Raw genomic sequence first — 144,179 nt, forward strand, 5'->3', positions numbered from 1 at the left:
TTCCAATCTTACAAGTTGTCAATGATCCAAATGCAAAATACCCGATGACTTGTTAGAAAAACTGCATTTCTATATGGTATTTTCCATAGCACAAATCAATTTTCAGAGACAGCTTTTTCTCCAAACTATCTCATGCGCAACTTCTCCATCCATACGTCATCCAGGTCAAAGGTCGAGGAAGGATTCCAATGCCGGTAAAAGGAATCACGAACTGTGATGTATATCCAAATGATTAATCCGACTTAAGTACTTGGAAAATGATCGTAGATTTTAGGCCCCTGTGAGAGACGAAGGTCGTGAGCCGTTTAAACGACTGGACGCTCAAGCCTACCACGGATCACCTGTAGCCTACGGGAGAGAAAGAAGGGGGGGGGGGCAGAACAAAAAAAGAAAGAGCTCAATTAATATTGCATTGTCTCTAGAAAGCATTTAAAATGATTAGCTGATCAGCATGTTCACATAAACATGGCAATACACTTTTATAACATTTAATACAATTATTATACTAAAGCATTTCATACCGTAGCAGTAAGTATGAAGTGTATATCCAAATGTTTAGGCTTGCGGTTCAATGACCGAAAAGTCTTCAGCATAGTCGAACCATGGTCGAATCCTACGGATGTCTGAAGAAAAAAAATATGGGCGCAGCTCTGATTCATTATTCGAATCTAGAAGTAGAACACATACCGCGTCGAAACAAAAAAAGAAATTCAATATCGTATCATGAATATACAGTGGTATGCTATTGACAGAATGTGCTGTAAACATTTGTTGAAATCAACTTGCATTCTAACCACTCAGTAATGTGTAATTTGATGTATAGATCTACAAGGCGGACCAGGCTGCAGCACCTCTAATGATTTCGAAATAGCCATATTTGGTCACCCGTCATCATCTCATATTGGGGCAGTGAGATGCTCTATTTGAAATTTTACATCTTATCTAGTGTAAAATTTTGATGACACAATTACAATGTCAATACAGTATACTGTTAATTGCTGAGTATTTGCTCTCTCGCTTTGCTCACTTGCAAAATATGGAAACTGTTAAGTTGATATTCTGGAAAACGACGTCAGTGTCTCCTGGAAAAACTGTTCAAGAAAGCTCATACATGTAACTTCGTCGGTGTAAGATCGAAGAGCCATGCTTCTTTTCTTTTCTTGTTTTAAGTACATGTACGTGACGTGACAGGCAGTTTGTGAGTTGATCTGAAGGGGTTTCCCCCCATCTAACATTATAGACATTAATGTGTGGGCAATCTTCACAGATGTTTTTTTTTTTTTTGTCTTTTCTTCTTCTTCTATATGTGCGGTTAACCGTCTCTGGGGCAATAAGTGTGTCATTACCCTCGTAAGACACAACGATCTAGGAGAATAAGTTCGGGGTATAGGTGTTTTGTTTTGTTTTTTGTTTTTTGTGGAGGGGGGGGGGAGGCCTTTGGTGCTTGGGGTTCTTACATTCATTTTAATATACGTGTGCGTCTCTTAAATTCATTTATAATCGAGGAACTTTCGTGGGTTTGGGCCCCCCAACCTCCCACCACCCCTCCCACCACCCTCCCCCCCCCCCGCCCACCTCTTCTGGAACCGCTACTTTACGACACCGACATATCCAGGTAACTTCGGATACCTGTATATACTCGGCTCCGACTTCGTTATAGACTCCTATATATCTAGACCAAGGAATGCTTTATCCAATGACACAGCTGGCCAGGGGTATATGTTATTCCCATCCAGACAGGCCATGGCTAATAATAATTATGATTGTAGTGACTGGGCCCGTAATCTTAAGTTAAAACAGTGTCGCGCTATGAAAGTGGTGATGCTAATTGGAAAAGAAAACTGCGACCGGGTAAAGAGTTTTCCAGATGCAAGCAACCTTCAGCGTGCATAGAGGGGACCTTCTAGTGCCGTTGATCGCTATACGGTCAGTCAGCATACTGCATGTCGAAAAGGATTGTAGCACATCCCGGCCTATAAATGCCACCTGAAAAGTGTGTCATCTTGGCAAAATATTGATTCAAACGTCTTGGATTAAAGTCAACCAATCACACTTAGGATAATCGTATACATGCTTGTGTCATCCTGTCCCCAATATTCATTTCGGTTTTAGTTTATACAAATTATAGGCCTATTTACTATGGCCATAAATATTATTATTATTATATTACACATAATTATATAATTCAAATAAACATTTTAAAAAATATATCAGTCACTGACTTTTGTTACATCGTACCACTAAAACAAGTCCGGAATATTTGAAAAGGGTGGGGGAAAGGAATATCCATCAAACATGCTCAATATGTCATTGTAGGCATATTTGCATGCATGTCTAAGATTTGAATATGGTATATACCGGATGTTATTTAAAAATATTTCCATGAATTATCATGTCACTCTCTATTATCAATACATAATTATCAAATTATTGTTCCCAATAGAATAACCAGAAACGTTGGAATTATATAAATCAGGGGTAAAGGTATTTAGACTCCAATTCATTAAAAAAAACACTATTATGTTGTTGTTGCTGCTGCTGTTGTTGCTGCTGTTGCTGTTGCTGTTATGTTGATAAATAATTACAGAATGACAGATATAGAAGAGAGGGATTAACCATTGCCTTTAAGATATGTTTTCAACGTAATGGGGAAATAGTAGACAAAAATCTGACGTGATACAATTTACTTTTAATATCTCCCTTCCCCTTCTGTGCCTATTATCCTATATCCTCCAATACCCTCCCCACCCCCTCCCCCCAATTCTCCCATATATTGTTTCTCTCTCTCTCTCTCTCACTCTCTCTCTCACTCTCTCTCTCACTCTCTCTCTCTCCCTCTCTCTCGCCTCTCTCCTTATACATACGAATTGGTTGTAGGCCTCTGCAAAAAATACACACACACACACTTCCTCTCCCTCTACCAACATTCAATTTTGTTTTGAATGCTCGTCGACGTCCCCTACATCTAAGGAAAAAAAAAACACAGTTCATGCCACTTTCAGAGAGTTCTTGAATTTAATTTCCATCTTAATAGCAGCACGAGCGTGCCCCCAGCCCCTGGGCAATGTGTCACATCGAACTGCCGTCGATGTTCTCCCCCAAACGACGTAATTCACCAATAATTCATGAATTTTCGATTTAAAACGATGGAAGAATTCACATGTCGAAGTTTATCCGATACAAATCCGCCGCGATACGTGCGGTTAAGGAAAAAGAACACTGACTAGGATAACTGTTCATCCTTATTTCTTCTCGAGAAATGTCTCTTCTTTCTTCTCTCTTCTTTTCAGTATGAAATCCCTCATGCATACTTAAGTCGAAAGACACTGCATACTAAATAAAGATTTGGGCTTGTTGTGAACTTGTGATACATTATCATTCCGATAATAGATGTAGTGGGTGAATGTTTCCGTAAGCTAAGTACATTTTTTCTGTAATTTCAGTATCATGTATATAAATCTTTTTAAGAAGAAAAAAATAAGGAAATTACATGTAATTCGTCGATGAGATATTTGTAAATTTAGGTAGAGTATGCAAATCAATTGTGTGTGTTTATTTCTATCGGGTATATTCATCGCCTACAGGAGCTAAAACTTACAAATCTCGTCAATATATACGGCCCCTAAATAATGGCACCCCCAGTCAGACCGGTTTTTTTAGAGGGACGGGGGCACCATGACCACCACATAATATAATTTTGTTTAGCTGACGTTTTCCCCTCTCTTTCGCCGTTAATCTTCTTAGACCATTTTATATAGTCGTATGCTTCTCTTTTTTCTTTCTTTCTTTTTTGGGGACTCTCGGTCTGTGCCTGATTTAGTTAATGTGCAGCTCGAGAGTCCTCTATTGATGTAATTGTATTGATGTATACTTATTGTTGTTATTGTTTATATGTACGTTTTTGCAATATTTAGTGATGAAAGTTATTTGATATTTTGACTTGTGTAATTTATTCATGTATTTGTTACTGTATTTATGTATTATGTATACTTGATTTTAATTGTATATTGTCCCCAGGACAGGTGTCAGCCTCCGGACTGTTTGTTCTTGGTTTTGTGATGTGATTTGATTTTAATAAATCATATAATTTGCTTTATGTTCGAAATAATTCCTCCTACATAATCGTAGAAGAATGACTTACTATATGGTGCTTTCAAATTTGCAAATGAAAGAAAATGGGGGGGGGGGGGGGGTTCTCGAAACAGTCATAGGTCTAAGTTCCTGCACATCTATAATAATTATAAACAAGAATTGTTACGCGTTCAATGGGTTTTCCACAACCTTATAGACTGATGACAGTTTCGAGAAAATGGCCCGAGATCACAAACATAAAACAGAATAGAGCTGCAATAATTTAAACGATTATTCTGGACCCCACTTCACAGTTCACCCAGCATCAGAGACGTTGATTTTTTTTTCTTGAGACAACGTAGCCCATCACCCGTCACGATTATTTCAGAAATGCATAATTATGTGTAAACCTAGAAGAAGAAAAAAGGTGACTTACCAAAAGCAGATCCAACAGAAACCATCCGAAATACTCACGATTCACAACAACATACCCAATCATAACACATCAGATACATTTACTTCGATCACCATGGGTGTCGATCCCGGGGGGGATGGGGGGGATATATCCCCCCCCCCCCCAATATTTCAGGTGGGGGGGGGGGGGATGGCCTGTACAATCATCCCCCCCCCCCAATAATTCACCATCAAAAACAAACAAAAAATGAAGAGAAAAATTAATGATGAGAGCCCGATGAGAGTAGTTAATGGCTATTACTCGCAAGATGACCATCAATATACACATTTTGCTATCTCATTTTCATAATACATACATATATACGAAGTAAATAAGACAACCGTATATGAGACAAGAATAAATTGAATTCTCGCTCGTACGGCTTCATCAGGAATTGATGAATTTATTCAATTTGTTCAATCAACAGCATCATAGAAATGCAGTGCGCCAAATGCAAAGACGCAGCGTCAAAAAGCAACGAGCTAAATGTTAAGCGCGAAGCGCAAAAGTAGCAATCTGCAATGCACATCAGACAATCCTGGACAGTGTAAACATAGATGAACTCTGTGACGATTTCGTGATGAGATCGGAGACAAGGAGAAAGATTTTCAGACATTAGTATGACTTATAAAATAGTTCACTAGTTGTTATGTTGTTTCCGTTCACCCTTTTTAAAATTCACGTCATTGTATCTTTTTTTTTCTTTTTTTTTCACTCATTTTATTTCCTGATATTTCCTAAAACATTTTTCATTTGTGGAGAAAGATTATTATGTCACAACTTATTTGTGACACAACTAATTTTCAGTGGGGAAACTGAATTCAGACAAGGATTAATATAGAGAACAGTACAACGAATCGTCTTCTTTCTCTAATAATTTAGTAAAAAGGGCAAAGCTCTCAGGGGGACAACTAAATTCAGACGTGGATTAACAGTAATAATCAAATGAAACGTCAAAGTACACGATACAACGAATCGTCTTCTTTTACTAATAATTTAATGAAACGTGAAAGCTTCCGCGCTACGCGCGGAATGGGCAAAAATGAATACAGACAAGGATTAAGAGTAATAATTTATTAAAACGTTAAAGCGTTAAAGGGGGGAACTGAATTCATGAAGGACACGATACAACAAATGGTCTTCTTTCTCTAGTAATGTAATAAAATGTGAAAGCTTCCGCGCTTCGCGCAGGAATGGGCGAGGATGAATTCAGACAAGGATTAAGAGTCGAGAATGGTACATAGAATCGTCTTCTTTCTTTAATAATCTAATGAAACGTCAGAGCTTCCGCGCTACGCGCGGGGGAAGGGGAACTTGATTCTAACAATAAAAATTAAGAGTGGAGAATGGTACATCGAATCGTCTTCTTTCTTTAATAATCTAATGGAATGTTAGAGCTTCCGCGCTACGCGCGGAGGAAGGGGAACTTGATTCAAACAAGGGTTCAGAGTCAAGAACGGTCCAACGAATCGTCTTCTTTCTCTAATAATTTAGTGAAACGTCAAAGCTTCCGCGCTTCGCGGGGGAACTCCCCCTCCCTGCACCCAATCCCCTAGGGACCGCGCTTTGAACGCTTCGCGTGCTCACTACCGCCCCACTAAAATGAAATCCTGGCTACGCGCTTGGGAGGGGTGCAACTTGCCACACGCTTCTACCTCTTGGTTGCTTTGATCCATTGCCGAAAATATTTTGGCACCTATCACCCCCCCCCCCCCCCCCCAACCACGGATACAAATCGACACCCTTGTCGATCACATAGGCACTGCTTCCATGCAGAATTACACGGTTCATTAATCTGTTATCAAAGAGACCGTTTCTATTCCTATTACATCATATCAGGGAGATCCATTAACGAGATCCAATCTCCCTGATCATTTCAAGACTGTCGTCTATCTTTTCACTACCTTTCTCTATAGAGTCGCTCAAGTGTAATTATCCTCGAATTCTTTACGGACCGCTTTTTCGCCAACTAGCAAGTCGGAACAATCGGGACAATGCAGAAGCATACTCTTTTCACACTTGTTTTGCTTAACCCCGTACTTTCCTTAGCCCCGTACTATCCTTAACTCCGGACGCATTATTTTCTTCTGCGGCACAGATTGGGGCTTTTTTTTTTTAAGAGGTCTTGATTTAACCCTAACCCTAACCCTAACCCTAACCCTAACGCTAACTCTAACCCTAAACTTTCACATAGGCTCAACACGCACCTAATCCCAATCTGTGCCGGCGAAAAAAAATAACGCACCACGGACTAACATCTTTGGCTGTTCTCACTGCAATTCGTTAGCCCCGTACTAGCTGTATAGCTCATTGCGTAGTACCGGACTATTTTTCGTTTCTGTTCTCATTCATTTGCTTGGCACCGCAATTGCGGGGTTAGCCCTGCTATTTTGGAGGGCCAGCTAACCCCGTACTATAGGGCTAGCCCACTTTGGTAAATACGTGTCTGAACAGAAAGTGGAATAAGCTTAACCCCGGGCTATAGGTGGGGCTAAGACCCCCTTAACCCCATCTAGTCCGGGGTTAAGCGAAATTTTGCCAGTGTGAAAACAAAGTGGAGTAAGCTTAACCCCGGGCTATAGGTGGGGCTAAGACCCCCCTTTAACCCCACCTATAGTTCGGGGTTAAGCAAAAATTTGCCAGTGTGAAAACCTTAACTAAACATTTTCCTGAGCAAGAGGTTTTGAGAAGAAAGCAAGAAATCTTAATTTTGTTAGTTATGGTGTATAGAACCTGTACATTTAAGATCTTAGCCAAACATTTTCCTTAGCACGATATTTTGAGAAGAAAGCGACAAATATTAATTTTCTGTTACGTAAACAGTTAGCCTATTGTTATGGTATATAGAACTTGCAAGTAACAGAAACATAACTTAATATGCCTCTGGTATGTCTGTGACGTATACGAGATCACTGGGTTTTGTGTAGAGAAAGTGGACAATGCATGACCGTTCCATGTAATTTTGCAGAAAAGAAGAATATATTTACGCAATTTAGAATCCTAACTAACACGAAATGTGTCAAGGAAAGCGATGACTGTAAAACACACCAACTTAAACTTTCCAAAAGAGGCTCAAAATGATTTCAGAACTCGAAAATAGGCCAATGCACCCTTATTTTCCAAATCGTGATTAAAAACAAAACCTGAAGAATAAAAAAACGCACATACACCAAAATGTCACCCCTTATTTTCTTTCTTTTTTTCACATTTCTCGGTGTTTTAGCCATTTATATGCAAGCCCACTTCAGATTATACGCTATATTCTCTGGCGGGAAAAGCTCTATGGTCGATATTACACACTATTGCCTTATCAAATTATCAACCTCAACTCTGGACCAAATTAATAATACCTAACCCTAATTCTAACCTTAACCCACAGGTGTATAAAGCCTGACTGGAACCATAATAGCCCTAATTCTACTGTACCTTCTTGACGATATAAAGCCCGGAGCAATTGTCACCAGAGCATTAATATTATGTCGGAAGATCCCCTTTGAAATAATTACGGACAAAACACAGAGTATAAAAAAGAAGAAGAATGAAACGCCGATAACACCCCAAAAACGACAACAACTACCTCGCCAGAATTCGGAACAGTCGTGTGTATACACATTTTGGACGATGGTGAGTGAACTCCTCGGGACTCGATCGTAATCTAGGGGCCTTTAGTGCAATCAGTCTTGACTGTCCTGGTCAACCCATTACAGCATTATGCTATCAGTGGCGGATCCAGATCTTGTTTTGTTTTTTTAAAGGGGGAGGGCATAATTCCGAGATTCATAGGTGAAATGTTTGAAAGACAATTTGGAGTATCATACACTCTTGACTGTCCGCGTCAACCGATTACAGCATTATGCTTATAAGGGGCGGATCCAGAAGTTTGTTAACAAAAAAGGAAAAACAAATGATTGAGCCGTTGAAATAAATTCACGTTCACTTTTTTTGTTGTTGGGGGGGGGGGGGGGGGGAGGGGGAGGGGGGAGGGGGGAGGGGGGTAAACATTTTGTTAATTGCAACAGATGAGGATCTGTTCTCCTGCGTTTGCCAGTGTAGAAATCTATTTAAAGCAGATGTTCTCGGTGAACCCATCTTTGATGAAAGTGAATTATTTAAAAAAAAAAAGAATTCTTGTTCTGAATCCGGAAAACGAAATTTTAAGGAGAAGGAAGGGTTCATTAATGATGAGATCTACATGTAACTTGCGAGCTTTCTCACTCTTAGTTGTGTGTCAATTTGGAACAACATCATCGAGGAAATGTCATTTGAAAGGAGTGCTCTTAGAATACCCTCGTAATCGAAATATGATGAGAAACTAGCGAGAGTCGGTTCATACGTCTTTGTAAGGAGCCAATCGCATAATTATACCGCCTCGATAAACAAGCTTAAGTGATAAAGTTATGTCTTAAGGCTCGTTCAGATGTGATTGTTTTATGTAAGATCATGTTAAGTGTAAAACATTTCACACTTCTGTATCTTATACTCAACGCTTAGTGATTACGCGCAACTCCATTCAATTACATTTTGTTATATAAAGAAGAACCGCGACGGCTTTTTTTTTGCAAATGGGGGGGGGGGGCAAGGGTTGCCTGTCCCTCCCCCTCCCCTTCTTGTATCCGCCATTAGGCACACCTCGATAATTATGTGGATGAGGGCCTAAATCGGTGTCGGGGGTCTTCAGCTGATAGAGCGCAAATTACATGGGTCACTTTCTCGAACGTGCTCGCTGAGCTTCCTTCATTACCTGTGCCTTCTGAAAACGGTCATGCGTTTGATATGGTTAGAGTGATGCCGATGGCAAATTTTTGTGAGGACGATTTGTAGTAAGTGGGGCGGAATGTCACAGGTGTATTATGTGTAGCGTACACCTGCCTTCATTTTTTTAATCGCTGTAAATAACTTAAGATAAGATATTAACTGTTATTTTGTCACTCAGCTTAAGTCAGCATTAAAAAGAAAATCATCATCAAAGATATGATTTCACTTTAAATACTTTATGAATTGTGTTACAAAATGATTAAAAAAATTATTGATAGGCATATTTATATATTAAGTGGTAAAAATGTAATGGAAGTTATTTGTCGAGAAAAATAATTATGTTTATTTGTCTGTAATTTTTCGAACACAACTTTCATTAAATTAAGTAAGCATTGAATGAATCATTTTAGTATTGCTTAATGCTGACAATTTTCCTCAACTTTTCAGAAATATTTTTGCATACATTCAGCAAAGATTTAACGATGAAACTATGCTCATGATTGTAACGTTTTTTCCCCCCTCAAAATATAGTTAAATAACTGGTTCTTGAAGCTCAACATAATATAAAATATATACATAAGTTTCATTCGTCAGCTTTATGCTTCATTTCTGCGATTTAATAGATTAAAAAACTATGAAAATATTCACACATTTATATGTTTGTTTGTTTCAATATTGGAATTTATCTTTGCCACTCAGAAACATATTTTTACTGCATTTTCAACGACATGACTTGACTTCTGCATATACTTTAAATTGTATCTTATCGGTCTTTTGTATCCTTACGCAGAGGTGGGAATGACTGAGACGCTAGAGAGTTCAACGCCTTCAGGCTCCCTCCCACATCTCGTTTCGGAGTGCATGTGCTTTTACATCGGCATAGTGGCGAAGACACAGGGGGCACGGGGGCGCATCCCCCAATCGAGTGATGGAAAATGAATAAAAAGGAAAGACAGAGCGACTAAAGAGAGAAAAGGGAAGAAAGAAGGGGAAGAGGATGAGAAGAGAAGACACTTGGTCTACCTCTCGCACCTTCTTAGTCAGTAGCCTGGTAAATTCGCATTTAATTTTCCAAGGCCTCCCCCCCCCCCTTCTATCGTTCCAACGCCCCCTTGATTGGTGGACTCGTGCTGCGCCTCTATATCGGGGATCGGAGTAAGATGGATAAGGGTAGAACGCATTATTTCCAGGTCAGTAACGACGTGCCGGAACTTAGGATAGAGATGCATCAACTAGTCATCTTCAGTATAGGGTGGAGAGGGATAAGGGGATGAGTGGATAAGAGGAGGTGGGGATCAAAAAAGGCTCGAAGATGAGGGAATGAGAGGGTAAGAAATGGAGAAATAAGAGCCAGAATTTAGTTTCAATAGAGATACATCAACTGGTCATTTTCAGTGGGAGGAGGTGGAGGAGAGGGATGAAGGAATGAAGATAAGAGGCGATATAAAAAGAATAGGACTCTGCATAGACCTTATACTTCCAATACTTTGCGAAGGGAAAGGAGAAAGAAGGGGGAGGAGAAAAAAGAGGGAAAAAAAAAAAGAAGAAGTGGAGATGGATAAAAGAGGGGCTGCAACATCTTTAGTAAGAGAAGATGGAGAAAATGTTCGAACAGAATATGGAGATTCGTCAAACGATTGTTTTTACTTGCGGAGGGAAGGGATAGAGAAATGAGGGGGATAAGAGCTGAAACTTATTTTCATCGGGGATGAATGCTGATCGCTTAAAGTGAATGAGGGTGGAGGAGACGAAAAGGAATTGACTGAGAATTAGAGGAGATGGAGAGGAAGGAGAAGATCAGAGGCAAACGGAGGACAGCGTGTGTTCATTAGCATTCGTATACTTAGGATAGGGAAGACGATAGAAATGACAGTCAGCGTGCAATAAACGGACAAAAATGTAATGAAAATCAATGAAGTGCAAGGTGAGAAAATAAACGAATTCACAATAATTATGGAAAGTTTTTTTTTTTGAAAGACGAAATCGCAGTATTGGTGATGGTGGTAATGAAAACGATGGCGAGGATGATGATGATGACGACGATACGATTGAAAGATGAATACTGCTGTCAGGACAACCGTGTTGCCAATTACATAGTAAACGACGACCTCAAAGGTGAAAATTGTGATTGTAATGATAAATGTAACGCCAAGGATAACGTTCTTAATTGTAATAATAATGACAGAAATGTTTGATAGGAGAAAAAATGAACGGTTATAATTATGAGAAAGGGAGATAGATGATGAAGAAATGTAATGAATACAAGCAAAGTAAGTTTTAAATATAAAGGAAAAATTAGGTAAAAGATAATTATAGAGCAACTAATAGAAAACGTCAGAAAGATACGACGTTCATATCTTAAGTAGATAAGTTCGGTTTGAAGCCAAATTTTGTATAAAAAGACAAAGACAAAAAAACCAACAAACAATCGAAATGCAATTGAAAGGATATCACATGAACTATCTGTCAACATATACCTTCCAAATTTAACGTAACCTATTTGCACAACGAATTTAATCACTACTCCCAGCGCTAATCATCCTGGCACCGCCATGAACGTGTCCAGTTTCAAGATAAGCGCCAGCCGATATCCCGCAAACTGTGAAGCGAGCACATGGCATAAAATATGACAGGTGTTATGGCCTAGCAGTCGAGGGACGAAGGTAGATGTGATATAGAAGTCGATATCAGCTGACTGTTATGGTTTGCCCTTCCCTCTCTATATTCCAGCTCCATTGTTTGGGAAATATTATTATGGGTAGTCCTAGCTGCCCTATATACCCTCAATCCCTTTTCCAGCTTGAAGATAATGTTCGGGAGATGTCATTGTTTTGTCGTCCTATAGCTGCCCTCCCACTCTCCCAACACCATTGCTAGGGGAGATGCCATTATGCGTAATGGTCTTAAAGATGCCATACCCCGTAAACTCCATGCATCATGAAGATGATCATGTTGGTGAAATATCACCATGACTGTGTAATCATAAATGCCCAGGAAGCACAAAACGTTCTAGGGACGTCAATGAACTTTCCGTAAAACATGGTGGCGCGAAATCAGTCCAAAGACACATTCTAAAGCTACAGAGAGCAAGCGCCTGTGTCACGTGATCATGCAGACCATGCCCACGCAGTCATAACAATGCACCATGTGTATCAAAATAATTACATTAGCGGCATGACACATGGTTACATAATGTTTGGGCGTAAGACGGGCATGAGCAATCATCAACATAATAAATGTAAAATGTAATACACAGTAAAGTCGTTCCGTTACTTCACGTTACTATTTTTTTCATGATCCACCAATGCATTTTTTGTTAGTATATCGACATATCGTTTATCTTACAATATAAAGCGCTCTGAATGCCAATCTGAATCAAGAAAAGACGACGTGGAAATATGTTTGGTATTATCGTCATCACAAAATATTCAATGAAATAGATACATCAATAAAATGTTGTAACTATCATCATAATAAGTTATATAATTTTATTTATATATTGTATTTAATTAATAGTTTACTTATCCATTGAAATGTACAGCAATCGTCATGTCTTCTCCATCAAAGCAATGGCCAACATCTTTTTTGTTCCTTGTTCTTTCCAATTGCATGCAATGTAGTAGTAGTTGTAGAAGTAGAAGAAGTAGTAGTAGTATAGAAGTCAGGCGCGTACGCAGGGGGGGGGGGTTGCTGCCAATTGCTGACCTAAAAAGGTGACCTTACCCCCCCCCCAACGGAACAAAATTTTTCAAATTTCGAGACCCCCCTCCCCCCCCAAAAAAAGTGTCCTCTTACCCCCCCCCCCCCCCTTTTTTTTTCCAGCGGCTGGCTGAGTCGTTGCGATTTTTTTCAACGGCTGGCTGAGTCGTTGCCAAATTTTTGGCCCGATTTTAACCCCCCCCCCCCTCTTGGAAAAATCCTGCGTACGCCGCTGGTAGTAGTAGTAGTAGTAGTAGTAGTAGTGGTGGTGGTGGTAGTAGTAGTAGTAGTAGTAGTAGTAGTAGTAGTAGTAGTAGTAGTAGTAGTATAGTAGTAGTAGTAGTAGGAGTAGTAGGAGTAGTAGTAGTAGTAGTAGTAGTAGTAGTAGTAGTACCAACAGTAGTAGTAGTAGTAGTAGTAGTACCAACAGTAGTAGTAGTAGAAGTGGTGGTGGTAGTAGTAGTAATAGTAGTAGCAGTAGTAGTATTAGTAGTCGTAGTAGTTTTAGTAGTAGTAGTAGTACGTAAGGGGTGGTGGTGTATTGTAATTGTAGTATTATAGTAGTAATGTAAATGTGGTAGGCCTATAGTGTAATAGTAAAAGCATAGGAATATAAACAGAAGCAGTAGGCCTATATTACTATATTGACACGGTCAGCTGTTGAGGTGTGAATTACAATACTGGTATTTTCAAAAGTGGGAAAATTATATTATAATCAATATAAGTAGTATATTAAGGGCCTTCACCAATATCCTACAATCAGCGTTTTATTCTATTGATTATGTTAAAAATATAAATAATTAGAATCGAGAAACTAGTAATGTTGTTATCTATGGTAGATGTGTGTCGAAAAGAAAGAAATAAAAATTACACAAATTTAGCAAAGGTAATATCACCCTTTAAGGTTAAGAATACAAAAGTGATTACATAATTAACACAATTTGGGCACGAGCCAAGTTGAATCAAGCTTACGCTAAACAATTTATTTTGATATCGAATAGCAATGTGGAATATATCAGCAATACGTACCTTTTTATGAGTATCCGAATTATAATCCAGAGGATAATTCACAGCGTATAAGTTATCACAACACAATTGTTTACATGATTCCTTTTTAATAATTCCTCGGTAATTTTGAGTATGTACCGTCAGATTTGAGCGTATATTGATTATAATTCCTCCCTATGAATGACTCAGGGCTGACTTCACCTCGGAAATGCTCAAAAATCCAGTTTATGAAGCTTTCAGGCGACAAAAACAATGCGTTTGTGGTATTCTATATAGCCGAAGATCTCCACACAAAAAAGCGGTCGAGCGACGCTCGTAGAGAGGGAACCCAACACGCTCCGATTGCTAAATGCATTTAACAAGCACCCCACTCGAGCGAGCCTGGCTCAGTCAGTCATACGGAATCTCCCATTCCAATCTGCCCGACTCTCTGCGCTAGCGTTTGTAATTCCCCGCCGAGAAGTTGCTACCCTCGGTTAAATGCGTTTACAGACTGGTGGCCATTTCTCTGGACCGCGACGGAGGCGCCAATTTAACACGCCCCGATGGCAGAATGCAGTTTGTGATACGGGTTAAGAGGAGAGTTGGGTAATGAAGAGATATGATCACAGCCTGTGCAGCTGTTGAATTTCTGTTAAACCGTGTTGGGTCACAGACAAGGTAATAGTGGGAGCGGTTCATGATTAAAGGGATAAGTCATTAGCAATTATGACCAACTACACAGGCCAGTTTGCACAACGTAACATAATGCAATCAAATACCTCACAACTTGACTTATTTCATCAATAAGTCTTCCATTTGTTTCAATCTATATAATTATTTTGACATATTATTATAGGAGAATGTGGGCCACTTCAAATGTTAGGTTATTTGATTTAAAGCGGTCGGATAGAGGCTATATCAATTTACATAATAAGGCAAATAACATCTACTTTTCCGACAATTTATACTACCAGCATCTATTCAGAATAATTAAAATCTGCAAAATGCCCCAATAGAATATTATAATCCGCCTATAATCATAATAGTATCATATTCATTGTAATATAATAGCCTTGAGAGCAAGGCATAAATCCAAACATAAAATTGACTTGTAATTAAAAGGGAGGGAGGGAAGAAGGGGATAATTTGTGGTGTGAGTTTGGAATGTGTGTACAGTGAGTATATGGGCGTGTGGGTTGGGATGTACATGTGTGTGTGTGGAGAGATATAGAGAGAGAGAGAGAAAGAGAGAAAGAAAGAAAGAGACAGAGACGGGTTGAGAGAGAACGATGCGAGAGCGGTAATAGATTATGACTATAAAAGGAGCACAATCATATCCAAGAAAATGTTAGTACAAGATGATTTAAACAAACCGGAAGAATTATGAACTCTAGAAAAAGGAAAGTCAGTACTGTTCTTTAAAAGGATGTACAACAGATTTAAAAAATAATCATGCAGAATCAGACGAATATCATGATGAGGTTTAAAATATAGGCCTATTGACAAAATAATAAACACTATCCAGCATATTTAGCTCGAATACAATCACACGCTGCTCACCGATGAGGCCTTTAAAAAAAAGGTGTTTAATTGCCCTTTAGGTGCCAGCATTTTATTTTATTTTTTTATTTTTATTTTGTCTTTTTTCCCTCTTTGGGCTGACAATTTACAGTTTTGAATGCTTTGATACATATTTATTGATTCATTAAACATTTTATTTTAAAAAAAAACGGTTAAAAAAATGATAAAACGCCGACTGTAGATTTTAAGAGTTTGGGGTCGGTCGCAAAAGGCAATACAACCACTTTTTTTTGTTAAAAGCCTATTTAATTGTAATATTAATTTTCTAACAAGACGGATGCGTCACGAGATGGCAGCATACAAGAAATTCGATCACACCCTTTGAGTCAATATTTTGTATACATTGTGCAAATGAGAACAATAGCCAATTCAGGGATCAGCGGATAAAGCCTTTAACAACAGGGTGTCGTATTGCCTTTTAGGTGCCAAAACATTGGTCGGTCGATCGGTCGGTGTTTGTTGTTGTTGTTTTTATAACTTTTTTTTTCTTCTCCCTCTTGAGGCTGATATTTCTCAGTTTTAATGCATTAAACATTTTTTTCTTCTTCAACGTTTAAAAAAAAACTTATTAAAAAAGCCGACCGTAGATTTCAAGATTTTTGGGTCGGTCGCGAAAAAAGGGCAATACAACATCTTTTTATGTTAGGCCTAATTGTTGACCGCTGGTCAGGCGCGTACGCAGGGGGGTGTTTGGGGGTTAAACCCCCCCCCCCCCTCCTCCCCCCCCCCCCTTTGTTTTTTGTTATGTGTACGTTTTATGTGTTTTTTTCGAAAAAAAAACCCTTTTGATTTAAAAAAAAAAAAAAAAAAAAAAAAAAAATTGCCAATAGCTGACCTAAAAAAGGTGACCTTACCCCCCCCCCCCAAACGGGACAAAATGTCAAATTTCCAAATTTCTAGACCCGAAAAAAAAAGTGTCATTGCCCTCTTCCAATTGGTGAAGCGTGCGTCTAGCCATGTCGGTGGTATGTGCATCGCCCATACAATGTGGATAAACATTATGTTAATTTAAAATGCCCCAAATAAGGGGGCGGGTGTGCTACTCACATTCTTTTTACTTCCGTTTCCCCTCTCCCTTGGTTTCTATCATTTCTATTTCGTTTTTGTTTTTCCCCTCTGCTCAATTTGGCGGAATACCCTCATGCCCCTGTGCCCCCTGAATCTACGCCACTGTCACTACTCATACACCACTGTTAAAGCGTATCAGCCATAGTTTACAGGAGGGATTAGACTGCCCTGCAAGGTCACTGGACAGGTGGTTATCTCATCAACTGAGCTCTCAGTTAACATAAGAAAAAGAGGATCATGGGGGACCAATGGTCACCGATTAGGCATGGTTTGTTATATAGAGGGCGCAAGTAGCTACAAGTAGTGCAGTGGGCCTTTAAAATACTTCCACCTGTATTTGGAGCTTGAGCCATGTTTTTACCTAGTACTTGGCTAGTCCTTAACGATAGAGGGCGACAATTCTATAAAGGTTTTTCATCGATCTCATGAAGATGTCGACATCATCAAACAAGGTCTTTATAGTTTTAGGTCAAAATAAAACATTTTATGAAGGAGACCAGCATTTTTTGTTTGTTTAACCCAGTGCCCTTTACAGGAATTTGGTGAGTTCACTATAAAGCAAAATGTTGTTTAAATGTGAATATCAATAGGTCTTGGAGTTGAGTCTTGAACTCGACAGACTGGATACGTGCGCTTGTTCCTGAAGTGGAGAGATTATACAGTTCAGCTAGTACCGTAGTAGGCCTACCCTAAATCAACGGCGCTCTATCGGGTGAGCGCGGGCGACACTCCGTACGGGTTTATGCGCTGGCCATAAGAATATTATTAACGTGGCAAGACCACAAACAAATTTTCTATTCTGATTGATTACTTCACTGGTTCTTCTGATAAAGTGCTGCTTTACTTCTTCATGTTCTAAAGATAACATACATAGACTCTAGATCTAGAATCTAGAACTAACAGTTAGACTAGGTAGGTCTAGATCTAGACCTATGTCTGGATAGAATTAGTACATTAGATCTAGAGTCTAGACTGTAGTCTAGAGTATAGTACAGTGAAGATGATAATAAAATTGATAGATCCAGAGTAGACCATGGCTTGAACCATTAAGCCTAGTCTAGATCTAGTCTAGTTGAAGTTGAAAAAGCTGAAGGCTTAACACTTAACACTAACAGTCATGTCATTATTTCTAGTAACACTGAATAGATCTAGAAACATAACATTTATACTCAGAGTGGGCTAGACGTTGTGTGGCCGGACAGTTGATTAATAAAACTGCAAGTTGAAGAAGTTTACAAGCAATATGGTACTTCATAAATCTTCTCAGACTTATGACTGTTGAACAAACCTACAAAGGACAAACTTACGAAGAATAAATATTCATGATGGTTGGTGCTTTTTGATGTCTATTTTTCGTTCAGTCCAAAGACAAAAGAGAAGGCTTTAATTTTTGTTGAGTCTTTTTAATTTGATGCTTAAATACTCACTGTGTTTTTGAAAAACACAGTCACGAGTAGATCTACACAGGTTTACAAAGGCTTATCCAAACACTGACTGTTGAAGTTTAGTCTACTGTAGGCCTAGTCAGTTTAAATGATACCTCTATCATAGATCTCTTTACTTTAGATGGGTCTTTCTTTTAATCAAAATCTGTTTTATCATGTTATGATATGTTTTATCTTTCCCATTTTTAATTTTTAGAGTACAACCTTTAAGTTCTCTTGCATGATGAGTAGGCGTAGCCGTAGAATGATGGATCAATCCAGGATATTTGGAACCCCTCCAGAACCTGTGTTCAACATGAAAGGGTGCTGTTTATCACCCAACCTTCTAGAGGAGCTGCTTTTCACTCAAGCTGCATCCAACGAAAGACAGACGCAGAAAGCTACAGCAGAGCAGGGTATCTTCAAATGTGGCTCTTTAGTTGGTGAGAGTTATAAATATTCATTCATATTTAGACTAGGCCCTATAATGTAATTGACCTTCTTTCATAAAGTGATTTTTTTTTCCTACTTTGTTCTCCATTCAAACCACATTTTCACATCAGGAACAGTAGCATAAGCAAAGGGAAACAAGTGTAAGAATTTTTTTTTACAAAGTTTGCAAAGTGGAAGCAAAATATTAAAACTAGAATAATAATTTAGTTATTGTTGTGTATAAAGATAACTCAAAAAAAATCTACCCAACAAAAAAGATATGGATTTTTTTTAGAGACGTCTTACTTGATAATGAAAAATTCCTTGTAGAAATTTTGTCACGGTGCGTTTTGCCTGAGATGGTAAATGCAAAGGAAAACTATATTTACTTGTTCCATCAATTGTATGGACTTTAGCAATCTCTTTCATTTTGTTTTTATTTGGGTTTTTTATTTACAGAATGTGTATTCATTATCTGCGAGAAGACGAAACAACCACCGGAAACCAGATATATTGCTGCAGAATTGTTTGACAGGTAGGCAAATGTTATTTCAGTGTTAACTTGTACACCAAACAATATGAATTGCTGCCCCCACTTATGTATTAGTTTAACCAAGTCTGATTCAAGTATATTATGCATTCTCAATATTCGCCTCTTTTAGGCAGTTGGCATTGAGAGAAGATTTTGAATTTGAAGTTTCATTATTTCTTCACAATCAGATGAACCTGTGCAGTGATTGAAGGAAGGACTTTGTGTCTTCTCCATTTCCAAACACGTTTCAATTCACTTTCAGTGAATTAAAGTTGGTTGTGGATGACTATATATAACATATTAATGTAGCATGTACTTTCTTACATTTCACCTCATTATACAGTCAAACCTGTCTTAGCAGCCACATGTTTATAGTGGCCATATATTTTGGATCCCTTAAAAAATAAATGTGTGTTGTATAAACTGGCTAGAAAGGCCACTTGTCTACAATGGCCACTTTTTCTGTTCCCCTTGGGTGACCTTATTAGACAGGTTTGACTGTACATGATAGTTATCTCAGTAGTCCAACCTGACTAGGGCCATGCACAGGAAACTGAAAAAGTGGCTACTCCAGAAAGGTGGCCTTCTCCAGATGGGATTTACAACACCCATTTTTCTTCCTCTGTTGAGGGAAACAATATTTTGGCCACTATATACAGGTGTCCTTTAGAGAGAGGTGGCTACTAAGACAGGATCTATTGTATAATATATAGAACCCCCCCAAAAAAAAAAAAAAAAATAAAAAAATCACAACAATGAAATTCAATGAATGAGACTTAATACAGCTGCACATAAACTGATCCTGCTTTATTATACAATTACAATTTTATTTGCCTTGGCAATGTAAAAATTCATAGAGTATCGTAAATCATACATGTCGAAAGTTGAGAAACTTCATTTTTTGTTACTATTACTTTTGTAGTGGGATAAAGTATTGACCATAGAACAGGACATCTGAAGAAGTTTGTCCATAATAATGGTCATAGATTTGTAAATATAATAATTCATGACAAATAGTCTTGTTTTATAAATATTTTGTGATGTATTTTTTGTTAATTCCAGATTTATGAGAGCCCATATACCCAACCTCAAAGAGAAAGTGAGGGAGAGCCATATGGCACCCAAACAGCGCAACATATCATTACAGAATGAGTGGAAACACACCCTACGTAAACTATGTAAACATTTGCTACCCTTCATGGTCTCCTGTGTTCAGATTGCTTCCAAGTTGTGTTCACACTACAATGTAAGTTTGCTACTTTCAAGTTCTTTTGATATGAAACTTATTTGATCATATCAAATTACATAAAGCGATGGTTATGTAACAGATAATGACTGAAACTTTGCTATAATTCATAGAAACTAGCTTGAAATCAGAATTCTTCAAGAGTAAGTCCACTCTAATGGCTGACTGCATTAAATGAATTTCAAGGGAACTAAAAAATGGTTGGAAACTGTGATGTGTTAGTACTGATATGTAATGAGATTAAACGTTTTCAAATATCATTTGTTCAAACCTGAAGAGCGTTAACTCTGTGTTGAGTGTCAATGTTGTTATGGCTCCAAACAGATGATATAGTAACATCCATTGAAATAACATGTTACACAGTTTAAATTGACTCATGCCTTGCAAATCAAGTAGATTTCAGAGTTGAAATTCAGTTGAGGCGAAAATCATATAATTTAGTAAATTGTTGACGGCTTTCATATATACATGTACCCTGTAGTCTTTCCTATGTATATTCTAGTATATAGATAACTTCACAACTGTTTCTAATATTGTATAAAGTAGTTAAAATAATGTGTTTAAATGCTTAACATTGACAATACAGTTTCTTCTCTAAGACAAATAAATCTGTAAGACTTGATCCCGCCATCTGTTTGTTAAAAAAAATATGTGTTCTTTTCTTTTATCAATTTTGTAATGCATATAATCAGATTGTTACTTGTCGTCGCTGTGCTGAGCTGTTGCAAGATAAAGGACACCGCTATCAGCCATGTAAAGTCTTAACTTTTGAGCTGTTAGTAATGAAGACACTGAATTACAATCTTCACGTGGCAAGTCCCCTGAGTTACGTCGAGACTTTGCTGGAAATAATGGGTCAGTTTCTTTTCCCTTCTTTTGTTGTTGTAGAATTGATGCAGGGTTTGACATTTATAAAACAAGCATTAATGCATACATGTTTGAATGTGTGAGCCTAATTCAATATAAAAAAATTGCATTCCATACTCTTGGAACCATTTAATCCATCTCTTTCAGCTTTGTTTACCTAACTTTCTCCCTCCCCTCTCTCTGTCTTTCTATATCTCTCTTTCTGTCTGTCTCCCTCTCTGTCTGTCTGTCTCTCTCTCTCTCTCTCTCTCTCTCTATCTTTATATTTGCTTGGCAGAAAAGTGTAAATGCAAAGTTTCATCAAATTCCTAAACTGTTTAGTTTTGAGAACACATCATTTAAGACGATCGATACATTGAAGAAGTCCTGAAGAAGAGCCAGAAGGTTGGAGTGCATTTTTTCTAGCAATGTACATATCTGTTGTCGGTGCATCTGTTTGGGACTCTGATATATTCATGACTTCATAATTTCATGTTTATATATAAGTTTCCATCTATGTTACAAAATCAAGGTCTCTAAAATTACACTCTCGATCCTGCCATCATCCCCATGTCTCGGTTTGATTAACGGTCTCTTCATTTCTCTGTCTCTCTGTTTTTCTCTTTGATGGACATCATACAGGTCACAATGATCCAGATACTCCTGTCAAAGTTCTCCATGAGACTTGCCTGAAGGTTTTAGATGTAGTATACATCAAGAGAAAGCTAGTCTATGAAAGGCTACTACAGCTTGCAGTTGGAGATAGTCCTGTCAATCCCCAAACAAGGTAATGATCAACCCCCTTCCCCACTCCCTGTAAAGAAATATTCGTCTTCTAAGACCATGCCATTTGCAGAATAGCAGCATTACTAATAGTTCTTGGGGAAATAGTACCTCTGGTAAGCTGGCAAATTTAGCATAAGGTTGAAAGCATACATAATGAATAATTTAAAAGATGCCTAGACAGTCTTTTGAGAAGAGTTCAACATACGTCAAAGTATCAGTTCTATTAAGGGAATAGTGAGATTAATTGAGTCTCCACCTACATGTTAGGATGTGACCGTCATTGTTGGTCAAACAGTTTTTGAGCGTCATGTAACGCCTGGCTGGAATGCTCCCCAGGGAGTGGAGATTGTGCACACATTGTGTGCGGGCAAGCACTGAATCCAATGACCGGGGTAATAGTATATTTGTAAAGTGCTTAGAGACATTTGTATTAAGCGCTATATAAAAATTAAATATTATTACACTGTCGCTCATACAGGTGGAATATTTTAGTTTTACCCCAATTTATGGAATTATTTTAAAAATTATTTAAAAATAATAGATCTAGATAATAGTATACATTCTCAGATTTTATTGAATAAAAATTTGCCAATGTGTGTTTTGCGGGACTGCTAAAGCATGTGTATGCTACTATGCTTATTAACTAGGGGACTTACGCGGTTAAGTCATAAATGACAGTAATGAGGATTAATGCCCCACAAAAGGGCACTAATATAGCATATCGACACGGTTTTGATCCTGGAGCCTCACAGTTACGAGGCCATTGTTTTGTCACTGAACCATGACTGTACACAGCGGGGGCTAGGGTAGGGGGCAGTTAACAAAATCCTCTGGACGGCCATGCATTATGGCTTAAGGCATAGGCACACAGAAGATTTGTTTTATGTTGGGGACCGGGGTAACATGCAATAAACTATTGAAAATTTATTGCATTTTCTGTGTTTTTTTTAATTTATGGAAACCTTTATGAGCGACAGTGTATTATTATTATTACATGTAATTCTGGGTAGTTTTGATATCTAACCCGAATGGCAATGGATATTACCAACAAAAAATACCAAGATATTTAATTTGAGACAAGACTTCTATTAGCTAACATTATTGACCCTTGAAAATGTATAAAGTTTGTATTACCCCCCCCCCCCCTTAACATAAACACACACAACACTTTCTCCCATATGAATTTAAAAGTGACAATTTGGACAATGCAATATAGCATTTTAATAGACCTTGTTTGCTGCCCTCTTCTTCTACAGCTGAATGTTGGAAAGTGAAAATGTCATTTTCTGCTATATGTGTACTAGAACTTATATTATTTATGAGTAAGCTTGTGACAAAAGAAATGAAAGTCTGTAAAAAATATCTGTCTGTAAAAACACAGAAGAGGTTTGTCTCATCATTTGTAACAGTCTGGACAATTTTTGAAGTAATTCAACCATACTCTATTCTAGAAGATTTTGATTGGTAAGTAATTTGATAAAATAAAATCAAGGGCTAGATTATTGCAATGTAGAAGTGAAATCATTTTTTTTAAATTGTTAGACTTTCTTAGAAAGCACCTCAGTCATGAAGATGAAAAGAAAGAATGCATTGCTTTGTCTACTTTCAGATCAAAATTTGCTCCAGTTGAAAATGATGTGATGCTTTTAGCAACAGCCACAATAGGAGCTGCAGCTTACTTCACAGACACCAATTCACTGCAAATGGTAGGTACATTGTCTGTATCTTCCTGATCCAGAAGAGAATGTAGATATTAAAAGTTTCATCAACAACAAAACATCATAGTGTACCCACAATAGTTAAGTTTTCTATATTTTATGATTACTCTCTTGTTTCAAACATCCACATGCATAGGACTAATTTATGTTGTATTAAAAATCTCCCATGGATATAATTGTGTAGAGCTCATCAATTAGCAAAGATAATTCACTTAATTGCACTAAAGCTGGGGAAATAATCCTATTGCAGGGCTCTCAGGGACATCAATATTACTAATGAGGCTACCCTGGGTAAAGAAGAAGTTAATCTAAGTGCTCCAATTCAATCATGACAATGGTATAACCTCCAATAACACTTGCTGATTGTCATTCTTGATAGCCTACCCACTCACACACACACTGATTATTCTTATAAAAAAGTAATTTAGAATATGGGAGTGCTAGAGACCTAGCATTATAGCATGCATTTAAAAAAAATAAATTACGAGTTGTGTAAGAGTCGTGGTACAAGCCTTGGGACATAACCTCCATGAAAGATATGATATACACATGACCATCCCACATAGCCTGCTCAAGCCAAGGCAACTGCATTACAATGTACTAGTATGAACCTGGCTTTAGCCCAGCTGCCCAAGGGTGCCTATTTACTACACCTGGGAAGAGAGTGGCAATTGTAGATGTCTTGCCAAAGGACATTGATGCAGTGGCAAGACTCAAGCTGTGGACTATGTGATTCACAGTTGGGTTATGTATCCACTAGGCCACAGCACCTGTATATAATAACATAACAATTATTGTAGGGAACACTTTCAATCTGCCTATAACATTAGTTTCAGTTATATACCAATAGGGTTGTTATAGTTGCTTTAAATTCGCAGGATTAAGAATTTTTTTTCTTTACTTTTCCATGTAGATCTGTGATCATCTAGCTAGGATAACTCGCATCCCAATCGATGACATCACAGACTTCTCATCTACAATCATCTCCGTTATACTTCATTGAAGATGTAAGAGGACTGTTGTAATTGGGTTGTGAGCACTGAATTATATTTTGTCTTCTTAAGTATCACATTCTAGAAATGTGCCATATTTATTGTCTACTCAGTGCCAAACTTTTCATAGATGACAGTGTGTTTCATATTTTGTGATAAGAAAAGGTATATTTTGTTTTAACATGGTCAAGAGGATGGTTCTATGATTAGAACATTCTTTCTGATTGCCTTTCTTAGGTAAAGGTATGAAAATAGCTCTGCACCAGTCTTTGGGCCATTCTCAATTCTCCCATATCTTGATACAAAAGGAATTTCCATTTCGGTTTAATAAAATTTGGAGTGGACTATTAGGCTATTATTATTTTTATTATTATTATTATTATTATTATTATACATAGCCCCCATATGAGATCGATTCCCTATTTCACCTGTTGCTTTCCATACTTCAATAGGTATATTGCCTATTCCAGGAGATTCACCTTTATCTATTATGGTTCAGAGACCATTCAACTTCTGATCTCAGTGGAGGTGGTTCTCTGTCTTCCCCAACTGGTCTGTTGTCTCTCTGACACTATGACTCACTACTCCTGTACAAAACAAATCCCTCTCTGTGGTTGTGCAATGCTTAAATTAATTTTAAATTCAGAAAACAAACTTCCTGCTTGATCTCAGAAACATGACTTGTTGTGAATGCATAATGCTATGTTTCGTTGTTTTGTTTGTTTTTGTGTTTTGGTGTAATTTAGTAGAATAGATAATTTGAAGTTGTTTTAGTTTTGGTTGTATCAATGGTTGTAAATGTAGTAAAACAATTGAATGGGAGAGTGAGATAAGATGGTATGGTGAACTACCCTATTTTTCTAGGAGAAATGTCTCACAGAACGACGATTTGCAAATCATCCATGAGCCTCAAGGAATCAACACTTTCTCAGCAAAAACCTTGCCTAAAGTGAGCAAAGCTGCCCTTGCCATAAAAAATAATTGAATGGCTCATTATATTAAAATCTTGGGGCAAGATGATAGTTGGCAGTTGCAACAGTTACTTTGTGTTGATAATGTGCTGCTCATTGATAGTTGATGATATATATAAATAAAGGCCTCCGGATGAAACGAAAGACAATTAATATGAGAAGTATGGTGTCCTCGTCTTACCTCACTCTTTCACAAGTAGGATTATAATAATTTTGTTTTACTTTGATATCCAAGAAATAACAAGTATCAGACTTGGTGTAAATGAATACTCGTATAGTTGATTATGAGACGTGACCGATGTACTCTTAGCATATCTTGTGTCATTATATCTTCTTTTTTTCTTCAATATAAGATTTGTAATTCAATGATACATATTTAATGGTTTGAAACGTCATCGATCAAAACGTTTGATCTTTAAACAGCCAAACCTGTCTAGGGGGAACAAAAAAGTGGCCACTGTAGACAGGCTCTTTAATACACATTTTCCTCTAGAAGGGGGTAATATGGATGACCACTATAGATAGGTTGCCTTTATAGACAGGTGGCTACTGAGGCAGGTTGACTGCTTATTATTGTTATGATATACTTGTTAATTGACATCTTTATTTGTTTCAATATTTTTGATGAAATTTTGAAAAAGTCATAAATGATAGGGCCTTTTGTGTTTGTTCATGTATAAAGGCTCTCAATTTTCGTGTATGTTGTGAAAAAGAGATTGTCATACATTTTCTATGCCAGTTGGAAATTGTTTAATGTGCCTGTGCAATCCGGTACCACTTTTAGACAGTGAGAACGAATGTTTCAAGCATAGCCTATATTTACAAGCCTTTCCAGTATAGTAGCAAGGTGTCCAGTATATAGTGACATTATTTTTCTATATAATATATTACAACCTAGCGCGAAGAGTCACAGATTGTGACAGGTGAAACTAATAAATATACATGTATTTAAAACATAATTCTCTTGTCTGTTTCTTTCTCTATATATTTCCATGTTTACAAATTCAATGAGTTGCATGGTCACCTAAAGTATACATAGGGAAATGCTATTACTTCTTTCGCATCTTGTGAAACTAGAAATTGATTATATAAAGTTTAATTTTAATTTATTATTAACCACTTGATCTCTTTCTTCATAAAAATTCTGACTGCAAATTTAAATACCCCCGCAAATAACGCGGGGGTGGACAACAAATGTTTTGTGGTGATTTGTTGGAGGACCGCACAGAAAGAAAAATGAACCAAAACAGATTGTGCGTCACGAAACGAGTGATTGAAATATGGAGCATATATTCGAATTACTGGTACCTTAGGCATAAATACATGTAGGCCGACTAGTCTTATTAAAAAAGATGGTCCATTACTGCAAATCCTTATAGACGTCCTTGCCATTCAAACCCCCCTTTTTTTTTCTCTCTCTCTCGGCTTTAAATTTTTCCCGCTAAATCCATTCAAATGTAATAGTGCGGCATCCATTTTTTCAATCAAAATTTGGCGTCGGGTATCTTGCAAATCTTCAACTTAGTATTAAGGTAGCTTACCCGCATTCCCACACCAATGACAAATTCCATTTGAAATTTGTTTTTTGAGTCAGATCGATTTTTAAGCACCGTTTACTATCATTATGTGTGAGAAATGGATTATAACGTTCACCAACAAAAAATGGAGAAATTCCCTTCTCCATGCACGTCACACTAATGTACCATGTTTTCTCAAATTCACTACATTACAATTCTAATGAAAGGCATGCAAGAAAGAAAATAACCTGAACAAAACTTTTTACGCGATGTCTACTTATTCAGTATGAATACAAATGATGTAGATGGAAATGTTTTCAAGACTAGTGTACCAAAAAGAAGGAAGAAGGATGAGGACTCGAGGGAGGAAAAGAAGAAGAAGAAGAAAATCAAGAGGTGAGGAAAGGTGAACCACAAGGCACATTTACGCAATGTATAATCAATCAGTACGGCAAACGATGTATATGGACATGTAAGGGTAAAAAGAAGAAGAAGAAGCACATAAAATCTATATCTATGTCACTTTTAATCTAATCACAAATGTTATTGAAACAAGGAAATCGGATGATGTAAAAATGTATTTGATGGCTCAGACAAAGAGCAGTGATGGCGTGGATGATCAGGGGTAGTAATCAATAATCACGTAACTGGGAGGTCCCGGGTTCGAAACCAAATCAATTCAATAGTGCCTTTTGCATATGGAACCAACTAATCAAGTTTATCGGATTAATAAAGCTTTTTCTTTCTCTTCTTCTTGTCTATGTCCTCCTTCTCATTCCTCTTCTTTTTGCTCTTCCTCCTTCTTTTTTCCCTTTTTCTTTCATTCTTTTTCTTCTCTTCTTTCTACTTTTTTCTTTTTCTTCATCTTCTTCTGATTACTATTTCTTCTTCACCTTCAACTCATTCTTCTTCCTTTTTTCTGACTTTTCTGATCCTTCTCCTTCTCCTTCGACGAAACTCCTTCTTTTTCGTCACCGTCGTCTCCTCCTTTTCCTCCCCATTTCTTACATCCAAGCATAAACTTGGTTTCATTGTAGTCAGGTGATATATAAATATCATCATAATCACCATCCTCATCATCATCATCATCATCATCATCATTACTATCAACAACATCGACAGATAATAAATAAACAGAGAGAAAGAGATAACCGTTTGCTCTGGAATTGGTTATTGTTATTGTTATTGAAATATGCCTTTCAGTTAGATTAGGCCTACAGTCAGACCTTGACCGTTCTCGTCTTGCGAAAAAGTGATCATAACCCCGGATAATTAAGAAACGATTCAGAAAGCTATGTCCATGAACCACCATAATTCGTTATGAAAACAAGTCTAATATCGATATTAGTGCTCATAATACGGTAATGACTTCATCGACAAGGGGGTGTTTCACAAAGACTAAGATCGACGTTACGGTTGGACTTAACTATGGCAGGCCATTCATGCCACTGGTTGCTCTCACCAGTATGATCTTTGCATACTATTTTTTCCTTCAATAATACATTATCTAAAAATGTAAATTATGTAGATGAGTGACCATTATTTGTACGTCCTTGGCAGACCAATGCCAGTAAATGGTGAGAGCAAACAGTGGCACGAATGGCCTGCCATAGTTAAGTCCAACTTAAAGTCGATCTTACTGTTTGTGAAACACTCCCCTGGTCACCCTATTTATCTAGAAAGTGAATTAAAAACAAATAGTCTGGACAGACGTCTTTGACAGTTGAAAACTGAAAGCTCTTTTGTGTATGACACGTTTTCCTTGTCTGGAGCATGTAGGTTTCTTTTTTCAATTATTATGTTTTTTTTCCCCGCCCCCAATATTAAAGCATTTTGCTCCACTGACTTTATGAATCACGAGCTAAAATGGACACGTTGTTGTTTCATAAATATACCGGAAGCACGTTCAATACAATGCTTGAATAGTATCTCTCTACATTTGACTGTCCTCCATGCAAAGAAACATGATCCCATCTTCAAATTTCTTTGGAAAAAAAAATACTTTAAAATATTTGCCATAAACTTAGGTTAATGAAACTATTGCATAAATCAATTACGTCTAATTAAATTGAATTGAATTTATTTAGTTACGAAATAACAAAATTTTGACAAAAAACATTTTCATGCGCATAAATATGTCATTCATACAAATTTTCTCTGGTACATTACATCTGGAGGAGATGTATTAGAAATACAGATACATGAATGCATTAAACATGAATAAATATTATAGGAGGGATGCGGCGTATTAAAGCATCGAATCATCATTTGCTTGCAACCCTCTTGTTGTATCAGGTGAATAATTGATTATGAGGGAGGATGACTCGCTAAAACAAAAGAACAAGAAAGAAAGAGGGGAAAGAACTCTGGTTTTTTTTTCTTCAGTTAAACTGACGCCAGTTGATGTAATATAAAATATGATAATTGTGGATATGAATTATCTACAACTGCGTGATAGACATAGAAATGTAATAGCATTTCGATTGCGTTATTCATTTAATCACCTTCGTGCTATTCAAGATGTTAAGATGGAGGCAAGATCGGCCCATGCACCACTTCTTTAAGCATTCCTTGCACTGTACTGTCAGTTCGTTCGCGTCAAAGCGTGCATCAGTCACTGACGCTGCCATGTGTCAGGCAAAATGACACCTCGTCGAAAGGTCAAAATTTAAGGATACTGAAATAGCATGTATGGGACTAGAGTATAGGAGGGAGAAAGAGGGGGGGGGGCAACAATACAGTTTTAATGTGATAGAGATGACATACGGGTGTATTATGTCACGAAATAAAGAGTGGTTGCTATATTTGAAAAGCGAGGTTTGTGATGGCTTATCAGTTAAAAGGGTCTACAGGTGACATGATACATGAATACCAGAAAAAACAAGCAGGAGACAGAAAGAGAGAGAATTACAAAGAGAGAGAGAGAGAGAGAGAGAGAGAGAGAGAGAGAGAGAGAGAGAGGGGGAGAGAGAGAGAGAGGGAGAGCATGTAATTTAGAATCAAAGGTTTAATGGCTTATCAATGCCATCTTAGTGATATAACATAATATCATCGAAAATATAGTGGGAGAGGGAAATTTTAATTGGATATCAATGACACAGATATTACGTAATATTCGAACTGATGGGACCGACATATTGCTCCGATTGTTTCATTTTCGCTCGCGTGAACATTGCCAGCACAAACCACTGACCTCTACCTCCTGAACGGATCATCGCCTATTTCCATTCACTATACGTTACGTACTAAAAGGCTGTATTGTCTGACCGTTCATGAATATTCATGTTTTTGCTAAACTCGGCAAAATGTTTGCTTTTACTAAATGGAAAAATTACGGTGTGGGGTTGGATGAAATGGACATCATGAAATAGGCAGAAGTGATCTATGATAATTCATGCTTTTTATGTCTCGTGTGCTCGACCTATAATCTTCAAATCGCTTGGTAAACTGAATCCAAAGTTAGACTTGTTTCACATGTGTATTATAGGCAATGACGAGCTTGCAACTTATTTTGAAAAATTACGGTGGGTGAACTTTCAAAAGTCAATGAGACATGAGGGCCCCAATGAAAGAGCTAGTGATAACGTACGTCGGGGTGGATGTGCTTTTCGTTTAAACAAAAAATGAATTTTTAACGATTTAAAAAAAAAACGTCCATAGGCTAACATGTTAGGCTGCTGACTCTGATCATGCTCTGATGATAGGGGCGTTGTGAAATGAGACTAAACGGAGCCATATGACGTACATGAAGTTGAGAAATCAGAAATGTGGATAAAGATAGAGATAATTATAGAGGGTTCATGGCTTATCAATGACTTACGAATGTACATGTAATATTCGAACCTGAATGAGACCAAAAGAGAAAGTAAGATGTATTAAGAGAGAGAGAGAGAGAGAGAGAGAGAGAGATGGAGAGAGGGAGAGAGAGAGGGAGAGAGATTGAGAGGAAGATAGAGAGAGAGAGAGAGAGAGAGAAAGAAAGGGGGGGGGAGAAGGAGCAAATTTGCCAATGGGGTATAATGATAATAATAAGAAAGAAATAAAAGAAAATGAGAAGAAGAAGAAGTAAAAGTAGATGATGATGAAGAGGAAGAAGATTCTCACTGAGATGACATTTTAAAATAGTGCTCTTGTTCACTTTCCCGTTTCTTACCATATTTCTTTTTTTGCTCATCATATTTTTTCTTCTTCAGAATTATGTTCCCCTCCTGGTTTCGCCTCTGAAATGACCGCACATTGTTAACATTTCAAGAATAGAGTAGAGACAGACAAACAAACTATAATTGCCTTTAATTTGCTGCTTCGTGATGCAGAAAATGCATTACACAAATACCGCATTTATCTTTTTATGAATAGCAATTCAAAGAGAAAGAAAGTACTAAGATTCTTTTATAATCAATCTCGCCTTATAAAAATAAAAAATACATTGTTACATCACGAACAAAATAAAGTTGGACACCGCTAAGGCAAACACTAAAAGATAATGACTTAAGTTGAAGATAGGAAAACAAAGAAATGTATAAGAAATACATCATCCTGATAGTTTTTTTTTGTAGAAGGAAAGTGCGATAGGATTATTTCAAATAGAAAACAAAATATTCTCCAAAACGTCATATCAACAACGTTTTATAACAATTGTTAGATAAACATGTATAACGCAGGTGAAATATAGTTGCTAATTGCCCACGTAAGAACAATGTTAAAAGGTTTTAAAAAGAAAAAGAAATCCATACTGACCATACATTTACTTTAAAACTTTGTTGTCAAAGAAAAGGATCAATACACTACAATATTATCATTTATATGTTGTCTCTACTTTATATAACGTATTATTGTTATATCACAACGTAGTTAATAGGCATTTATCGCTCATTGCAAGAAAAATACAAGTTTGCAGACGAGAGGTTTGAAGACAGAGAGATGGAAATAGCTACAAAACAATGCAATATATTTATGTGGGCGTAGTACAGCGTTTGGTTTGATTTGATGAGTATCTAATTAATAGGGGTGAATCCTTTATAAAAATCGATTGTTCGAAGACCGCACCAGTTTCTGTCGCCGTCTTAATATAAGAGGCAATTAAACGATCCCTTGTGTGTAATTTGCATGTGGACGGTTTTCGCTTGGTTCGGCAATTAAAAAGTCACATGGGACACAAAAAATCAACCTTTCGGCAACTTTAATACCTTATTGTATATCCTATAGAAATTTTAACCTTGTTTTGCAGTAACGAAGGGGTGGGGGCATGACCTTCGACCCCGGGAGCTCCATCACTGACACTCACTATCAGTGGCGTACGCAGGATTTTTTCAAGGGGAGGGTTTCAAATCGGGCCCAAAATTTCGCAACGACTTTGCCAGCCGCTGAATAAGCAGGGGGGGGGGGAGGGGGGGGGGGGGGGGGTAAGCGTACTCTTTTTTTTTTTACGAGTCCCCAAAAAATCGCAACGACTCAGCCAGCCGCTGAATAAGCGGGGGGGGGGGGGGGGGGGGGGTAGGGGGGTCTCGAAATTTGAAAATTTGACATTTTGTCCAGTTGGGGGGGGGGGGGAGGGTAAGATCACCTTTTTAAGGTCACCTATTGGCAATTTTTTTGGTTATTATTATTATTATTTTTTATTTTTTTTTTTTTTTTTTTTTAAATTAAAAAAAATTAAAAAGGGGAGGGTTTTCCAAAATAACATACAAAAAACATACACATAAAAAAAAACTCGAGGGGGGGGGGGGGGGTTAACCCCAAAACCACCCCCTGCGTACGCGCCTGCTCACTATTGGTCGTCACTGGGCCTCATTTCAGCTATGTATTTTTGTATGCAATTGGTACCGTGACTGATATGATATGGATTTAATGGCACCCATACTTTTGAAACAAAGGATGTCCTCACATGAGAATTGTCTGTGAAGGCTATATCGCCGATTGCATCTGAATCCATTTTATGAAACGTGCCCCTGGAAGAAAACAGAGCAATACTTCTAATAACAGCTGCGTACTGTTGTCATCATCAAAATAGTCATTGAACTGTTTATTGAATGCATTCAGACTTTTTATTTTTGTTCAATTGGGCGAAACTTCTAGTGCTTGCTTTTTTTTAACAAATAGGTAATTTTACGACAAATTCGATCACACTCTTTGAAAATACAACAGTTCCGACTCCTTTTCTCTCTCCCTAACAAAATGATAATTTCGGCACACGCTTCTTCTTCTTCTTCTTCTTCTTCTTCTTCTTCTCTCTCTCCCTCTCTCTCTCTCTCTCTCTCTCTCTCTCTCTCTCTCTCTCGTTTTTCTCCGTTTCTCTTTCTCCACCTCTCTGTTTCAATCTCGTTCTCCCACTCAGTAATTTTGCATTCAACAATATATCGCCAATAATTTACCATTTCCCCGTAGATGGTGTAAATAATTGTGTTGACACTGGAAGCCTGCAGTCACTGAAATAAATCAAATTTCTAGAAAATTATTTTCAAAACTTTTTCAGGAGCGTGTGCGCCATTGACCTAATTTAAAATGGATTCTCATTCTTCAGTCCCACAAATGGAATTCAGATATAAACATCCTTCAGTCGAACAAAAGGTTAAGTATATTGAGCGCACAGAGAGGGCTCGAAGGGGGAGGGGTGTATGGTGGGGTTGTAGGATATGTGCCCATAAACTAAATGTCTGTCTCAAATCGTAATTTAGAAATATTGTTTTATGATCATATTTAAAGAAGTGGTGCTCCGTCTTTCTCTTTGAGAATTTATGCTAGACTTTAACTCCAATTGGTACTGGTTTAAACTCTGCACCTGATTTTAAAACTTTAGATCAAAATTAAACTCGGACACCCCCCCCCCCCCCCACCATTTAAAGTCTAGACGCCCTTTTGAGTGAATCACGTGACGACGTTATCAGCCGTAACAGTAATATTTTAGTAGTCATGGCACTATAATATAATAATAAACAGCAATGATATATTAGGAAATGATGAGCAACAAACAAAATGGTCAATGTTTGTACTCGCAGATTGTTTTGGGGCTAGATTGTGGTTGATTTTAAGTGCTTGTTTCGGTGGTATGAGCGTAAAATGGGTTCGCACACGGTATTGATATTGTGATGGTGCATAGACAAATCAAATTTAACAAGCATTTTTAGTTTATATTGTTTATCTGGATGAAATTTATATATTTTTTGACACATCAAACTCCATGATCGAGATGGTTTATTTGAGAAGAATAGAAAGGAAGTTTCATTTTGCAGCTAAATCATTTTTGTAGCTAGCAATACAAAACTACTTAATAATAATAAGATATATCTATGCCGCAAATTGCATAATGCCTCTAAGCGGTTTGAAGCAGTATAAACTATACTGCAAGGCACTTTTATTTTTCGTAGATATTTATTGTTTTACCTATCATTCTGCCTCAAATAGCTGTCCTTTTTTTAAATTGTCGAACTCTAAACCTGTTTAAAATTTCCACTGTCTATTCAAAATGCTTAAAATGGCTATCCAACTTACTCGTAGCTATATGAAAGAACTGACACACCGACGTATTTTGTTTACCATATAGGGATAACAAAAAAAGAAGGTTGAAAAGTTGTCCATATACCTCAAAATTCAATTGATTTATTCACCCCTCGAAATTCTAAGTGGAGTGATGGTGATTGGTTTTATACGAAAGGGAAACTTTGGCAGAATAGATTAAATAGCTTTCTTTGAACGAGCTATCTAAATTATTTTCCTCGATACATCATATCAGAAACGCACGCTCAAAAGTACCAGAATTAGATTAATCTCCAATTCCTGTATAAAATAAGGCACACATACGATGTTCTCTATATTTTGTCACGTATCATGCTTATATTAGAGTTAATTTTAAAAATGAAATTACAGTATATGGGTATGAGGAAAGATTCGCTACATCATTTCATTCTACGCAGAAAAAATGCCCCTCCCCCCCCCCCCCCTTCTAAAAAAAAAAAAAAAAAAAAAAAAAAAATGAAAGAAATACCAGTTAAGTGATGGCGGTTAATGGTGATATTCAAATAAACCAAAAACTAGATATGGAAATGTAGCGATAGTCTCGATACATCCGGAACGTGTCGCTTAATAAACCACACGGGGATTGACTGTAAAGCCTTGGAGATGGAAAAACCCATTTCTATCGCTTCTTCTTTAATGACCTCGAAATCAGCATCTATCATGCAGTTTTTTTGTTATTTCATTCCGTCGGGATTAATTTCGAAATGCGTGCGTTTCAGAAGACGACGTTACGCATTATTTTGGCCGAAGTGAAGATTGAAACTCGAGGGGTAGAAGTGAAACAACGTGGGGTATATATTCTGCCGGTGAGAAGAGTTTCGCAATCCACTCTTTGTTGACAGTGAGACGAGTTGATAATAATCATCGATTTCATCCTGGTGGAGTTTTCTTCTTTTAGACAGTCTAGCGGAGAAGGTAAGCATTTTCTTATCATTACAATAGTAACAGTATCACAGATCAAAGGTTATATACTTGGTTGGATTCAACATTTTAGTGAAAATCTTTATCGCATATTACGTATAGTGTAAGATCACATTAACGATTTTTTTTTCCCCTTCAATATACCTGGAAGAAGACCAAACAAAATACACGTTTGTCATCCCTTTTAACTAAAGTGGTTTTTACCCTGTCCCGCGCAGCATTCCTCTCCCTGTTTTTTTTCTTCTGCCGGGTATTGTACATTTATTATTCGTTTTGAAATTTATAAATATAAAACTAACATAAACTCGGTTGTGTACCGACAAATTATTTCACACAATTACATCAGTTATCAGGATTATCAGTATACTATAGTAAAATATTGGTGTAAAATAAATTTGAAAACTTCACCTCCATAATTTATCAAAACTTGAAACTTCAAAGAATGATTCCGAAATAAATCATTCTCTACCCTTTCCCTTATCTCTTCTACTCTTTTCTACCCCCCTCTCTCTCTCTATCTCTCTCTCCCTCCTCTGTCCATCCCATTTCTGCCCCTCTCTGTTCCCATCTGCCCCCTCTTAAAGGTAATACAAAGTTTGGGGAAATTTTGAAAATTGGATGGATGGTGATTCTTTACAATTTTGATATATTTGGATGCCCATGTGGATGTATTGTAAGCACTAGAAAATGTTGCCCCTAAAAAACTTCTGCTTTTGAGAAAACTTGAAAATACAAATTTAAAATAGCGTCTACGGCAGTACAATGGTAGCTGCGACCATGAAAATCTTAGAATATGTAGTTGTGATTTATAATTTCCAAATGGGAATAGCTAATCGGTCGATTTTAGTCACGAAACATTGTTTTAAAGCCTAATTAATATCTTGACCTTGGGAGGAAGCTTAACAACATAAAGAGTTTATTATTCACAATTTCATAACTTTAGACTCGATTTCACTGAATATTGTAAGATCGCATATGCTTACAATATGTTCATTTGAACCCAATTCATGACCGCATACCAAAACTTTGTATTACCTTTAAAGTGGTTCCAAATCAGACCTTGACTTAAAAACAAAGTTCTTTTTCTCTTAATCTTTTTCAAATCTCAGCTTTCTGATAGTAAGAAGACAACTTAACAAAATAATCCTTGAGCAGCATGCATTTTTTATTAGAGGTTAATGGATACCTCGAAAAGGGTTAGCTTTGACTAACAAGGAGAGATGCCATCAACATCACGTTCGGTTATTTCCATTAAAAAGACGATCCCAAGGATTTTTCAAAAAATCAATCAATTTATGATATTGCCTTGAGAGTTGTACTGCCACGAGTTTGGATTACGTAATTGCTCCGTTTGTATCTTTCAGAAAGTTACACACAAGGTTATAGTGAGATAAACTTTTCGGAAAAACTTTGGATCGTGTATAAAAAGCATTTATGCCGAGACGTGATCAAAAAAAAATAGTTTAAAAAAAAAATACTGACTACTATTGACATTTTGTGGGCACTTTTCTTGCAACCTTGGCTACGCCTATGCTCAGAGACCAAATATATAAGGAGAATAATTGATACATACTGATGAAGATGATTTTACTCGAAAAATTAAACATTGAAATGAAATTTGTTATAAGTTTATGTTTGAAAGCGTCATGATAAAACTAGAAAATTTAAAAATTCCTTCACCATTTCCATCCGAGTACAATACAGTAGACAAAATAGAACGGTGGTTAATGTAGAGGTCCTGGAACCCGGGACTTTTGGTTCGAAACTCATACATTGCGTTCGCAACCTTAATCGCCTCGTCTCTATGATAAATAGACAGCAAAGCAGATTCTAATGATTAAGTTCCGTAAATCCCTAATGATGACAGGGGTGGCGAGGCGTCTGCATAATATTAAAATATTAAGGGAAATAGAATTGTATAGAATATTGACTGCTATGAGAGGCATCGCTGTTTCTGTAGGCTCAAGGGGACGTTACATCCTGCTATAATGACCCAGAGGCGCTCCGGGGTGTCCCCGGGAGGCATTATAGAAACAGCTATGCCTCGAATATCAAAGCAGTCCATATATCTTTTATATACCGAATTTATAAACAAATCTACAAAGAATTCTTACTTATCCTTTTCTTGAGTAAAGACTGGTAAAAACATCACACAAAATTTGAGACAATGTCTGTAAATCTTCGCTTGAAAGTTGCCTGAATGTTACGATCATTCGGGAATCCAAACAAAAAACTGCACCGTATTTTGTATCCGCGCTGGCACAAAGAAACTTGTTACACGTAAACTAATGAGGATCTCAGCAAAAATTATTTATGCGGCTCGTTACGCGGGGCAACGGGCAACTTAAAAAAAAATATTGACCGGTAGGCGGACATGGCTAAAATCACGACTCCAATTTCGAGCTATCAGATTACTAGATTTATTCAACATACTATGAGAGATATATAACACTCAATATAAGCTGCGAACATGAATACATCCTCACATTGGTGATAACGAATATATTGAATTATGCTTCTACATGAACGTCTGTTCGCGATTCCCTTTCTTAATTCATGTACAATGCTTCCAGTTTTTCAAAATTCTGATCATGTCCATCTTTAAAGACTTGGGGTTGTCTTTTCATATCATACCATTCCATACTTCACTATTCTCAATAGTAGTATAGCGTGGGTGCAGCCATTGAAGGGGATGGACCTTTTGTGTCTGTGGATAGGGGTGGAGGAATGAGCTTGATATTATGGTTGAAATACAAGAGAATAAACTTGAGTATAGTGTGGAAATAGGATAAGATAAGAGTGTGGAAGGAATTCGTATCATCTTTGCCTCCAATTTTATTTATCCCCCCCCCCCCCCTCTTTCTCTAGTTTCTTCCTTTGACCCTTTTCTTTCACCATTAGGGCCCTACTTCCCCTCTCCTGGCTACGTCATTGTCTATTAACCTTTCAATGACAATGTCTTTTATCAGTATAGTGACGAAAGAGATACCTCAAACCAGACGATGGGATATAAAAAGATGACGATTTGCCATTAGACAGACGACTCTGCTATCCATCACGTGAGCCATCAAGAGACGAATCCGGGCGGCTAAAACCGCGTTAGCAAAAAGAAAAATCTTTACGGCGACACTTTTTGACATCCTGCTTTTTTTCTACACCAGGACCGAGCATAATCAAGAATAATGTAATAAAGCTATTGTTACTGAACAAATAATTCCATGACATATAGCGACCCCGCATTCAGAAAACACGTCTTACTAGTACATAGATTTTTTTTCTGAAACATTTGCTTTTGTTGTTTGATTATATTTTGCAGGTAGTCAGAATTGGGTATTGAACGTAATTCCAGCCTCCGAGTAACAAAGATGATTTTCTTTCTTTGAATTATATATTGACATTGATGACATTACGAAAGACATGTGATAACAATTCGTTCTATCTACATTATGCTTCACTTTGCAGATAAGGGTTGCTATAGAAGCGGCTTGATGTATCAGGATGCGACGGAGCCTTTGAAGTTGCATAAATAATTTTAAGCTAGAAACACTGCCATCACCGACACATCAAAGTTCGGTGTCGCCGTGATTCATATTCAAACTGTTGTCTCTCATGACATGTCGTATAATCAACAGGAAACCAAACAACTAGCTCTACAAATGAGACTCGGAGAACCACCGTACTGACCAGGTCAACTCTTGCGCTGCATGAGGAGATCCAAGCTCTGTAAATAAAGTGCAATATACGTGAAGCTCAAAGACAGGTGTCTTCATAGTCTCCCTTGTTAATTGTTTTAATCACCAAAGACCATTAGGGCCTATCGCAAAATATTATTGCAATAACCATAAGCAGTCACAGAATACATTGCAGCATTCCGTTTCATTCAGGAGAAAACTATGGCCGATTTTGAGACAACGACGTCGAATGTTCCTGATCTTGTATGGTCTTGGCAAACACTCGATTGGCAATGGTCACTCGTCGTTCAGCTCGTTGTCGCGATCGTCGGAATCCTCGGGAACCTGTTGGTGGTCATCGTGATGTTCCAGCGTCGATCACATAGTCGTAGCACCGATATCCTGATCCAGAGCCTAGCCGTGGCTGATATGTTGACGTCCATTCTGCTTATACCGATTCCCGACCTCAAGACCGCCCCTGACACTTTCTGGAGTGAAATATATTGCCGATTCATAGATTCCCAGCTTCTTATGTGGATCGCCATTACGGCTTCAACCTACACCCTGGTGACGGTCTCCGTAGACCGTTACTTTGCCATCGTCTACCCGCTTGCCTTCAACCGTCTGGTGAGCAGAGGGCGTGTGGCCTTCTGTATCGTGTTGACATGGTTGGCAGCCTTTTCCATGTGTTTCCCAGGTGTATTCGTCTTCAACATCGATGATGCAACTGGAAGCTGCAATCTCAACTTCAATTCTCCCCAAGCTCAGCTTGCATTTGGCGCCTATACCTTCGTGCTGCGACTCGTAGTTCCGATCTTGATCATGTTGGTCACCCAGACCCTGATCGCTCGGAATCTCTTTAACGAATCTAACCGTTTCGCGGACATCAAAGACGAAGGGGTGCGTTCGACTGGTCTTCTCGCAGCTCGATCTCGAATCATCAAGATGATGCTCATAGTGATCATCATCTACGTGATCTGTTGGGCGCCCAACCAAATAGCCTTCTTCGGGGTGACCATCGGCTTTATTCCTTTCACCTATATCAACAGCACCCTGCATCGCGCCCTCACCGTCCTGGCTTTCTTCAACTCCTGCATGAATCCCGTGGTCTACATCATGATGAATCCACATTTTCGGGAAGCTATCAAGGATCTCTGCATCGGAACTCGGTCACGACTCGGTCCTCTTTTCGAACAAAAGATAGAGGTCTCTGCAGATTCCCTGTCCTCAAATGCAATAAAGTTGCCATAGATAGCAGGTTTGTAATGCCCTCTGTCATGATTAAATCTTTAACATGACAATGTCCCCGTTTAGAGTCATTGTTGTAAGATTCGTCAATGTTAACATGGGATTTATCATTGTCTTATTGCAGTTATACATAAGTCTGCACAAGTACTTGCTCAACGCTTTTTAAAGGTTTGAAGTACTACGAGTGCAATTAAAGTATAGGTTTTTTCCCCCTTGTTACATAATAAGTAAACCTGGATAAATACATGTATTAAAAGCACTGGTACATAGCGTTGTTATGATTTCTATTACTTAAATCAATGTTTCATCATGTTCATGTACATGTATTTAAAAATCTAAAAATTGTAACCCTTGTGAACATAAATTCTCCATAATGTGCTCAAATCAAATTTGTAGAATTTTGTAGTACTTACAAATTACATTTTATTCAAATGTACGGAACTCCTGAAATTGCATGCTCTTTGTTTTTAAGTCGCTCTACCGATTTTATGAGCCGTTAAAAGTCTAAGATCAAGTCAAAGAAAAGAGAATAACTCTCAATTGAATTCAATGCATTTGGCAAGACATTGATCTACATTTGCCACACTCAACCCAGGTGATGTAAATGGGTACCTGGCAGGAATTATTTCTTTGAAATGCTAGAGCGCCGCAATGGCAGCACAGCTAAAGCCGCCGTAATAATCTCCAAGTTTGGAAGCGCTTAGTGATTCTAATAACCGCTATATAAAAACTGAGTATTATTATTATTATTATTATTATTAATTGCAGAATGGGAATGATATATTTTCCTGAAAAGTGGATATATAGGCCTTTACAATATATATGCATGCTATATATTCATGCTCATGTTTATGGACATCCCTGGTACCTTACTAATACGAATTTTCGGTCGTAAACCGTAGACATTTTACACGTTGAATAATCCATTGATGAAATATTCATTGCACATAGTCTGTAATCGGATTAACTTCTTATTTAAAAAAAAGAGAGTACATGTTATTCGAATTTACGCAACTCCTGAAATTGCATGCTCTTTATTTTTTTAAAAGTCGTTCCACCGACTTTATGATTATGAGCCGTTAAAAATCTAAGATCAAGTCAAATACAAGATAACCACTCTCAATTGATTTCAAGAATCCCATTGCAGAATGTATATAATATTTTTTTTCCTGAAAAATGGATTTCTATAGATCTTTACAATATGTATACATGCTATATATTTATCTCATGTGAATGGACATCCCTAGTACCTAACTAATACACATTTGTATTCCATCGTCATCATCACTATCTACAGTTGTGAACCGTAAATATTGTACATGTTGAATTATCTATTGAATAAATATTTATTGCACATAATGTAAACGGATTTAATATTGCAAAGCGTTCTTAATACTAAGTTGAGTAAAACCCAACCCTTTTCATTCATGTTAGAGGCAAAATTTCGTGAATCGGATTAAACTTTTTCCTTATCAAGTTTTTGAATTTTGGAAAGGATTTGGGCGGTTACATATTATTCAAAAATATAAACTTGCCACAGCGAGGTGATTTTTTGGTAAAGTGAATGGGGATTCTTGGGGAAGCAATAAAACAAGCTTATGGTCCGATAAAATATTCTTTAGCAAATTTACTCCGACATATTGTGCGGCCTTGGAAATCACAAGGCATAATGTAATGCAAACTCCATTAGATTGAGTGTTTAGGCAATATTTAGAAACCGAGAGTGGCTCTTTTTGTGGCCTCATCAATCACCCCAGAGGTCGCTTTTAATCTCGACCTTATTATTTTATCGAACTAGAACACCAGTGAATGTTGGACGAATTGATAAGTGAAATAAAGTGGACAGAGGTCTTTCACGTCTACTTTACCGTCTCTCTCTCCTTTCACCCCACCCCCTCTATCTTCCTCATCTCACTCCACCCCCTCTTCCTCGCACGTTCCTTCTCTCTCTCTCCTTATCTCTCTTTCTCTATCTCTATACCCCCTTTCTCTCACTCCTTTCACCCAACCTATCTCTCTCTCTCTCTCTCTATTTCTCTAAAACCATCCCTCTCTCTCTCCTTATCTCTCTTTCTCTATCTCTATACCCCCTTCTCTCTTCCTCCTTGCACCCCACCTATCTCTCTCTCTCTATTTCTCTAAAACCATCCCTCTCTCTCCTTATCTCTCTTTCTCTATCTCTATACCCCCTTCTCTCTCCCTCCTTTCACCCCACCAATCTCTCTCTATTTCTCTAAAACCATCCCTCTCTCTCCTTATCTCTCTTTCTCTATCTCTATACCCCCTTCTCTCTTCCTCCTTGCACCCCACCTATCTCTCTCTCTCTATTTCTCTAAAACCATCCCTCTCTCTCCTTATCTCTCTTTCTCTATCTCTATACCCCTCTCTCTCTCTATCTCTAAAACCATCCCTCTCTCTCCTTATCTCTCCACTCTATCTTCTCTCTCTCCTTTCATTCTCTCTAAAAACCATCCCTCTCTCTCCTTATCTCTCTTTCTCTATCTCTATACCCCTTCTCTCTCCCTCCTTTCACCCCACCAATCTCTCTCTATTTCTCTAAAACCATCCCTCTCTCTCCTTATCTCTCTTTCTCTATCTCTATACCCCCTTCTCTCCCTCCTTTCACCCCACCAATCTCTCTCTATTTCTCTAAAACCATCCCTCTCTCTCCTTATCTCTCTTTCTCTATCTCTATACCCCCTTCTCTCTCCCTCCTTTCACCCCACCAATCTCTCTCTATTTCTCTAAATCCATCCCTCTCTCTCTCCTTATCTCTCTTTCTCTATCTCTATACCCCCTTCTCTCTCCCTCCTTTCACCCCACCAATCTCTCTCTATTTCTCTAAAACCATCCCTCTCTCTCCTTATCTCTCTTTCTCTATCTCTATACCCCCTCTCTCTCCCTCCTTTCACCCCACCAATCTCTCTCTATTTCTCTAAAACCATCCCTCTCTCTCTCCTTTCACCCCACCCCTCTCTTGCACTCTCTCTCTCTCTCACGTTCCCCCCCCCCCCCCCCCCCCTCTCTCTCCTGATCTGTCTTTTCCTATCTCCATACCCCCTCTCTCTTTAACATGCAAACACATGCTCTATTTTTCATCTCCTTTTCATTCATTATTTTACAAAATACTGATAAAATACTGATGAGGCACATGATGATGCTTTACAAAAGTTAGAATCTCACTTTAATTCAGAGAAAGATCAAAGTTAGTGAAAGTTTAATACAAAAATGTAAGCTTGTCAAAACTACTCTTACCCTTCAATTTCTGTCATTGAACATTTTTAGGAAAATTCTTTAAACATGAACAAAAATGAATATACAAGACCATACATGAGCAGTATTCATCTCTTAAGAATGCGGATTGTATGAATTTAGCCAGAAAAAAATTCAACTTATAGGCAATATATACATTGGAAAACTAATTTCATGTATTTAAATCTGATATCATTATTTGAATTCATAATTTGAAGACTAGGGTCAATAATGAACAATGGGAAGAGATTGAATTGTACATGGTTCTCATACAAATTTTTAAACATATAGGAAAGTAACAGGAATCTAGTGATTATCATCAACTAATGCTTGTTTTAAACCCTTTCTGAATTGAGAGTAACAGTCACATTATTAAACCTGACTTGTACATTCCTACATGTTTAATATTTTTAGTAGAATGCAGCCTATGCAGGCCTTTGAACCTCAAAGCATAACAAATAGTGAAATAGTTTTAGTCTTATCCCATTTTAGGCATCTGTTATTCCGTTTGACATAAGCTTAGTCATCTCTCTGTAAATGTTTTTTCAAACAGAGTGGTCAAAATACTCACAACAGTTTTTAAACATCTTTAAGATTGAATGTAATCCAAAGTACCGGTATCGATTGAAAATGCCTGGAAAAGAAATAACAAATAAAAACCCATATCATATTTTGAAAATGGTCTCAATATCTTAAATTGCAAGCCCAAATCATAATCAGATACAATAACTGTACATGTGCATAGCAAAATTTACAATTTTCATGAATTAAAGAAGTGTAATTATCCTTTTAAAAAAACAAGTTACATTGCATAACATGTACAGAGTGCAATACTGTTCATAGTTCCTGAATTTGCTGAAAAAGTGTAATTTTCTCTGTACAAGTGGAGATACACAGACTAACAGTATTATTATTGTTGCCAAACGAAAAAATACACATGAAAATTGCATGAGTTGATGGATTTAGCTCACATAGAAAATTGCAATTTAAGTTTACAATAAGGCACTGGATGTAAAAATTAAATCTGTTTCCATTAGGGATTGAGATAATTGAAAAAAGATATTTTGAGGATAAGTTGCAAGAAAGGATCGGTAGTTACTACATCCCACCTATTTAGGTTTCAAAAGGCAGATCTGTAGATAAAAGAATGGTGAAAATAATTGGTCTTAAAGGTACTATGTCCCATTTGCAGGTCAAAAAATGAAAAAGTTAAATTCCAACTGCATTTGAAAGATAATACTAATTTAGAACTTCCCTAAAAAAGGTGGGGCTTGAAAATGTCTTCAAGTGGGAAAAAAATAACGACTATTAGTTGTCAAATCGACTTTAGGGCTATAGAGCCCAAAAGTAATAGTCTTGATTTTCAGACAATTGTACTGAATGGTCATACGTTTTATGCTGCGCAAAGATTCAATCAGTTTAATCTTGGCCATCACAAGTGGGTTACTGATGTAGACAATGCTCATGTACCCTTTACAACTCTTTTCATGTATGTTATTACCAAAGAAGAAAAAAGCCAGTCAGTCACTCAATAGTGTCTGACAATGAAGTCTAGCAAGTAAACGGGTTTCCTTGCATAATTTGAATATGAGGACACTGCTAACGTTTAAATTTCACAGATAGGACATACATGACATATTCATAATTCCTGCAAAGTTCTACAGCATTTGAGGTTGGCTGCAAAAGGGACATAGTACCTTTAAAGTTGACAAAACTATTGAAGAAAGTTGAGATTGGTTGGAAGTCATTAAACCATACGCAAATTGGCAACACTGTCCTCTACACAACAGTGCAATCAAATGTGAGATCCTCTATTTTTTTATTTTGCACATTTATTGAATTAAAAAAAAAGGATTTGCTTCTTGTACATGTATTGTATTATTCAACTTCATCGATGTACATCAATATTCTGTTTGTAAACATATATATCATGTAAATCAATTTACAATGTAATGTTATAACAAATCAATATTCTGTTTGTAAACATGTATCATGTGTAGTACTAATCATGTGTCATTTTTTGTTCCCCATTCTGTTTTATTATGATTTTTTACCAATTGAAACTACTCCCAGGAAGCCTTACATTCATACCAACCCTATTGTCGTGATGGTGGACTAATGAATATCAATAAGTCAGAATTAGGATAGCTGAGGTATTTGTTTCCAGTTCATCGTGACTGTGCTATGGACCAGTGATGTCCTGATGGTAGAGTCGCTGCCCAGCAAGCAGTAGATGACAGGTCCAAATCCTGCTGGTTCCAAGACTTTTTCTGACTTGTTATTAATCACAAGATCGAGCACGCAATCTTTATTTACTGGGTGCATGCGTAAATTTCTTTAAAAATTATCATTCTTTTTCGTTGTTGCCAAGAACATGTTGGAAAGGTGGATTTCTCTTTTAATAACCAATTTATAAAGATGATCTTATTTTCTTTGTAAGAGCTTTGTCATGTCTGTCATGAAAAGCTTCTTACACATGTACTTAGAACGAGTCTGTAGGAAGAGGTTTATCATTTTCAGTAATCCTTTTTTTGCAATTACCAAACTAATAAACATCACATTTATGTTCTTTCTTGTGATTTACTCCGATGAGAGCAAGACGAAAAGATTTTTATTGTGTGTCTCTTTTCACTGCTATTTCTTGAACATCACATGGCACATGTATGAGCTACACTAAACAAAACAAAATTGTTTCTTTTATAGCTTCTTTTAAAGACAAAAGTCATGCAGCAGAATATGTACAAGAATTGATGTTAGTTTAAAGTTGATTCTCATTGAAATACTGCTTGGACAGATATAAATTTAGAACAATAGCGTATGTATAAAAATACTTACATGGATTATCATCTTTTATCTGAAAATATTACATGCATTAGATCTGGTCAGTGATCAATTATAAGGCACTGCTGTCATAACAATTCTGTTTACAAACTGTTACAATATACCTGAACAAGTACAACAAATATGAGTTATGCTACTGATCTGTTGAATAGCTGTTGATTCTGTTGTCAACAGTTCTAAAGTTATAGTTGGATGTCTGCATGCTATAATGCCACACAGTAACTGGTTCTATTAAATTAAAATCAACATAAACTCAATTTATAAATCCCATTTATATACACAATTCTTATTCTGTTCTTTAGTCTTAATTTTCCAGGATGCAGACTGTGGGGGGGGGGGGGGGGGGGGGGGGTGACATGCTTTCAAGTAATATTTTGGTGAGGTGATGGTGACGGTGGTGGTAGCTGTAGTGATCTACATCTTTAACACTATAACCTTTTCATATCAAATATTTCTTGCTTACAACTACGATGCATCACATAAAAATAACATTTCCATATTTTCAGCATGAAAAAATACAGCACATTAAAACAGTCTTCTTTTAGAAAAACAGACTGGAAAACTAAGAATACAAGAAAAACCTGCAAAATTCAGGCAGAGTTAGTCATAATTTTCCTGGAATGTTGAATTGAGGTCTGGATTGGTTCCTACTTCCCTGCTAGGATGTCCATCTCTCTTTCAATTCCTACATATTTCAGAGCATCGGTGGGTCCATATCTGGTAAAGAAAAAGATAAAAAAGATTCACATTATTCTTTATCCACTATGATTCAAAAACTGAACATCAGGAAACCGCTTGTGAGTCTGATTTACAATCAGTCCCATAAGTTCTTTTAAATGTAAGTTTTATGGGAAAGAACGTGAATTTCATATAGCCTTTGATAATGATCCGACTATAGCAAGTCATTACACACCTCAGAAATTTTCCTAGCCCTCAAATCTGTTCTTTCAGAAATAAACACAAGTTTATATCGTCAATGTAGGAACATATTGTGGAATATCAAACCTAACTTTTCAATCTTAAAGACATTTTTTTTTAAAGGAATAAGCACAAGGTTAATCAATCTGTTATATGTATATATTCTACTGTGTTTACATTTGAAACAAACTTCCTACTAAAGACTAACAGGACTCTATCCTTTAAAGCTTCTGACCTATTAAACATTAGAGCAATTTTATGGTAGCTCGACTCATGAATACCACCAATGAAAAATATGAAAGCGAAATAAAAGTCATTTTCAAATTTTCAATAAAAATTCTCATAATCTTCGACATTCAGGCTAATCCTGCACTAGTGTCAAGGTTTTTAACTTTTGCATGTATAATAATGTTTTGACAAATTTTATGCATTGATTTGTACATGTTTGGTATGTATTGCTGTCCTATTTTCAAAGTGTCGGCTAGGGAGAATTAATTTCCCTTGCGTCGTACTTTCCCACTCCGCCTTTTTGGCTTTGCAAACATGTTCCAACCGGTTCTGTCTGGTTTGTAATATATTTTATAGTGATTATTGTTATTATTTTGTACAGCGCGTATACTAATATTTTATGGTATATGCATATTTCAAATAATTTTTAACCAATCGTGTGCAGTGGTGAATGACTCTCTCATCACCATCGCCACCGAGACCTAGCGAACGACTTCATCGCCATCTTTGTTTTTGATTAACCTTGAGTTGAGTTTCTTACTCCCTTGAGACGATCCTGTTGATTATTGTATTGCTTATCGTAATTTACAGGAGATTAATTGCCCATGTTTTATCCAGTGATCACTGTTATTTCTATGTTGATTATTGCCGTCTGAGAGAGCTGTTTGCTCCCTTAGACATTTGATTATTGTGTGTATTTTTTGTGTACCCGAACTATGAAATGAACCTTGATTATTTGTGTTGATTATCTATATTAAATTATTAATTTGTTGATATTAATTATATAACCTCATTGCTTGATAGTGTGTTCTTTCCTCGTGAGATCGTAAATTTAAGAGGTACAACCCCTTTGGAGAGTTCTACATACCGTACTCATGAATATATGAATTCCATTCTATATTATCTACGGAAATGTTAGCAAACAAACAATTTTCAAAACTCACATATGTCAGAGGGATAATAAAAATGTGGCTCACTCACATATGAAATGGCAATTCAGATCAGATGGTTTTAATTCATGTACTTATTTGCTCCAATGTACGAAGGTCGGGAGGGAGCTTTTTTGTTTTTTGTTGTTTATGTTTTGAAATATCCAACACTTCTTGACACAAGAGAAGTCCAGGGATGGGCGAGCAGACCTTAGCTAGTGTATGGGAGTGTGAATGGGAGTGTGCATAAGAGTGTAAATTTGAGTGTTTATGAGAGTGTCCATGGTACAGGAGTGAGAATAGGAGCGTGTATAAGAATGAGAGCGTGTATTGAAGAGCAAAGGGCCTGCTTGCTCATCCTTTGACCCACTCTTGTGTCACCTCACAAAATATATTTTAAACTTAATTTATCTGTTATAGCCTTAGTCATATTGGTTATAAATGTTGTTATGAATTTTGTTATATACCGTACATTATACCAATGTAAATTGTTCATAATTCAGCCATCTGGCTGCGAAGTGCAATTGTAATAAAAACTTTCCAATCAATCAATCAATCATGACGCAGGAAAAAAAATCCTACGTGTATATGACTGGCAAGAGGGACTGAAAACTGTGGCTGCAAGCAACAAAGGTCCTACGTATAATCTCTACCTGTGTATTACAAGCTGCATTAATGTGATGCGTATAAAGTTTACATAATATTGAGATGGGTTGGCTCAGTCGGTAAAGCATCTGCCTGTAAAACCAGATCGTGGGCTCGAATCCAACCCAGCCGGATGGTTGAAGCCTGCGTTGTGTGTTAACATGCCCCTGCTGTTTTTCATGGACGCAGGCTATATTACAGTGGAAAACACCCCATCCCTCGGACAGGACGTAAAATGGAGGTCCCTTGTAAAGGAGAGTAACCACCTTTGCACGTTAAGAACCCACTGCACTGTTTGACTAAGTGTAGGGGGAAACCCTGGTGTAGTGGTCCATTGGCATACCCACAATCAGTTACATCGGGAGGAGACATGAGGGTCGCTTTTCGCCTCTTAGACACAGGTGACGCCAAATACTTAATAATACTAATAAGGGTACCTTTAAAGCCCGTCTGTACTAGTTTGGTCAGGGGGATTAGACCTCCCAGCAAAGTCACTGACAGGTGGTTATCTCATCAATCAGCTCTCAATTAACATATGAAAAAGTGGATCATGGGGGAACAACAGGCACCGATTAAGCATTGGTTGTTATATAGAGGGCGCAAGTAGCTAAAAGTAGTGCAGTGGGCCTTTAACAAGTAAGAACTTCTTAGTACACAGTTAACTAACCTGTAGTCAAAGAACAACTCTTCACCAGTTTGGATGTTTCTCTTGGCAAAAATACCTATTCGATGATCTCCGTTTACCATCATCACTGCAGGATAAAAAAGATAGACATCATAATTTTTTTCATTAGTTGAAAAATCCAGAATTTTTTTTTTTGTATCAAGACCCATACCCTTGCTTTAATTTTTCCTCAAAATCAGCCATGAGGTACATTTTTTAAATCTATATCATATGGGAACACAAAATATTCGAAACAGCCGATAATACCATTATTAATCACAACCTGGTATGAGCAAACTCACTACCGATGGTTTGAAATTATCGTATGTGACATTTGACTCATTGTTTGGATAAAAATCCATTAAGTTTCATTTTTTATGGGTTGTAACCTGTTAAAGAAGCCTCTTTTTTACTTACTTATCTAGTTGTCTACAATGTTTAATACAGAGGAAAATTCACGTTTCATTGATTGAAAATGGCACAAGTCAACTGAAAGTAACTACCGTATTAGGCAGATAAGAACTATAATTGATATGATAATGGAAGTATGTTATGAAAGAAATGAAAGAAAGAATATTATGTTTTCTTCATAAAATAATTAGTATAGTTACTGTACTTAATATAGGATCTAGAGATTGTTTTATAACAAAGAAGCCACTTATGAGCTCACTAGTTTATGAGACTGACATGATTTACCTTTGGCATAACAGTTTGGCATGTTGGAATGATTGGCAAAACGAATCTTGTTTCCTTTCCTGGTGGCATCCACAACAAAATCTGTAAGAAACAAAAATTCAAGGTCATACAGCATTCTACACATGCACTTGGTCAGTAGGAAGGAAGAAGGACTAGGGTACTGTCCGAAATTAGGAGACATAGCACTCAAATAGTTTAAACTTTATTCCTATATGCTGACATTAAGTCCACACTGGCAATACATTTTGCTATCATCATAATATCATCACTGTCATCATTGGCATCACTGTTTAGATCAGTACTATCATCATTATCCTCCTCATCATAATATTCATCACCATTGGCATTATTGCTATGATTGTAAATATTATCATCATCACCAACATCACCACTACCACCATCAACCCCCCCCCCCCCTCCCCCGGCACATTGTGTTTATCATCATCCTCATCCTTATCACCACTGTCATCATCCCCATCAATGTCATTCATACGGTCACCATCATCAGCAGTAGAAGCAGCAACATAATCATCATCATTACTACCACCATTTCCATAAAATCTGTCATTATCAAGGCTCTACCAGACATACCATTGTTGAGATTGAAGAGGAAGCTACACATGTATTTATCATAGACCTTGCCTCGTCTATCTGCCTCGTCTTGAGAAATAATCTAGTTTACAAATTAAGAAAGAAAAGAAAAATAACAGAGATTGCCAATTTCAAGCCACCATTGACTCGCAGTCACTTGATAATCCTGTGTTTGAGGCTAAAATGTGAACATACTCAACTTGACTCAAGTCATCTACTTTACAATGAGAGCTACCTGTAACTGAAATTATCAAATACATGTAGTCCACAAATTCTAACTTTTAAAATAAAATATCAACATTTTGATTGAGAAATATACATGATTGGGTGATATGCATTTCACTTTAAACGTGACTTGAATATACCGCTACTTTGACATTACGAGAAGCTGAAGGAGACAGCGCATCAAATACATGGATAAGTTCATTGGGCTGACTGGTAACAGAAGTAACGTCACATTACAAAAAACCAGAGATAGAAGTAGATGGCAAGCCTTGATCACCAACGTCCAGAACAGACGATGCATCTAGCAAGCAAACTTTGACCTTGAAGACACTCGCCTCTCCACAGTGCTCAGAGATGAACTTGTTATCTGTTATCATAATTATAAACAGTAGTGGTCCCATTTTAGTCCCTTGTGGGTCACCTTCATTACCTGTCCGTCAATCAGATCTTATTTCATTGATTTTTACTCTTACTTTGACCTTGAAGACACTCACCTCTCCACAGTACTCTGAGATGAACTCGTTCTTCATCACTGGAACGGTGATGTAGATGCCCCACCCGGCAACATCAGATGGAGCCAGAAGAAGGTGCTAGAATCAAGAGAAGAATGTGGAGTTGTAATATCAATATTTAACACATCTACAGCTTTCATAACCCTTGTAAATTTGAATTTTTGTGTGTTTTTTGTAACTCAAGATTGAAAGTTGGACTGGTTGAATAAGGGCCTTTGTTGAATTGATATGGAAAATGTAATATCTCACATTCTCACTAAAATTAAATCTGGACAAATCAATGTTTCATGTACTTGAAAAATTAACAAACTTGGTAAGGGTATGAATAATTTAGTTGCTAACTGTATAAACAAAACTTTAATTTTTAAATTTTAATAATATAATGTCTAGGTAATATAATAAATCTTAATTCAGTTCTCAAATTGGACCAGCACTTCAAGATGCGATGATTACACACTGGACAGACCAAAAGAAACCTTGCCTGCCCAAACACAAGCAGAAAACACATTTCAATCATTCACCTGTCCAGTAAATGACTCAAGGTAACTTCAACCTGTTAAAAACTATTAACCCCAAGATAATTTAGGCTGGAGTCTTTGGAAAATGTGTTTACCACAATCAAATTATATCTAACAAGTGAAATTTGATTCATATCAATGAGCAATCCAAAGCAGGATTTGATTCTTACCCGTTTCCATCCTCGTTGGAGACTGACGTTCTTGCAGGATATACTCTCACTGGTACTCTTGTCCGTAAATACACCCGCTAGAAAAAGTAAGATAAATAGTAAACCTATTTATTTCTAAAATCTTATGAAGTGACCCTCTTACTCTGTAATTTGTCACTAATTATGCTATGTGTAAATTTATTTTAATATTTATGCCTATGTCAACATCTATGTATGTTCAGCACTTATGTATTTTGATTACCGGTACCAGTTTTTGTTCTTTACATATGTATTTTTAGTGCTTGCAAAAGAATCCTATCTAACATTTCCATCTGTTAAACTTGGACGAATAAAATTGAATCTAATTATTTTGAATAGACTCTGGAACATGGTCACATGGCAAACTAATTATAATACACCCTTCCGTACAGTGGGGGACAAAACTCGCCCAAGAATGTAAATTTTCAACTGTAACCTTGAAACTTTGGCCTAGATACACTTTTTCATTTGTGAAGAGAAACAGTTGCAGACACTGTTATCTGAAGCCAAATCTTTCAATAAAACATAGACTTACACTGTAAATACTTCAGTTTTGTTGGCTCTTGAAGTTTAAATTACAGGGGCAGAAGGCTTACTTCGAATCATTGATATGAGGGAGGACGCGTTTCACAATCTTTTCATGAATCAAAAGCAGAAGATGACGTGGCCTTAACATAGAATAGCTGCAGGGTATTTACAAAGTGTGAAATAAATTGGACCAGACCTTTTCTAGATCAGAGGGGGTTATTTCAAAAACGTTACCCAAAATTTTGTGAATAAAGGGGCATGCTTTCACAAAAGGTTGGGTAACGCAACCACCTGACCCGACACAAGGACCCAATGATTTGAAGTAAGCCGGTGCAGAAGGTGTTAAAAGACGAGGTATAAAGAAATTAAATAACAAATATCAAAATAAAACAAACAACCACAAGACATGCATCCATAACATACTTGCTCCACAAGTCTGGCATAGATCCGGATCACATTCTCTCACAGCGAGGTAGCATGGACACTGCTTGGTGTTACACTGAGCCTTACAACGACAGCCAGGGAAACGATTCTGACCTAAAAGAATATGTGATGAAAATTGGCAACACAGGATAATAATGATAAATAATGATATCAATATATATAGAACAGCTACTATATATTTATACTTTACTGCAGGGTGATGAAAACAAACTCCAAACAGTGCTCCTTTACAGAAACACAATAAAAAAAAAACTATTGAAGATAGCTGTGATTAAGATTTTGAGACCTAGAGTGAAAGAATGTTTTTTATCTCCTTGAGCAATGATTAAGCAGATAAAAATGTCATTTATATGTCTACATCTGTATATCTGAGTGTTACAATGCCAAATGTTTTTTTTTTTAATAGTCAAAAATAAATTAAGGCACAGCTGAAACCACTTCCACTTTTAGTTTTAGAACAAAGTTTATTTCTTTTGACAGTTTTCAAGAAGAAATGCTTTTCAAAAAGGATAAAAACAAGTGAGCTTTATAGACAGGTGGTCTTAGATACAGAGGTTCACTAATGCAGTGGAATGTACAGTCAAATGATGTATACAAAAAATGGATCTAAATGATTTAGGAACAATGCTAGTTATCATTTCAAATTCTGAATGATGAAACATGTAAATTTTGATGAGATCAAATTTGCAAACAAGTAGACACAACAGTGAACTGTCCTGATTTAAAAAAAAAGGGTAAATCTACTCTGGATTGAACTTACATTCAGGGCTGCACTGACAGAACTTTTCGCAGAAGTTTTGAAGCATGATACACGTACAATCAGCATCACATGGTTTGCCGGGGTGATCACAAGGCTGGTAGTTGTAGACGTGAGTTGAAGAATTGTCTGCAATGAAAACAAATTATATATATCATCAAAATGAATGTGCTAAGAATGTGCAAAATGAGAAGCACTATCATTATTAGACTTAATATTTCATATTTTTTAACAACCTGCAGAGTGAAAACAAACTCCTTTTTAAAACTTCGTTTTCCATCACCCTAGTATTAATTAAGTTTTAATAAAAGCAGAAAAATGACCCCGACAAAGGTCAATGAAAGTGTATTTTGTTAAACAGATTTTTCTGCTTTTATTAATATCAGGGTAGACTTTCCCTTTCAGATTATATTCACATGTAGAACGGTAAACAAAAAATGGATAAAAAGTTAAAAGAAATCTCACCTTTCTTAAGCTGAATCTTCCTGCAATGCATAGACCACAACCTAGAGAGAAAACATATCAATTATCGTTTTGAATACAATTTCAATTTTATCATTTCAATTGCATTTTATGAAACAAAACACAAGAGGAATACTTTAGATGACATTTAAACAGACTTTAGAAGAGAATAGAGAATCTTAGAATAGTATAGTAATCAATTGCATATCATTAAAATTTAATGACATGTTCAAGAGGTATGATTATCCTCGATTATTTCTGGAACACAAAGTTCAACCAAGTGACTACGTATACACATAACTTTACATCACCTTGTTTCAAAAACTGATAAACTTTACTACAGTTTGTTATTTTTTTTTAAATGACAGTATTCCTGAACATTCCTCTAGAAATAGATTTCTAACATCCCCTTTCTATAAGTTAGACGATTTTCTATCAATATCAAAATGTTCAACTTACTTCTGTTTTCTCTTCTTCTTCCTGGGTGGGGTGTTGTGCTCCGGTGAGAGCTCCATAGCTTCACCTTCTTTCGCTGAGAATTCTGCCACCTACAAAATCAACCAGACATTATTAAAATCCTTATTATTAGAAGTAGTAGTATTATTACTCTGGTCTCTTTCCCTGATAAGGCTGACTGGGATGTACAGGAGTACTAATATCACTAGTGATTTCTCACCAAGTTCTTTTTCCTATATGGTCTTATCATTTGGTCTAACAAAATTTTTTGGCTAATAGTCAATTGGTCTAATTTCAATTTGGTCTGATCTCTAATAAGTCTACTACCCATTATGTCTATTGGTCATTTAGTCTATTAACCAGTTAGCATAATTCCCAGTTAGTCTAATGCCCATTTCATCTACCAGCCAGAGGGTCTAACAATCATTTGAGGATTATAACTAATTATGATTGAAAGATTTTTTGACCATATAAACAGTAGACAAAATGGGCATTAGCCAAATTGGATATTAGACCCACTGGAAATTAGACTAAATGAGCAATAGACAAAACATGTTTTAGACTTATTGAAGATAAGAACAAATGATAATTAGACCAATTGACTATTAGCCTAAATGGTCTTTAGACCACATGATAAGTAGACAAAATGAATATTGGACCTTGTGGAGTGGATAGTAGACGGGCTGGGTGTAGTCTGTATGGGAATAGACCAATTGGGTATTAGACCAAACGGCAATAAACCATTACCTGGTACCCCCTCCCCGCCCCCAAATCAAGGGGTAAATACTTTCCTATGAAGATAACAAGTGTATAAATGAAACAGAATCAACTACGTTACATACAAGGATGACAAACCTGAATACAAGTCTTTGTCCTGAGTAACCTAGCCATGGCACAGTAGTTGTTGTAGTAGACGTTTCTTAATACTCTGAAGAGCGAGGATTCCCTTCCGTTCCATTCATCCGATGTAACCAGGTTGGTCTCTGCTGGCAAGCTGTCATTACTGCTACTCTCAGGTTCTACATAGATTAGAATACCAAAGATGGAACGATATCAATTTACGATTGAAAGGTAGTATTAAAGAGAACGTTGAGTTCTGGGAAGAGGTGAAAAACAATTTGTGACCGTTATTACTGTATTATGCAAGTGTGGAAGAACATCAGATACAAAGTGTTCCCTGAAAAGCATGGCTCTTTGAATGCCTTAATATTCTAAATATGGCATGTAACATCATAAAAATCGGGGTTTGGTTTTTTATGCCACATGTTCATGTAGTCTCATATACATATTTCTGTGTACAGTGCTTGTAACTTTACCAAGACTGGGCCAAATTCTTATCATTTTGATGATTCCAGAACCTTGCAGTACACACCAATACTTATATGCTCGATGATCAACCTTTTCTGATCGAGTCCACACCGTTTCTTTCACAATGCAATTGCATGACCAGAACTTAACTTTATCTTTAAGTGCAGGTATTGAAACAAAGTACAGCTGCATTTAAAATCCAACAAATTTACCCCAAATCTCAGGTACTACAAACAGTGATATTTCCCCTAGTAAATTGGGGAAAAAAATTAATGATAGTGAGGAAATGGGCAGCAAAGGAAGAGAACACTGAACTGGTCAGGCTCACCAACGAGTATATATAGAGTCCCACATGTATTTATCTGTGCAGTAGATTTTGGGTAATTAAAGCAAGTTAATATCAGGGGTGATAGTGAGCCCCCCTTTAGTAAAAAAAAAAGAAGAAGAGGATTCGGGGGGGGGGGGGAAATGGCATCTAACAACATGCCCCCCTTTTGATTAAGAAAATTGGGGAAAAATTGGGAAGAATAGAGAAAATATGAGAAAAATCAGGAAAATAGGGATAAAATTGGGAAGAAAAAAAAAGAAAAGAAAAAATCAGGAAAAAATCAGAAAAATAATAAAAAATCAGAAAAACCGATTTAAATTGGGTATTTATCAGGCCTGGATCACCTACCAATGAATGGTTTATCGAATGGCTGGAAATCCGGGTCCAACTCCCCGAGGAATTTGGTCGGAGTGCTCGTGTTGGAGCGCCCTCCCCCTAGCTTCTTGTAGCCAGGTCGGAACGGAGATCCCTTGCTCTTGTCCGCGGCTGGAGGGGGAAGCTCTGGAATGCTGTACTCTTGCTACATGAACACAAGAATTGATCAAAAACTTTATTTGTAGAAGTTATACCAATAGGTCCGTAGGATGGTGTACATATGAAAAATAAAACACAATCACTATCCTTAAGTGGAAAACTGAAATATATGGAAGAAAAAGAATTAAATATAACATCTTTTTTAATTGCAAAATATTTTGTTCTTCTTCTCAAAGCTATTTGTGTATTCTTTGTAATATCTTGTGTAATCTTGTGTAAGTTATGTAATATGTTCATGCATTGTGGGGAAATTGATGTCACAAAATAGGCAATGATTCTGAGAACTGCCCCCACCCCCTTTTTTTCAATTACGATTTTCTTTTGTGAATGATGTTTCTTTTTAAAGCAATAGAAATTCCATTTAACCTGCATTTCCGACTGATTTCATACCATGTTGTGTCCAGCTTAATATGCAACAGGTAAAACTCCAGTGCCCATCTTCAAAATATACAGATCTACATGATGTGAACTTCATCAGCAACAAGAATGATTAATGAAACCCTTTTTGGAACTAGAAGAATTATCTCTAGGAAAGCGAAAAGGTCTCATTTTGATAAAAAGCTCACCTTATGCATGAAGCAGCTTGGGCCACATGGCTCAGTTCCGGTACGGAACTCTTTATTCTTCGGCTTGGTCTGACTCGGAGTTGGATGGTATGCTGAGGATAAAAAGAAAAAGAAAATTAAGAATTAAAAAGATGAGAAAATAGGAGAAAGAGAGACGGAGAGGGATAGGGAAAGTGAGAGTTGAAAAGAAGAGAGAGACACACACACACACACACACATAGAGGGTAATGCGATAAAGAAATAGTTTTTAAAAAAGAGGATTGAAGTAGAAAATGTTGGGGGAAATGAAGAGCATTGAATTTGATGGGGAAAAAGGGAACACTGGTATGCAGATTAGCTGTTGGAGATTAGCTAGAGTTAGACCCCGTTCTCACTCACTTCGTTGGAGCGCTCTAACTAAGACCCGCTCCTCAGGAGCGGTTCTTAGGTGAGTAAGAACGCTCAAAGTGGTCCAGGAAGCGGACTTCTGGACCGCTCCAGAAGTCCACCTTCCGAGGTGGTCTTGAGGAGCGGGTCTTATTAAGAGCGCTCCAGAGCGGTCTAACGTGCAATGTGAAGGGAAAGCGTACTTTGAACGGAAGTGACGTTCCGCGCGATGAGCGATCGGGCAGGCACTACACATATACATGTATACGGGACGCGTCGCGAACGGGACATCAGGTGACATAGGGTTTGGATTCCGCGGGCGAAAAAATTGACCCGCCTACCTGAGCTGCCATAGCAACAAGACCACTTTGACTCGTGGAGCGGTTTGAGCCATAAAAACTGCTCGGAGTGTGAACGCTCGCAAACCGTTCCTCAAGACCTGTTCCTCTGGAGCGGTCTGGAGCGGTCTAACTAAGACCACTTTCAAAGTGAGTGAGAACAGGGTCTTTGTTACACAGACAGGTTGCATGGCTTTGACTTTTGATCATAAGAACCTTTAATTAACATCTCTTCTTCTATTATCATAAATGCTGAAGAATGGACCATTAAAAAACTTCCATGACATGAAAAATCAACAAATCTTCAACAAAGGATGTCTTCACAGCAAAACCTTTTCATGCAGTTCACAATGTTTGTGTAATTAATCCTAACATTTTTGTCACAACACTGAAACTTTCACACATCAGGACCACCGACAAAATCAAATGGTTCTGGGGGGTGTTTCACAAAGACTAAGATCGACTTAAAGTTGAACTTAACTATGGCAGGCCATTCATGCCACTGGTTGCCCTCACTGTTGGTCTCTATATTATAATCTTTAGATTTGAGACCATGATTTGTGCGTCCCTTGAGAGACCAATGCCAGTAAATGGTGAGAGAAATTGTGGCATTAATGGCCTGCCATAGTTAAGTCCAACTTAAAGATGATCTTAGTCTTTGTGAAACACCCCCCAGGTTCTACAACAGAAAAATGAATTTCACATCCGATGCAACTCACGATGGAGGAAGCAGTCGTATTTGTAGCAGCGTCGGCAGAAGAGAGTGTGGAAGGAATGCATAGTCTCGTCTCTAGGCACTGATTTGGCGTTGGGACCGTCGATGTTAGGGGTACACTCCGGAGGTAGGATGTTAGGATCCTGTTTCTCAGTCAGCTCCCGGTATCTGGACAAGAAAAAATAAGGAAAATAAAGATAGTGGTATATCTTAAAGGCATCGTTTAACAATGTTATATCTGAGATGGCCCTACGTGTTATCAGTGTCTGTGATATGGCGTAATATTGAAGTCCTTTAAAAATTGCGCTTCAAAATGATCATAAAGTGCCTCAAAAAAGTAAGTCTTTGAGAGACCAGTTTCACCATACTCATTTTTCCCAATAGACTGTAGTGTTATGAAAACTGTTAGGAAAACGGAAAAATGAAATTTTGATTTCCAATCATAAATATCTTGATAATCAGAAAGGCAATCTGCTTGTAAAAGTCATGGGATTTCTGACTGGTTAATAATTATGATTGCAGCATGAGCTTAATCCAGGATTTTGTTTCAGAATCTGAGGCAATGTTAACAAGTCACTTTAAGATCTGAGTGTGTGTTTGGGTTCCTCCAGCAGGGTAAGAATCAGATTATATTTCTTGAATCTTGGCAAATCAAGAAGAAACCCTGGGTTATTGTGTAAAGTATAAAGCAAAGATAACTACTACAGCAAACTTATGAGATAGAATTTGCATTTGCATGGTTTCTAAAATCTCAATATCCTCTGAATTACATTCTTAAAGGTAGTGTATCCCTTTTGCAGCCAACATCAAATTCTGTAGAACTTTGCAGAAATTATGAATATGTCACGTATGTCCTGTCTGTGAAATTTAAGCGTTAGCAGTGTCCTATTATTCAAATTATGCAAGGAAACCTGTTTACTTTCTAGACTGCATTGTCAGACACTATTGAGTGAGTGACTGACTTTTTTTAAATTGGTAATAACATACATAACATGAGCTTTAAAGGGTACATGAGCATTTGTACACTGTGTACAAATGTACATCAATAACCCAGGTCATTATGACCCCCTCCCACCCCCCCCCCCCCCCAGTATTAGAAACTTTTGAAATACCCCGGCCTGATTAGGGTTAGACCATAAAGAAGTATTATCAATGGAATCATAATGGTTAAAATTCACAAACATGTTACTATATGTGCACAAAGTAAGGTTAGGCTCATTTTTGTGTTATCTGACTGAAGAATTGCTTTTAATTTGGATGGGCAGAACATTTTTTTAATTTCTTCTGATTTGCCACTAATCACAAGTGTACATAGTACAGATATTCCTGGAAAGGTAGGTATTTCATTCTCAGAATGCTTACAGCTTTCCCCTGTCCTGTAGCCTAGAGTCACCACCCGCTACACGCAGGTAGATGTGACAACAGGCCCAGTACTAGGTATGGCTCTCAAAAATAGCCAATACTTCAGACCCTTGCAAATTCATCACTGAATCATCCTACCATTAACCAACATAAATAAATTAATTCTTGTCATTCATTTGTACAGAAATCAGGGGGGCGTTTCACAAAACTTGTCATCAGTGACAAAATAATTTTTTTTTATAAGCGACTGAATCCTTGCTTCTGATTGGTTATCGGCAGATTTGTCCCAGGTCCCAGGTCCCAGGGCACATCAATGAATTTCATCATCTAATGATCAGAGGTGACCATACTAAACACTGGGATAATATAAAGGACAAAATTAATTTATTTGTTGACTGCACATTATACACCATAAGAATTGTTTGCAAGCTGCAAGAATTGAGGGTTTCTGTTTCTTAGGTAATCTACTCAATAAATCACAATAAGGATATGGAAATCATTGGGATTGACATGAACATTTAAATTGTGAAATGTAAGCTATATTTTTAAATAGGAAAAATAGACATAGTAATATCCATTATAAAAATGCTTAAGATTGTTACAAATGATATACACAGCATGATATGAGTAGAAAAAGCAAACAAAACATTAGAAGACGTTTTTAGAAAGCAGTTCGTTAAACGAAACAAGAATATACTCAAATTGGCAACACATAATATAGTGAGTATCTACTTTAATTGTTTCCCCATGTACATGTATGTATTATATATTGACATAGCTTCTACTTCAACACAATGTATTCTTGGATGATATAGCACTGAAAGACATACACCAATTGTTGCCAATATGAAAGAATGAGGATTCCTTCAGCCCTCACTTGATGGCTGAATATCTTGAGGAACTTAACCCATTGCTTACTGGAACCAGGTTGTTCCTGTTTTAAACCTATGGGAAAGATAACAATTCAGTAGTCAATGGGTTAAACAAACACACACTGACCTCTCTTTGAGCTCTTCTATTGATCCTCTCTCAGGGAAGAAGCTGACGATGGCCTTGAAGATGATATCCTTGGGGAAATCGGATGGCACAGAATCTTCTTCCATCTCCAATTCCGGCTCTTTCAATTCTTGCGTTGCCAGTTCCAGCTCTTTCAATTCCGGCGTCTTCAATTCCGGCGTCTTCAATTCCAGTTCTTTCAATTCCAGCTCTTTTGCTTCTGGCGTCTTTAATTCTGGTTCTTTCACTTCCGACGTCTTCAGTTCTGGCTCTTTCACTTCCGGCTCTTTAACTTCCTCTTCCTTCATCTCTGTCAAATCGGATACTGCTGATCAAACAGATGAAACATCATGATAATGATGACAAAACAACAGCAAACATAACAACAAAAGAAGAAGAACAAGAAGAACAAGAACAAGAAGAACAAGAATAAGAACAAGAACAACAAGAACAACAAGAAGAACAAGAAGGAGAAGAAGGAGAAGAAGAAGAAGAAGAAGGAGAAGGAAGAAGGAGGAGGAAGAGATGACAAATAACAATATTATAACCACTTACCAGTACCCTCTTCTTCTTTCTTGACCATCAACTGACTTTCAGTGGCTGCCACACTCCTCACAAGCTCTACAAACACTTCATCATCAATGAAACCTCCCTCTGTAGGCAAAACAAAAGAAGAGAATAATATCAAATAACCAAAGACCAAATTAGTTTAGCGTTCAGTGTATTTGGAAAGCTCATCCTAAATTATGTGAGCAAATACGGGCAGATAAGTGAAGAACTGACAATATTAGTAATAAATGTCAGAATTTTAAACTGAGGTTCTAACAACTTTTAAGCTTATCAGCTACAAAATAGATTTGAGGAAGTTGAAGTATTTGACTGATTATCTAATGGGTTAACACTTAACACCATCTTTAACCTTGCTCTAAACATAAAAATTGTTTATCTAGCACTTCCTTGGTCTGGCTGGCGATCAATCATCCACACATTTTCTAATGCCCCGAAAAATTTTCAATCCAGGAAAAAAGATGTAACCACGTTGAATTGTTTCAGACTTGAGAAAACCACATGCTAAGATAAACCCATTGTTATTTTGACCAAATATGATCCACCGACTACTTATACGCACACTGTGGTATATTGTTGAAGGCTCTTGACTCTCATACCAGAGGCTCCCTGTTCAATCCTTGCTCGGTGCTTACATTCTTGGACAAGGTGCTTTAACCCCCTTTGCCCCTCTCAACCCAGGTGTGTTAAGTGGATACTTGGCAATACCGGATCAATAATTAATATTATATCCTGCATCAAAATTTGTTGGCTTTTGATTGGTTAAGAGCTCGTCATATGGCCAGAAATATTTGACCTATTTTTAGAAAGTACTATATGAGAGTACTATTTTGGTTTACTATTTGGGAGTTGAAAAAAAATATGATTTTTTTTTTTAAAATCTTAATTTAATGAAAACAAAATATTTTAAATTTTTTTTGATAAAAATTGACATTTGATTGGTTCTAAATTTTTTTCTTCCCAAAAATATTTTTTTTTTATTATTTTTTTTTTATAATAAATTTTTGATGCAGGATATAAAACAAATATACCATGCCTTCTATTCGAGGTACTGGTTAAACTATGGACCTCGGTGACTCCAAAAGTACCATTTGCTTCGGGGCTGCGCCCCTCAGCAAATAGTACTATTGGAGTCACCTCTTGCGCATAGTTTTAAACACAACCTCTCAAGGCAGTGTATATTTATATACTAAACCCGCGACCCTTGCTAAATAAGATCATATTGTTATTTTCTATCATCACTTTACCTCGATCACCATGGACTTTGCCGTCATAGTTCTTGATGAGTTCCTCGATGAACGTCTGCTCTTGTTCTAAAACTTCATCGCCCATGTAAGGAATGTTGTGAAGAACAGTTTCATCTTCTACCTGAAATTGTTGGATGAAGCCAGGTAAAAATATTACATGTATATTAATATAATATTAATATAATAATAATAATATTATATGTAATAATGCACAGTATAATGTATAGTACTGTAGCAGTCCTATAGACATTGATTTATAATCATAATGACACTTACTATTTTGAACTTAATAAAACCCTTTGTCTTACACATTGAAAACTTTGTGACATGAAGAATAAAATTGTAGAAGGTAATCAATTTCAAATACTTACCATAATTATTAATAGTTACTTCATGGCATAATCTTTAGAAGCATTAACATTTTGGAAATCCCATTTATGAGATAAAATTAACTGAATTCTAGTGTTATTTTTGTGATAGGATTACAAAATGCTTTTAGGAATAATCATAAGCAAAAGTAAAAGGAATCCATTCTAACCTATTAAAATAATTTGGTGTGGTTTGGAAATCCCTGGTCTTGAATTATGGAAAACTTCATAAAGATAACAAAAGGTATGCAATCTATGCTTTTTTACTCAATAATCATCACCCGGGCCCTGTCTTATAAAAAAGCTGCTATTTATTACAAATAACTTGTATTTGATATTAATTGCAACTCTGTACTAAATAGATAGAAGATGCAATTGATATAAATTGCAACAATTTGTAATCGATCGCAACTCTTTTATAAGACGGGGCCCAACTGAACAAAATTTCCCATGAAGATTGACATGTTGCCTTTGGAAACCCGAGTATTACCGGTACTAAGCCTACGTTAATAAGAAAATTCAGTAGTCAATAGTTAGTCAACTTACCATGAAGTTTTGTTGAAGTGGGGCCCAGGTATAGACACATGGCACTGAGCTGACACCATTGAGCGTGTGGAGAGAAGCAGTCTGTTTGTGCTTATTACTACCCACCTCTATGGAGCACTGAAATAAAAAATCAAATAACAATAAATTGCAAATGAAGTCCAAGATGAAGGACACCCAGTCCAAATCTAAGTTCTCTGCTGGCTTGATATCGTGCTAGCATTTGCCCTTGTGAAGGACCTGTGCCAAAGTTTGTTTTCTTTTCGATGAAATTATAATTTGTTGCCAACTGATTGCATTCACATATCAAATGCTGAATATTCTTTCTCATGAGAATAATCCTCTACCAAACAAAGCCAGAATAAGGCAATTGATACTTGTGTAAATATTCAGTCCTCCACCTCATAAAAGAATAGATGGGGAAAATTATCTGAAACAAATCTCAAAATCTTGTCAAGGCTGAGGTATGTACATGCACAAATTTCCCACACAAGATAAGTAACAACTAGAAAATAACTTGGATCCATGCAGTATATACATGTAGGAAAGATCGGGCTATGAGTGTTTGCCAAAGCGCAGCATTTGAGATTTGAAAAAATTAATAGATGATCTGAAAACAGCAGTATATCCTGTAGATCAAAAATTCTCCAATGTATGGGACTCTTTGTTCTAGATTTTAGACATATCTACCAGGCCACAGCCCCTCTATCAGTTGTTCAACACAGCGAAAAAACTTCTCAACAGTCAAAATCTTACATTAACCAAATTCTTTTCACCAGCTCTGGAACAAAAACTACACATAACCCTAACCATAACCCTCAAACCAACATAAATATCAAATCGCAACCCTACAATTACATTTCATTATGAAATAAAGTCCAGATCAATCGTCGGATCAACAGCCTTTGGTGCATATGTCACAGCATTCTTCTACCCTACGCTATGGCCTACCTTTCTTGTAATTGGAAGTTGATCAAAGGAAGCAGCCGTGTGGATGGACTGGAAGGGACGTTCTAGATTCTTCCTCTCGTTCTCCTCTGTCCTCTCTTCTATGCTCTTACGATTAGCAGACCATATCATCTGCAATCAAGAATACATTACTGATGCATTATCGACTGTCCTCGTGATGGCCTTCCTCATCAAAAGAAAGGGCACTAAGACACAAGTGTTGGATGCCAGAGAAGTGAAAATACATCGGGCACACGATCAAATCCCTATGTTCACCTTTTCTTGTGGTGCATCAGAATTTATTTCAGCCTAGAAGGAATACCATTTTAATGGTATTTTCCTTGTATCCCTTCTAGTAAAAAAGAATCCTACATAATAAATGTTACACCCACAGCCATGTCACTTAGTTAAAGTAACAGGTGTTAGCCACATTCAGCAACTCAGATTTGAATGTTAAAAAACATATATCCTTCTTCCTCTTCTTTCCCAATCTCTACATTTGAAGTCATCCCCCATGAGACACTTTTTCCTGCTAGATCCTTCTATCATATCTCTCTCATTATATTATATTATAATCTTTCCTATGGTCAATCCCTTAGCATACCGAGAGAGATAGTTGCGAATTTGCGACACATGCATAAAGCCCACTTATACCCTTTTCACATCTATTTTTCTTAACCCCGGACTATCCTTAACCCCATACTATCCTTAACCCCATACTATTTTTTTTGCTGTTCACATCTATTTTCTTAACCCCGGACTATGTGCTTAGCCGGGGTTAAGAAATTTCACGCGATTCACACTACGTTCGCCTTAGCCCCGGACTATTCGATAGCTCATGAATATTAATGCTTTTGCTACCGCGCATGCGCCTTTCGACTAAATGATTTTTTCATAATGACCTCTGCCTCGTAAAAGACTAAACGTCAATACAGAGAGCATGCATGCGTAACGTGAACTGCATGCATGCGTAACGTGAACTGCATGCATAGCGCGCGATAAATGCAAATTCACGACCACACGACCACGCTGTCTGTGATTGGCTGTTGCTTAGCCCCGCTTCTCCTTAGCCCGGTTCGGATTCACACTACGCAGCTTAGCACCACAATTGCCCGGCTAACCCCGCAATTGCCCGGCTAACCCTGCTATTTTGCAGGGCCAGATAGTCCCGTACTATTTGTGGGGTTAGCCCACTTTGGCAAAACGTAATGTGAACAGAAAGCCGGCTAAAATTACCCCGGGTAATTGGTGGGGCTAAGGAAGGAATTGGTGGGGCTAAGAGCCCCCTTAGCCCCACCTATTTCCCGGGGTTAAGCAATATTTGGTAGATGTGAAAAGGGTATTAGAGGTCCATTTCTGGCACATCAAATATTACCCTCCCACATCTCAATGGGAAGGAACTATTTCAAAACTCAATGAACTTGACCTACATGTACGAATAATCACAACTTCTGGTGAATGTCAATTCCTATCCTTTCCTAACCTCTCTCATCCCCCCCCCCTTTTTAGTACAAAGTATGAAACCATGAATACATCTATTATATAATTATAATTTCATCTTTAGTTCTGAACTGATTTTCACTAATCATATTTCCTTTTTGCCAAATTGACAGCTCCTCATTAATATTTACATCTCCACAATCTTTTTTCCTCCAAAGTCAGTTAGAACCAGAAGGGCTTCAAAAAAATAATAATAGGTATTTTCCTTCTGGTTCTAAGCAGATTATATTTACAATATGAAAGCCTCACCCTTATTTCTCCTGCTCTCTTGAAGCGTCTGTTAGCCACCAAGCTCATGTACTCAGACTTCACTATAGACTTGAGATCCGTAAAGGTGTTCTTTTCACTCTTTTCGCTCACACTCCGCTCGCTCTTTGCAGGGCTGGAGGTCGCTGACCTTGTAGCGCTTGATGCCATTATGTCATTTGACCTTTCACCTCTATATAGCAAGTTGCCTAAATGTAACCTGAAATGAAAGGGACAAAAGAGTCGAGTAAGCTTCTTCTTCTTCTTCTTCTTAGTTGATCCCTCCACTATTCAAATAAAGTAAATGATTAAATCCGACCGTTTAGGAGCTTTGGATAGCATTAGAACGAAAGGCATCAATTTTGTATAGAAAAAAGAGCGATAGTAGAAGTAGGCTATTATGAATTTCGGAAGGCAGGCATGGATGAAAGAGTAACAGAGTAGCAGGGGTAAATTGCTGTGGGCATCATCATCATACAGGTTTAAACAGATGGGATAATCCACGAGGCATTCCTTGACTTTGTTGATGAAATCCTGACGGAGATGGTCCAGGTTGGAGCAGACCCTAACAAAGTGCTCCACTGTCTCATCATCTGTTTTACAAAGGGGGCACGTAAAGATAGGTGATTTCTTAAAGCGTGAAGAGACAGCATAAGCAGTTTTATGAATGAAATTGACTGCTTAAAAGGTTTATTCAGGGGCCTTTTAAAATACATTGTGGGACAGGCTTTCAATTAATTCAAAGAAAGAAAGAATAGAAAGAACTTGATAATGATCTCGTGCCGAAAGCAAATCTTTGACAGCTGCTACGGTAGGATCGCACAGCTGCAGCACAGCTCAAATACATGCATAGCTGAACGAGGCATATCGACGTTAAGTAGGCCGAGGTGGTTGCGGATGCCTGAAATTAGCGACTGTTATCTCAGATCGTCATTAAATTCATGCAAACATTTACAATAGGCCATTATTAGGGGTCTATATGAATTGATAATGATCATTATGGTCGCTCACTTCACGCGCTCCCCCGGCCCCCCCGGCCTACTAATGTCGGTATGCACTTGTATTGTTGTGCAGTGGTTTGCCATGAAACCTGTGAGAAAGTGTACTATTCACTAATGTCGACACTTTTAGGAAAAATACACCATAAGTCAAAACAGTCAAGAAAATTGAGATGAAACAGGCAAGAAAGATGACAAATTTTAAATCATGACCGTACTTATTTGAACAATTGTGGATGATTCAGATATTTGGTGCGTTACTCACAGGTCCAAATCGTCACAGTTGTGAACAAGCGCCACTCAATGTACAGAACTCAAGCTCACTCAATTCGTAAATTTCTACGTGGTACATTAGATCTAGAGCGGGTCCAACTTGTTAGGGTCCTACTCGTATTCATAACAAAACTACACAACGTAAAAATATAGCCATGGGACTAAACAAAGTCTGCATCTCGAATTTATTACAAATTTGCTATCCATTTTCAACATGTTATAAGGGAAACCATGCAAAATAACATGCATCTGTGGTTTTCTATGAGCTAGAAATATGAGAAGTGGTGTATTATTAATATATTTCTCACCTCGATGAGTTTCACGGTGAGAAAAACAAAGAAGATCTCACACAGTCAACTCAAGTCAACGCGGGAAGATTGACCTGTATCGAACGTAGATGGGGTAACTTACTATCTATCTACGGAGGACATTTTTTTTTTTTTTTTATGGTCAGTTTTTATTCTTTTCTCTCTTGAAACAAATTATAATCATAGTACAAATTACAATCATCATATGTAACACTCACTGCAAATGTGATGACATTATAAATCAGTATAAATTTTTGTCTTACAAACGACTTCAAAGAAAACTTACATAGTTAGTTCCTATACATCATATTCGACACAAAAATTCATATTTTCAAAGAAAACATATGCAGTTATATAATCCAAAATTTTTGTTTTAACAATGTAGCAACTTATACTTCTTTTATACTGTTGTCCTGAGAAAAAAGTTTTCTCTTTTTGTTAACCCTACCCTACCCGACCTCTCCCTTATCCCCCTCCCCCCCCCCCCCCCCCCCCCCTCTTAACCGGTGGACGACTGGCTCTGGGTTCCAATTGTTTGTCTAATACTCAGGTTTTCCCATTTCAAAAAATGAATAGTGAGAGTTCCCCTCATTGCAGCCAATTTCCTTTCTTCTACTTTATCCCCTATTATACTATTCTTTATTTCATTAAAAGAGGGTGGTTTTTTAAGTTCTCTATTTCTATAAATCAGATATTTAACAAGAATTAAAACATGATTCATTAATTGATATTTTCCTTTATTACTCTCCTCTTTCCCATACAGAATTTCCTCCAAACTACAGTTGTGTATTTCAAAGTCTAAAAATCTCGTGCACATTCCCCACACTGATTGTGCAAATTCACAAGTATAGAATAAATGTTTATATGTTTCTTCATCTTTTTCGCAAAATGAGCATAACTTAGTCGAGACAAGACCAAAACGGAAGAGGTGATGGTTTGTATATAATATATTATGTATAAGTTTGAACTGAAACTCTCTTAATCGACTGTTAAGTGTACACTGTCTTAGTCTTAAAAATATGTTTTCTATTTCCTTACAGGAAAAACCATAGTTCCTTCCAATTCTCTCAAAAACCAAAGGTTTAATCGTGATCGTGTATGATCGAATGTCTTTGATCTTTTGATCCAATCTCTTTGTCGATAGCAAGTACCGAACTTGTGTATGCTTTTCAGGGAAATGCATTATATTAATAAAAATAAATCTGATAGTACAGATGCAATACAACACGACAATATGCCCCTAATTGTGCTCATCGACAGCACTGAAATAAAAAGTTATCGGTCCCTATTGAAAAAGAGGAGAGAGAGAGAGAGAGAGAGAGAGAGAGAGTGACAAAAAAAGTGATAGGCCCAAACTACGTACTATTTCCCAGAAAGATAGTTAGGGGTTATATGGGAAAAAAATCATACCGTGTACATAATATTGTACAAGCTAGCACCCCCACCTTTTCCGTCAGAGAAATTCCTACACCTGCCATTGCATGGCGGTGTATTCAGCATTATACTTCAAATGGGGTGGCCCTTCAGTGATCCATTGTAGTTCTGCGTTTTTTCACCCGTTTGCGGGGGCATGGTGTACCCTAATCTCAGTCAAACACCAACTCCATGCATCCTCTGTTCAACTAGGGGGAGATGTTTTCACATGAAAGGATGGCGAGGGTTATGTAGGGTGTGTGACTATTCTTAATTGCACTGTGTACAACTGCCCCCTCCCCGCCCCCCCTCTCTCTCTCTCTCTCTCTCTCTCTCTCTCTTTCTTTCTCTCTCTCTCTTTCTTTCTCTCTCCCCCTTCTCCTCCTCGCTCCTTCCATTCTCTCTCTTCCTCTCTTGTTGTTGTTGTTGAGATTAATGGCGTTTCCATCGTGGATGATTTTCGCCAGGCAATGATCAGTTCATTATGTTAAGACGTTAGTAGCCTCTCTCCGTAGAAGCAATTTATATAATGAAGCAATTTTTCCTCCTTCCTCTCCTTTTTTTTCTCCCATCCCCTCTCTTTTTCTCTCGCTCTCTCCTCTCTCCCCCTCTCTCTCTCTATTTCTTTGTCTCTCTCTTTCTTTCTCTCTCCCCCTTCCCCTCCTCGCTCCTTCCACTCTCTCTCTCTTCCTCTCTTGTTGTTGTTGAGATCTCACTTCCATCGTGGATGATTTTCGCCAGGCAATGATCAGTTCATTATGTTAAGACGTTAGTAGCCTCTCTCCGTATAATGAAGCAATTTATACAATTTATATAATGAAGCAATTTTCCCTCCTTCCTCTCCTTTATTCTCCCATCCCCTCTCTTTTTCTCTCGCTCCCCCCCCCCTCTCTCTCTCTCTCTCTCTCTCTCCCTCTCTCTCTCTCTCTCTCTTTCCCTCCATTTCCTTCTCTCTCCTCCCCTGTACCCCCTCCATTTTCTCTCTCGATCTCTCTCACTTTCCATTCCTCTTTCCGGGGTTTCATCCTCTCTCTCTCTCTCTCGATCTCACTCTCTCACGTTTGCAAAACTTCCCAACAAAAAGTCAAGATAAAACGAAATAAAACACTGTGAATATCTTTGTGCGTCTCCTATCATATATTTTGTGCGAACATGATAGATCCAAATAGTACAATTTATATGTATTCTATCTCCATTATGGTATTGATATTGCCCGCCATTTGATTTCTTGAAAGTCTTTATGATCTAGTTTTTTTTCATTGGAAGAAGAACAAAGAAAGAAGTGGAACTCGGAGTTCACTCATTCATTCCTCCTCTCATGTGGTGAAACACCCTATAATACCTATGTAAAGCATGCTCCTTAGGGGTCGCAAGAGAGAATTCATCACTTCACTTATTTTAATTTTTATTGAAATAATCATAATTCACCACAACATATTTTATCATACACCATATACATTGTTTTGTTCATAACTAACGCACAAAAATAATTATGAGTTATCATCGGGCAATCTGGCATCATTCATCACCTCTGATATATTATTGTGACCTAACGATATTAGTATGTACAGTAAAACCTGTTTATCAAAGTCACCCAAGGGAAAGAGGAAGAAAAAAAGCCTCTGTGGACAGGTGACCTTTCTAGACAGGTTCTACCTCTCACATTTCTCTCTCGAGGAAGACGAAATACATGGCCACTATAACATAGCCTTTATAGAGATAACTGGCCACTTAGACAGGTGTAACTCTATAACGGATTTTTCTGAAGACAATAAAGAAAAAATATAAAATACACCAGGTACACCGTCTTACCATCGACCTGTCTATGTCCACACTCACCCAATTACAAATACGGCAAAAGACTCGATTTAATTAAAAATCCCCTAGATGATTGCGAGAAAGAGGAGACGATGGTGCTGTTGATAACCTATCAGCCTACTTTAAAGGTACTATGTCCCATTTGCAGGCCAAAAAAAATGAAAAGTTAAATTCCAACTGCATTTGAAAGATAATACTAATTTAGAACTTCCCTATAAAAGGTGGGGCTTGAAAATGTCTTCAAGTGGGAAAATAACGACTATTAGTTGTCAAATCGACTTTAGGGCTATAGAGCCCAAAAGTAATAGTCTTGATTTTCAGACAATTGTACCTAATGGTCATACGTTTTATGCTGCGCAAAGATTCAATCAGTTTAATCTTGGCCATCACAAGAAGTGGGTTATTGATGTAGACAAATGCTAATGTACCCTTTACAACTCATTTCATGTATGTTATTACCAAAGAAGAAAAAAGGCCAGTCAGTCACTCAATAGTGTCTGACAGTGAAGTCTAGCAAGTAAACGGGTTTCCTTGCATAATTTGAATATGAGGACACTGCTAACGTTTAAATTTCACACATAGGACATACATGCATATTCATAATTCCTGCAAAGTTCTATAGCATTTGAGGTTGGCTGCAAAAGGAACATAGTACCTTTAATGACGAGCATTCGACGATATTCGGCTCAGTGATTATGAGGTTATCCAGCGTAGTCCCGTGATACATCAAAAATTGATTGTGGAATTCAGGACGGCTGTCAACTTATATTATGATATTCGAGTTTAATGATAACGTCAGTCAGTCTACTACCCCCCCCCCCCCCACACACACACACATTCAAATGATGGATCATGTTCACTCTATCAGGCATTACTGTGCTAAAAATAAAGTATTGTGGGAAGTGAATTTCGCATTTGGCATCATTCATTATATAGATTCAAAAGATAATCCACATGAAATAAGCAATTATAGACCATTCTCTTTTCTTCCAAGCATATCAAAAGTTCTCGAAAAAACAATTTATAATAGGTTATATACATTTTTGGAATAACCACGAAATACTGAATTTAAACCAATCTGGTTTGAATTTATAAAATCATATTCCACTGACCTAGATTGGGTTCAAATGTATGATAAGATATTAAATGCAAGGGCCAATAAAAAAAAAAAACATGTATTGGGGATTTTTTTATGGATTTGTCAAAAGCGTTTGATACTCTAAATCACAATGTTTTGCTCAAAAATCTTCAAAATTATAGAATGTACCCTTAGGGGCGGCGATCCCGGGGGACACGTCCCCCTCAATTTGTTTTGGTAGGATCGTCACCCCCGGAAAAAAAATTAAAAAGTGCACACAAAAAATGTATATCAAATTATCAATTACTAACTAAAAATTAAGACTGCAACACACTTTTAGGCTCTGAGGGCCCAAGAGTGCAGCGTTTAGACTAATACAAATGCTAAAATCATCTCGCTCGGTCGCTAACCTTCCTCGCATAATATCCTTCAAAATGTACAATTGTAAAAAAATCTGTATTCCATTGGTATCATGTAAGCACAGTTTACACAGTTTTTGTTTACAAGATTACGAGTCACTTCAACATAGTCTATATATTTACCAAGCTGATATTTGCCATTTCAACTCCCATAGCGATATCAAAATCCCTCAATATACAATCATGTATGTAACAATGTTGCTGAATTAACATGATTTATGGGGATTTTTCTCACTGTTTTATAAATTATACTTTTGTATGCGTTTATTGGAAAATGACGAATCCCCACATTTACATTCAGGCCCCCTGGACCCCACGCCAATAAGTGCCCTGCCCGTTTCACAAATCAGGTATCATTATATGCTCATCTGACCGTAATTAAATGCCTAAAATCTCTGAGCTTGGGGGGGGGGGGGGGCTCCACCCATTGACCTCCGCCGGGGCTTTGCCCCTGGACCCCACGCAAATCTACGCTCAACTCGCTATATACGCTCTACCTGATCATTAATACTTAAGCCCCCCCCCCCACCTTTTGAAAAACGTTCCGCGGGGCATGCATGTAAAATAATTTATAAGAGTGGTGGTGATGCGGATTTTCTTCTTCTGTCACCCCCAAAAGTTATTTCTCATTACGCCACCGTTTCCTTGCATTTCGCCCCCCCTCCCCAGTCTTAAAAAGAAATCGCCGCCCCTGGCCCCAGTGTAAATTAATTTCATCCCACATTACTTATTGTAACAATAATATGGGTATATTGTGGAAACTGTCTACAAATCGATCTCCAAAAATACAAAATAAGGCAGTACACATAATCAGTGATACCCCTTGGGATTAATCGGGAAGTCAACAAATTGAAAACCTTGGATGGGATACACTTGAACAGAAAAGAAAACAAAATACCATTAGAATGATGTTCAAAATATGTTTAAATAATACTCAAGCAAAAAAAAAAATAGTCGGCTAAACATACCATTTTATATAGAGGCGCTGTTTTGTTCAATAATTCTTTTCTGTATAACACGGAGGCTGCACAGAATCTGGTTAAACGATTGGGAAATTGTTTCTCCTGTTGTACATGTACATTAGTGAGTACTCGAATACTCATTATTTGTTATGGGGATGTGTCATTCTGTGATGTTTGAGTTATAAATTGTTGTTATTGTTTTAAAGAAATGTTCTTCATTAACAATGTTTGATGTTTCCGTTTGGGTATTTTTAATGATCGTATCCTTCTGGTAGTCATTCGAGATAGAAAAGCGTTATTCGTATTTGTGCTTTTTATGTCGATTATGCAATATCTTAACATATTTCGTTGCTATACAAGTTTAAGAGGTAAGTGTATTTTCCCTCTCTTTACATTTTTCTAAATATTTATACATGATTTTATACTTATTTTGAACTTTTGATCTTTAAACCTTTAACTTTTTCGTATGTTGAGTATTAATGTTTTGTCTTTTATTGTTTGTTCCAAGATTGTTTAATTCTATTAATGTTTATACCATCAATTGTTTTAATTTTTTTAATTTCAACTACATGTATTATTATATCAGTATTTATTTTTTAATGTTCTTCAATTTATCTCTTTGTTTATGTTTGACACGGCCCCAACGGAATACTCAGTTCAATTCAATATAACAAACATACATACAGACAACACAAAGAAATACACATTTGGGGTATGCAAAATAGAATTGTTAAAAACCTCGAGAAAACAAAGGCTAAACATATTTTAAAAGAAAACAATAGATATTGTATTATACTCGACAAGAATTAGTACAGTAATATCACTCAATTTATTTATTTATTATTTATTATTTATTTATTTCACATATTTATACAGGGTATCTCATTCAGATTAAAAACTGGTCTTCCATAAGGCCCTGTCTCAATAAAAATACACATTTATAAAAATTATCAAAACAAAATCATACATATAACAGTAGGAAGAAAAAGATAAATTGAATACACAAAGCATATTGAAATCAAAGCACAATGATAAACAAGTAAAACTAACAATATGAAATAATTTACGATAAAAAAACAAAAACCTGATCTTTCATGTTGCCTTGCTTTGTAAAAATGCAAATAGCTATGCAAAATGTTTACATATTTAATAAAGTGAGAGAAAAATAGAGTATAAAATCAAATACGACGACAAATATATGTAGTAAAGGTGAGACCATATTAAAGGTAAATAATGATACAATATAAGAAGTTAAAATGACCTTTGTATTAAAAAAAAAAAAAAAAAAAAAAAAAACAGGAAGTGAGACACCGCTCATATTATATTGTAAAAAGGCAAGAAAGGTCAGATTTTACAATGTTCAGCAAGATACAGGATTTATGATAAAAATGACAGAGAACCTATAATTCTCCCAGATCCAATTTAGTGGATACAAATTTAAAACGAGTTTAAGAAAATTTAAAAACATGTTACTTCTTTGATATCATCCGTTTAAATACATTGAGAGTTAAACAAAGTCGGGCTTCTACTGTAAGTTTGTTCCACACTTTAACGCCATAATTCACGAAAGTGTTAGCATAAAATTCAGTATTGCACTTAAAAGGTTTCAACAGATTCTTATTACTATTTCGAGTTGTGCGTTGCATAACATCATCTAATAATACAAATTTATCCGACATAGCTGGAGGTGCTAAATTATTAATACATTTAAAAACCAGACAACAAGTGGCCTTATCGAACAATTCATTAAGAGTCGGCCATTTTAGGCCATCCAAGACCTGTCGCGACGGAATGTGCCAAGACTGTCTAGAAATAATATAAGCTGCTCTTTTATGAAGTTTATTTAGCATATCGACATTGTATTTAAATCGACTAGACCATACAGTGCAGCAATAAAGAGCATGCGGTAATACATAGCCCCAGTACAATTGTTTTAGTTGATATTGCGTTAAAGATTCACGGAGCCTGCGTACAATTCCCAGTTTCTGTTTGATTAAGAGGGAGATATTTTCAACATGTTTACTAAACGTGAGATTTACGTCAATAGTAACACCTAGACATTTATAGGCTGAGACACACTCCAGTCGCTTACCGTTTACATCTACCTTTAAGGTCGCATCATCAAAAGTACTAATCCTTTGGTGTGAACCCACCAACATGACTTTAGTCTTGTCTGTGTTTAAAATCACTTTGTTCATCAATGTCCATTTATGGAGTTTACACATTGTGTGATTCAGTTTATTTTGAATCTCTTGGATAGATGTTCCACTTACAGACAGTGTTGCATCGTCTGCATACATATACACACTACATGAACTTAGATACTGGGGTAGATCATTAATCAGAATAATAAATAGAAGCGGCCCTAATACCGAGCCTTGAGGCACGCCTGACCGAACATCCCTCTCAACCGAGGATTTATCTTGGATGGTAACAAATTGCTTTCGATTGACTAAATAGGAGTGGAACCAACGTATGCTCTGTTCAGAACAACCATATTGAGTAAGTTTATGTAGCAGAATTGAGTGATTTACCGTCTCGAAAGCTTTTCTAAAATCAATAAAAGCAAGACCATTAACATTTCCTTTATCTACATTGCTGGCCCAATGATCGATCATGCATAACAATGCCGTTTCACAAGAATGTCCAGGACGAAACCCGAATTGGTTTCCACAAAGTTTATTATTCTGTAATAAATACTGGTACAGATGCTTGTGAACAGCCCTTTCTAGTACCTTTGATACTACAGAGAGTAGAGATATCGGTCTATAATTCTCAACTTTACTTTTGATCCCAGACTTATGGATGGGCTGGATTCGAGCTAATTTCCAGGATTCGGGCACGGACTGAGTTGATAAAGATAAATTAAATATGTAAGTTAGGCTTTCAATCAAAACCGGGACCTCACATATAAGTTTAAGTAGTTTAGTTGGCATACCGTCAGGACCTGTTGCTTTCTTAGACGACATTTTAGATAACTCATTAAAGACAAACTTAGACGTAATATATGGGAGATGAAATTGATCATCGCCATCAGGTTCTGCATTTGAATCATTATACAAATTTTGACTCTCATTTCTTCTTACTTCTCCAATGCCTTCTATACCATCTACATCATTAGTAGTCAAATTTGTGATGGATTCGATAAAATAATCATTCAAGCAATTTGCTACATTTAGTGGATTTGAAACAGTGTCACCATTAATTTCTAGACTGATTTCATTTCTCGGCCTTGCTTTGGTAATGACCTTTAAGGTGCTCCAAAGTGCATTTGTATTACCAAATTTATTTTGCAATAATCTATTTATATGCTCAAACCTTGCCAATCGTATGTTTTGAGTAATAATATTTTTGACTTGTTTATATTTGTTCCACATAGAATTACTCCCACTTCGTATAGCTTGTCTATAGTACGAATCACGTCTTTTCATTAGTTCGATAATGTCACCTGTAACCCAGGGACAAGGGTTAGATCTCATACGTTTCTGCTTTTGGGGGGCATGCACATTAACAGCTGCCATAAACATAACATACCACTTGTTCCAGGCCTCCGTTGCATCAGTCATGGACAAAATGGTTTGAAATGGCATTTTAAACAACGAACTGAGGAAATCATCTTTGTTAAACTTAGTATAACTACGATATTTTATCACATTCATTCTATTTTTAGTATGTTTATAACTGCCAATCACTGTATATACCATAAAGTGGTCACTGAGATGGGTTTTTATAATACCACATTTAATATGTTCTTCCGGACAGCTAGTGTAAATATGATCTATCAAAGTTTGCGTGACCAAAGTAATACGTGTTGGTGACTTAATCATTTGGTGCATGAGAAATCCTGTCATAGCTGACTTTAATCTTTGAGTAGATGAATCACAATTCGAAGAGAGTAGATCACAATTAAAATCGCCAAGTATAATGATTTCTTCACTTCGATTGATTGCGTTATTCAACATGTCATCAAGCCTGTCAAAAAATTCAGGAGATGAATTTGGCGGCCTATACAAAGTACACAATAAAACTGGTTTAGTAAGGAAATTGCATTTCATCCGTATCCATAAACATTCAATATCTCAAGACAGGATATTGGTCGTTGAAAGGCATTGATTACATCAAAACTTGAAATAAAAACTGGATAAAAGCCAAGAATATCAGCCACAAGCTGTAAAGTAACCCATAAAGATCGTTTCTTTAAATTATGAGAAACTAAAGCATTAAATCTATTTGATTAAATCAATGGGTGTTTTTTCTTCCCGAGAGCTTTTCCTTTAAAGTGTCCTTCCTCTTGAAAACTAACTGTATCACAGTTCCTTGTTTGCTCAATATTAAAGCACTGTCATTTCCTTCTCTATCACAGACCGCCCCATTAAAGTAATTTTATTGTCTTTTTTCAATGATCACGTATTATAACTAACAAACTCATCACATGGCTTAACCGACGCTTCATTTCATGTTGCATCTCACGATGTTTCACAATCTTGACTCTTGTCTCATTCGAAATAATATCTGAACCTAAAGCATCTTTGACTCAGCGCACGTTGCTTTGTGAAGATTCATTCCTAAACTAATATACACCAAGATGAGGAAAGAGGAACAATGTTGATCAGGGTGATACAAAAAAGCGGAATAAAAAAATAGTTGACGTGCTTATTAAAGAAGTTTGAGAAAGGACGGTTTGCTGGGAACAATCTTGAAACAAGTCTGCTGATGCTATTAGACAAGCCTTAATTATCTGCCGAGAACCAAGTCACTGGACTGCAATACCACTTTGTGAATCATGTTTATATAGACACTGCACATTTGACAAAAGGAAGTTATTTGCTTGTTCTAAAAGTCAAAGAAAAATGACCATAGCTGGAAATGAGTTAATGTGATGGTGTTACAGCCATCTGAGACTGAAAAGCGCGTACTATCTACAGTGGCGGATCCAGGGGGGGGGCCGAAACGGCCGCGGCCCCCCCTATTGGCGGCGCAAAAAAAAGAGAAAAAAAAGAAAGGAGAAGAGAAGAAAAAAAGGAGAAGAGAAAAGAAAGGAGAAGAGAAAAGAAAAGAGAAGAGAAAAGAAAGAAGAGAGAGAGAGAGAGAAAGAAAAAAGAAGAAGATACACCCCCCCCCCCCACCTCACTCCCACTCCGATTTTGTGTTCCCAACATTTCCGATAAAGGGTTACTTTTCACGCAACAAAGTCCGGCCCGTAATACACACAAATCCGGCCCGCACTGACTTTACACACCGAAGATAAAGGGGTGCTTTCAAACTAAGAGAGGGAACATACATCCGCGTACCCTAGATAACACTGAGTGGGTGGGGGGGGGGGGGGGGTGGGAAGGGGAAGAGAAAAGTCGGGTGAGAAAGGGGAAAGACAAGGAAATGGCGCTAAGTGACAGTAACGACGAATAAGGGAGAAACTGTAATCGGGAGATTTGGGGTCATTCCAGAAGGCTTGGGAAACGTTATTGAATAGAGGGGGCCGGGCCGGCCGCATAAAATCTCGAGCCACGGATTCAAAGTTAAACGTTACAAACAGCCCCTGCTTTTTGAAAAAAATTGAAAAGGGCACAATATTTTGGATGCCTTTCAAATAGAAGCTATATACTAAACAGTCAAATTTTAAATTAACGGTAAAGGGGCCGCTTCACAACTCTCAGTTTGCCCTTCATTTGGATTCAGCTCATACCAACTCGCTTGTGCTTATATTTGAACTCATGTTGGTAGTGATAATGGACAGCGGTGGCGATCCTGGGCCCGATAGAGGGACACGTCCCCCGGAAATTTAGATATATAGCTAGAAAGAAATATACATGTAGCGGAAAGAACGTACATATTGGACTAAAGGATTTTCTAGAATGCATAATTTCAGCATTCTACATTGCAAAATCTCGCTTGGTCGCTACGCCCCGGCCCTCGGCCGATAACACAAAACTAAGATATGACGCTCCCGGTCGCGATTATACCATGGTTAGTGTATAAATAGATCTTTTTTTCCCCCTTTCATTTCCACTGACCTAATTGTATGCTATCACAATCATGATTGTTTCATTTTCCCTTTAAAGCATGCGTAGCTAGGGGCGGTAGGGGCAGTAAGAGGACATAGGACGAAAAAAGGAGCAGGCAAAGAAACATTTTTGACAAGTCTAAAACGGTACAACAAATCATCTTCTTTCTCTAATAATTTAATGAAACGTTAAGCTTCTGCGCTTTGCGCTGGAGGGGGAAACTAAATTCAGAGAAGGATTAAGAGTCGGGAATGGAACAACGAACTATCTTCTTTCTCTAATAATTTCATTAAACTATGAAAGGTCAAAGGTTCCGCGCCTCGCGCGGAAGGGGGAAAATGAATTCAAACAAGGATTAAGAATCAAGAATGGGACAACGAATCATCTTGTTTCTCTCATAATTTAATGAAGCGTCAGAAGCTTACGCGCTACGCGCGGGAGGAGGAAAACTGAATTCAGACAAGGATTTAGAGTCGAGAATGGAACAACGACTCATCTTCTTTCTCTAATAATTCAATGAAACGTCAAAGCTTCCGCGCTTCGCGCGGGAGGGGGTATGGAAACTGAATTCAGACAATGATTAAGAATCGAGAACGGTACAACGAAGCGTCTTCTTTCTCTAATAATTTAATGAAACGTTAAGCTTTTGCGCTTCACGCGGGAGAGGGGGGGAACTCAATTCAGACAAAGATTAAGAGTCGAGAACGGTACTTTTTCTTTAATGATTTAATGAAACGTCAAAGCTTCCGCGATTCGCGCGGCAGGGGGTATGGAAACTGAATTCAGACAATGATTAACAACCGAGAACGATACAACGAATCGTCTTCTTTCTCTAATAATTCAATGAAACGTCAAAGCTTCTGCGCTTCGCGCGAGAGAGGGGGGGGGGGGGGAACTCGATTCAGACAATGATTAAGAGTCGAGAACGGTACAACGAATCGTCTTTTTTCTCTAATAATTTAATGAAACGTCAAAGCTTCCGCGCTTCGCGCGGGAGGGGGTATGGAAACTGAATTCAGACAATGATTAAGAATCGAGAACGGTACAACGAATCGTCTTCTTTCTCTAATAATTTAATAAAACGTCAAAGCTTCCGCGCTTTGCGCGGGAGAGGTGGGGGGGGAAACTCAATTCAGACAAGGATTAAGAGTCGAGAACGGTACTCTTTCTCTAATGATTTAATGAAACGTCAAAGCTTCCGCGCTTCGCGCGGGAGGGGGTATGGAAAATGAATTCAGACAATGATTAAGAATCGAGAACGGTACAACGAATTATCTTCTTTCTCTAATAATTTCATTAAACTATGAAAGGTCAATGCTTCAGCGCTTCGCGCGGGAGAGGGGAAACTGAATTCAGACAATGATGAAGAACCGGGAATGGTACAACAAATCATCTTCTTTCTCTAATAATTCAATGAAACGTCAAAGCTTCTGCGCTTCGCGCGAGAAAGGGGGGGGGGGGGACTCAATTCAGACAAGGATTAAGAGTCGAGAACGGTACTCTTTCTCTAATGATTTAATGAAACGTCAAAGCTTCCGCGCTTCGCGCGGGAGGGGGTATGGAAAATGAATTCAGACAATGATTAAGAATCGAGAACGGTACAACGAATTATCTTCTTTCTCTAATAATTTCATTAAACTATGAAAGGTCAATGCTTCAGCGCTTCGCGCGGGAGGGGGGAAACTGAATTCAGACAATGATGAAGAACCGAGAATGGTACAACAAATCATCTTCTTTCTCTAATAATTCAATGAAACGTCAAAGCTTCTGCGCTTCGCGCGAGAAAGGGGGGGGGGGGGGGACTCAATTCAGACAAGGATTAAGAGTCGAGAACGGTACTCTTTCTCTAATGATTTAATGAAACATCAAAGCTTCCGTGCTTCGCGCGGGAGGGGGTATGGAAACTGAATTTAGACAATGATTAAGAATCGAGAACGGTACAACGAATCGTCTTTTTTCTCTAATAATTTAATGAAACCTCAAAGCTTCCGCGCTTCGCGCGGGAGAGGTGGGGGGGGGGGGGGGACTCAATTCAGACAAGGATTAAAAGTCGAGAACGGTACTCTTTCTCTAATGATTTAATGAAACGTCAAAGCTTCCGCGCTTCGCGCGGGAAGAAGTATGGAAAATGATTTCAGACAATGATGAAGAATCGAGAACAGTACAACGAATTACATTCTTTCTCTAATAATTTCATTAAACTATGAAAGGTCAATGCTTCAGCGCTTCGCGCGGGAGGGGGGAAACTGAATTCAGACAAGGAATAAGAGTCGAGAATGGTACAACAAATCGTCTTCTTTCTCTAATATCATTTAATGAAAGGTCAAAACTTCCGCGCTTCGCGCGGGATGGGGGGGGGGGGGGGGGGAGGAACTAAATTCAGACAAGGATTAGGAGTCGAGAATGGTACAACGAATCCTCTTCTTTCTCTAATAATTTGCCAAAATAATTGCCCGAATATGAATTTGTTATATCTTTTCTCGTATATTTTGGTGATAAATAACACTTTCACAAAATACATATTATCCTCAAATTTTTGCTCGCTCGCTTCGGTCACTAGCCGAATTGTGAAACCAGAGAATTACTTTTTCGGGCAAGAGGCTTCAGCCCCCCCCCCCGATGAAAATGTCAAAAAAAATACCGGTATGGTGCTTCTAATATGACCTTGTCAGTATTGGTATGTTGAGTTGAAAAACGGTCTGCGCAATTTTCCGGCCCTCCCTATTGGAAAATCCTGGATCCGCGCCTGATCTAGGACAAAGAACAAAAAGAACATGCACAGAGGGACAATCAAGAACATAGTTGTTTAGAACTACTGAATTTTCATACCTGCTTATATATATATATATATATATATATATATATATATATATATTATCTCTGATGTAGTCCAGGATTTGGCCTATCGACCTTCTTGGGAAGCAAAATAAGACCATCCAGTCAACTCTTGTATCAGCTTGGTAGGCCAAAGGTACAAATTTGGCCTGATTCTCTACAACTATAACATCACGAGGTGATATTCTGGGTATGTGATAAACAAAGGTTCTTAGCAGTCAACTAAAACAAACAAACACATTTTGAAAAAGCATATGAAATATGATGTCTACAGCAGCCGCAAAGACCTCATCGTTCTTCCGTGGATATTTCCTTTTAAGATAGGCCTAGGTTTCATCTTTATAAAGGTACTACTTCTATTTTCCTTCATTTTTCTCGTATTCATTCAGTATCAGCGGCCTGTTGTTTGGAACTTGCGATGGCTGTGTACGCTCACGCAATAAGCTTCGTAGTACTGTGTGGATTCACTTTGCGATATGGTGTGGTGATGGATCACACCAGCATACATCTCGATCATAAGTGCTCGGAAAACTCGAGTGACCATAGCGCCAATTGCTCATATCGCGGTCTTACATCGGTTCCCCGGAATCTTCCACACGACTTGCGTTCCCTCAACGTTTCCCATAATAACATATCTATGCTCCTGGACAAATCTTTCGTGAACTATACTCAGCTAGAAACTTTAGATGCTAGTTATAACTCCATCTACCTCATTGAGAATGAAACATTTCATGCTCTCTTGCTACTTAAAGAATTAAGGCTCCATCGCAACAGTATTAGTGTCCTACCCATTTCCCTCCTGGAGAATAATGTTCATCTATCCTTGGTATTCTTACATAATAATAGACTCAAGAGAATTCCTCGCATCTTTGGAAACAACCTGCAAACTACTCAGTTTGCAGAAGATGGGGAGGACGCATGCAGATGTAAGAATTTGTCAGTTTTTGACTTGTCTTTTAATAACGTCAGATCAATAGAGCAAGGAGATTTTGTAGCTTTACGAAATTGCTCCTTTGATAGATTCAACTTGAATTATAACGATATAAAAATTCTCTCTCGTGCCGTCTTTACGGAACTATCAGCAGTACATTTACTCATCAATAATATATCATTGGTTAAGTTCCACGCCGATTCCTTTTTGGGTAGCAAGGCAATAGTAAAAGCGACCATAACCAGTTCGGGCATAAGATATATTGTACCCATGAATACAACGGTAATACCAACATATCGTTTTCCAGGTATAACAAAACTTTATCTAAGTTATAACGAATTAATAACTTTTCCAAAGTATGCCCTGGATGGTTTCGAAAAACTCCAGGTACTAGACATTAGTTCCAATCATATATCTAGCCTTCATAACGAGTCATTTTGTGGATTGAAATCGCTGGTTAATTTGGATCTATCCGTAAACGAAATTAAGTCGCTTCCACGAGGATCTTTTGCTTGTGCCGAAAAGCTTGAGAGGATTGAGTTATCACGTAACGACTTTGCTGTATTAGATCCTCAATGGTTCGACGGAAGCCACCGTCTCAACACTTTGAGATTTTATCAAAGCAGCATTCATGAAATCAAAACTATACCTTGGGATGCAACAAATCTTCAAACTCTTATGTTAGCCAAAAACAACTTTAACTCCGTGAACAGAAATATGTTTCTTGGTTTAAAAAATCTAAAATTTCTTGATTTCACTAGGAATTATAATCCTCTTGATATATCCGTTGATGCCTTTGAAGAAACCAGTTCTTTAGAAAAGGTCATAATGTATGATTTGGTCAAATTTACGATGACTGGTTCTTTCAGAAACATGCAGCAACTAGTATTGCTCGATATGTCTTATCTTCATAGTCACTTAGAAATTTCTTCCCTTGGCCAATTTACTTATACATCGGCGCTGAGGACTCTAAACTTATCCAGAACTTACATCAAAGCCAAAGATCTAGTCCAATTTACAAGCAATACATCCCTGTTTTCAGGACTGGTTTCGTTGCACACCCTAAACCTGCAACATAACTTATTCAATGATTTCCACGAGGCTCCTAACGCATTTACCACACTATGGAATCTTCGTGAGCTATATCTGACCAATAGTCGCATACAGCAAATTGACTCGGAGATATTTAGGAATCTCACGTCACTAACAGTTCTCTCGTTGGGCTTAAACTCGATCAAAATCATTCACGAGAAAGCTTTGCAGGATTTACAGAACTTACGTACCCTGCAACTGAATTCCAACTCCATTTCAGTTATCGAGAAGCAATTATTTTCTAGAACTCCCAGTCTCCGGTATCTATACCTCCATGATAATAAAATCTCCACGATAGAACCTTTCACACTAATACCAACAAGTCTAAATGTGTTAATCATTGCGAACAATCCCTTCACATGTACCTGCCAACTTGCGTGGTTCAGGGAATGGCTGGACAAGGTGAATACAACAATTGATCTAAGAAGTGAGACTCGTTGCTCTAGTACTTCCTTCAAATCGCTAAAAAATCAGACTATCTGGTCGTTCCATCCTAAGGATTACTGCGGAGTCAATATCTATCTTATTGTAAGTGTATCTTTGGCAACCGTGACCGTTCTGTCGCTAAGTGTCCTCGTGTACCGAAAGCGATGGTGGCTGAACCACAAGCTATTTCTCTTAAAGTTGGCCATCCTTGGGTATCAAGAAATCATTGAAAATCAAGATCCTGCGGATTACGAGTATCAGCTTAACCTTATGTTCCGTGAAGATGATGAGTGGTGGATTAACGATTGCATGAAGCCATTCCTGCAGGAGAGGATGCCACATCTGGAGAACATCGTTTGGGGGGATAGTGGTCTTCATCCAGGGTCTTTCTACTTAAACGCCATTTACGACGTCATCGAGAACAGCTACAAGACGGTCTTATTGCTTAGCAACCAGTCAGTGGAGGATACCTGGTTCATGACCAAACTCCGTATGGCCGTAGAGCATATGAATGACACCAAGTTGGAGAAGGTCATCCTCATATTCTTAGAAGACATCGATGATGAACACCTACCGTATCTTGTAAGGCTGTTGCTGAGTCGGAACAAACCTTATTTGCTGTGGGTGGATGATGATGAAGATGGACAAGAACTCTTCTGGGCAAAGTTTGAGAAGACCATGAGGGCTAACAGGGAAATGAATAATGTCATTCCAGTTTAGCACAGATCAAACAAACGTGGCTTCTTACGCTTTCATGAAAAAGCGTGTATCATGATGCGTGGTTGTAACTAGACGTGTGTTTAAAATAAAAACGCTCCTTGCGTCGGAATTAGTTCGAATCCGATGTTTGTCACATTCAAATTCATTCTATTTCGAAGTTGTCAACATGCATGTAATTTGTCAAAATATGTTTCACGAGGAAGTATTGCAAAGAGCTCACACTTCCAACTCCCCCATAAAGATGATGTTTTTATTTGTGGAAGTGAATTAATTTGTTCTTTGTCAGGAAAATAAAAGAAACGTCACGTGAGATATCTACCCCCAACACACACACACACACACACACACACACACACACACACTAATTGCCGGAAGATTTCCTAGTAAATGGTCAGGAAGATGGTGAAAAGACAGATGCTTCTAATTATAGGGACATCTCCCTCTCGTGCTCTGTTGGAAAACTATTTTGTAATATTTTAAACAGACGTCTGGTTATATATTTAGTAGAAAATCAACTCTATGTCTAAAACCAAAGAGGGTTCAGGGAATCTATAGAACCTAGAATCATATATTATTTAGAATGAAAAATATATAAATATGTGAGAGCTAGGGACGTAAGTCAGAAAAGTAATGTTTATTATTTTGTGATTTGTAGATTTACGCAAGGCCTTTGATAGTGAATGGCGAAAAGGATTATTTTATAAATTGTTGACATATGGTATTGGAGGAATGTTTAATTATGTTATTACTACCATGTATACGAAAGCAACTTTTTGTCTTAATCTAAACGAATGAATTACCCCATACTTTCAATTAATTGTGGAGTGAAACAGGGTTCTACAATTATTAACCCCACCTTAATCAATGTTTACCCTAATGATTTTCCACAGGAATTAGGAACAACTGGTAATGATCCAGTAGAATTAAATTGGAAAATAGTGAATTGTTTGATGTACGCGGGTGACATTGTACTAATATCCCAAACTAAAAACGGAATGCAGACTTTTTTAGATAAACTTGGGATTTACTGTTTAAAAAATGGTTACTCGGAGTAAATATTAAGAAAACGAGAATGTCGGTTCGTAATTAGAATGGAAAGTAGTTGAAACAACATAGATGTAATATAAATTGCGAGGAAATTGAAATTGTAAAGCAGGCTGTATATTTAGGTTTGGCTATTTCTACATGTGGTTAATTTAGTAATACATCAATAACTCGGGCAGAGAAATCTAAAAAGAAATGTTTTCGGTTATTTAAGCTATTTGGAGAGCACCTTCCGAACATTAAAATAGCTGTTCGTTTATTTAATTATCTTGTTAAACATGTCATTTTATATGGTTCGGAAGTATGGAGTGCTTCTGTAATGAATTTTGATAAATTGGTAAAGATTGAAAAGGAGAAGTCAAGAATGTCTTTTAATAATGTTATAGAAAGTGTTCATTTGCAATGGATGAGAAATAACGTATGGGTAAATAAAAACAAGAAGTAAATCGGCTGTGTTGGCTGAAGCTGGAGAATATACTATAGTTATCGATATAATATGTTACAATTTAATGAAATTTTGGATTCGCATGAAAAGTGTCGATGAAAACTCTTTGTTATGTTCTTCTTTTCAAGAAAATAGAAAAATGATAGCAGAATCTATTACATGTTGGCTTAGTAATGTTCACAATTTATCAAAGAAAGTTGATTTACATGTTGACGGATATTATGAATTTCTAGAATTAAAAACTATTATAGATAACGATAAAATAGTCGGAGAGGAACCAGAAATTAAACTCCGATAGATATGCTTTTTTTTAAATATTTATGATGGATTTGAACAGAAGTTGCGTATACGGAAAGGAAAAAGTAAACTGCGAATATCTAGATTAGAGAAAAAATTGTAAAAGCAATGAACTACGTTAAAATATTACCGATTTAGAATTGTTTCACATAATTAACCAATTGAAATTGGAAGGCATAGACGCCGGAGTAAATTACCAACATATTAACGTACTTGCAATGCTTGTTGTAGTGTGGAAATTGTGAACGAATATCACATCACCATGGATTGTCAAGAATTAAGTGTCTAGAAAGAAATATTGTTTGAACAAATTAGTATCATTACTAATGAATTAATACATTTGAACAATAAAGAAAGGTTTGTAAAGATCATGAAACCAGACGATAACAACGTTTTTTTTCCATTTTATTGAATATATAAAATGTGGCATAACCGGAGTGTTGGCTCAGTCAGTAGAGCGTCCGCCTCACAACCGGGAGGTCGTGGGTTCGAACCCCCGCCGCGTCATACCAAAAGACGTTAAAAGATGGGAGTTGTTGCTACCTTGTTTGGCGTTCAACAATAAGGGATAGAGCAACGTCGATCTGGCGCTGCTCAGTGGCTGCCGGGCTCACGATCAATTGGGCAAAAAGAATTTCCGTTTCGGTTTAATAAAATTTGGAGTGGATTGGAGTGGACTATTAGGCTATTATTGTTATTATTATAATTATATCGTTAAAAGGAGACTTTTGAAAAATTTGTGCATAATGAAACTCGACGTTTATAAAGTTATTTGTAATATAATTGTAATATTATTGAATACATAAGATGTGTCGTATCTGTATGTGGAGAAATGTGAGAACTTTGTACAGGTAAAGCAACAAAAAAATATGCTTTGACTACTTTCGTTTGTTAATTATCTGTAATTATTTGTGACGATGATATTTCAATATTTAAAAAAAAAAAATCAAATTCAAAGCAAAACAAAGATATATTACAATGTGAATGCATACAAACTGGGAAATTCGGAGGAAAAGAAGAAAGATAGAAAGCGCTCAACGAGGAAGTGTTCTGTTAGAATGATAATCTTAGCTGGAATGAACACATACGACATACAACTACATGTATTTCTAGAAATATTGGTATACTTTATAAGACAAAAAATATCTTCCTAAGAAGACCCTTTTAATGCTATATAACTCCCTTATCTTGCCATACATTTCATATTGTAACTTGCCGTGGGCTTCAGTGCAAAGACAAAAGTTAACCATATTTATTTATGGCAAAAAAAAGCGCTTTGCATATGTGCTCGCTCTCAATATTTAGCCTTCAACAAATCCTTTATTTTATGAATTTTTAAAATATTTTTTAATAATAATAATAATAATAATGTAACTTATATCGCGCCAAATCCACTCTGTGGAGTGCTCAAGGCGCGTGTAAACAGGAAAAAAGATCAAGACTTGAAAAGAAATGTTTTGAGATGAGTTTTGAAAGAATCAGAGGATAAACATTTTTTGATGTCTTCAGGAAGGCCATTCCATAATTTAGGACTAGAGTATGCAAATGATCTTTCCCCCCACGTTTTGGTAATTTTGGGGGTCACAAGAAAATTGGAAGTGGATGAGCGTAGAGGTCTTGCAGGAGTGTAGTTTTGGATTAGAGAGATAAGGTATTGAGGAGCAGAGCCGTGAACGCAATGAAAGGTAAGCAACAAAATTTTGAAAACAATGCGATCTTTCATATAAACTATCTTTCATATAAACGCACAACAGAGTTTGATCTTTATGTTTCAGTTAATGAATAGCCTATTCGTGATTCATTTAAGACTTCTTTGTATAACTAACTTTATCCATTCTTACTCTACTCGGAATTCATTAAACTTACATTCGATAAATCCTAAATTATTGATCCTGCATAAAATAATAAGACATCATGGTCCAGATGTATGATAAGCACTCCCGGATCCATTAATAAAATCATATAAAACCTTAAATTCAATATGAAGAGAGCATGAAACTGTTCATGTTGAGGAAACTTAAGAAATTCAATTTACCTTTTAAGGATTTAGTGACAATATACGTAGGTTATATACAACCAATTTTAGAATATTGTGCTCCAGCGTTCCATAGCAGTCTTACAGTAGAACAAAATAATAATCTTGAAAAAATACAACGTAGAGTATGTAAGATTATTTTAGGGCCTAGTTACATTACGTATTCTAATGCATGCCAAGTATGCAATTTACCAACTCTTGAGGAGAGGAGACTAGCATTTTGTAGAAAATTCGCAAAATCCCTTTCAAATCACTCTATTTGTCAGACCTGGTTACCTAAGAAAAAAAAACACTAACATCAATCTTCGCTGTATTCCCATTTATCAACAATTTCAATTCAAAACAAAAAGATTTAAAAGTAGCCCACTGTCATTTCTAGTTGACATACAGTCTTACAGTAGAACAAAATAATAATCTTGAAAAAATACAACGTAGAGTATGTAAGATTATTTTAGGGCCTAGTTACATTACGTATTCTAATGCATGCCAAGTATGCAATTTACCAACTCTTGAGGAGAGGAGACTAGCATTTTGTAGAAAATTCGCAAAATCCCTTTCAAATCACTCTATTTGTCAGACCTGGTTACCTAAGAAAAAAAAACACTAACATCAATCTTCGCTGTATTCCCATTTATCAACAATTTCAATTCAAAACAAAAAGATTTAAAAGTAGCCCACTGTCATTTCTAGTTGACATACTCAATAAAAGTTGAAGAAAAAAAAAGGAAAAGAAAAAAAAGAGTTTTATTTTTGTACTTTTATCATTATTGCAGGTATACTAAGTGCTTGTCTCCTCCCCCAAGCAGGCTGTTTAAAATGTACCTATTTTAATATTTTTACCATGCTTGTATAGACTTTTATAGGACATTTGTAAACAATTACAGCTGTATTTCTGGAAATTTGTGCAATGTGTTTATGGATTTTAGTTACAGAATCTAAGTCTTATTTTTGATATTGCTAGTTTTTTACATGTATATATTTAAAAGTGTTATCTATTGTGCCGAACACGTAAACGTGAATATTCCAGCCAAGGCTGTCCTTCATGTAAAATTGTATTTGTATGAACCATGTTTCTGCTATAATAAAAACCATTTTTGAATTGAATTAAATGAATTGAATTTCGGATAGAGTACATTGTTCGATCTGTACGCACAAAGGGACTAACGGCACATAACTATTTTCAATCTGGGAGGGGGGAGGGGAGGTCCTTACAAAGAATCGTTCAAATTCATATCTATACTGTTTCAAGACTAACATAAAATTCGTTGTACGAAATGTTTAAAAATAGCATCTTTAAAGTATACATTTTTTAAATAAATGTCAATTCTAAGACAAAAATTGGATTCTCCTAAACGACTGGCCACCTATTAATTTGCTGACATGATACCTAAAATATATATTTAGTGAATCTGATCACCATCATGGTATTTGTTAATCCTACTATCACAACTGAAATGACCTGAAATCATTTGCATTATTTTGTTGGGTGATTAATGAGTTTATCTCTTATTGTGTTCGATAAATAAAACTTAATAGTAAAATAAAATTCAATTCAATTTACTTTGCCAAGCAATAACAAAACATACAGGGTAAAAAAGCAATATACAAAGTATCACAAAATTGCAATTACTAACATAGATAAACACAGAATCAATTTACAAACATGAATAAGTATCGTTAAAAACACAATAGAAATTGCTTAGGCTGGTAGCAGCCAGAAAGGAGGTGGTCCTTATATGCGGCTGACCAAATAATTAGATATAAAAAGTCTTATGATTTAATTTAAGCTATATTTACATTAAAACAAATAACAATTACATGTAAAATATTATGAACTTTAACAACCATTGAAATCTTTAGCTAGCATCAATATAGATCCAGCAAATATTTGTTGTATTTACGTTTAAAAGTGTTAACAAATTTCAGTTGAAACTATTTTCTTTCCGATCATTATGAATATATAAAATATGACACATTTTCAAATATATATATTTATTTATAAACTAGCTTTGTTCCTATAATTATGTACTGCAGTATAAACGCATACCATTATCAGTATGACAGTCAAATTAAAAAATATATATTAACCTTTCAAACGATCCGGGGGAAAATTTTCATGTTTCATAATCCTCAAAATTCAGCTATTAAACAGTTAATGAGAAAGACTCCAGCAAAATGACACGCTAAATTAATGATGATTAGAAAAATAATAACCATCTCGTTAACGAACCTCTTTTTTGTCTATAATTGGCTTAAAAAGCAGTCCATTACAAAAATAGTCATTAAATCGACTTCATGGCTCATATCCTGTTTGATTTTACTAATCGGTTCAGTTCGATAATGGTTGTAATCCAATCATCAAATATTGTGTAAGTTCCCATTGCCATGAAAATAAACCGTAAAAACTGGAATGTTCTTGTTCACATTGTTATAACGGCATGTTAAATTACAATAAAAAGACATACGCATACATGTTAAAACCAAACAAAATATCAACATGAATAGATTATTATACTCAATTGTCTAATTTTTCCAAAATCATAGTTGTTTGTTACAATTTTTCTTTTTGTGTTCATTCCAATGTTTGAATATATTCAAGTAGACTTATTCAGAATGATGAACATTGTAGAAAAACTTAAAAACCGGGTTTGTTTGTTTGCATGTTCTAAATTCCGGTTAATTCTATAATATAGCAACTGAGTTCGATTTACCGAGATAAACGATAACTCTATTGATTTCAGATGACCTCAAATGTTCGGGCTCCAGGGCGCATCTCAAAATCATGCTCTTCGTTTGGTGCAACGCCTCCTAGTAAACAATCTCCATTGTCAGCACTGAAGGTAAAGCGCGAGCAGGACTCCGTAGCCAAACACAGGGCCGTACACCGTATCAACGTCGACGTGGAGTCTCGCTTGACCACGGACGAATCCATAATAGCTCTATTCTGGGCGATTATTTTATACTGGTTCGACCTTTGGCGAGCTTCAAATAAAAGGGGGATAACAGAATACAATATAAAGATATAGACCAGTTTTGGAAACGCCCCCCTCTCAAAAAATGAAATGAAAGCTCTTATTAGCAATCATGTGAAAGAATATGTTTTGCCGGGAAACCGGCTACTAATTGATATATTTGGTAAATTATCATATCGAACTGGCCTGTATAAATATCGCGTAGTCCCATATCTTTCAGTGTACAGTGCTTGTAACTCTACCAAGACTGGGCCAAATTTCTTATCGTTTTGATGATTCCAGAACCTTGCAGTACACACCATTACTTATATGCTATACATGATCAACTTTTTCTGAACGATTCCACAACGTTTCTTTCACAATGCAATCTTATGACCAGAACTGGTCTATACCTTTGATTTGGATTGTCTAGTACGTGCTCCATTGACAATTACCACGCAGTAGATTCTCTATACACGAACAGAATTTCCAACCCTAGGCCGGTTGCACTATATTTGAAACCGATTGGGGAAGTTTTCTATATAGAGGGAGCAATTAAAGGTACTATGTCCCATTTGCAGGCTAAAAAAATGAAAAGGTTAAATTCCAATGGCATTTGAGAGATAATACTAATTTAGAACTTCCCTAAAAAAGGTGGGGCTTGAAAATGTCTTCAAGTAGGAAAATAACGACTATTAGTTGTCAAATCGAATTAGGAGCTATAGAGCCAATAAGTAATAGTCTTGATTTTCAGACCATTGTACCGAATGGTCATACGTTTTATGCTACGCAAAGATTCAATCAGTTTAATTTTGGCCATCACAAGAATTGGGTTATTGATGTAGACAAATGCTCATGTACCCTTTACAGCTCATTTCATATTATGTTATTTACCAAAGAAGAACAAAATCCAGTCAGTCACTCAATAGTGTATGACAGTGAAGTCTAGCAAGTAAACGGGTTTCCTTGCATAATTTGAATATTAGGACACTGCTAACGTTTAAATTTCACAGATAGAACATACATGACATATTCATAATTCCTGCAAAGTTCTACAGAATTCGAGGTCGGCTGAAAAAGGGACATAGTACCTTTAAATAGCTACAAGTAGTACAGTAGGGGTTAAATCAGATATTTGGAGGATACTTCGTGCGTGTTTGCATGTTGTACGTATACATTTTAGTTTATAGTACTCCTGTCTTGTATAATATTGACCGATTACCTTTGGGGGATGCCGTCGTGGTGGTTGTAGTTGCAGATGTTGTTGCCGATTGTTGTGTTGTAGGTTTAGTAGTGGTTGGTTGTGTAGTTGTTGTAGCTGTTGTTGTAGACGGTTTTGTTGTAGGTTTAGTAGTGGTTGGTTGTAAAGTTGCTTTGGCTATTGTTGTAGAGGGTTCTGTTGTTGTAGTTGGTTTGGTAGTGGTTGGTTGTGTAGTTGTGGCTGTTGTAGTAAATGGTTCCGTTGTTCTTTTAGGATTGGTAGTGGTTAATTGTGTAGTTGGTGTAACTGCTGTGGTAGATGGTTGTGTTGTAGGTTTAGTAGTGGTTGATTGTGTAGTTGATGTAGCTGTTGTAGTGGATGGTTCCGTTATTGTAGTAGGTTTGGTAGTGGTTGGTTGTGTAGGTGTTGTAACTGTTGTTGTAGATGGTTCCGTTGTTTTAGTAAGTTTGGTAGTGGTTGCTTGTGTAGTTGTTGCAAATGTTGTAGATTGTTGTGTTGCAGGTTTAGCATTGGTTGGGTGTTTAGATGTGGTAGATGTTGTCATAGATTGGTCCGTTGTTGTAGTAGTTTGGTAGTGGTAGATGGTATAGCTGTTGTAAATGTTGTTGTAGATGGTTGCGATGTAGGTTTAGTAGTGGTTGGTTGTGTAGTTGTAACTGATTTTGTTGATGGTTGGTGTGTTGTTGTAGCTGTTGTAGGTTTTGTCGTCACCAGTTCAGTTGTTGCCAATGTGGTCTTTGTTGAACAGTCTGTATTGAAACAAGATTGAAAAAAGTACGTTCAATATAACGAACAAATTGCTATGGAGGTCTACTATGAAAACTAACATTAAGGCCATTATGCATATTAGTAGGTCCATTTCTGATATTTTATCGTTGCGTTGGAATTGATTTGTTTTTATTGGATTATGAGTTTTCCAAATAGTTTTTACTTATCATCTCATGTTCTATTCATCAGTTGACAATGTTCCGATAATACACCAGCAAAGAGTGGATGAGAATTATCTTATGTTTTGAGGGGGTGGAGGCAGGTGGTCACATACGGCAGGTGTCTTCCTTCGAAATACCCAAATGGCATACCCTAAGTACTCAAAGGAACAATCTGATTCCAATTGTGTATTCTTTTCTCCGCATCGTGCCCCCTAGCCCATGACAATTTCCTGGATCTGTCCTGGTCAAACTAATATAAAAATGAAGTAAACACGAAATAATGACCAATCGCAAATATGTTTAAAGATTTTTGTTTTTTTGCACTTTCTGTTTAATATGCCACCTGTATCCCGGTGATGCAATGCATTGATTAAACCGATATTTAAAAAAAATAATAATTAATCACCATTTCTTTCTTGCAAATATATTTAAAAGTTGTTAAAGACCATATCCGAACTGAAAAATGAAATGAATGAATTATATATCAACGAAACTTATTAACCAGAGATAATATCAATTATATGCCTTTTTAGTGTCTGTCAGAGGAGTATCACCTCTCTAAAAACTCATAATCTAAAGCTTTGAAAATCGGAAGTTGTCGACATAAAAACTTGCTATCGACTTGATGGCATCATCTTATGTGGAGTACGTATATTCACAATGGGGGGGGGGGGGGGGGGGGGGGGGTTAATGAGCACTAATTTTTTTCCCACCTAATATTTGGAAAACGCACCCCCCCCCCCCCCCTCCCCCTTGGGCACCAGGGGAGAGAGCCCATCTCCAAATAAAGGTAAAATTAACGTGTTTTTCATGGGTTTTCCCCCGGGGGAGGGGCCCGGCCCCCCGGCCCCCTGGATCCGCCACTGGTTCGGGGGCTTATGTCTTCCACGATATTTCAACGATATGCGCGTATCGACATTATAACATCCTCCATTGATAAATGTAGGGGCATGCAGGAATGTTTAGGAAATGTAATTCTTGTTTAATCTCTTTTTCTTTTAATGGAATATAATTTTGATGTGAGAATTCAATTAAGGCTTTATTATTTTTTTTCTTCTTTTTGGTTAAAAAATAGAAACCATTTTTACTTGTTTACTGCTGATTTTTGTTTAAATGGGTTTTGCCCCCATACTTTTTAGCCCCCGGCCCCTCCCCCACTTCCGACGCACCTGCACACATGAACCCATTTTCACACCCACATTACAAACACCCACACCCACCACCCATCCACACCCACACCCCGTACGCACACACACTTAACATGACCTTGGCCGTGTATTTGTGTGTATGCATACATGTGTCATGATATGAAGTTATGCCATTTACGGCTTTGAACATGATCGTTTAATGGGGGGTGCCCCCCAACTTTGTCAAATATCCCAAAAGTGCCCTTTCCCCTTTCCACCTATGATAAGTGCCCCCCTTTTTTTTAAAACGCACCCCTTTTTTCTTCGACAAGCTCCCATTTTCCTTTGCAATAAGGGTCCATTTTCCATTCTCATAAGATTCTCATATGATAATCGACCTATTCAAATCTGAGAGGTGCCCCTTTTACTTTTACAAGTGCCCCTTTTCTTTTGAAAAATATGCCTCTTCCCCTTTTATTAACTACCCCATTTTAACTCGGATAAGCGCACATTATATGTTCACATGTGCCCCCTTTCCTTTCCAAATAAGTGCCCCTTTTCCTTTTGATAAGTGCCCCCATTTAAAATAAGAGCCCCTTCCCCTTCTTATAAATGCCTCTTTTCCTTTTCATTCTCATAAGCGCCCCTTTTCATCTCTGGTAAATTACCCTATTAAATTCTGAGAGATACTCGTTTTATTTTGACAAGTGCCCCTTTTCCTCCTGATAAGTGCTCTTTTCATCTCTAATAACTGTCCATTTTATTATGACACGTGCCCCATTTCCTTCCTAATAAATGCTCTTTTTCCTTCTTATAAGTGCCCCTTCCTCTTCTCATAATGACCTCTTTCCTTCTCTGATAATTTATTTTAACATGTGCCTCTTTTTGTTTTTAATAAGAGCCACTTCCCCCTTCTCATAAAATCCCCCTTTCACCTGCGATAAATGCCCCTATTAAAATCTGATCGGTGCTCCTTTCTTTCAACAAATGCACATTTACCTAAATTATTAGTGCCCTTTTTTTCTCCAGAAAGTGCCCTGTTTTGTTGACGCCCCCCCCCCCCCCACTTTGGAAACCGCTCAGGCCTCAGCTATATAGGTAAACCGGTCGGGTCCACATGTTATGTCTTCACTGTAACTTCAGCAAATTTGACCCCTGTTGACCCGTAAAATGGGGTTTTAATTTGCTTTTGTGCAATAATAAAAGGGTAAATACTTTGTTTTCCCTTTATATTTGTATTTTGCATTCATTCAGTTTTCCATTTATATCACGTTGTATTTTAATCAGACAGGGTCTTTAAGCATTTACTGTCATGCCACGTGTATTTCTGTGATGCTCTCCTACATTAAACCATTTTCTAAATCAGATAAAAATGAAATAATCACCATTTTCTTTCTCGCAAATATATCTAAAATAATAGGAGCATTCTCTATCATGCCACGCGTATCCATTCGATGCTAACATACGAAAACACTCGCTCCCCTCGTTGTAAGAATTATTTTCCGTGTTATTATAAGTGAGACTAGACCCGTCCAACCACACTCCCTGGCCATCAGAGTCCACCGTTAGTCCGATCCAGTAATCCCCAACGTTGTTCTCCTCCATGCGACCTTCGATGAAGTCCTGTTCCTCTGCAGTCTCGATGTAAACCAGATGGAGCTCGTACTTGGAACAGTTGGAAAAGGCTTGAGAGCGTGTCGCCAAAGAGGTACTGAAATAGTAGCACGACTCCTCATGTTGTTCTGTCCAATACGGACATGCTGTAAATGCAAACAATGATTGTATGAACTACTCTTAAATCTGTGGATAACTAGGTATCCATACTTCAATCCAAATCCAAATCCAAATTCAATTTATTGACTAAAATCCTAATGTGAAGGAATTTCGATTTCTTTAACTTAAATATTTATGAGAAGTGTATTTGTGACGCTATAAGTGTGATATTTATTGAAAATTGAGAATTATCCTTCTTATTTGGAGTTTAATCAATAAATTGAATTTAAACGCACAGTGATAAAAACCCTTGTGGTAGGAGGATCGAGTAGCACGAATTTCTTTTACATAACATTTAGCCCCAATAATTAAGACCCTATCCAGTTTAGCCGTGAACTTTTGGGGCAAATTCTGACGTTTCAACAACACGGTGCTGATAATTTTTTTTGCAATGTCTCAAAACCAGATTTGTGTGCAATGGTAAAATTTCTTGTTTTTAAATTGTTGTTTTTGTTTTGTTTTATTTTGCCTTTGTTTGTTTGTTGTAATATTGAACACAGTTAAAACACTCAAACCCATCCACAAGTCGGTGTTTTTATTCACTGATTCCATACCATAAGCACATAATCATTATCAGAATATAAACAGATACACAATAATTTATAGCAACAGTTACACATTGGAATAAAAAGTGACTTCAATTGACTTAAAATGCACGTAAATGAGGTTAAAGGCAGAGTATTCTATTAACAATTCAGATTTACATATATATGTACTTTCATATGCTGCTCATATGTTTTCAGACACTCGTATCTTATAATAATTTGGGTTTAACAATCTGACGAAGTTCTTTTTAAAACCCAGCGATGGGTTTAACTGAATTAATATAATACGGACCTTTAACAACCTTTGTCGTGAAAAACGACTGGCTATCTTAATTTCAAAGTAAGAATTTGGAGCTTAAACTCTAAAATCAATTGTCTCTTTTTTATAGTGATGGAGTTCGCTATATCCACTAATAAAAAAGGGGAAAAGGGGTTGAATACTTACTTTCGCATTGTTGCAGGGTAAGGAGCATTTTTTGATGTAGCACTATTAGAATGCTAATTATATACCACATCTGGGAAAGGAAAACAAAATACACAAACAAACAAAAAATGATTCCATTGCAGTATAGACGGCATGCGTGACATGCTGTTCATTTTGTGTCGGATGAGTCTGATATCAAAGGCAGTCATACATTTCACGTATATAAAATATATGACACAAAGTTATATATAAAATAAATACGAATATTGTGAAATATCTTATTACCGTCATGTGACAAATCGGTTTGTAAATAATTAAATGCAATTTTGGGGAAGAGAATCTTTTACCGAAATTGAAATCAAAACCTGTAAGAATACCAAGAAAAACGACTTTGTACAGTTTGTCCCGGATGTAAAGGGGTAACGTCAAATTAAGATGTTTCAAATAATGAATATTTGAATTAATTGTTATATGAATTATAATATAATGAATAATTGTCACGTTCCATTACTCATAATGTCGCATCTTGCCCCATCTTTCCTTAATATTGGAATTTACACACATTCTGCATTGCAGACATGAGTTAGAGAATGACTGGTCAGTTAAAACGATTTATTAAAGGACAGAAAATCAACTTGGGAACAAGGAACACATAAACATTATTGATTGGAAACTGTCAAATTTTTATTCCATTCCTTGAAATAAGGAAAGATATTCAGTAACACCGATCAGATCTCTTGATGGTTGCGACTTAATTAAAGGCTATCGTCACCATAGGTTATTTGACTTGCAGTAATCAGAAGATTGGGTATTTAAAGATCCTGAAATACACACTAAGAGAGTTCATTATTAAATGATATCACCCAACAGATCAGGCGCGTACGCAGGGGGGGGGGGCTACCCCCTTCATTTTTTTTAATGTGTGTATTTGGGAGCAACCCCTCCCCTTTGTGTTTTTTTTTTTTTTTAATTATGCCAATGGCTGACCTAAAAAAAGGTGACCTAACCCCCCCCCCCCCCCCGACGGACCAAAATTTCAAATTTCAAATTGCGAGACCAAAAAAAAAAGTGTCCTCTTACCCCTCCCCCCTCCCCCGCTTATTCAGCGGCTGGCTGAGTTGTTGCGAAATTCTCGGCCCGATTTTAAAATGTTATTCCCCCCCCCCCTTGAAAAAAATCCTGCGTACGCTACTGTAACAGATACTAGGGTAGGCTGGAAAACATTTATGTCCTCAGTTCGTATAGGATAGAAAATATTGATACGAAATCAGGAAGAACAATAAGACTGGAGCACCAATACTTACATCGCCAGGCATCATCGAATCTTCACTTTAGATCCATGTTATTGCTACAGACGCGGTAACGTTTGATTGTGATTTAAAAAAAAATCATTTTCATGTCACGAGCGATATTAGAGTACAACACGACTATCCCGTTATAATCCACTTCGACTCGTGAAAAGAAGTACTAATCTTGCATAATTTCGTCATTATTAAAATGAAATTATCGAGCTCGTGAACATGGTGAAATGAATCGTCCTACCCCATCGATTGTTGCAGTCTGACGTTAGAAATGTCAACTATCCTATCCGAATTTGTTACTGAATAATTGGCAGCCTGGTCTCCCGCCGATCGTGAGATATTTATAAGGCCAGCCTGCCAAGTCAATTACTCTAAAATTTTCCCATCAAAATTGTTTGCCATTTGTTAACGTAGATCATCGCCTCAATAGGCTTCAATACAAGAATAGAATAATAAACTGCTGAAATTTCCCGCCAATTAAACCCTGAAATCTGATTATCAATATCACGTGGTTTGTGAATAAAAGAGTATATATAGAGCACTGGCTGTATGGATAATGACTGAAGCACTGTTACACACAACAAATGAATAATCAAACATTTATAGGAAACTAGTGGATTTTGCTGCAACCTCATTTGCCAGAGTGAATAGGCCACGCTCATTACACCAAATATATCCACTTATCACAATTTGTTTCATGTGTTATTTAAAGTGCATTCCAACATCTCTTAGCAACCTAATCAACAACAGGTGTTTTGGGGTCAAGAATATAATATGGTATCCCCTCTAGATGGCATATGATAGGCAGATGGGGAAGGGAAGAACGGCATAAATAGATATCCCTCCCGGAAATATGGACACGCTTCAAGGCAGAATGAAATAGACAAGAAAGGAGAGGGAATAATTTATACGAGGTCGGACCTTTAAAGATAAATAAGAGTTCTAGTCATGTGATTGCATTGTAAAAGAAACTGTATGGAAGCGATTGGAAAAGGTTGATCATGTAGCACATAGGTATACCCTATGGCCCGAATTCATAAAGGAGGTTTGTCGACAAACCTTGGTTTTCGTGCGTCATATGACGCGTTTCGACGCGTTTATACAAACCAGGTTTGTAAAAAAACGCGTAAAAACGCGTCATATGACGTACGAAAACCAAGGTTTGTCGACAAACCTCCTTTGTAAATTCGGGCCTATGTGTTTATTGTGATGTTTAGAATCCTCGAAATGCTAGAAAATTGGCTTAGTCGTAGGCATTATACACATAAATAATGGGGCTCAACAAACATGGTGGCATGGAAGTTGTGGTTTACAAACGTAAACGGTTATCTTTAAATAGATGAAAAACGATTGAAAGCAAATTCATGATACAAGTCCCCATTTTCCCTCAGAATCAGCCGAGAATCAGAGAATACCCTTAATTTGATGACAGATAATTATACAGAGAGAAGACAGCACAATACAGTGGTGTTAGCATTGTACAAAGAGAGAGAAAGGGATGAGGGAGAGAGAGGGAGAGAGAGGGGGTAGGGCGGGAGAATGGGACATGATTGCGATTGCATATGAAAGTTACTTCCTAACCTGCGGTAGACACCTTCATTATGAATTTGAAAAATCGAATGTAAGACAAAATAAAGAGGTTTGATTCCTCTTTCGAAGAAACTCCAGGTTGTGGTAGGTACGTAGGAGGACAGAATTTCTCTGTAGTTTTCTTTTTTATCATGAGGGCTTGTAATATAGACGTAGTTATATTGTACAAGGTAAAGGATTCTTATGTATCCGATTCTGGTTATGGTAGTCAGTGGCTAATGCTATGGTCACATTACCCAAAAGTAGCCTGCTCGGCGACCGAGCGGCGAGTTTTTAACCAATTCTGGCCGGCGGCGGCCGCCCGCCCAGGCACCGCTCGTTTTTAGGGCATCGCTCGGTCGCCGCTGAAGTTTTAGCGCGGAGTTAAAATTTGGGCGGCGCCTGCTCACTTTTCACTCGCCGCCCAAAATACGCTCGGTGCCTGGGCGGTCGCCGCCCGGGCATCGACCTAATCGCTGGGCGATGCCTAATTCCAGCAACGACCAAGCAGGCTACTGATCGGTCGGTCGCTGCTCTGATTTGTGACCATAGATTAAGCTACAGTGGAGCCTGGAGTGGTGGAAACAAAACAAAGTAGAAGAAAGAAAAAGCGAGAAAAGAGAGAACGAGAAAAGGGAGGAGGTGTAAAGGACGAGATTACGGACTTTTAGATTTGCGTGGACTGATACGTGTTACGTCCATTCAAGGCAGTGCATTAAAAGGACGTCGATCGTAGCAATCCACGTTGGCGTTGTGCAAATCTAAAAGTCCCTATTATAAGATGCATGGGCGACGTCCCGCATTCTCCCCATATAGTCAGTGGCCGTGTGAATTCGCATTCCATTTTCCGAATTTTCTATTTGTGTTCATTCCGATGTGTGAATGTAAAAAGTAGACTTAGTCAGAATTAAAAAAAAACAATGTAAAAGACTATAAAACCGTGATTGTTTGTTTGTATGTTCAAAAGTCCGGTTGAGTTCGATTTACCGAGATGAACGACACCTCTACTAAATCACTTGTGGTGTCCCGCAAGGATCCCTCATTGGACCGCTTTTGTTTTACCTTACATTAATGATTTCCATACATCTCTCCCATTTAGTAATTTATCCTTTTTGCCGATGATTACAATATTTGCTTTACTCATTAACTCATTCTATAGGTTTTGTACTTCTCTTGTCTGGGTTTCCTTGAACTTGATAATAGTTGTCAAACATATTTGGTGATATATAATTTCTCAATTACTATAATCATTTTTTTAAATTATTAGACAATATGTTTTTATGCATATTTTGTTATACGTATTACATCTGCATGTGAAATGTGAAACAAATGAACTCAACATAACTCAACTCAATATACGATTTCATTTCATTTATTTTTCAGTTCTAAATATATAATAAAATCAGTATCGTTAAAACCTACATGACTAAATATAAACCTTATTTTAAACAAGATAAGCGAAGCTTAATACCTTATAAACCCTGACAATTAAATACATGTATGTAAAAGTAAAATATATACATCAGGGGGTTCCTGGTGATGCAAAAGTAAAGCGAAGAGACTGAAGAGTGGTCAGGAGAGAGAGAGAGAGAAAGAGAAAGAGAGAGAGAGAGAGAGAGAGAGAGAGAGGGGGGGAGGTATGAAGTGGGAAGGAGTTACAGATAATTGCACATATCATTGCTAATACAGCAGACATAAACAGCATTTTGGGAGAACAGCATTCTTTTTACTGCTACTTTGAATGCAAACTAAAAGAAATTAATCGTTCAGGCATTTGAAATTCGCCCATATTAATTTACATTATGTTATATACGGTAGTAACATAGTATTATTCAGTATGAATAAAACGTTTAATGGTAGGTAATGTGTCAATCTAGGCAGAACACCAACATTGCGTGAAATGGTTTTAAATGTACTATATTTGACATGGTCAAACCAATTTAAAAGTTCGTAAATATAAACTTTAACAGTATTAATTTAGTATTGGCTTTCTGCTCGATCACAGGAAGATCTATTTTCAGTGGTATATCAAATTGTACTGGTTTATTATGGGTTCGAAAGTATAGTTTGTCTTCTTAAGATTCAAAGAGAGTATTACATCGAAATCATTTGGCGAGTTTTGGCAGTTCTGTGTTCAGAGTGTCGATTCGAACATGTAAATTGGAATGGGAAACGAATAAATTTGTGTCATCAGCAAACATCATAACTATGTTAAGACAGTAACGAATTAGAAATATCATTGATATGAATTTAAAACATAGACGAGTCTAATATTGAGCCCTGTGGGACTTCACAATTAATATCTAATATTTCAGAATAGACATATTATAAGAGGTGAACCGTTTCCCGTTTGACAAGTAGCTCTCAAACTAATTTAAGGATATTCCTCTAACATAACACTTTCGTTTTTTCAAAAGAATAGAGTGATCAAGGTTGTCGAATGCCTTGCTCAAATCCATAAAGACGCCAATGACAAGTTTATGATCAGCTAAGGCATTCGAAACTCTGTCATCGATTGTACTAATGCAAGTTCAGTTGAATATGACTTCCTGAAGCCAAACTGATTTGGATTAAGGAGGTCATTATTCGTCGAAAATTCATACATTCTGTTGTAAAAATTCGTTCAAGTATTTTGGAAAAGCTTGACAAAGTGGAAATTCGGTGACGTAGATTTTTTTTATATATCGGTATTACTTTTGCTGTTTAAAAAAAAATTGGTAATATATCAGTTGTTAATTGAGGATTAAACATTAACACAAGGGGGGCTGAAATGCTACCATTTATTTTCTGGTGCTAATTTCTTCATGTCCAGATGAATGGGGTTACGAGTTCACTATGAGTAGTATTTTAAGACGATCGGTAGGTTTTAAGAAGACTGACTAGTTTTTGTAGTTGGGAAGATTTTTGGGTTTTAATCGTAACCTTGTAGATCTATCTTAATTGCTCGCTTTGGACCTATGTAAGCAAAATATCTATCAAAACCGTTTGCAATATCTTTGACGTTATCCAATTCATGGTAATTAGAGAAAATGGTTTGTACTCTGGGGGATCTGTCTTGTTTAGAGAGTATGTGATTAATAACTCTGCATGTAGACGTCATATTTCCATGTGCATTTTCTAGCTGTTTGGAGAAGTACAGTTTACATGAAAGCAGTTTAATTGTAGTCAGCTATAGTTCTCGAAAGTACTAATTTTATAATCACTGGGATTTTTTAGGCTAGTTTTATGTAAGATATTCCTTTCTTCGATAGATATCTGGATGCCTTTTGTAATCTACGGGTTCCTCAAATGACCTCAAATGTTTGGGCTCCAGGGCGTATCTCAAAATCATGCTCTTCGTTTGGTGCAACGCCTCCTAGTAGACAATCTCCATTGTCAGCACTGAAGGTAAAGCGCGAGCAGGAGTCTGTAGCCAAACACAGGGCCGTACACCGTATCAACGTCGACATGGAGTCTCGCTTGACCACGGACGAATCCATAATAGCTCTATTCTGGGCGATGATTTTATACTGGTTCGACCTTTGGCGAGCTTCAAATAAAATTGGATAACAGAATGCACTTTTATTTGGATTGTCTAATACGCGATCCGGTGACAATAAATATTACAACGCATTCAATTCTCTACACGAACATAATTTCTAACCCTGGGCTAAGCACTATACTTGATCCTAACTCTAACCCTAATCCTGACCCAAAACTGAATAGCAATCCTAACCTTTACTATATATCTTCGACAATATAAGGGCGGCAACTCTTACCGGAGTAGAAAAATGTAGAATCACCTTAAATTGTACAAAAAAAGATCACGCAAATATTAAAGGGGGTGTAGCATGACGAGACTACGTGTCTTTCCCGTGGCCTGACTCGGGGCCAATCGGGTACGATACGACTACGACTATTCAAGTGCGGGCAACATACGCGAAACCGAAGCGTGAGGAGAACTTCGGTCTGTTTCGCGAACGCTAGCGCGCTGACCGTTAATCGAGTCCATTCGTTTACGTGCAGTTGTTCAAAAGAAGTCGGAGATAGCGCCAACCAGTATTTGCCATGCTATATCCCCTTTAAATTATAGCAAATATTAACTAGAGACGTAAATTCTCGTAAAAACTAAAACAAAAAGAAGAAAAAGAAAAGAGGCATCATCACAATATTGCCCATTAATTGCCCCATTTTCATGATGTAGTAATTTCATTACTAATATCGCTATATTCTCACAGATGTTGGAAAACATTTTTTTTTTTAAGAGAAAAAGGAGCCATCTAATATGTTCTTTTATATCTCGTTATTTCAGCACCCGATAAAAGAGCACTAAATACAGGTGCGTATATATACTATTAAAAAAAAAAATATGTCCATAATTCCGAAATCCAATTAAAAAAATCCTCCAGGGATTGTACTCAGGCACGAAATGTTGATGATAACATTAATTTACACTTTATTAAGTATACAAAACAAGATGAATCTCCATATATGAACAGTAAAATCAGATATCTGGAGGATACTGTGTACGTGTATATTTTGTACCTATACATTTTAGTTTATAGTACTCAAGTCTCGTATAATATTGACCCATTACCTTTGGGGGATGCCGTCGTGGTGGTAGTAGTTGCAGATGTTGTTGTAGATTGTTGTGTTGTAGGTTTAGTAGTGGTTGGTTGTGTAGTTGTTGTAGCTGTTGTTGTAGATGGTTGTGTTGTAGGTTTAGTGGTTGTTGGTCGTGTAGTTGTTGTAACTTTTGTTGTAGATGGTCGTGTTGTAGGTTTATTAGTGGTTGGTTGTGTAGTTGTTGTAGCTGTTATTGTAGTTGGCATCGTTGTTGTAGTAGATTTGGTAGTGGTTGATTGTGTAGTTGTTGTAGCTGTTGTTGTAGATGGCCGTGTTGTAGGTTTAGTAGTGGTTGGTTGTGTAGTTTTAGCTATTATTGTAGATTGTCGTGTTGTAGGTTTAGTGGTTGTTGTGGCTGTTGTTGTTGATTGTCGTGTTGTAGGTTTAGTGGTTGATGGTTGTGTAGTTGTTGTAGCTGTTGATGTAGATGTTGTTGCAGTAGGATTGGTAGTGGTTGATCGTGTAGTTGTTGTAACTGCTGTTGTAGATGGTTGTGTTGTAGGTAAAGTAGTGGTTGGTTGTGTAGTTGTCGTCGCTGTTATTGTAGTTGGCATCGTTGTTGTAGTAGATTTGGTAGTGGTTGATTGTGTAGTTGTCGTTGTAGATGGTTGTGTTGTAGGTTTAGTAGTGGTTGGGTTTGTAGTTGTCGTAAGTGTTTTTGTCGATGGTTGGTGTGTTGTTGTTGTAGCTGTTGTCGTTACCAGTTCAGTTGTTGCCATTGTGGTCTTTGTTGAACAGTCTGTATTGAAACAAGATTGTTAAAAGAACGTTTAATATGACAAACAAATTGTTATGTAGGTGTGCACTGAAATTTAACATAACGCCATTATGCATATTAATTGTATATTGAAGAGTAGTAGGCCCATTTCTGTTATTTTATTATGCAACCATTGAATGGAAAATGCGTTGGAATTGAATTCCTTTTAATTGGATTAAAAGTTTTCCAAAGAATTGTTTGACTTTTCATTGAATGTTCTATATCATTTTTTACGATAATACACCAGCTAACAGTGGATGCGAATTATCTTGTGTTTTTTAGGGGGTAGGGGTGGATGGTCAAGACGACAGGTGTCTTCCTTCAAAAACTAAATGGCATGCTCAAAGGAAAGACCTGATTCCGATTGGGTATTCTTTTCTCTGCATTGGCCACCTTGACAATTTCATGGGTCTGTCCAGATTAACCAATATAAACATCAAATAAAAAGCGATATAATAACCTATTCTTTATATATCTAACTTTTTTTTGCAATCTCTGTTTAATATGCCACATGTATAGAGGTGATGCTGTTAAGGTTTCAAGGTTTTCTTTATTTTCCACATGATATAACATAATCAAATGAATAAACAATATACAAATTCAGTTGATATAATATTAACCAAATATTTTACAAATGATTATACAATTGTTTAAATAAATTATTTAAGATTGGCACAGTGGTAAAACATAGTGGAGTAGTCTATTAAAAAAGCATGGCATTAAACCGATATAAAAATGAAATAAACATGCATAAATCACCCTTTCCTTTTCCAAAAATATTTTAAAGTTGTTAAGCACTTACTGTCATGCCACAACTATCACTGTCATGCTCTTCTGCATTAAACCATTTAAAAAACAGATAAAAATGAAATAATCACCATTTTCTTTCTCGCAAACATATCTAAAATTATAGGAGCATTCTCTATCATGCCACGTGTATCCATACGATGCTACCATACGGAAACACTCGGATCCATCGTTGTAAGAATTACTTTCTGTGTTATCATAAGTGAGACTAGACCCGTCCAGCCACACACCCTGGCCATCAGAGTCCACCGTTAGTCCGATCCAGTAATCTCCAACGTTGTTCTCCTTCATGCGACCTGCGATGAAGTCCTGTTCCTCTGCTGTCTCGATGTAAACCAGATGGAAACCGTATCTGGAACAGAAGGAATACGCTTGAGGGCGTGTCGTCGAAGAGGGACTGAAATAGTAGCATGACTCCCCATGTCGTTCTGTGTCATACGGACATGCTGTAAAAACAAAACAATGACTGTAGTTAGTAATTGAAGGGATGGAATACTTTTAAATATGCGAATTCCTAGGTATCCATACTTCGCACGTAATTCAACTTAAATCCAAATTCAATTAATTGACTTAAATCCCAACATGAAGGAATCGGATTTTGTAAAACTCAAATATTTCTGAGAAGTTTATTTCTGACCCTTAAACACGTAAAGTAGAAACCCTAATAACAGATTTTGAATTCGTCAACTTAAATCCAAACTTTGTCCACGATCCCGTCTTCTGATCAAAATTGAATAGTAAATAATTTGTAGAGTAAATTCTCAGCTACAACATATTGAAATATGGGAGACATCAGAGCAGGGGAGGAATTTTGAATTGTAACTTGTTCTTGTACATATTCAGACCTACTTAACGTTATGTAGTTGATTCAATTATCTTTGTATGGGTGGCCTTTAACTTAGCAATTATATTTTTTAAAATTCTTAGAGTGCTACTTTTATTATAAAAAATCTAGGCCTACTGTTGATTACCTTGGTATTAACCAGCACATTTTCTTCTGTGCTTAAATTCATTTAGTTTTTGAGGTTACAAAACCATTGACGTCATATCGTCTTTGAATATAATTATATACAGGCAAGATGTTGTAACCGACAAATGAATAAACGTGAAACGTAGAGCATGATTATCATCTAAACACATATTCGCCCCCTCTACGAAACAAAATTAAAAGAAACATAGAACACCAACAACAGCAACAAAGACAAAGACAAAATCAATGTTTACCAGCACATGTGACTGGAGCCGATGTCTGCATCGCTGTCGTAGGTACGGTCATAGTAGTAGGAATCGGAGTTGTTTCTGTTAAAAACAATTATTACAAGAAGAAACTATGAATAACAACGAACACAATTATGAATGAAGAAGGGGAGATTAAATTGAACAGTGTAATGTAAGTTTGAATGAAATACTCATGATGAACAACCAACCAATTTCAATAGACGGAAGGAGAAATACCTATCATTGGCTTTCAGCATTGTTCCCAAAAGCTCATTCACGTAAGATAAGGTTACCGAAAAAATAGTAAAAATGTTACGTTTTTGAAACGTTACGATTGCCGCTCTTGGAAAAATTTCAATGGGCGATACGGTACCCAAACATTAAAACTAGCACGGTCAATGTTACCAATGCTGACAGGTAATTCTATCAAAGCAAACAACTAATTATTATTTGTTAAAAACGAAGGGGGAAAAGCATCAGATCATGAGGGAAATGATATAACAATAGGCGCTTGAACCCCTTCAGAAGTTTAAGAGTTTAAGTGCAGTGGGATTTTTACTCATTAGGTTTGAATGCTTCCCAAGAACCACAATATAGCATCATTCGTTTCTTTTCTCCTGTCGATGTAAAATAATTGTATATGCATTTATCTTGATATTAAGTAATTTTGAGCAGCGCACTACAACGCTACCTTGGCATCTCGGGTCAAGGAAACCTACAGCACAAAGCTCCCATCTTATCCTAGAATTGGTGGTGTAACACCAAGCAGTGTCTTCATTATCTGGGTTTCTGCAATAGTTGCCGTCTAGTCCCGCGTTAGGATAGTTAGCTGGAGTCCTACTGTGTGCATGGGGTTCCTGAGAGGTCCATGCTTGACAAGTACGACCGTTGATTGTCTGAGCTAAGTCTCCTCTGTATTGCACTCCTGTAGGATCTTCCTGGCATGTTGGTGTGCCTGGAGAAAACACAGAGTAATATTTCAATAGAGCTTGCTAAAGTAATATGTGTTTTATTCTGAATAACAATTTGCTCCCCCTTTCCCCCGAAAAAAAGCAATTAGTCTTATGCAACGACCGATTCACAGACCAAATTATAATTTACTGTGTCAATCGCTTACATATTTCAAGCTTGAAGTGTAGGCCATTTGACATAATTATACTTATACATGTCAGAATCACTGCCAACTTGAAACACATTCGATATAACCATCTGCTGGACAAACGCCCAAGATGACTACCCTCTGGACATAAACACAAGACTACCAACCGCTGGACAACACCCCAGAAATTGCAGATAACAATATGCAACTTAAATATTAAGAAATAAGGGGCGATGAAGTCGAGGTGTGAATTGCACATTTGTATGACATATTCATGAATAATAACACCATATGCAAAGCTAGGGATTTGGTTAGTGCAGGAAATTGAATACGGAGTTTTGTCACAGGAGCATTCGGTCATACGACCGATGTTATACAACACGATCACATAATGCTTTCAAGGAATCCATACGGGTGATTTCAATACCCTATTGTACTGTCACTAATATGTTCGCACATTATAATAGATGACGCACTAGGCTACATCGTGGTGTCATCATAAAGTTCAAATCGTACATAAAGCACTATGAAATAATAAAGAACTGGCGATAATTGAAAAGAACAAATTTTGCCATTGTAGAAGATCTGACTTTTAACAAAAACCAAACACGCCTCACTAAAGCAAGATCGAAACTTAAACTGTTGGCAACTTTAACAATATTTTAAAATATTTAGATAATATACAGTTAAAGATAAAGACCAGTCGATTGCATTGCGAAAGAAACGTTGTGGAATCGATCAGAAAAGGTTGATCATCTAGCATATAAGTATTGGTTTGTACTGCAAGGTTCTGGAATCATCAAAATGATAAGAAATTTGGCCCAGTCTTCGTAAAGTTACGAGCACTGTACACAGAAAGTTGTATATGGGACTCGTGCTCGACACGTGCGTTTATCTCTCACACACCAATAGATAAACTAATTTACCAAATATATCAATTAGTAGGCGTTTTCCAGGCAAAATTTTTATCATCATGTATTAGTCAAAATATACTTTTTCCCATGATTGGTAATAAGAGCTTCCATTTCATTTTTTGAAATTGGGGCGTTTCCAAGACTGGTCTTTACCTTTAAAGTCTAATATTTATTCTCATTTGTGAACTGATAATTCACAATGATCCTTTTTACCTGGATTTTAATCATTAAATTGAATTTAAAATAACACATACAGTGCGTAGTGATATAAACCCATGTGATAAAAGGAGGGTCGAGTGGGCGAAAAGCCCCTCCGCACCTATTGAGAAAGAAAACTAAACCAAGAAAACATCCTCTTAGAAATGAAAAAGGGGCTGACGACAGGGACCGAGAAAATATTTAGCGGCGACTCAGCCGACCGGCCGAATAATTGGGGGGTGGGGGGGGGGGGTAGTGAGCACTTATTTTTTAATTTTTGTTTGGCCGAGGGAGGGGGCCGGGCTTCCCGAGCTCCCCCCCCCCCCTTGCCTCGACCCGCCACTGGCTGACGGGACCCTTGAAAGGTTTGGTTGGATTCCTTTGGGGAAAGATATTATTGATCATTTTTTTTTAGGGTGGGGTTGGAATCCTTTTTCACTACTGCACCCCCCCCCCTCCTACTGAGGTGATCTGGAGAGGGTCGAGTCCCCATCCCACTTGTCGGTCCTCTATTCGCTCCTGCAAGTAGGTATGCGCCTACTCTTTCAATATTAATCAAAGTACACAATTTAACCCAATCATACCAGTTTATTTATATCATTTAACGACGTTTAAAAAAAATCTTTTCACCCAGAGTGCACTGATTTATAAATTGTAAATAACCAGAAAGTACAAAAGTCGCTGGAAATTTGATTCCTCCTTTTTCTTTGCAGTACATTGTGACGTTCATAAATAAGAGTGGTTTAATCGAAAATAATAAATCATGTCTCTATACATTGGCGCTGCAGAATAAAAGTAATAATCACATTTCCTTTTACGAATTGGCAATTCCTTTTTATTTAATTTTGTTTTCATTCTCACTGTTTCATATAATATGTATATATACTATTCATATAACATACATTTTTCTTTTTCTATGAAAGAGTGGAGAATACTAATAATTGTTGCCAATTTGTTGAGGAAAGCTGATTCATTTAGACCTTAAGTAAACCCTGAGCTGCTGTGGGTTGATGAAATGTACGTATTGAAGTATATTCACTATAGCTATAATTAAGACCCCAATCACTTGTGCCTTGAACTTTTGGGGCTAATTTTGATGACGTCACAACAACAAACTATTTTGCAATGTATCAACACCAGATTCATGTGCGATGGTACAATTTCTTATTTTTATAAAAAAAAATTTTGTTGTTTGGTATATTTTCTTTTATTTTGCTTTTGTTTGTTTATTGTTATATTTAAACATAGTTAAAGCACTCAAGCATAGCCACGATATTGTGTTTTTATTCACGAAGTCTATACCATAAGCACAAAATAATTATCAGAATAAAAACCGACACACAATAATTTACAGCAACAGTTAGAAATTGGAATAAAAAATTACCTTTATGTTGACTTTAACATTAAATAAATGAGGTTAAAGGCAGAGTTTCCTACTGATACTTCATATTTACATATACTATTTGCTGCTACATATGTAATATGTTTTCAGACACTCTTTTGCACGTATTCTACTAACAATTTGAATTCGACGCTGTGGTTTAGGTTTTTGTTTAGAATCGGTTTTAACAAAGGAAATTAGTCTGACAAGGTTCTTAATCTTTGCCAGGAAGGAGTGTTTACAACAACCTTTGTCGTTAAAAAAGACTGGCTATCTTAATTTCAAAGTAAGAATTTCGAGCTGAAACTTTAATATCCTTGGTCGCTTTGTTGGATATAGTGATGGAGCGCGTTTTCTACCAATAGTTAAAGAGAAGATTGAATACTTACTTTCGCCTTGTTGGAGGGTTAGGAGCATTTGCTGATGTAACACTATTAGGATGCAAATTATATACCACATCTGGGAAAGAAAAGAAAGAGATGAAAATACGCGAACAAAAAATGATTCCAATGCGGTATTGACGACATGCGTTACATGTTGTTCATTTTGTGTCTGATGTGTCTCATATCAAAGACAGTCATAAATTTCACGTCTAAAATATATGACACAAAGTAATATTAGAATATTGTGAAATATCTAATTCCCGTCTTGAGACAAATCGATAAGTAAATTTTGGGGAAGAGAATCTTTTACCGACCTCGAAATCCAAGCCTGGAAGACTACGCAGAATTACAACTTTGTACAAGATGTCCCAGATGTAAAGGGGTAACGTTCATTTAAGATGTTTCAAATAATAAATTTTTGTATGAATAATTAAATGAATTATAACATATTGAATGATTGTGAAGATCAATCCCTCATAATGTTCCATGTTGTCTCACCTTTCCTTAATAGTGGAATGTCCACACATTTGGAATTGCAGTCATGAGTTAAAGAATGACCGGTAGATTAAAACGATTTATTAAAGGTTGCAAAATAATTTTTGTCACAAGGAACACATAAACATTATAGTTTGAAAACTGTCAAACTGTTTTTCTTTTCTTAAAATGAGAACAGTTTTTCAGTAACACCGTTCAGATCTATTGATGGTTGCGAATTAAAAGCTATCGTCCCCATGTGTCGTTCGATTTGCAGTAATCAGAATATTGTGTATTTAAACAATCCTGAAATACACACTCAGAAAGTTTATTATCAAACTATATCTCACAACAGATACTAGGGTAGGCAGGAGAACATTGTTCTTGGGTTTTTATAGCTTAGAAATATTGATACAAAAACTCAAAATGAACAATAAGAATGGAGCACCAATACTTACACCGACAGGCATCTTTGAAACTTCCATTAGATCCATGTCGCTGCTACAGACGATTTAATGTTTTTAATATGGGTATCATCATCGCGGTAACATTCTATTGTGATTTTAATAAAATCATGTTCATGTCACCACGAGCGATACCAGAGTATATCACGACTATTCCGTTATAATCCAATTCGACTATTGAAAAGTAATGCAAATCCTTTCAAAAAGGCGTCCTAACGACTGAGAATTAAAATGAAATTATTGAGCCCGTGAATATGGTGAAATGGATCGTGTAACCTCATCGATTGTTGCAGTCCGACGCTGGAAATGTCAACTATCTTATGCGAATTTGTTACTCGATAATTGGAAGCCTGATTCCCTCGCTGGTCGAGAGATATTTATAAGGCTAGCCTTCTAATTTAATTACTTCCAAATTTCCCCCATCGTAATTGTTTGCCCTTTGTTAACGTATGATCATCGCCTACAAATATTATAATATAATCCAACTCATGATCAAACACGTGTATTCTCTAGAGACGTCATAATGAAGAAATAATAAGCTGCTAAAATTTTCCCCCAACTCTGAAATCTGATTAACAATAGGCCCGTTCACACATAAAAATTGGGTAGAATTGGATCGTGATGCAAAGATCGATTTTTGTTTGCGACCTTTCACACATGTCAATTTAATAGTGCGAATCAGATCGCGATGCAAAGATTGATTTTTTTTTTGGCGACCTTTCACACACAGGGAGAATACTCACTCGACGGTTTGTAGGTGTGAACGCCCCTATTATGTCATTATTTTTTGCTCGCTCGCAAAATTAGATACAAATTTGCCCGTATATATAAACATGACATTTGACGAGTGCCAGAGTGATACAAAATAAATCTTCAGTAATAAATTTGGAATTGGGGTGACGCGAAACTATTTAATTCTTAAAAGGGTGTCGTGACTTTGATAAAAAAAAGGTTGATAAACGCTGATGTAGGACATAGGTATTGGTGTGTATGGTGAAGATTGGAAACGTCGAAATACTAAGAAATTGGGCCTGTCTTGCCGACAGTCACATGCACTGTACACATAAATAATGTGTCTAAACAAACGTGGCGACATATAAGTTTTGCTTAACAAACGTGAGCCGTTATCTTTAGAAATTAAATGTAAACCAACTTACTATGCTTTCAAAAGGTATCCGGGCTAACTCGGCTCAAAGACAACTCGACCCAGCTACAAAAACGGTCAGTTTTTGTCATTTTACCCTAACCCCAACTCTAACCCTAACCCTAAACCTAAACCTAATCCTAAACCTAACCCCAAACCTGCAAAGACTGACCGTTTTTGCAGCAGGGCCGAGTTGCCTTGAGTCGAGTTAGCCTGACTCCGCTAAACCCTACCCTAACCCTAACTCTAAAACCTAACCCTAACCCGAACCCTTAACCCTAACCCTAAACAAATATCATAACAACTTCAATCATGCCAGGAGAGCGCGGCCCTGTATTTGCAACGGGCCGAGTTGTACCGGGGTCCGAGTTTGCCCGACTCCGGAAACTCCATGGTGTGGTAGAGAAAGGATGACAGAATTGCTCCGTAATTATTATTTTTTTATCACGAGGGCTTGGAATATAGACCTAGTTATATTGTACAAGGTACAGTATTCTTATTTATTCCATTATGGTAATGTTAGTTAGTGACATAGCACAGTCGAGCCTGGAGTGGTGAAGAAAAAAAAAGTAAAAGAAAAAAAAAGCGAGAAAAGAGAGAACGGGAAAAAGGGAAGAGGTGGAAAGGACGATATTATGAGATGCCTGGGCCACGTCCCGTACCCTCCCTATTATTGTCAGTAGCCTTGTAAATTTGCATTCCATTTTCCGATTATCTTTTTTATTTTTTATTTGTGTTAAGTACACTTAGTCAGAATAAAATAAAACACTGTAGAAGACTTTAAAACCGTGGTTGTTTGTTTGTTTGTATTTTCAAAAGTTCGGTCGAGTCCATAGCAACTGAGTTCGATTTAGCGAGATGAACGATACGTCCATTAATACAAGATTTCACTTCATTTTTTGTTTAGTTCTTAATACATGATGAAATTAGTAATATCAGAAATAGAACTTATATTATGCAGAGCTGGCCAGGGTCCCAAAATAAGCGGAACTTGATGCCTTGTGAGTCCTGACATTCAATTACATGTCCAAGTAAAGGTTCCTGGTGATGCTAAAGTACAGCAAAGAGAAGAGAAGATTGAGACTAAAGAGTGATTGGGAGAGAGAAAGAGAGGAGGAGAGAGAGAGAGAGAGTGAGAGAGAGAGAGAGTGAGAGAGAAAAAGAGCGAGAGAGAGAGAGAGAGATAAGTGGGGGGGGGGGGGTGTATGAAGGCTTTTTCTTATCGAGTCACTACACAAGTCCCGTGCAGTGCAGAACTTGAGTAGTGTGGTTGAAGGATTGACAGGAACCGCGACGTGAACGCTTCTTCAATGACCCCACAAATTTAACCAATAACAATTAACATTAATTAAAAGAATGAGGCGATTACGATATTACTCTTATTTTGCGGGGTGGGGGTGGGAGTAAAGAGTACTAGTTGAGCAAAACTAAATACTATTTAGTTCAAGTTCTTTATTGATTATGTCGATTCAGTGTGATTATAAAAATATTGATTACAAAAGAAGAAGAAAAAAATAATCAAAAAATAAAAGACAATGCAGACATAAACATTCATGATGAAACAGTATATTGGGAGAACAGCATGATTTTCACTTATACTATGAATGCAAACTCAGTGGCCCGAATTCACAAAGGAGGTTTGTCGAGAAACCTAGGTTTATGTACGTCATAATGCGCGTTATCCCGTGTTTTGACAAACCCGGGTTTGTATTTACAGACCTAGGTTTGTCAAAACGCGTCAAAACGCGTCATATGACGCACATAAACCTAAGTTTGTCGACAAACCTCCTTTGTGAATTCGGGCCTGGCTGTATAATTATTTTGATTTTGAGTTTATTAATAACAAAAATAATAACAATTTAAACATAATGTATCAAGCATGATTAAATAAAATATTACAATATAACACAAGATCGATAACATTACACATGAATAATATAAACATTGTTTTACAAAGTTTGTTGTATACAAATGGAATAAAAGATTATGTGTACAGTTTTGTTGTTAAAGGGGGTACCAGAATTTAGCACAAGTGCTAGTCGAATCTGGTTCAATTTGATCCAAAGGTAGGGAATTTTATATGTCCGGGCCACTATGTGTAAATGCTTTATGTGCCGTAGCGGTTTTACTGTTTCGTTGGAAAAGAATGTACGTCTTTGTTTTTTCTTTTAAAGGGCAGTTAGGGCAGGAGGCAATTGGCCGTGGTAAAGATGGAACATAACGAGTGCAGTCTTCAAGAAATTAATATCAGAAATTTTAAGGGTATTATTAAATTTAAAAAACAAATGGATGCTATGGTCTCTGTAGTAAAAACTAGTACAAATACGTATCACCTTTTTTGATATCTTAGAATTGAATCGCTCAGACATTTGGAATTGGCACATATCAAATTACATGATGTGATATTCGGTAGTAGCATAGTAACATACAATATGAATAAAACGTTTAATGGTAGGAAATATTTCTATGAGTGGTTTTAGATACATATTTGACATGGACAGAGCAATTTAAAAGTTCGTTAATATAAACTCCAAGAAATTTAGTATCGGTTTTTCTGTTCGATTACAGGAAAATCAATTCTTTGATTTATCAAATTGTATTGGTTTATTATGGGCCCTAAAGAATAATTTGTTTGAAATTTGAATGGGAGATAAATACATTTGTGTCATCAGCAAACATTATATATATTGTAAGACAATAACGAATTAGAAATATCATTGATATAAAGTGAAAACAAGAGCTGGTCCAATATTGAGCCCTTTGGGACTCCACATTTAATATATAATATTTCAGTAAAAAGATGATTATTAGAAGTAAACCGTTTCCTGTTTTACAAGTGGCTGTCAAACCAATTCGAAGCCATTCCTTTAATACCATAACACTGTAGTTTCTTCAAACTAATAGAGTGATCAAGAGTGTCGTTTGCGTTAATCACATCTACGATCTAAGATGCATGACCCTACGTGTTATCAGTGTCTGTGATATGGTGTAATATTGAAGTGCCTCAAAAAAGTAAAAATCTTTGAGTGACCGGTTTTACCATAATCATTTCTTCCAATAGACTGTAGTTTTATTTTTTTAAAACCGTTAGGAAAACGAATTCTGACATATCTAATTATAATCATAGATATCTTTATAATCAGACAGGCGATTGGCTTGTTGTGAATGGGATTCATGTATGACCTAAAGGTTTATAAATATGATTGCAGCATGAGCTAAATCCAGGATTTGTTTAAGAATCTGAGGCAAAGTTACCCAATCTCTTTAAGGAGGTTATTCTTCGTCAAAAATTCATACAATCTGTTGTAAAAAAAACACCTTCAACTATTTTTGAAAAGCTTGACAAAGTGGAAATTGGGCGAAAGTTACTTAGAGGCATCATCTTTTTTTGTATATCGGTACAACTTTTTTCTGTTAATAAAATAAGAAATCGGAAATACACCAGTTGTTAATCAAAAATTAAATATTAACACAAGGGGGGGGGGGGAGTAAAATGCTACCAATTATTTTATTTAATACACTGGTCATAATTTCGTCGTGGCCAGATGATGGGTTTGCTTTATTTAAACGAGTTCAATATGCGTAGTATTTCAAGATGATCGGTAGGTTTTAAGAAGACTGACTTGTTTATACAGTTCGGAAGATATTTTTCAAAATCGTTACCTTGTATATACATCTTAGTTGCTTGCTCTGAACCTATGTTAGCAATGTTTATCAAAACCGTTTGCAATATATTTGGGGTAATCCAAATTATGGTTATAGGGTTTTTACTCTGGGGGATCTGTCTTGTTTAGAAAGTACTTGATTAATAGCTCTCCATATTGCTCCGATTGTCTCATTTTCGCTCGCGTGAACATTGCCAGCACAAACCACTGACCTCTACCTCCTGAACGGATCATCGCCCATTCCCATTCACTATACGTTACGTACTAAAAGGCTGTATTGTCTGACCGTTCATGAATATTCATGTTTTTGCTAAACTCGGCAAAATGTTTGCTTTTACTAAATGGAAAAATTACGGTGGGGGGTTGGATGAAATGGACATAATGAAATAGGCAGAAGTGATCTATGATAATTCATGCTTTTTATGTTTGGTGTGCTCGACCTATAATCTTCAAATCGCTGAGTCCAAAGTTAGACTTGTTTCACATGTGTATTATAGGCAATGACGAGCTTGCAACCTATTTTGAAAAATTACGGTGGGTGAACTTTCAAAAGTCAATGAGACATGAGGGCTCCAATGAAAGAGCTAGTGATAACGTACGTCGGGGTGGATGTGCTTTTCGTTTAAACAAAAAATGAATTTTTAACGATTTAAAAAAAAACGTCCATAGGCTAACATGTTAGGCTGCTGACTCTGATCATGTTCTGACGATAGGGGGCGTTGTGAAATGAGACTAAACGGAGCAATATGCCTGTAGAGGTCATATTTCTATGCAGGCGCGTACACAGGGTAGGGTTTGGGGGGTTAACCCCCCCCTTTGGTAATTTGTTTTGTATTATTTTTTTTTTAAATTAAAAAAAAAAAAAAATTCCAATGACTGACCTAAAAAAAGTTGACCTTACCCCCCCCCCCCCCCAACGGAGCAAAATGTCAAATTTTCAAATTTCGAGACCCCCCCCCCCAAAAAAAAGGGTCTTCTTACCTCCCCCCTCCCCCCCCCCCCCCCCCCCACGCTTATTCAGCGGCAGGCTGAGTTGTTGCGAAATTTTTGGTCCGATTTAAAAATGTTAACCCCCCCCCCCCTTGAAAAATCCTGCGTACCCGCCTGTTTCCTTGTGCATTTTCTAGCGTGAAAGCCGTATAACTGTAGTCAGCTTGTTTCTATAGTTTCATTCGTACTTATATTAAAATCACTGCGATTTTTAAGTTAGTTTTGCATAAGATATTCCTTTCTTCAGGTGATATTATGATGCCTTTTGTGGTCCACGGGTTTCCCAAATGACCTCAAATGTTTTGGCTCCAAGGCGCTTCTCAAAATCATGATTGTCGTTTAGTGCAACGCTTCCTAGTAAACAATCTCCATTGTCAGCACTGAAGGAAAATCGCGAGCAGGACTCAGTAGCCAAACACAGGGCCGTACACCGTATCAACGTCGACGCGGAGTCTCGCTTGATCACGGCCGAATCCATAATAGTTTTATCCTGGGCGATGATCTTATACCTGTTCGACCTTTGGCGAGCTTCAAATAAGAATGCGATAACAGAACACACTTTAATTTGGACTGTCTAATATGTATACGTGTTCCGTTGACAATTACCACGCAGTCGATTCTCTACACGAACAGAATTTCCAACCCTGGGATAAACACAATACTTGATCCTAACCCTAACCCTAATCCTGACCCAAAACCCAATAGCAATCCTAACCTTTACCATATATCTTCGACAATATAAAGGCCGGAGCAATTATTAACAGAGTAGAAAATGTCGAATCTATATTAATTGAACCAGAACAGTTCGCGCAGATATTAGATTAGAGCAAATAACTAGAGACATAAATTCTGGTAAAAAACTAAAACAAAACGAAGAAAAAGCAAAGAGGCATCATCACAATATTGCCCTTTAATGGCCCTATCTTTAATGATGTAGTAATTTCATTACTAGCATCGCTCAATCTGAACAGACGTTGGAATACTATTTTTTTAAGACAAAAAAGGAGTCATCTAGTATCTTCCTTTATATCTCGTTATTTCAGCACCTGATAAAAGAGCTCAAAATACAGGTGCGTGTATATTCAAATGTTTTTAATACTTTGTCCATAATTCTGTAACCCAATTTAAAAAAAATCCTCCTGGGATTGCACACAGGCATGAAATGTTGATGATAACAAAACTTATCACTTTATTCAGTATATAAATCAAGACGAATTTCCATATATGAACAGTAAAAACATCGAATTAATTACAATAAGCACTGTTAAATCAGATATCCGGAGGATACTTTATACATTTTAGTCTATAGTACCCAAGGCTCGTATAATGTTGACCCATTTACCTTTGGGGGATGCCGTCGTGATGATTGTTGTTGTAGCTGTTGTTGTAGATGGTTGCGTTGTTGTCGTATGTTTAGTAGTGGTTGGTTGTGTAGTTGTTGTAACTGTTGTTGTAGATGGTGGTATTGTAGGTTTAGTAGTGGTTGGTTGTGTAGTTGTTGTAGCTGTTGTTGTAGATTGTCGTGTTGTAGGTTTAGTGGTTGTTGGTTGTGTAGTTGTTGTAGCTGTTATTGTAGTTGGGATCGTTGTTGTAGTAGATTTGGTAGTGGTTGATTGTTTAGTTGTTGTAGCTGTTGTTGTAGATGGTTGTGTTGTAGGTTTAGTAGTGGTTGGTTTTGTAGTTGTTGTAACTGTTGTTGTAGATGGTTGGTGTGTTGTTGTTGTAGCTGTTGTCGTCACCAGTTCAGTTGTTGCCACTGTGGTCTTTGTTGAACAGTCTGTATTTAAACAAGATTTTAGAATAGAACGTTCAATATAACGAACAAGTTGTTATGTAGGTGTACTTTAAAATTTAACATTAACGCCATTATCCATATGTATTGTATATATTAAAGAGTAGTAGGCCCATTTCTGTTATTTCGGTATTCAACCGTTGAATGGGAAATGCGTTCGAATTGAATTTCTTTTTATTGGATTAAGAGTTTTCCAAATAATTTTTGACTTTTCATCGAATGTTCTATTCATCAGTTGTCAATGTTCCGATAATACAGCAGAAAACAGTGGATGAGAAGTATCTTATTATCTTTTAGGAGAGGTTTGGTCGTCTTCCTTCGAAACCCAGATGGTATACCCTAAGTACTCAAATGAAAAATCTGAGTCCAACTGTGTATTCTTTTCTCCGCAATTGACAATTTCCCGGGTCCATCCTGATCAAACCATTATAAATATCAAGTAAAAACGGAATAATAACCAATCGCAAATAAATCTTAATATTTCTTTTTGCACTCGATGTTTAGTAAGCCACCTGTATCCCGGTGGTGCTGTTATGCATTGAATCGATGTCAAAATGGAAGAAAAAAATAAATCAATCACCATTTTCTTTCTCGTACATATATTTTAAAGTTGTTAAGCAATTACTGTCAAGCCACGTGCATCACTGTCATGCTCTCCTGCATTAAAACATTTTGTAAATCAGACAAAAATGAAATAATCACCATTTTCTTTCTCGCAAACATATCTAAAATTATAGGAGCATTCTCTATCATGCCACGTGTATCCATACGATGCTACCATACGGAAACACTCGGATCCATCGTTGTAAGAATTATTTTCTGTGTTATCGTAAGTGAGACTGGACCCGTCCAGCCACACACCCTGGCCATCAGAGTCCACCGTTAGTCCGATCCAGTAATCTCCAACGTTGTTCTCCCTCATGCGACCTTCGATGAAGTCCTGTTCCTCTGCGGTCTCGATGTAAACCAGATGGAAGTCTCGCCTGGAACATTCTGAAAACGCTTGAGGGCGTGTCGTGGAAGAGGGACTGAAATAGTAGCTAGACTCCCCATATTGTTCTGTTGCATACGGAGATCCTGTAAATGCAAAACGATGATTGTACTAAGTCATTTAAGGGATGGAATACTCTTAAATATGCGAATACCCCGTATCCATACTTCGCACGTAATTCAACTTAAATCCAAATTCAATTAATTGACTTAAATCCCAACATGAAGGAATCAGATTTTGTAAAACTCAAATATTTTTTAGAAATTTATTTCTGACCCTTAAACACGTAAAGTAGAAATCATAATAACAGATTTTTAATTCGTCAACTTAAATCCAAACTTTGTCCACGATCCCGTCTTCTGATCAAAAATTGAATAGTTTCATTTGTAGAGTAAATTCTCAGTTACAACATATTCAAATATGGGAGACATCAGAGCAGGGGAGGAATTTTGAATCGCAACTTGTTCTTGTACATATTCAGACCTACTTAACGTTGTGTAGTTGATTCAATTATCTTTGTATGGGTGGCCTTTAACTTAGCAATTATATTTTTAAAAATTCTTCGAGTGCTACTTTTATTATAAAAAGTCTAGGCCTACTGTTGATTACCTTGATATTAACCAGCACATTTTCTTCTGTGCTTAAATTCATTTAGTTTTTGAGGTTACTAAACCATTGACGTCCTATCGTCTTTGTTTGTATATACAGGCAAGATGTTGTAACCGACAAATGAATAAACGTGAAACGTAGAGCATGATTATCATCTAAACACATATTCGCCCCCACTACGAAACAAAATTAAAAGAAACATAGAACACCAACAACAGCAACAAAGACAAAGACAAAATCAATGTTTACCAGCACATGTGACTGGAGCCGATGTCTGCATCGCTGTCGTAGGTACGGTCATAGTAGTAGGAGTCGGAGTTGTTTCTGTTAAAAACAATTATTACAAGAAGAAACTATGAATAACAACGAACACAATTATGAATGAAGAAGGGGAGATTAAATTGAACAGTGTAATGTAAGTTTGAATGAAATACTCATGATGAACAACCAACCAATTTCAATAGACAGAAGGAGAAATACCTATCATTGGCTCTCAGCATTGTTCCCAAAAGCTCATTCACGTAAGATAAGGTTACCGAAAAAATAGTCAAAATGTTACATTTTTGAAACGTTACGATTGCCGCTCTTGGAAAAATTTCAATGGGCGATACGGTACCCAAACATTAAAACTAGCACGGTCAATGTTACCAATGCTGACAGGTAATTCTATCAAAGCAAACAACTAATTATTATTTGTTAAAAACGAAGGGGGAAAAGCATCAGATCATGAGGGAAATGATATAACAATAGGCGCTTGAACCCCTTCAGAAAAGAGTTTAAGTTCAGTGGGATTTTTACTCATTAGGTTTGAATGCTTTCCAATAACCACAATATAGCATCATTCGTTTCTTTTCTCCTGTCGATGTAAAATAATTGTATATGCATTCATCTTGATATCACGTAATTTTGAGCAGCGCACTACAACGCTACCTTGGCATCTCGGGTCAAGGAAACCTACAGCACAAAGCTCCCATCTTGTCTCAGGATCGGTGGTGTAACACCAAGCAGTGTCCCAGTTATCGGGGTTTCTGCAAAAGTTGCCGTCTAGTCCCGCGTTAGGATAGTTAGCTGGAGTCCTAGAGTGTGCATGGGGTTCCTGAGATGTCCACGCTTGACAAGTACGACCGTTGATTGTCTGAGCTAAGTCTCCTCTGTATTGCACTCCTGTAGGATCTTCCTTGCATGTTGGTGTGCCTGGAGAAAACACAGAGTAATATTTCAATAGAGCTTGCTAAAGTAATATGTGTTTTATTCTGAATGACAATTTGCTCCCCCTCTCCCCCGAGAAATCAATTACTCTTATGCAACGACCGATTCACAGACCAAATTATGATTTACTGTGTCAATCAGTGGCGGATCCAGGTGGGGGGGGGGGGGCCGGGGGGCCCGCCCCCCCCCCCCTTGAGAAAAAAATCATGCAAAATCACGCGATTTTTACCTTTTTGGGGGGTTGGGCCCCCCCTGGTGCTCAAGGGGGGGTGCAAATTTTAAAATTTTCGAGGACCCAAAAAAAAATTGTGCTCACTACCCCCCCCCCCCCCCCCCCCCCCCCCCCCCCCCCCCCCCCCCCCCCCCCCCACTGAGCGACTTTTCGGCTGGCTGAGTCGTTGCGATTTTTTGGGGGGACTCCAAAAAAAAAAAAAATGTTATTGCAGTATTTTGTATGACATATTCATGAATAATAACACTATATGCTAAGCTAGGGATTTGGTTAGTGCAGGAAATTGAATACGGAGTTTTTTCACAGGAGCATTCGGTCATACGACCGATGTTATACAACACGATCACATAGGCTTTCAAGGAATCAATACGGGTGATTTCAATACCCTATTTTACTGTCACTAATATGTTCGCATATTATAATAGATGACGCACAAGGCTACTTCGTGGTGTCATCATAAAGTTCAAATCGTACATAAAGCAAGACGAAATAATTCAAAAGAACAAATTTTGCCATTGTAGAAGATCTGACTTTTAACAAAAACCAAGCACGACTCAGAAAAGCAAGATCGAAAATAAAATTGTTGGCAACGTTAAAAATGTAAAAAAATATTTAGATAATATACAGTTAAAGTCTAATATTTATTTTCATTTGTGGACTGATAATTGAGAATGATTGTTTTTATCTGGATTTTAATCATTAAATTGAATTTATAATAACATATAAAATGCGTAGTGAAATAAACCCATGCGATAAAAGGAGGATCGAGTGGGTGAAAAGCCCCTCCGCACCTGTTGAGAAAGAAAACTAAACCAAGAAAACATCCTCTTAGAAATAAAAAAAGGGGCTGATGATAGGGGCCCGAGAAAATATTTAGCGGCGACTCAGCCGACCGGCCGAATAAGCGGGGTGGAAGGGGGGGGGGGGGGGGGTAGTGAGCACTTATTTTTTATTTTTTTTGTTTGGCCGAGGGAGGGGGCCAGGCTTCCCAAGCTCCCCCCCCCCTAGACCCCCCCCCCCCTCCCCCTGGACCCCCACTAGCTGACGGCATCCTTGAAAGGTTTGGTTGGATTCCTTTGGGGAAATATATTATTATTATTATCGCTCCTGCAAGTAGGTATGCGCCTACTCTTTCAATATTAATCAAAGAACACATTTTAACCCAATCATACTAGTTTATTTCATCATTTAACGACGTGCACTGATTTATAAATTGTACATGACCAGAAAGTACAAAATTCGCTGGAAATTTGATTCCTCCTTTTTCTTTGTAGAACATAGTGACGTTCATAAAAAAAGAGCGGTTTAATCGGAAATAATAAATCATGTCTCTATACATTGGCGCTGCAGAATGAAAGTAATAATCACATTTTCTTTTACGAATTGGCAATTCTTTTTTATTTTTATTTTTTTCACTCTCACTGTTTCATTTAATATTATTCATATAATATACATTTTGATTTTTCTATGAAAGAGTAGAGAATACTAATAATTGTTGCCAATTTGTTGAGGAAAGCTGATTCATTTAGACCTTAAGTAAACCCTGAGCTGTTATGGGTTGATGAAGTATACATATTGAAGTATATTCATTATAGCTATAATTAAGACCCTTATCACTTGAGCCGTGAACTTTTGGGCCTAATTTTGATGACGTCACAGCAACAGGGTAATGCTAAAGTATTTTGAAATGTCTCATACTAGATTCATGTGCGATGGTACAATTTCTAGTTTTTAGGTTTTTTGTGTGTTTTGTATATTCTGTACTATTTTGCTTCTGTTTGTTTGTTGTAATATTTGAAGCACAGTTGAAGCACGCAAACTCAGCCACAGGGATGTGTTTTTATATAAAACGGAGTCAATACCTTAAGCAAAAAATCATTATCAGAATAAAAACTGAAACACAATAATTTATAACAACAGTTATAAATTGGAACAAAAAATAACCTTTATATTGACTTTAACATGAAATACATGAGGTTAAAGGCAGAGTATCCTACTGATACCTCAGATTTACATATACTGTCAATTGCTGCTACATGTAATATGTTTTCAGACACTTTGGCATGTATTCTACTGAACATTTGAATTCGACGCTGTGGTTTAGGTTTTGTTTAGAAACGGTTTAAACAAAGGAAAATTAGTCTGACGAGTTTCATTTTAAACCCAGCGTCGGGTTTAATTGAATCAGTTTAATACGGAACTTAAAGTTTGTTTACAACAACCTTTGTCGTTAAACAACGACATCTTAATTTCAAAGTAAGAATTACGAGCTTTAACCTACATTCCTTGGTCTCTTTTTGAAAAGCGATGAAGCGCGTCATCCACTAATGATTGAAGAGAAGATTGAATACTTACTTTCGGATTGTTGGAGGGTTAGGAGCATTTGCTGATGTAGCACTATTAGGATGCTAATTATATACCACATCTGGAAAAGAAAAGAAAGAGATGAAAATACGCAAACAAAAAATGATTCCAATGCGGTATTGACGACAAGCGTTACATGCTGTTCATTTTGTGTCTGATGTGTCTCATATCAAAGGCAGTCATAAATTTCACGTCTAAAATATATGACACAAAGTCATATTAGAATATTGTGAAATATCTAATTCCCGTCTTGAGACAAATCGATAAGTAAATTTTGGGGAAGAGAATCTTTTACCGACCTCGAAATCCAAACCTGAAAGACTATGAAGAAATTCCACTTTGTACAAGATGTCCCAGATGTAAAGGGGTAACGTTGATTTAAGATGTTTCAAATAATGAATCTTTGAATGAATGATTAAATGAATTATAACATGATGAATAATTGTCAAGTTCCATCACTCATAATGTTCCATGTTGCCCCGTCTTTCTTTGATAGTGGAATGTCCACATATTTGGCATTGCAGTCATGAGATTGAGAATGACTGGTAGATTAAAACGATTTATTAAAGGATGCAAACTCATTTGTGTCACAAGAAACACATAAACATCATTGTTTGGAAACTGTCAAATTGTTTTTTTTTCTTTAAAATGAGAACAGTTTTTTAAAGTAACACCGTTTAGATCTATTGATGGTTGCGAATTAAAAGCTATCGTCCCCATATGTCGTTCGATTTGCAGTAATCAGAATATTGTGTATTTAAACAATCCTGAAATACACACTCAGAAAGTTTATCATCAAACTATATCTTACAACAGATATTAGGGTAGGCAGGAGAACATTGTTCTTGGTTTTTATAGTTTAGAAATATTGATACAAAAACTGAAAATGAACAAAAAGACTGGAGCACCAATACTTACACCGACAGGCATCATCGAAACATCACATTAGATCCATGTCGCTACTACAGATGATTTAATGTTTTTAATATGGTTATCATCATCGCGGTAACATTCTATTGTGATTTTAATAAAATCATGTTCATGTCACCACGAGCAATATCAGAGTAAATCACGACTATGTCGTTATAATCCACTTCGACTAGTGAAAAGTAATGCGAATCCTTTCAAAATGGCGTCCTAACGACTGAGAATTAAAATGAAATTATCGAGCCCGTGAATATGGTGAAATGAGTCGTGTAACCTCATCGATTGTTGCAGTCCGATGCTGGAAATGATTCCCCCGCTGATCGCGAGATATTCATAAGGCTAGCCTTCTAATTGAATTACTTCCAAATCCCCCCCCCCCCCCCCCCCATCGCAATTGTTTGCCCTTTGTTAACGTATGATCATGATCATACACTGTTAGAACGGTGTTTAAAATATCACTGTTTAAAAGAATGTTGTTTAAAAAAGTAAACAACGTTGTTCAAAATCGAAAAATCAGTGCTCGATTGACTTAAACAACTATGTATTAAAAGACACAAATATTGAATTAAACAGAGTTGTTTAAAAAGTTCCGGGGGCGTCGTTGATATTTTCTCAATACGCGATTGCAATTTGCGCACACACATGCGATATGCACAAAGTACGTACATAATACATGCACGCAAGCATGCAGTGCTAGTGTGTGCAGTGCAAGTGCTAGTGCAGTGCAAGTGCAGACGAAAATGGCGGAACAAGGGCAAGGCGACGACTTGGTTCTTCTCGGCTTCGCCGATGGGGTTTAGGTGAAGTTATAGAGACAAATAATAATGTTGTCTGTCATTGCCATGAATATGATGAACAAAATATGTTGAAGTAAATTGGCAACAAGCTCTGCATGTTGCAGTGTATAAATCGTTGTGATTATTGCAGGAGTGGTTCCAGTAGGTCATTTCACAAATTCAAACAACCAGATAATAACCATTAAACAGTTCTGTTTAAAATTTAAGCAACTCCTTTTAAACAACCCAGTTGTGCAGTAATACTGAATAAAAAACAGTTGCTTAGTAATTTAAACATTATTGTTTAAAATTTAAACAACTTGCTTTAAACAACCGAGTTGTGCAATTTTATTACTAAACAACTGTTGTTTAAAAGGTTTCCTAATTTTTAAACAACTAAGTGTTCAAAATGTAAACAACCTTAATTTGTTTAATTTTTAAACAACGTTGAGCGATTCACCGGTTAACTCGGGGTTGTTTAAAATTTTAAACAACTTGTTTAATTTTTTTCTAACAGTGTAATGCGAATTGGATCGTGATGCAAAGATTTTTTTTTTGGCGACCTTTCACACACAGGGAGAATACTCACTCGACGGTTTGTAGGTGTGAACGCCCCTATTATGTCATTATTTTGTGCTCGCTCGCAAAATTAGATACAAATATGCCCGTATATATAAACATGACATTTGACGAGTGCCAGAGTGATACAAAATAAATCTTCAGTAATGAATTTGGAATTGGGGTGACGCGAAACTGTTCAATTTTTCAAAGGGGCCCCGAGACTTAAAAAAAAGCTTGATAAAACGCTGATGTAGGAAATATGTATTGGTGTATATTGTGAAGATTGGAAACGTCGAAATACTAAGAAATTCGGCCTGTCTTGCTGACAGTCACATGCAATGTACACATAAATAATGGGTCTAAACAAACGTGGCGACATATAAGTTGTGCTTAACGAACGTGAGCCGTTATCTTTATGGAGCTCTCACACTCTGCCGTGTAGGCCTACCGTCCACCTGCCGGGCTATTAAAAAAAAAAACAGAGTCCAGAACGTTGGGTTTTGAGCGAACTTGTCCCCGGCCGCAAAAAAATAAATCATAAAATTAATCTTTTCACCGTTTCGTTGCCATCTTCTGACCGTTCTCACCGGGCGCATACCGGGTGTTGAACGTGCTTCTACCGTCTTCACCGCCCAGATTGACTTTTGTTGAAAATTTTGGCCGTTTCCATACCGGGCCCATACCGGGTCTCGAACGTGTGCACCGGGTTTGTAGCAGCCACCTACCAGTCACTTAGCGTCCCCTCACCGCTCGGAGCGTCCTGTGAGCGAGTCCCGGACTGCTGACGTCATGACACGACTGCCATAAATACCCCGATTTGAACGGCAACGGTCAGTCCGCTCTCCATTTTTCATCACCGTTCTGTAACGGGTTATGAGCGTGTTGTGAACGTGTTCATACAGTGTGACCGTTTTCATAACGTATTCATACCGTCCTCATACCGTTCAACACCGTCCTCTTGCCGCTTACTTGCGGCCGGTGCCAGCCGGCCAAAGTTTTGAACATGCCCAAAACTTTCGCCGGGTCCCACCGGGTGTACACTGTTAGAAAAAAATTAAACAAGTTGTTTAAAATTTTAAACAACCCCGAGTTAACCGGTGAATCGTTTAACGTTGTTTAAAAATTAAACAAATTAAGGTTGTTTACATTTTGAACACTTAGTTGTTTAAAAAATAGGAAACCTTTTAAACAACAGTTGTTTAGTAATAAAATTGCACAACTCGGTTGTTTAAAGCAAGTTGTTTAAATTTTAAACAATAATGTTTAAATTACTAAGCAACTGTTGTTTATTCAGTATTACTGCACAACTGGGTTGTTTAAAAGGAGTTGCTTAAATTTTAAACAGAACTGTTTAATGGTTATTATCTGGTTGTTTGAATTTGTGAAATGACCTACTGGAACCACTCCTGCAATAATCACAACGATTTATACACTGCAACATGCAGAGCTTGTTGCCAATTTACTTCAACATATTTTGTTCATCATATTCATGGCAGTGACAGACAACATTATTATTTGTCTCTATAACTTCACCTAAACCCATCGGCGAAGCCGAGAAGAACCAAGTCGTCGCCTTGCCCTTGTTCCGCCATTTTCGTCTGCACTGCCCTGCACTAGCACTTGCACTGCACACACTAGCACTGCATGCTTGCATGCATGTATTATGTACGTACTTTGTGCATATCGTATGTGTGTGTGCGCAAATAGCAATCGCGTATCGAGAAAATATCAACGACGCCCCCGGGACTTTTTAAACAACTCTGTTTAATTCAATATTTGTGTCTTTTAATACATAGTTGTTTAAGTCAATCGAGCACTGATTTTTCGATTTTGAACAACGTTGTTTACTTTTTTAAACAACATTCTTTTAAACAGTGATATTTTAAACACCGTTCTAACAGTGTAAATAAGCGCCAACGCCCTATTAACGTGTTGCCCGCTTTGATAACGAACCACCGTGTGCCCTCGCCGTTCTCCACCGTCTGCAGACATTTTCGCGCACGGTGGCACACGGTAGGCCTACACGGCAGAGTGTGAGAGTCACTTTAGAAATTAAATGTAAACCAACTTACAATGCTTTCACAAGGTATCCGGGCTAACTTGGCTCAAAGACAACTCGACCTAGCTACAAAAACTGTCAGTTTTTGTCATTTTACCCAAACCATAACTGTAACCCTAACCTTAAACCTAAACCTAATCCTAAACCTAACCCCAAACCTGCAAAGACTGACCGTTTTTGCAGCAGGGCCGAGTTGCCTTGAGTCGAGTTAGCCTGACTCCGCTAAACCCTACCCTAACCCTAACTCTAAAACCTAACCCTAACCCGAACCCTTAACCCTAACCCTAAAAAAATATCATAACAACTTCAATCATGCCAGGAGAGCTCGGCCCTGTATTTGCAACGGACCTAGTTATATTGTACAAGGTACAGTATTCCTATTTATTCCATTATGGTAATGTTAGTTAGTGACATAGCACAGTCGAGCCGGGAGTGGTGAAGAAAAAAAAAGGTAAAAGAAAGAAAAAGCGAGAAAAGAGAGAACGGGAAAAAGGGAAGAGGTGGAAAGGGCGATATTATAAGATGCCTGGGCCACGTCCCGCACCCTCCCTATATAGTCAGTAGCCTTGTAAATTTGCATTCCATTTTCCGATTATCTTTTTTCTTTTCTATTTGTGTTAAGTACACTTAGTCAGAATAAAATAAAACACTGTAGAAGACTTTAAAACCGTGGTTGTTTGTTTGTTTGTATGTTCAAAAGTTCAGTCGAGTCCATAGCAACTGAGTTCGATTTAGCGAGATGAACGATACGTCCATTAATATAAGATTTCATTTCATTTTTTGTTTAGTTCCTAATACATGATGAAATTAGTAATATCAGAAATAAGAACTTATATTATGCAGAGCTGATCAGGGTTCCAAAATAAGCGGAACTTGATGCCTTGTGAGCCCTGACATTCAATTTCATGTCCAAGTAAAGGTTCCTGGTGATGCTAAAGTACAGCAAAGAGAAGAGAAGATTGAGACTAAAGAGTGATTGGGAGAGAGAAAGAAAGGGAGAGAGAGAGAGAGAGTGAGAGAGAGCGAGAGAGAGTGAGAGAAAAAAAAAGAGCGAGAGAGAGAGAGAGAGAGAGAGAGATAAGTGTGTGTGTGTGGGGGGGGGGGGGTGTATGAAGGCTTTTTCTTATCGAGTCACTACACAAGTCCCGTGCAGTGCAGAACTTGAGTAGTGTGGTTGAAGGATTGACAGGAACCGCGACGTGAACGCTTCTTCAATGACCCCACACATTTATACAATAACAATTAACATTAATTAAAAGAATGAGGCGATTACGATATTACTCTTATTTTGCGGGGTTGGGGTGGGAGTAAAGAGTACTAGTTAAGCAAAACTAAATACTATTTAGTTCAAGTTCTTTATTGATTATGTCGATTCAGTGCGATTATAAAAATACTGATTACAAAAGAAGAAGAAAAAATAATCAAAAAACAAAAGACAATGCAGACATAAACATTCATGATGAAACAGTATATTGGGAGAACAGCATGATTTTCACTTATACTATGAATGCAAACTCGGTGGCCCGAATTCACAAAGGAGGTTTGTCTAGAAAATTAGGTTTATGTACGTCATATTGCGCGTTATCCCGTGTTTTTGACAAACCCGGGTTTGTATTTACAGACCTAGGTTTATCAAAACGCGTAAAAACGCGTCATATGACGCACATAAACCTAAGTTTGTCGACAAACCTCCTTTGTGAATTCGGGCCTGGCTGTATAATTATTTTGAGTTTGAGTTTATTAATAACAAAAATAATAACAATTTAAACATAATGTATCAAGCATGATTAAATAAAATATTACAATATAACACAAGATCGATAACATTACACATGAATAATATAAACACTGTTTTACAAAGTTTGTTGTATACAAATGGAATAAAAGATTATGTGTACAGTTTTGTTGTTAAAGGGGGTACCAGAAGTTAGCACAAATGCTAGTCGAATCTGGTTCAATTTGATCCAAAGGTAGGGAATTTTATATGTCCGGGCCACTATGTGTAAATGCTTTATGTGCCGTAGCGGTTTTACTGTTTCGTTGGAAAAGAATGTACGTCTTTGTTTTTTCTTTTAAAGGGCAGTTAGGGCAGGAGGCAATTGGCCGTGGTAAAGATGGAACATAACGAGTGCAGTCTTTAATAAATTAATATCAGAAATTTTAAGGGTATTATTAAATTAAAAAAACAAATGGATGCTATGATCTCTGTAGTAAAAACTAGTACAAATACGTATCACCTTTTATGATATCTTAGAATTGAATCGCTCAGACATTTGGAATTGGCACATATCAAATTACATGATGTGATATTCGGTAGTAGCATAGTAACATACAATATGAATAAAACGTTTAATGGTAGGAAATATTTCTATGAGTGGTTTTAGATACATATTTGACATGGACAGAGCAATTTAAAAGTTCGTTAATATAAACTCCAAGAAATTTAGTATCGGTTTTCTGTTCGATCACAGGAAAATCAATTCTTTGATTTATCAAATTGTATTGGTTTATTATGGGCCCTAAAGTATAATTTGTTTGAAATTTGAATGGGAGATAAATACATTTGTGTCATCAGCAAACATTATATATATTGTAAGACAATAACGAATTAGAAATATCATTGATATAAAGTGAAAACAAGAGCTGGTCCAATATTGAGCCCTGTGGGACTCCACATTTAATATATAATATTTCAGTAAAAAGATGATTATTAGAAGTAAACCGTTTCCTGTTTTACAAGTGGATGTCAAACCAATTCGAAGCCATTCCTTTAATACCATAACACTGTAGTTTCTTCAAACTAATAGAGTGATCAAGAGTGTCGTTTGCGTTAATCACATCTAAGATCTAAGATGCATGACCCTACGTGTTATCAATGTCTGTGGTATGGTGTAATATTGAAGCCCTACAAAAAATTGCGCTTCAAAATGTCCATGAAGTGCCTCAAAAAAGTAAAAAATCTTTGAGTGACCGCTTTTACCATACTCATTTCCTCCAATAGACTGTAGTTTTATTTTTTTAAAACCGTTAGGAAAACGAATTCTGACATATCTTATTCTAATCATAGATATCTTGATAATCAGACAGGCGATTGGCTTGTGAATGTGATTCATGTATGACCTAAACGTTTATAAATATGATTGCAGCATGAGCTTAATCCAGGATTTTTTTTAAGGATCTGAGGCAAAGTTACCCAATCTCTTTAAGGAGGTTATTCTTCGTCAAAAATTCATACAATCTGTTGTAAAAAAAAATACTTTCAACTATTTTTGAAAAGCTTGACAAAGTGGAAATTGGGCGAAAGTTACTTAGAGGCATCATCTTTTTTGTATATCGGTACAACCTTTTTTCTGTTAATAAAAAAAGAAATCGGAAATACACCAGTTGTTAATGAAAAAATAAATATTAACACAAGGGGGGGGGGGTAAAATGCTACCAATTATTTTCTTTAATACACTGGTCATAATTTCGTCGTGGCCAGATGAATGGGTTTGCTTTATTTAAACGAGTTCACTATGCGTAGTGTTTCAAGATGATCGGTAGGTTTTAAGAAGACTGACTTGTTTATATAGTTCGGAAGATATTTTTCAAATCGTTACCTTGTATATACATCTTAGTTGCTTGCTCTGAACCTATGTTAGCAATGTTTATCAAAACCGTTTGCAATATATTTGGGGTAATCCAAATTAGAGTTATAGATAAAAGGGTTTGTACTCTGGGGGATCTGTATTGTTTAGAAAGTACTTGATTACTAGCTCTCCCTGTAGAGGTCATATTTCCATGTGCATTTTCTAGCTGTTTGGAGAAGTACATTTTACGTGAAAGCCGTATGACTGTAGTCAGCTTGTTTCTATAGATTCATTCGTACTTATATTAAAATCACTGCGATTTTTAAAGCTAGTTTTGCAGAAGATATTCCTTTCTTCAGGTGATATTATGATGCCTTTTGTGATCCACGGGTTTCCCAAATGACCTCAAATGTTTTGGCTCCAAGGCGCCTCTCAAAATCATGATTGTCGTTTAGTGCAACGCCTCCTAGTAAACAATCTCCATTGTCAGCACTGAAGGAAAAGCGCGAGCAGGACTCCGTTGCCAAACACAGGGCCGCGCACTCGATCAACGTCGACGTGGAGTCTCGCTTGACCACGGCCGAATCCATAATAGTTTTATCCTGGGCGATGATCTTATACCTGTTCGACCTTTGGCGAGCTTCAAATAAGAATGCGATAACAGAACACACTTTAATTTGGACTGTCTAATATGTTTACGTGTTCCGTTGACAATTACCACGCAGTCGATTCTCTACACGAATAGAATTTCCAACCCTGGGATAAACACTATACTTGATCCTAACCCTAACCCTAATCATGACCCAAAACCCAATAGCAATCCTAACCTTTACTATATATCTTCGACAATATAAAGGCCGGAGCAATTATTAACAGAGTAGAAAATGTCGAATCTATATTAATCGTACAAGAACAGTTCGCGCAGATATTAGATTAGAGCAAATAACTAGAGACATAAATTCTTGTAAAAAACTAAAACAAAACGAAGAAAAAGCAAAGAGGCATCATCACAATATTGCCCATTAATAGCCCTATCTTTAATGATGTAGTAATTTCATTACTAGCATCGCTCAATCTTAACAGACGTTGGAATACTATTTTTTGTAAGACAAAAAAGGAGTCATCTAGTATCTTCCTTCATATCTCGTTATTTCAGCACCTGATAAAAGAGCACAAAATACAGGTGCGTATATATTCAAATGTTTTTAATACTTTGTCCATAATTCTGTAACCCAATTTAAAAAAAATCTTCCTGGGATTGCACACAGGCATGAAATATCAATGATAACAAAACTTATCACTTTATTCAGTATATAAATCAAGACGAATCTCCATATATGAACAGTAAAAATATCGAATTAATTACAATAAGTTCTGTTAAATCAGATATCTGGAGGATACTTTATGCGTCTATGCATGTTGTACTTATACATGTACATTTTAGTCTATAGTACTCAAGGCTCGTATAATGGGGACCCATTTACCTTTGGGAGATGCTGTCGTGATGATTGCTGTTGTAGCTGTTGTTGTAGATGGTTGCGTTGTTGTCGTAGGTTTAGTAGTGGTTGGTTGTGTAGTTGTTGTAACTGTTGTTGTAGATGGTTGTGTTGTAGGTTTCGTAGTGGTTGGTTGTGTAGTTGTTGTAGCTGTTGTTGAAGATTGTCGTGTTGTAGGTTTAGTGGTTGTTGGTTGTGTAGTTGTTGGAGCTGTCATTGTAGTTGGCATCGTTGTTGTAGTAGATTTGGTAGTGGTTGATTGTGTAGTTGTTGTAGCTGTTGTTGTAGATGGTTGTGTTGTAGGTTTAGCTGTTGTCGTCACCAGTTCAGTTGTTGCCATTGTGGTCTTTGTTGAACAGTCTGTATTGAAACAAGATTTTAAAATAGAACGTTCAATATAACGAACAAATTGTTATGTAGGTGTACTTTAAAATTAAACATTAACGCCATTATCCATATGTAGTAGGCCCATTTCTGTTATTTCGGTATTCAACCGTTGAATGGGAAATGCGTTCGAATTGAATTGAATTTTATTGGATTAAGAGTTTTCCAAATAATTTTTGACTTTTCATCGAATGTTCTATTCATCAGTTGTCAATGTTCCGATAATGCAGCAGCAAACAGTGGATGAGAAGTATCTTATTATCTTTTAGGAGGGGTTGGGGCGTCTTCCTTCGAAACCCAGATGGCATACCCTAAGTACTCAAATGAAAAATCTGAGTCCAACTGTGTATTCTTTTCTCCGCAATGTGCCGCCTTGACAATTTCCCGGATCCATCCTGATCAAACCCCTATAAATATCAAGTAAAAACGAAATAATAACCAATCGCAAAAAAATCTTAATATTTCTTTTTGCACTCGATGTTTAGTAAGCCACCTGTATCCCGGTGGTGCTGTTATGCATTGAATCGATGTCAAAATGGAGGAAAAAATGAATCAATCACCATTTTCTTTCTCGTACATATATTTTAAAGTTGTTAAGCAATTACTGTCATGCCACGTGTATCACTGTCATGCTCTCCTGCATTAAAACATTTTGTAAATCAGACAAAAATGAAATAATCACCATTTTCTTTCTCGCACACATAGCTATAAGATGCGGAGCAGTCTCTATCATGCCAATGTCCACTCGAGGCTACCATACGGAAACACTCGACACCATCGTCATAAGAAGTACTTCGTGTGTTATCATAAGTCAGACTAGACCCGTCCAACCACACACCCTGGCCACGGGAGTCCACCGTTAGTCCGATCCAGTAATCCCCAACGTTGTTCTCCCTCATGCGACGTTCGATGAAGTCCTGTTCCTCTGCGGTCTCGATGTAAACCAGATGGAAGTCTCGCCTGGAACAGTCTGAAAACGCTTGAGGGCGTGTCGTCGAAGAGGGACTGAAATAGTAGCACGACTCCCCATATTCCTCTGTTGCATCCGGACATGCTTTAAATGCAAAACAATGATTGTACTAAGGAGTTGAAAGGATGCAATACTCTTAAATCTGTAAATAACTAAGTATCAATACTTTGCACATATTTAAACTCACATTCAGATTAATTTTATTGACTAAAGTACCAACATGAAGGAAGTTGGATTTCTTCAACTCAAATATTTATGAGAAGTGTATTTTTTGACGCTATAAGTGTGATATTTATTCTCATTTGTTAAAATTGAGAATGATCCCTCTTACTTGGATTTTAATCAGTTAATTGATTGTGAAATTACATATAATATGCGGTGTGATATTTGTGATAATAGAAGGATCGAGTGGGCGGAACGCCCCTCCGCACCTATTGAGAAAGAAAAGCCCACGAATATAGCCTCTTAGGAATTATATCAGGGGCTGACGGGATCCTGGAAACGTTTGGCTGGATTCCTTTGGGAAAGATATTATTTGGTGTTTTTTCGAGGGTGGGAATCCTTTCTCACTACTGCATCCCACCTCGTCTACTAATGTGATCTTGAGAGGGCAGAAACCCCATTCCACTCGTCAATCTTCTATTCGCTCTTGCTTGTGGCCACGTAATGGTATGCGCCTACTCTTTCAAAAAAAATTTGAGTACATAATTTTACCCAATCATACAAGTTTATTTTCATCATTTAATGACGTTATACATGTTATCTGATTCCAATTGTGTATTCTTTTCTCCGCAATTTTCCCCCTTGACAATTTCCTGGATCCGTCCTAAGCAAACCACTGTAAAAATCAAGTAAAAACGAAATAATATTCAATCGCAAATATATCTTAAATTCTTTTTTTTCACTCTCTGTTTAACATACAACCTGTATCCCAATGATGCTGTTATGAATGGAACCAATATAAAAACGAAAAAAACAAACTTTAATCACCATTTTTCTAGTAAATATATTTAAAAGTTGATAAGCAATTACTGTCATGCTACGTGTATTATTGTCATGCTCTCCTGCATTAAACCGTTTTCTAAATTAGATTTAAAAAATAAAATATTCACCATTTTCTTTCTCGCAAACATATCTATAAGATGCAGAGCAATCTCTATCATGCCAATATCCATTCGATGCTAGCAAACGTAAACACTCGACACCATCGTCGTAAGAATTACTTTGTGTGTTATCAAAAGTCAAACTGGACCCGTCCAACCACACACCCTGGCCACGGGAGTCCACCGTTAGTCCGATCCAGTAATCTCCAACGTTGTTCTCCCTTATGCGACCTTCGATGAAAACCTGTTCCTCTACGGTCTCGATGTAAACCAGATGGAAGCCGTACCTGGAACAGTCGGAAAACGCTTCAGAGCGTGTCATTGAAGAGGGACTAAAATAGTAGCTGGACTCCCCATATTGTTCTGTTGCATACGGAGATGCTGTAAATGTAAAACAATGATTGCATTTAGTAATTTAAGGGACGGAATACTCTTAAATCTTTGAATAACTTAGCCTCTTGTCGATGGCCCTGGCGCTGTTGAAGTCCGAGAATTTTGGTGAGCAAAGCGAGCCAGAAACGAGGCGGAGGCGCAAGCGCCTCGTATCGAATTAACAGACTCTATCAGTGCCATGGCCATCGACAAGAGGCTATGAATAACTAGGTATCCATACTTTGCAAATAATTAAAATCAAATTTATATTCAATTCTTCGATTAAAATCCCAACATGAAGGAATGTGGATTTCCTCAACTCAAAATTGAGAATGATCCTTCTTACTTGGATTTTAATCAGTAAATTGAATTTGACATTACATATATTGTGCGTAGTGATACCAACGCTGACGAAAACATGAGGATCGAGTGCGTGAAACACCCCTCCGCAGCTATCGAGAAAGAAACAAAACCCACGAAAACAACCTCTTACTCTCTTAGGAATGAAAAAGAGGCTTACGGGATCCTGAAGAGGTTCGGCTGGATTCCTTTGGGGAAAGATGTTATTCGGGTTTTTGTCGGGGGTGGGAATCCTTTCTCCCCCCCCCCCCTACTTAGGTGATCTTAAGAAGACCGATACCCCATCCCACTGGTCGATCTTCTGTTTGCTCCTGCAAGTAGCCACGTAATGGTATGCGCCTACTCTTTCAATTGTAGTCATAGTACGCAATTTAACCCAATCATACCAGTTTATTTTCATCATTTAATGACGTTTTATGTTTTAATCTTTTTATACAGAGTGCTCTGAATTATGAATTGTACATAACCAGAAAGTACAACAGTCGCCGGAATATTGGAGTCCTCCTTTTTCTTAGCAGTACATTGTGACGTTCATGAATAAGAGCGATTTAATCAAAAGTAATACCTGAAGTCTTTATAAATTATAATGGCAATGCTGAGTTAAATTAATAATCGCTATTTTCATTTACAAATCGGCAATTTCTTGATTTAAAAAAATGTTCATTCTGACTGTTACAATTAATTTAACTATTAATTTTTCTATAAAAGAGTAGAAAATACAAATAATTGTTAACAATTGTTAACAAGCTGATTCATTTATATGTTTCGTAAACCCTGAACGGCTATGGGTTAATGACGATATAAATATTGGAATATATTCAATATAGCACTAATTTCTTACACATAACATCTTGAACAAAAGGCTTTGGTTAAAGATCGGGTTTAACCAAGGAAGTTAGTCTGACGAGGTTCCTTTTAAACCCAGCGTCGGGTTTAATTGAATTTGTATAATACGAGCCTTTGCGTTTGAAGGAGTGTTTACAGCAACCTTTGCCTTTAGAAGCGATTGGCTATCTTAATTTCAAAGTATGAATACTAAGCTTAAACTCTAAAATCCCTGGTCACTTCTTAGATAGTGATGGAGAGCGTTATCCATTTTTTTTTTTTTTAAAGGGGAAGGGATCAAATACTTACTTTCGCATTGTTGGAGGGTAAGGAGCATTTGCTGATGTAGCACTATTATGACGCAAATTTTATACCACATCTTGGAAAGAAAAAACAAGAAAAAACACACACCAAAAGAATTATTCCAATGCAGTATTGACGACATGCGTTACATGCTATACATCTGTGTGTCTGATATCATAGACAGTCATAAATTCCACGTTTAAAGTATATATATGACACAAAATCATATACAAATTCTATATGAACATTGTAAAAAGTATCGAATAACCGCCTGGAGACAAATCGATAAGTAAATAATTAAATGCAATTTGGGGGAAGAGAATCGTTTACCAACCTCGAAGTCCAAGTTTGAAAGAATACAAAAAAATTAAACTTTGTACAGATTGTCCCAGATGTAAGTGAATATCGTCAACTAAAGATGTTTCAAATAATGATCATTTGAATGAATAATTAACTGAATTATAATAAATGAATAATTGTTAAGTTCCATTACTCATAATGTTCAATGTTGCCCCGTCTTTCCTAAAAAGTGAAATTTCCACATATTTTGCATTTCAAACATGAGTTAGAGAATGACTGGCAGGTTAAAACAATTTATCAAAGGATGCAAAATCAATTTCGTAACAAGGAACACAAAAACATTATTGTTTGGAAACTGCCAAATTGTTTTTCTATTCTTCAAAAGTAGGACGGTTTTTCAGTACCACCGTTCAGATCTGTTGATGGTATGGAATTAAAAGCTATCGACACCATAGGTCGTTCGACTTGCAGTAATCAGAAGATTGTGTATATAAAGATCCTGAAATACACACTCAGAGAGTTTATTTTCAAAATATTTCACACAACAGATACTAGGGTAGGCAGGAGAACATTTATGTTTTCAGTTTTTATAGTTTAGAAAATATTGACACAAAACTAGAAGGAACAATAAGACGGGAGCACCAATACTTACATCGACAGGCATCATCGAATCTTCACTCTAAATCCATGTCGCTGCTGCAGACGAGTAAATATTTAAAAAACTGTTTTTGATATTGTCATGATCATCGCGGTAACTTTTTATTATAATTTAAACAAAACAATTTATGTCACGTGCGATATAAGAGTAAATAATGAATATTCCGTGAGAATCCACTTCGACTCGTGAAAATAAGTGGTGATCCTTCCAAAATTGCATCATTATGAAAATGAAATTATCGAGCCCTTGAATATTGTGAAATGAATCGTGTAACCCCATCGATTGTTGCAGTCTGACGTTAGAAATGTCAACTATTCTATCCGAATTTGTTACTTAATGATTGAAAGTCTGCCTACCGCTCATTGTGAGATATTCATTAAGCTAGCCTTCCAATTTAATGACTTCAACATTTCCACCATCGAAATTGGTTTGCCCTTTGTTAAAGGTACTATGTCCCATTTGCAGGCCAAAAAAATGAAAAGGTAAAATTCCAACGGCATTTGAAAGACAATGCTAATTTAGAACTTTTCTCAAAACGAAAGGGCTTTTAAATGGCTTTTAGTGGGAAAATAAAGACCACTAGTTGTCGAATCGACTAAAGTGATTGCAATCACCTAAGTAATAGTCTGATTTTCAAACCCGTTTACGAAATGGTCGTACGTTTTGTGCTGCACAAAGATTCAATCAGTTAAATTTTGGCCATTAAAAGTAGTGGGTTATTGATGTAGACAAATGCCTATGAACCTGTTACGGCAAATGTTATGTATGTTATTACCAAAGAAAAAAAGATATCAGTCAGTCACGCGATAGTGTCTGACAGTGAGGTCTAGAAGGTAAACAGGTTGCATAGTTTGAATATTAGGACACTGCTAACCTTTAAATTTCACAGATAGGATATAAATGACATATTCATAACTCCTGCAAAGTTCTACAGAATTTGATGTTGGCTGTAAAAGGGACATAGTAGTATCTTCATCGCCTACAAATATTAGGCCTCAATCCAACTCAAGAACAAACACTTTAATCTCCAGATATGTCGCAATGAGGAAATAATAAACTATACTGACATTTTCCCCAACACTGAAATTTGATTATCAATTTCACGTGGTTTTTGGATGGAAAAGTGTAGAGAGAATTGGCTTTATGGATTAACACTCAAACACTGTTACTGTTACAAAATGAATCATTGGTCGGAAACTAGCGGTTTTCGCTGCAAACCACATTCGCCAGAGTAGATGAGCCACGCTCGTCACACCTAATGTATCGGATTATCATAACTCGTTAATTGTGTAACGTAGATAAGAGCATCCTAACATCTCTTAGCAACCTAATCAACAACAGGTGTGTTTTTTTCTCGTCTAGAATAAAATATGGCAAGCCTCTAGATGGTATAATAATAGTCAGCTACGGGATCAATAAATGTTCCTCCCGGATATATGAACACCTTCAAGGCAAAACAAAATAGAGAAGAAATGAGAGGAAGGATGCGAGTTTGGATCTTTAAAGATAAAATTTAGTTCTAGTCATGTAATTGCATGGTGAAATAAACTCTATGGAAGTGATCGGAAAGGATATTCGTGTAGGACGGTGTATTTCAACCGAGGTGCCGCAAGACACAAGGGTGTCACGAGAAAAATTTCGTTATATAAAACAATATTTGGAAATAGAATTTCGTGAGAAAAAATTAGAAACCACTTGTCGAGGAGTATGTAATTTCATGTAGAAAGACGATTAAAAGATAGCCAATTTTACTTTTCTTCTTCGCTCGCTTCGCTCCTCGCAGCATTTAGAGACATGATGATTATAGGCAGCAAAGTACCTAACTATCCTCATATTCATGTATCGAGGAGACAGAATATATGAATATATTTTATTAATGTTTATTCGGTTGGGAGGTGCCAGCGTACGTTATTGTACAGCTTATCTAGTGTGTTGATTACAAAATAAAATTTCAACCATATAAATTATGTCATTATTTTTGGCTCGCTCGAAAAATTAGATACAAATGTGCCCATACACGTTTATATGACGCTTGACGAGTGCCACAGCGATGCGCAGTAAAT

At 37.0% G+C, this 144,179-nt stretch overlaps 6 protein-coding genes and 1 long non-coding RNA gene across 8 annotated transcripts in view; 3 read left to right on the forward strand and 4 right to left on the reverse strand.

Annotated features, from left to right (window-relative positions):
* LOC115919732 overlaps nucleotides 1-14,683 on the reverse strand; it is a 14,700-nt gene extending 17 nt beyond the window's left edge. Inside the window, exons 1-2 of the long non-coding RNA XR_004061993.1 lie at nucleotides 14,009-14,683; nucleotides 1-348 (exon numbers count right to left, since the gene is read on the reverse strand). The exon at nucleotides 1-348 is cut by the window's left edge and continues 17 nt beyond it. This is a non-coding gene — a long non-coding RNA (uncharacterized LOC115919732). The remainder of the gene's footprint in view (nucleotides 349-14,008) is intronic.
* A 2,359-nt stretch (nucleotides 14,684-17,042) lies between these two features.
* On the forward strand, nucleotides 17,043-24,892 carry LOC100890242 (cyclin N-terminal domain-containing protein 1). Its single transcript, XM_011675841.2, has 8 exons — nucleotides 17,043-17,160; nucleotides 18,260-18,485; nucleotides 18,934-19,009; nucleotides 20,069-20,252; nucleotides 20,945-21,107; nucleotides 21,741-21,885; nucleotides 23,494-23,590; nucleotides 24,516-24,892. The coding sequence occupies exons 2-8, from the start codon at nucleotides 18,284-18,286 to the stop codon at nucleotides 24,603-24,605; spliced, it is 957 nt and encodes a 318-aa protein (XP_011674143.1). The 5' UTR covers nucleotides 17,043-17,160; nucleotides 18,260-18,283; the 3' UTR covers nucleotides 24,606-24,892.
* A 10,511-nt stretch (nucleotides 24,893-35,403) lies between these two features.
* LOC580125 (gastrin/cholecystokinin type B receptor) lies at nucleotides 35,404-41,829 on the forward strand. The gene is made up of 2 exons (XM_003725932.3): nucleotides 35,404-35,509; nucleotides 38,978-41,829. The coding sequence occupies exon 2, from the start codon at nucleotides 39,409-39,411 to the stop codon at nucleotides 40,435-40,437; it is 1,029 nt and encodes a 342-aa protein (XP_003725980.2). The 5' UTR covers nucleotides 35,404-35,509; nucleotides 38,978-39,408; the 3' UTR covers nucleotides 40,438-41,829.
* A 3,877-nt stretch (nucleotides 41,830-45,706) lies between these two features.
* On the reverse strand, nucleotides 45,707-68,880 carry LOC585842 (histone-lysine N-methyltransferase EZH2). 2 transcript variants are annotated; one of them, XM_030974297.1, is made up of 21 exons: nucleotides 68,800-68,880; nucleotides 67,224-67,440; nucleotides 65,478-65,606; nucleotides 64,530-64,646; nucleotides 63,616-63,736; nucleotides 62,357-62,455; nucleotides 61,805-62,129; nucleotides 59,448-59,611; nucleotides 58,025-58,116; nucleotides 57,273-57,444; nucleotides 56,144-56,307; nucleotides 55,292-55,380; nucleotides 54,836-54,876; nucleotides 54,374-54,499; nucleotides 53,593-53,706; nucleotides 52,624-52,700; nucleotides 51,918-52,013; nucleotides 51,199-51,280; nucleotides 50,608-50,688; nucleotides 49,915-49,999; nucleotides 45,707-47,244 (listed from the first exon to the last, which is right to left on the reverse strand). In XM_030974297.1, exons 2-21 carry the CDS (start codon nucleotides 67,389-67,391, stop codon nucleotides 47,175-47,177), a joined length of 2,412 nt encoding a protein of 803 aa, XP_030830157.1. In that variant the 5' UTR covers nucleotides 67,392-67,440; nucleotides 68,800-68,880; the 3' UTR covers nucleotides 45,707-47,174. The 2 variants fall into 2 exon arrangements, with proteins under 2 accessions (XP_030830157.1, XP_030830156.1); XM_030974296.1 differs by lacking the exons at nucleotides 64,530-64,646; nucleotides 65,478-65,606; nucleotides 67,224-67,440; nucleotides 68,800-68,880 and having other exon boundaries at nucleotides 61,805-62,126; nucleotides 63,616-63,735.
* Nucleotides 68,881-83,659: 14,779 nt separating this feature from the next.
* On the forward strand, nucleotides 83,660-86,782 carry LOC115919967 (toll-like receptor 3). The gene has a single exon (XM_030974738.1). The coding sequence runs from the start codon at nucleotides 83,745-83,747 to the stop codon at nucleotides 86,493-86,495; it is 2,751 nt and encodes a 916-aa protein (XP_030830598.1). The 5' UTR covers nucleotides 83,660-83,744; the 3' UTR covers nucleotides 86,496-86,782.
* An 8,021-nt stretch (nucleotides 86,783-94,803) lies between these two features.
* Nucleotides 94,804-99,336, reverse strand: LOC115919903 (C-type lectin domain family 4 member E-like). Its single transcript, XM_030974529.1, has 3 exons — nucleotides 99,309-99,336; nucleotides 98,083-98,305; nucleotides 94,804-94,900 (listed from the first exon to the last, which is right to left on the reverse strand). The coding sequence occupies exons 1-3, from the start codon at nucleotides 99,334-99,336 to the stop codon at nucleotides 94,804-94,806; spliced, it is 348 nt and encodes a 115-aa protein (XP_030830389.1).
* Nucleotides 99,337-105,441: 6,105 nt separating this feature from the next.
* LOC105443042 (mucin-2-like) lies at nucleotides 105,442-141,172 on the reverse strand. Its single transcript, XM_030974530.1, has 14 exons — nucleotides 141,165-141,172; nucleotides 139,464-139,585; nucleotides 138,064-138,279; nucleotides 136,830-137,201; nucleotides 135,875-135,985; nucleotides 124,579-124,842; nucleotides 123,898-123,972; nucleotides 122,832-123,125; nucleotides 121,599-122,033; nucleotides 110,236-110,499; nucleotides 109,551-109,625; nucleotides 108,512-108,772; nucleotides 106,734-107,501; nucleotides 105,442-105,686 (listed from the first exon to the last, which is right to left on the reverse strand). Exons 1-14 carry the CDS (start codon nucleotides 141,170-141,172, stop codon nucleotides 105,442-105,444), a joined length of 3,510 nt encoding a protein of 1,169 aa, XP_030830390.1.
* Between the last annotated feature and the right edge of the window lie 3,007 nt (nucleotides 141,173-144,179).

Source organism: Strongylocentrotus purpuratus, unplaced genomic scaffold, assembly GCF_000002235.5.
Source record: "Strongylocentrotus purpuratus isolate Spur 01 unplaced genomic scaffold, Spur_5.0 spur5_scaffold_7, whole genome shotgun sequence".
NCBI classification, from domain to species: domain Eukaryota; kingdom Metazoa; phylum Echinodermata; class Echinoidea; order Camarodonta; family Strongylocentrotidae; genus Strongylocentrotus; species Strongylocentrotus purpuratus.

Coding starts and splice junctions, on each gene's coding strand:
- LOC100890242 (XM_011675841.2), top strand. CDS start 18,284: ATGATGAGTAGGCGTAGCCGTAGAATGATGGATCAATCCAGGATATTT. Junction 19,010..20,068: donor GCTGCAGAATTGTTTGACAG/GTAGGCAAATGT, acceptor TGTTAATTCCAG/ATTTATGAGAGCCCATATAC. Junction 21,886..23,493: donor CCTGTCAATCCCCAAACAAG/GTAATGATCAAC, acceptor GTCTACTTTCAG/ATCAAAATTTGCTCCAGTTG.
- LOC580125 (XM_003725932.3), top strand. CDS start 39,409: ATGGCCGATTTTGAGACAACGACGTCGAATGTTCCTGATCTTGTATGG.
- LOC585842 (XM_030974297.1), bottom strand. CDS start 67,391: ATGGCATCAAGCGCTACAAGGTCAGCGACCTCCAGCCCTGCAAAGAGC. Junction 58,117..59,447: donor ATACGACTGCTTCCTCCATC/GTGAGTTGCATC, acceptor TTTTATCCTCAG/CATACCATCCAACTCCGAGT. Junction 50,000..50,607: donor GCCAAACTGTTATGCCAAAG/GTAAATCATGTC, acceptor TTTATCCTGCAG/TGATGATGGTAAACGGAGAT.
- LOC115919967 (XM_030974738.1), top strand. CDS start 83,745: ATGGCTGTGTACGCTCACGCAATAAGCTTCGTAGTACTGTGTGGATTC.
- LOC115919903 (XM_030974529.1), bottom strand. CDS start 99,336: ATGCTCCTTACCCTGCAACAATGCGAAA. Junction 98,306..99,308: donor TACCCTGCAACAATGCGAAA/GTAAGTATTCAA, acceptor TTGCATTTACAG/CATGTCCGTATTGGACAGAA. Junction 94,901..98,082: donor TCTGATGGCCAGGGAGTGTG/GTTGGACGGGTC, acceptor CTACAACAACAG/TTACAACACCTACACAACCA.
- LOC105443042 (XM_030974530.1), bottom strand. Junction 137,202..138,063: donor GGTGGACTCCCGTGGCCAGG/GTGTGTGGTTGG, acceptor GTTTCAATACAG/ACTGTTCAACAAAGACCACA. Junction 108,773..109,550: donor GGCTCCAGTCACATGTGCTG/GTAAACATTGAT, acceptor TTGTTTTTACAG/CATGTCCGTATGACACAGAA.